Source organism: Streptopelia decaocto, assembly GCF_964273445.1.
Source record: "Streptopelia decaocto genome assembly, chromosome: 2".
Classification (NCBI taxonomy): Eukaryota; Metazoa; Chordata; class Aves; order Columbiformes; family Columbidae; genus Streptopelia; species Streptopelia decaocto.
In genome coordinates, this window is record NC_138655.1 from 160,358,283 (window position 1) to 160,502,461 (window position 144,179).

General features: G+C 42.7%; 1 protein-coding gene across 1 annotated transcript; it reads left to right on the forward strand.

Moving 5' to 3' along the window:
• Nucleotides 1-38,506: 38,506 nt before the first annotated feature.
• Nucleotides 38,507-110,925, forward strand: LOC309436579 (vasoactive intestinal polypeptide receptor-like; the record flags this gene model as incomplete). Its single annotated transcript, XM_082045858.1, is given in 13 exon segments — nucleotides 38,507-38,588; nucleotides 55,534-55,641; nucleotides 72,216-72,319; nucleotides 77,969-78,069; nucleotides 79,969-80,101; nucleotides 92,786-92,909; nucleotides 92,912-92,938; nucleotides 95,765-95,825; nucleotides 98,204-98,273; nucleotides 102,459-102,550; nucleotides 107,533-107,662; nucleotides 109,082-109,123; nucleotides 110,734-110,925. Coding segments are annotated over 13 exon segments (1,251 nt in total). The 5' UTR covers nucleotides 38,507-38,521.
• Nucleotides 110,926-144,179: the final 33,254 nt, after the last annotated feature.

The following is a 144,179-nucleotide window of genomic DNA, read 5'->3' on the forward strand; positions in this document are numbered from 1 at the left end:
TTTTTTAAGTCAGATCTGAGTGCACTTGGAGGAAATTTGTCACACTCTGCATGGCATTTCTGGCTCAAGTTCAGGAAAGAAGTCAAATTATCTGTGTGAAATAAAAACTGTTAAGTTTTAATGAAGACCAGGTCTTTGCTTGGTTTAATGAGCACAGTAGGTTGTGTTCTGCCCTCAGACCAAGTTAGCACAAGTGTGGCGGTGTCATTTCACTGTTGCAAACGGCATCACTGCTGCATCACGCTGGCTCAGTGGAAATGGAAATGTGGTTTTCCGATGCCCAGGAATGGCTGTGTGATTATATATAGCTTCATTCTCTGGTCTCATCAACTTTCTCTCTTCCATATTGGAAAGAAGAGGAAGATCTTTCATAAGAACTAGAATCTGGGAAATGCAACCAAGACAAACCCTCAGTCATGGGCCAAAACCAGAAACAAACTAGGTCAGAGATGCCTGGAGACACCAGAGCAGGAGGGGGCTGGAGTTCTGTCCAAGCAGGTGGGATGGAGAGCATGGACAGACAGACAGGCAAGCAGGTCAGATTCATAGAATGATAGGATAGTTTTGGTTGGAAGGGACCTTCAAAGGTCATCTAGTCCAACCCCTGCCATGAGCAGGGACATCTTCACCAGCTCAGGTTGCTCACAGCCCCGTCCAGCCTGGCCTGGGATGTCTCCAGGGATGGTTCATCCACCATCTCTCTGGGAAACCTGGTCCAGGCTCTCACCACCCCAGTGTCAAAAATTTCTTTCTCATGTCTGACTTGAATCTGGCCTCTTTTAGTTTAAAACCATCACCCCTTGTCCCACCATAAGACACCCTTGTAAACACTCTGTCCCTATCTTTCTTACAGGACCATTTTGAGTACGGAAAGGCCACAATAATCCCCCCATGAGACCTGTCTGTGCTGTGGCACTGGTTTGTCCTCCTGCCCCATGCAGCTGAGCAGAGTTTCCCTCAATCAGTGCCGAGCACTTACAGTTTCACTGCTCCCTCCCTTCCGCGCTCCCAGATGTTTTCCAGAAGTCACGAGCCTTCATTTGGATGGGAACCCAGCCAAGAGGGGAGATGACTTTGCCTCTGAAAATGAGATACCAGAGGACTGTCGTGGAAGAAGAATCAGCCTCTCCATTTCGAGGTGTGAGAGGGGCAGGGACATGATTCCAGCCATTAGACTGGACTTCATCCAGAGCTACCGCCATGGCAGGGAGGTCCTGGGGAAGGCTGTTCACCAGCTGAGCTGTCTTCTTGTCACCATTCCCTTTTGGAGCAGCTTACAGCTTGCTTGGCTTCATGCCTGACCACCAAGGATTTCTCTGGGATGATTCATTTCTCCGGGCATGAGCTTCACCTTTCACATTGCAAGACCCATAACACAGACAGAGTTCATTCATTAGTACTTAAAAAGTGCCTTGGGGAAGGCTTGAGAAGTTGGGCTCCCTAATTGCTGGATGCTCCTTGCATCGTTATACAGCCCTTTATTTATTGAATGGGGTGACACCACACTTCTTCAGAACTGGGTGTTTAGACAACCTGAAGGCTTCTAGAGCTATAAATAAAAGTGCAAAGTTTCCTTCTTAATAAGGATGTTGTTAACAGAGTACCAAGACTTTCTGTCCTGAAACTTCAGCTTTATTAGAAGCAGCTACTGGCTATTAGCTCTGCTACAAATCACTTCTAAACTGCTTAACCTCATGCATAAACCCTAATGAGGGAAGAGCTATAATAGCGAGAGCACTTATGTTTAATAATTGCCAATCTGCACAAATATAAATAGCCAATGTGTACACGACTTGACCTGCTGGAAGCAAGCAGGTAAGGTTAAGAGGCTGAAGCAGGTGCAATATTTCTTTGCTGTTACGGTCCTTGCCTCCGATATTCTTTCCCCCACTCATCCATCAGTCATGCGGATGCAAGGCAGATGTGGTACCCTGGTGACATCAGAACTCAGTTCACTAATTTTTTAGATGGGTGGTTTACGAAGTGAATTTAGAGACATTTTTGTGTGCAGGGATATGTGTTGTGGGTTGCTTAATGCTGCAAAACACACATTAGTGCTGCTTTACTGGCGGTTTGTTGTGCCAGATTTTATCTACAGCACTAACTTTTATAGATATTTATATATGTATATAACATTTTCAGGACTTAAAGACTTATTTTAGCTTCTGAACTCTACATGGATTTTAGAGACACTGATGTACTTTACATCAACAAAGTCACTTTTCCAGTCATCTGAAAGTCTTTGTTAACCATCTTAAATTCCTTCATTAGTCACGTTAGGTAAATTTCTCACCCCCCAGGGCAGTCACTAACCATCCATTTCACTGTTTGCACTGCTGGGAGATGGAGACTTAAACTTCTGTCGCTTGCATTTGAATTCAAGTGTCAGAACTGAATTGGACTTATTTTCTAATTCAGAACCAAATTGCGATTGTTTTCTGATGCATTTCACTAGAAGGTCAGACAACAGACTTGGTGATGCTGTTTTGATAAGCTCTTCTGGATGTCATGGCCTTGGCTTCGTTGATTTGAATTGATTTAAAGTTGAGAATGGACCAAATGAATTGAATATGGAGCCCCCAACTCTCCATTTGCTGAACCACCATCCCCATAATCCCCGTCTTGCTTTTGCAGTATGCTCAGGGATGTTCCCATTCCTGACAGACAGATGTGAAGCAGAGTATGAGCTCCACATTTCTTTAATCTTCATCCCTGTGAAATTGCATTTCATCAAGAGGGAAGGAAAAAAAACAAATCTATTTAAATACAATTCTTGCCTGGAGGGGGAAATATCGATACTTGATGTCTCCTCTGTAAAGCTGAAATCTATTTGGTGTCTTTTAAAAATATGTTTCTTCGGTGCTCCAACCTTGATTCTGTTTAACAGATGCTTTGGTTAATACCTGGTGATCTGTAACATCACAACCAGCATCTGAGCACTGAGAATCTCCAGGGCCCTTATAAATGTCATTGTCTATCCCAGCTAATCAATCTGTGAGCTCCCTTGCAGGTGACCTCGGGGTGGGATTCACCTGGCAGATTAGGGCACCTACGTTTTGGCATTTCTATGTGTCTACACAGATGGTCTGAGATCCCACTGTGGCCAGCAGTATCATTAGGTTCAGTTTGGGTGCTCCCTTTCAGGTCCATTTGAGATGCAAGAAAACGTCCCGTTGTCCCACATCATCCCTTTCTGGAGAGCAAAGCCCTTGTTATCTGAGCAAAGCCCTGGGTTATCTGCCAGCCCCATGTGGATGCTGTAAACACAGAAAATAGATTATCTCAAATGTCACCGCATGCCTCAGTTATGCACCTTTTTGGACCTTCATTGACGTTGCAGTTGTGGTTCAATCCTCAGGTAGACACGTCCGTCTAAAGATCTTAAGCTAGAAGCTGAATCCCTCCCCAGGTTTCTCTTGTGTTGTATAAGATTGAAAAAAAGAAGAAGAAAACCTGCTCACACTGAGCTTTTCCCTGCAGCTGGCTTTATTTATTACTGAAAAGCAGCTTTTATTTCATCTTTCCTAAGTGGCCAGACTGACGCAGTTCAAACTTTAGGGAGAACATCTCTTTGCAAGGCCAAAAGCAAACAGAATTAAATACACTGAACGTGATGCCCGCTCCACCCCCTAAAAAAAACATCTGTAACAACACTGTTGCAAGAAAATGACAAACTTCTCCAACACTGCCACTCAGCATTTTTATGCTTGGAAACAGCCAGAATCCAAATCCTGCTGGAGATTATACCTCTTCCACCTTTATTTTGCTGTAGCCAAATTAAACTCATATTTTAAGTGAATGTAAGGGTTATTTTTTATAGCTGATTTCCCATTACAGATCCCTAGCTATTTGTCAGGGGAGGGATGAACCCCTTTGGAAAGTTCAGCCCATTTGTGGCTATGTGGGATGTGTGTATTCATAGTACAATAGAAACATTTTGGTTGGGAGAGACCCTCAGGATCATCGGGTCCAACCATAAACCAACTGTAGCACTAAACCAAGTTCCTAAGAACCTCATCTAAACACCTCCAAGGATGGTGACTTTTTTGTGTGGTGGTGTTTTCTTCATTTTTTTCTTTTTGTTGGTGGTTGTTTTGTTTGGGGTTGGGTTGGGTTGGGTTTGGTTTGGTTTGTGGTTGTGTGTTTGTTTCTTTGTTTAGTCGCCTTTCACAGCCCCCAGGAGTTTGCTGAGCAGAGATTAAACCCCAGTGCCCTGGCAGGTGTCCTTTCTTGCAGAGGGAGGGAGGAAATGAGATCCTCCCCAGGACCATTCAGCATCAGTCGAAGGAAAACCACTCAGCTGAGGAACCGCTGTGGTCGCATGTGTCCTGCTGCTAAAGCCACTTCATCCTCTTTGCCATTGCTGGTTGGGCTCAATCCTGAGCTGTGCCCAGGATTTCTTGGCTGTTTTTTCCCTTGTAATTCAGGACTGGTAGTTTGGGATGGTTCAGCAAGGAACACAAAGGGACGTGGCTGCGATCTTCCCCTTGCTGAGTCTTGCCATGTGCTGGTGGCTGCATGATGGATGATGGAGCCTTGTGCTGGCCGAACACCCCTTTGGGACTCTCTCCCTGGGGAGGTCATAGAATCACAGAATAGTTTGGGTTGTAAAGAACCTTCAAAGCTCATCCAGTGCCACCCCTGCCATAAGCAGGGACACCTTCACCAGCTCAGGTTGCTCAGAGCCCCGTCCAGCCTGGCCTGGGATGTCTCCAGGGATGGTTCATCCACCACCTCTCTGGCCAACCTGGGCCAGTGTTTTACCACCCTCGTAAAGAATTCCTTCCCCATGTCCAGCCCGAATCTCCCCTTTTTTAGTTTAAAACCATCACCCCTTGTCCTATCACAACAGGTCCAGGGGTGTTCAGTTGTTCTGGCGTTATTTCAGAGCAAGGTGCAAGTGCAAAAGAGAAAACACTGAAACAAGCCACTTGTTTCCTGCAAAGCCAGTATCCATTATTTGGTTATTTTTCTCTTTCACCCTGGTTCTTAAGCATAATTAGGCTTTTCCAGGTTGTTTTTTTTTTTTTTTCACAATAGAACCACGTTTTCTTTTTGCTTGACATACTCGAAGGCAGAGAAAAAAAGCTGCTGCTGAGACAGTTCCCAGCCTCACAGGGCACCGAAAGGAGGCCAAACGCTATGTGAAGAATTACTAACGTGCTCAAGTGTCGACTGCTGGGCTGCTTGCATTTTTTTGGGGGAATGACATTAAACACGGCTGCAGAGCCGTGTGGGTCTCAGCTATGCCGTGCACTTAATTCCAGCCCTGCGATGATTCCTCTCAAAGAATTTTCCCACCCCTTCTGTTTCGCTCCAATTGTACAATTCCCTTTTTGCACAATTTCTCTGTGCAAAGCTCTTTTCACCCTCCGGAGTTGTTGCTTTGCAGCTGGGCACAGGCAGTGGTTTTGAGCACAGGAATTCCTGCTCTTCCATCCTCTCCACTAAATTTCTTTTTGCAGCACCTTTTTTGGCAAAATGAACCTTTGTTCCTCCTCACCCCGCTCTCTCCTCCCTCCCCCTACACGTTGCAGCAAACAGTATGTCAAGGGCTTATCTTCAGGCTGTTTGTGTACGGTGCAGATGAAGCAAGGTTTGTCAAGAGAAATAGCTTATATTGGAACAACTGAAATACATATATATATGTATTTTAGGTAATTTTAGGTAATAAAAACAAATACTTTCAGACAGGGCAATACTTCCTCAGGTCCGAAAGGAAAACAAAGCTAAGTAGCTCTGGGTTTAGCCTGGAGGTGTTTGTCAGTGGGACAGTTTGAAAGAAAGTTGTACTGGTTGGAGTGAATGGCTCGTTGTGAAACCATCACTGCCACCCTTCTGTGTTATGGACCTACAACGTATCTCAGAAAACCAAGCCCGCAAATTAATTCATGGTTTTACTGGGCATTAAAAACCCAGGACTCAGTAGAGATGTAGATTTTTATGACGTGCTGCAGTTCTCCTCACATCTCGCCACCTGCTCGTTCCCTGCTGTCACAGAGGTGATAACTCTTGCCCACCTCTGCAGTCCTACAATGGCTGAAGATCCCACCAGCTCCTTCCTAAGTGATTCATCTGCTCTGCAGGTGCTAATTACTCTTTTTTCTCTGTAATTAATTAGCTTGACTGAACTCAGAAGAATGATTTTAGATCTATGCTTATCCTATAGTTTCCTGAATGTGTTTCAGAGTTAAAGAGCTTCAAAAGCTCTGTTTTTTTCCTCTCCTAGTCAGTCTAATTAAAAAAAAAGTCTTGTTATATCAGCAGTCAATCATGGCTATAATAGCACTTAATAAAACCATGATGTGAGCTGTTGCTTTTAGAGGTGCATTCATCTTGGTACCTAGTTCTTTTGGAGACGAGGTGGATGTCTGGCAGCAGCTGAAGTTGTGTTGGAAATGCATAATCTACGCTATAGTTAAATTTACACGCTGTAAGGAAGAGACTCATAATGTTGGAGTGTGCATTTATGCCTTCCAGCTTGGATGCTGTTTTCATTTGGATCTTACAAGCTTGGGAATGTAAGGCAGGAACAACCTTTCTGTCTCCTTGAGGTCTCTCTCAACATAGGGCTCCTCTTGTATTCACACAGTTATTTACCTTCAACTTCTTAAAGTTCACTTATTTGCGGTGCTCCTTTGACTAGGAAGCTGTTCCCAGGACCAGACAGCTGGTGGTTAAACTGTGTTAGCCAAGCCCTGATGATTTTCTAGATAGAAAGGAAATTTAAAACTGGAGCCTACTGCCTTGGGTCTACTTGACCTGAGCCTCAGAAATGTCTGAAGGGACCAGTAAGCATCTGGAAATATTTTTAAATCTAACTATAAAGCTGAAGCTTTGGTTGCCTGTTCACATTTTTTTGCTACATATAGTCATTACAGGGAGATAAAGCCAGGATTTATTGAAAAGGCACCTTTTAGAAGTACTAAATTCAGTTGTGGAAGGATAGTTAAGTCAAAGGCTGAGTAAAGGTTGTAGTTTTCTAAAGGAAAGACACCTAACGTGCTCAACAGCTCTGTATCTACTCTCTGGGGAAAGAGATACAGAAGGGAAGAGTCCAAGCAGCTGTTGCAAGCTGTGATGGAAACCTCAGGGACCAGCCAGGACCTGTGATCCCAGCACTGAATTGGCCTGGGGAAACAGTGAGGACTGGGATGAGGTTATAGTACCATATGGAAGGGCAGGTGGGAGCAATGGGTGAGAGAAACATGTGGGCAACAGTCACAAACTCCAACTGCAAAGGGGTTAGGAGCTGCAACCCTTGAGCAGATCAATTATGGAATCATAGAATCATTTTGGTTGGATGAGACCCTCAAGATCATCAAGTCCAACAGTTAACTCAACACTGGCACAAACCCTTGTCCCTAAGAACCTCATATACAATTGTGGAACAGTCTTACAATTATGTTGAATCTCTTGATCACTGGGTCTGCTGATCCCCCTTGGATCACCGCTGTCTAGAAGCATCCCAGAGCTGTAGGGACAGCCCGTGTTGGGAACTCTGAGCATCCTGGGTGCAGTTGTCTCTCTCTCCTCTACTGCCTTTTTCCGGCACATTTTTTTTTCTCTGCATATCGCTTTAACAATGTAGTTTTCCTCCTGTTTCTCTCTGCTGCAGATCTGACAGGATTTGTTATTGAACAACTGAAATCATCATCATCATCAAACAGCAGCTGTGCCTTTGATTCGGGCTTGCTTTCTTTACCGCTACGGGACTGCTGAAAAGTCAAGTCCCTGCTTCTAGAAGGGGTATTAAAATGCTTGGCAGGTTGATGCCTCTATACTTTGTAATTATTTCTTCTCTGCCAGTTCACCACTCAAGCTTCCTGGGCTGTCAGCTCTGGAAACTGGTATTAAATATATATTGTGGCCCTGGGAGGAGAGCCCAACCACAGTACAATGCACCTAAAAATAAATGCTTATTTCCCTTGCAGAGGAGCCTGGGTAGAAGTGCAGGCAAGGAACAGCATCCACTGGGGTAACCATGAGTAGATGAACCCATAAATTGAACTGCAACTGGAGAAGAGCAACAGTTCAGGACAAGGATGAAGCTGAGAAGCTCTTAGTTCAGTTCCAAGCTCCATACATGAACTTGCGTGGTCTTGCAGCTGAATGCTTAAAACCCAGTATGAAAATTAGAAAAACAGACTTCCTTGGCTTGCCCTTTGCTTATTTCTTTCACTTTTGTCTGCCTACATTGTAAAAACCTTGTCGTTAGTGCTTGGCTAGATTAGCCTTGCAAATCGATGTCACGGGGATGATGCGGTTACCCCCTACATATGCTCTCGTGATAACATCAGGGAATGGAAGCGTCTTTTTAATTAGAGGGCTAGTGCTGGCACAGGAGTATTTTTAGGCTTGATGGGATTGAATTTGGCTGGATGTGGGAAGGCTTGTAGCCATGAGGGGAGAGAGATGTGAGAACAACCTGCCAAGAGCAGCACTCAATCCAGAAAGCCAACTTCTCTTGTGATAGAGGTTGGCTCGTTTCTGAAAGGGATGTGTTGTCTGTCACAGGGACTGCCTAAGAAGGAGCCTTCCTGTGGGATGTGTTACTTAACTGCTGGGCAAGGGGAGCAATTGGTGTGATACTGTTCACAGTGCAGTGCTGGCCGTCCTGCTTAAGGAAAAACTTAGCAAGGGAAAAACACCTTTAGCATGAGCAAGGTGTTATTTCAGTATGGGTCTTCCTGTCAGTGCAGGAACAGGAGGTTGGCCATGCTTGGAGACACATCCATGTTTGGCTTTGAGACTGGTGAGAGTGGGAGATGGACACAAATCGTCTTGGAAAGCTATTGTTTTGTTGAGAGATGGGCAGGATGTCTCTGGAGGTTCATAAAGTCCCCCCAGCATTGCAGCTTTTCCAGTTGTCCAGTGGGAAAATCCCACTGATGGTGCCTTTCTTGGTAATCATAGAATCATAGAATCATATTGGTTGTAAAAGACCCTTAAGATCATTGAGTCCAACAATTAACCCAACCCTGACACTAACCCGTGTCCCTAAGAACCTTATCTACATGTCTTTTAACCCCTTCCAGGGATGGTGGCTCCACCACTGTCCTGAGCAGCCTGTTCCAATGTCCAACAGCCCTTTCCATGAAGAAATGTTTCCAATCTTCCCTTTGGTCTCTTTTATTTTTTTTTTGGAGGTATGTGTGAGTGCATTTGCACACACTGAAGGACACGTTCATTTTGCAGGACACTCAAAACCAACTGGAGAACTTTAAATGTGACGTGTGACGGGGTCATTGCTCTCTCTGACCATTACCTCTTGTTTTGAGGGATCCATCCACAGTGGACTCAGGCTTTTCTGTGCCAGCCAACGGTGTCATCATTCAGTATGGGGGTCATGGCTGTGAAAAGAAATAAGTGTTTTGTTAGGGAACAGAGGCAGGGAAAGGTTTTCATCAGGATGACCCTGACCATGTGCTCAGCATTCAGCCCATGTTTGGGTTGCTTGTCCCAACACTGTGTTTCACAGAGAATACGTGGTCTGCCTCTTGTAAATTTGTTTTCTTTTTCAGAGGAGAGGGAGAAGGGGATTAATATTTTTGATTGCTTTCATATGAGCAATAGAGATTCTCTCCCACATCCTTCACGACATACTAAAATAGCAGCAGCAAGTTTAAAATAATTGTTTCTCCAACTGCACGTACACAGGGACATGAGGTGCTTACAAGGAGTAAAGAACTGGAGGAGGAGGAGATAAGCTTAAAATTGATACTGTACACCAACAGTGAGGTGTACAGTGTGGAAACCATGATATTTCTGCCCAGTTCACCCAGTTAGTGGCTGCAGGTGACCTCTGAGTGTGGGGTGCCTTGTTACTGGAAAATATGATGAGACCACATCTGGAATATTGTGTCCAGTTGTGGCCCCGCAGTTCCAGCAGGACAGGGAACTGCTGGAGAGAGTCCAGCGCAGCCACCAAGATGCTGAAGGGAGTGGAGCATCTCCGTGGGAGGAAAGGCTGAGGGAGCTGGGGCTCTGGAGCTGGACAAGAGGACACTGAGGGGGGACTCATTCCTGGGGATCAATATGGAAAGGGGGAGTGTCAGGAGGATGGAGCCAGGCTCTTCTCTGTGACAACCAATGATAGGACAAGGGGTAACGGGTACAAACTGGAATACAAGAGGTTCCACTTAAATATGAGAAGAAACTTCTTCCTGGTGAGGGTGGCAGAGCCTGGCCCAGACTGCCCAGGGAGGTTGTGGAGTCTCCTTCTGTGCAGACATTCCAACCCGCCTGGACACCTTCCTGTGTAACCTCATCTGGGTGTTCCTGCTCCATGGGGGGATTGCACTGGATGAGCTTTCGAGGTCCCTTCCAACTCCTGACATTCTGGGATTCTTAAGGCCAAGACAGAAAGAACCTTGACTGATTTCTTCACATTAGAACTTGCTGACTATTTATCTTCCAAATGTATTTTCCTTAACAGAACCCTAAACTTTTACATGAGGAATATTTTCGGGAAGGTGGAGTTTTTTGCTTGTAAAATTGCGGCGCGTGAGAGCGATTTTAATTCTTGATTGACGGGGGAGAAAAAACAGAATAGTTTTTCTGTTTGTTTGTTTGTTTTCTTCTCATCAAGAAACTGGAAAAAATCAAGAGTTTTAAGTTATTTTTCTTGACAGAAAAATGAATGAAGAAAACCCCCTGCTTTTTATGGATTGTTTTTAAATTTCCTTTTTCAGACTAGGAATGGCCAGAATGTGCCACATCTTTAAATGATGGCACAGCCATTTCTGGAAAGGAGGGAAATGGCACTTTCCTGATTTGAAGGTTGTAAGACTAACACCCTCAGAGAAGGGGTAATGACCTGTATTTTAGATCACAGATCAAATACTATTAGTGGAAGAGTTTCAGTTTTGAAAGCTGTTCAGTCACAACTACCTTGTTTCCTGGAAAACAAGATCTACCCCAAAAATAAGCCCTAGCATGTTTTTTTCAGGATTTTTGAGGACGCTCAAAATATAAGCCCTACTCCAAAAATAAGCCCTAGTTACAGTTCATTAAAAAAAAAAAAAAAAAAAAAAGTCAATTTAAATAATGTCCAGGCAGCTATACATGTAAAAAAGTAATAAGTTTTGGAGCAAAAATTAGTATAAAACCCTATCTTATTTTTGGGGAAACAGGGTATTAGTTTGAAACATATTCAGTCTTAGAGTCCAGGGATCTCTAACTCACTTCAACAGCAGCAGATTTATTTGGGGAAGAGCATTTCCAGGCCTGGAAATACAATATTGCTTGAAGTCTTAAGTTTAAGGTATTTGAGAACCAAAGAAGGTCCTGACCAGTGAGATAAAGGTGGGGTATATCAGGGATAGCACCAAGTTAAGTTTTCCTGCAAATTTGTAGCATTTTGATGGTGTAACTGAAAACAGCACATCTGGGTGTCAGGAGGGAGAGGGCAGGAGGAGCTGCAAGGGTAAAACTGCATTTTCTTTGTTGTGTGGGAGACATCTGGAGATCAACGTGTCTGTTCCTTGGTTTGTCTGGGAGGTGGTTATTTCAGCCTCTGCAATCCAGCACCTTGTGCCTGGGATGGTTTTGTTGGAGCTAAAAATAGAGTAACTTTCCCAATTGAAGTAGTATCTGATCTCCTTTCTGCCTGTAAGGAAAATGCCACTGAGTTCCTGTGACAGTGCGATTCTGATGAAAAGTCCCACAGGATCGTTGCAAACAACATGGGTTCAAGACCTCAGTTCTAGCATCTGCCTCAACATCCCTTTCCCGAGCAGGAGCTGGCACTGGAAACAGAAAGATAAAAGCATGCAGGCACTCAGTCACATCGTCATTCAGCCCTAGGAATTTAACTAATAGTTGTGCTTGGGAAAATCCTACCCTGCAGTTACCATCCTCAGCAGGAATAAATCAGCTTAGCTTCGCTGACGTTAACATTGCTGTGCCGTCCGAGGACCTGACTGTGAGTTTAATGCTCATGGAAATTGCTACAGGAGCAACCCTGGAGAGCTGAAACCCAAATGCAGTGCAGGTAACAGCAGTCCTGCCCACGGCCCAGGGGCTGTGGGATGTGAGATGTTCCTCAGGGAACACCTCAAGGCGGGTGGGTGGCACAGCTTGTGTGACCCACCCTTGCCCATATCATGAGCTGTGAATTTTGTTGTCAACGTATGGAGCAGCAAAATAAGAATATTCTGGCAACAAACCTGGATGGTAGCGCTTGGGAAAGAAAGAGATACTTACCCATCTGTGCTGGTTTGACTGAAAATGGCCAAGCTAAACATCCCAACTGAACTCCCCCAGCTCGATAGCAAGAGCAAGCAAGAGAAAGCAGAAGAGCAGCACCCACCAGAAGCCCCTGACTCCTGATATACGAAGCATGACGCTGATGGGATGGAATACTCTTATTGATCAGTCTAGATGTCAGTCAAGCTCTGCCCCATCTCTGTGGGCAGAGTGCTCAGAATGTCCTTGGCTCTCAGACCAGAGCAATTAAAAACGTTAGCTCTGTGCTGGGGTGTTATCTGCTTGTTCTCAAACTAAGTCCAAATAGCAAGCATGCTAGCTATGAAAAAGAAAGGTTTCTAACTTCACAAAGAAAATTAACCCATTTTCAGTCAAACCAGCACACCATCGGTGTTACTGGTGGGGTATATCTGCTGGGAATGGGGTCAGATGTACCATTTCAGCCTTTGGCTTGAGGGCACTTTTGAGACAGCAAGAAAACTTTCCGTTGCCTACGAAGATCAATAACAGCACAGCCAAGGAGTTGCAGTTAAATCTATAGCGTTTCTTTGCTTCCATAGGGAATTTCCAGGGGACATCAAATTAAAACAAGAGTGACCTCCAGCAGGTTCAGCCAGAGAGAGCAAGCTTTTGTACATACCTTTCTATATTGACTCTATACGTCCTATATGACTTCTTCTGATCTCTACATAGGGTGAGGAGAGCTCATATGGGGTGGTCTCCCAAGGGTTACGTGTGGTTTAGCTGGTTGAGTTTGCTGCACAGCCTGGCTGGAGAATGGGCAACAGAACGCCAGCGGTTTCCACGTTTCTTTTGTAATCAGTTAAGTGTTCTCACTCTGATAAGCAAAGTATGATTTTAATTAAAAAGCTATTCCGTCTGGATTTAATTTTTATGCCATCAAAGAGGCAAAGTACTGTGAATGTAAAAAGAAAAAAAAAAATATAATGGTCTTCTAATTCCAAGGAGTTTTAATCCGCTGTGGCTTGGACCCCAGGTCAGGGCTAATTTCCCTACTCTTTGGACGTATAGCAATTTTCTTTTTCACACATCCCCTTGGCAGAAGTACCAGTGAGATATCCCTGCTTTGACTCCACATATTTTGAAGTTAAGGAGTTAAGTTAATTTTACCATCCCAGGGGGCTGCTGCCCTCAGGGAGCCAACCTTGACCTTTATTGCCTTTTATACGAGGGTTTTTCAGAGAAGAGCTGTATGTTTCGATGTACTCTTATGCTGATGAAAGCACTTACATCTATCTTCTGTCCCTTTCATATGCTGCATTTAATTTTATGCAGCAAAGACTGGAGCTGGGCTAAATCTAGGGGAACTTTAGCCATATTTGGTAAAAATAGGCATACACCTAGGAGAAAATAATGTTATTCTATTCATTTACGTTGTTTGGCCTTATCTGTCATGCCGTTTAGCAGTGGCATGTGATGCTGTTGTCAAATAACTCCGGTAACAGCTGCCTGATAACAACTTGTATCAGTGAGGTTATGCATGACACATATATTTCCCAAGGGCTGATGTACAAAAAGAACAGCTGGACCAGAAATGCAGCAAGGTGATAGTAATAAACTCCACCCAAAACTCTCAAAGGTCTCATGGATTTATTTTTTTAAGTGGCTTTTTGCCCACGTCAGGAAAGCTGTGGATGAAGAGCCCCCCCTCCTCACTTGTAAAGTACTTCAGTTACAAGTGGCAGTAAATGCATCTATGATTGTTGAAATAATAGGCTTTATATTAAAATATATGCCTTGTAATAAGGTACTAAAATTGTATTTTAGGCTTTGTTACTTCTTCTCTTCCCTCCCCCTATGCCACTGCCATGTCTTCTGTGTGATTCCCTTGATCCCGAGGATGGGAATTTAGGAATGAAATGAAGAGACAAAACTGCATTTTCACACTTTCTCTCAGAAATGCTCATAGATTGATAAACCTGTGAGGGATGTACAAGGTACAGCTGTATTCCGGTGCCAGTTTCGCTGTGATTTAAAAGCATTGCAACTTTGCGCTATGTCAAAGTGCCATAAATTCTTGTCTACAAATAGCAGCCCTCAGTAATGTGTGCAGGGCTCGGAATGGGATGTTGTGGGCAGGAAGCAACCCCTTGAGGCAGGAAACCCAGTTAAGGGAAGTTGATGGCACGAATCAGATGATGGTGAACACAGTTTTTCATTGCAGTGGGCAGGCATGAACAGAATATCCTCATTTTTCACTTGTCTAGTGGGTAGGCTGTGGAGCTGGGAAGAACTTCTTAAAGACTTCTGTCCTCAAACATGATGCCTGTTGGCAATAGCCTGTATTACCTATCTCTAGCTGGAGCAATCTCTGCCATGGCTTGTACCACTGAGATGCATTTTCATCTCTGCCCACAGATGAGCCTCAGGAAAAAGAGGTTTAAACTCTTCATGAGAAGAATAAAGCAACTGGGTTGTGAGATCCCAGCGCTGCGGATGTGTTCTGGGTCTGTGTTTCCAGACTAACACTCAGATGTGTCTGATAAGCCACATACAGTACAACCCTCCTTTATATGGATGGGGCATCTAAGATGGCAAGTGGGTTGAAGGGCTGTCCCACGGCATGTCTGCAGTCACAGGAGCGGCACAGTCCATTTGCCTTTGTTAGGTGAAGTACATCCAAACAGTTCATAACTGGCAGATGCACCCCAGAGTCTCCTTGGCTCAATATTGCAAACCCAGAACTGATGGCATGGTTCTTCTTGCTTTAAAGACTAGAAGATAGCAAAGAAAAGTAAGAATTGTGCCTCTTCTCTGAAACAGCAGGACAGCTCCTTCATTTAGGATGGATTTATTTCTCCTGTAAACAAGAACAGAGGAAGATGTTATGCAAAGGACAACTAGACCCCCAACATCCTTCATCTGTTAGTAAGAAGTGGATGTAGACTCTCCTTTTGTGCTGTAAAGATATCCTCAAGGTGGGATTGGTTTGCAGATAAAGGCGTCTGACTCCAGTCACTTCATTACGGTCACTGGAGCTTTGAGGTTTGATTTTGTTGCCCAAGGGTAGGGCCTTGCAGATAATTTGGGGCCTTTCAGATAACTTATGACACCCAGGTGCCTCTGCAGAGGACGCAAGTCTCTCAATTGCCCTTTCTTGTACCAACCAGCCCATGTCCTGTCCCAGCTCTGCTTGGGTATTTCACATAGGACTGTGCAGTAAAGTTCAGATGAAAGAATTCTGCCTTGAGTTGTGATATGTCTGTGTTGATTCATGCGTGTACAGAGACCAGCTCAACATCACCAGTCTGCACTGGTGAAATAATAATATCGGGTAGTCACTCTGGGGAACTCCAAAAGCTAAAGAAGCCAAACAAGCAGCAAAAATAATGAAATAATTCTGAAAAGGTTGTTTTTCTCATTTATTTGTCTCCTGGATTGCAGAAATTTGGTATTATGATGAGCAGAAGCCTGATGCTGCCTCTTCTCCTTTGGCTGGGATGCACTAACCATACCAAGACAAAGGGAAAATACTGCAAGTTTCCTGATGAAACCTTGGGGATTGGCAGTACCCAGAGGCTCCAGCAGTATCAACATGACTTTGCTTTGTCTCTTCTTCTTCACTACGTAGATATTTAGACCTTGACCAAGCTTTTTCCAACAAAAAAGCATCAATCAAACAGGAGTGCCCCTAAAGTGGAGTTTGTAAGGACTTCTGTGCAGCATTTCCTCCTCTTGTAGTTCAGAACATTATTGAAATGTCATTATTTCAATGTCTTTTTTTTTTTTTTCCAAAATTACAGCAGCAAGAGCAAGTGGGCTTCCATGATTAGAAACCAGCAGCTATTTGAGAAAACCCAAGTAGAAAGTAATATCTCAGTGCCCAGGCCAAGGTCTGACATCAGAAGCCCTAGCAGACTGTGCAGTTGTAGCTATATTAAGATAAGAGTAATCCCTGGCGGGAAGTGTAGGTTATTTTATTTGGCTAGTTATTGAAAGCAACTGATTTTCACCGGTTAACTCCAAGAAGTTGCGTCCAACAACCTGTTTCTGATTAAACATATCTCATACTTTGTTAGACTCTTCAGGAGCTGAGATGGACAAGTTGACACTTGTATCTCCCTTTTTATTGCTCTATTAATCTAGTTACTCTGGAGAGAGTTATGAATTTTTATATGTTTCCACTTTGCATCCCATTGTGCCTTTCTCTAATGGATTAAATTGTCTTTGAAGACATTCAAGACCTTATTGAGTTTGCTTAACCTAAGTGTCTACTGAGATAACCTTCTAGTGAGGGCATCCAGGTCTTGCTCCAGAAAGATGTGGAGCTCCTCTAAGTGCTTTTGTTTCCTTTCCACACCCTCCCTTGGTCTTTATTGCCTCTTAAATTGCCCAGCGTTAGTGTCACAGCACAGATCTTCCCAATACTATGTAGAAAAGGAGTATTACCTTGTTCTTCCATGCTGTTCAGTTCATACAGCAAACAGCTGTGTTAGCCTTTTCTCAGCTGCACGTACTGGGAGTTCACGCTAAGTTATTTACCTCTTTTAATCCCCAAATCCTCCACCACGTTACTTCTTTGCCTGAATTCCATATGCCATACTGGAGGTCTGTGCTGAATCTGTTCTTTCTTGAGTGCAACTTTTGCATTTGTCTGTATTCAAATAGACCTTCTCAGCCAGCTATTGTAAGTGCTCTTAGGTGCAAAGTTATCCAGGCCTCCTGATTTTAAATGTTTATCTCTTGTAGATGTTGTTTAACATCTGCCTTTGTTACTAATGGACTGGAAAAAGCTGCTTCATCATCATCAGAGACACACATGTTGCCCCGCTGCTTTCCAAATGCAGATCAAAATCACACGTTGAACTTTCCTCTACTGGTCCCTACCATCTGTAACGTTTTGTTTGTTGTAATGCTTTTGTTTAAAACAAAAACAAAACAAAAAAAAAATAGGGCAACAAAACCCAGACTCAACAACCAACCAAAAAGAACAACCCTGAAAATGATAACTTCTCTTATTTTTACCAGCTGCAGATTTTTCCTGGTGTCTTAAGGTTCCCATATAATGCTTCTAAACTTCATGGTGCATGATTTATGTTTCTTCAATTTTATTTCTCTTCTGTTCAGTAAATATTGCTGGGTTTGGGTTGTTGGTTTACTTATTTATTTTCACTTCCGATTCCCCCTTTTAATTCGTAGTTGAACTGAGATTACGTTTTACTCAAAGTTAATCATTTAGATTGGGAAACCATGCTTGGCTTGGTTCACTATCTTTTTGGCCACCAGACCTGTCCATCCAGAAGAACTGTGACCTGTGTTACAGCAACATGTGCAAATAGGACAACCAAGAGTGGGTGGTGAAGGAGGTACCTGATCATTGGGCTGGTGCTCAGCCATCAGGAGGAGAAGGTTGCGTGTCAGGTAGGACGTATAGATCACAAGAGGAGCAAAGACAGGTTTTATTAAAGAACTATAATTTGGGGAACAGTGGGGAATTTTAATAAGGAACCACATCATGCTGGAGTTGCTGTCTGGACGATACAGGTCAGAAGTTGGAGGTGGGAAGAAGACAACACTATCTTAATGACATTGTTCTGAAAGCGTAGGCACACGTTCCCTGAAAAGGTATGAAGGATCAACAGAGTGCAGAAGTGCAGCAATCAATTTGCTACAATTGTTTACTCAAAAATCGACTTTTAATAAACATTATAACCAGTGCAGCGAAATTTCCCACAGTTCACAGAGCAGATTTGAGAGGGGAACTTCATTTGCTTCACAGTGAGATAGTTTTAACATTGGTACAAACAATTTAAGTGCTGCTTTATTAACAGTTTTGTAGTTAGTACAAATAATAATAACCAGAGAAGAAAAATAAACGTGCTTTATATTAAACTCATCTGTCAGTAAGTAGAATACATGGAAATGGGGATCTCCTGTTAGGTATCATTGTTTCTAGAGATATGTCTGTGTTTATAGAACATATTCCTACTCATGTGACTTGGATGGCGAGCTTAAAAACTTGGCTGGGTTTTGTCAGTTAATGTTTTCAAAAAGTTCTTGGAATACGTTTGTTGTGTGTCCATGCTTGAATTGTTTCTGTGGTGAATGCCTTCTGTGGGAAACCTGTGGCTTCCAGGAGTTTGTAATGTGGCCAAGAAGTCTCTGCTCAGGATAAAACTCTGGAGGGAAGAGGCACTGGAATTTTTTATTTATTATTTTTATTTTTTAATGATGCACCTTAATTGCTTTAAGTTGCCTTTCAGTTTTGTGTTTATTTCGCCTAAGGCACTTTGTGTCTAGAAACTTTGACAGCAGCTTAAGTTATTGCAGAGTGATTTTTAACGGGGTTTTAAGTCTGCTTGTACAGTTTAATCTCTACATACATCCAGGGTTTCTTGAAACTGTGAGATTTATGTTCCTTGGATGGATACACTTGGCTGGACTTATTGTCAGAGAAACAGAAAGTACATATGGATGGCTTAGAAGGTGACATCTTATTTCCAGTTGCACCCTGAATTAATACCCTAACAAAGCAGTGATGTTGAATGAGAATTGCAGGCAAAGAAAGACCTTACACCAGTTGCTGTTAAAGTATCAGGCAAGACATCACTAACATGGCATCACAGAGTCATTTTGGTTGCAAAAGACCTTCAAGATCATTGAATCCAACTGTTAAACTAACACTGTCACTAAACCATGCCACTAAGAACCCCATTTATGCATCTTTTAAACACTTTGAGGGATGGTGATGCCACCACTTCCCTGGGCAGCCTGTTCCAATGCCCAACAACTAAACATGTGATGTTGTGTCAGGCAAAAAGGTGAAGGAATATCCTGAAGAATATCATATCAAGTGATAGAACAAGAGGAAATGGCCGGAAGCTGTGCCAGGGGAGGTTTAGATTGGATATTCGGAAAAAATTCTTCACCAAAAGGCTTGTCGGGTGTTGGAACAGGCTGCCCAGGGAAATGGTGGAGTCACCATCCCTGGAGGTACTTGAAATGGGTTTAGACGAGGTTCTTAGGGGCATGGTTTAGTGCTACAGTTACATTATGGTTGGACTTGATGACCCCGGGGGTCTCTTCCAACCGAAATGATTCTGTGATTCTATTCTAGGGATCCTAAATGAACTAAAAGGGCACAGGCAGCTCAGCAGGAAGGAGGGAGCATGAAGACCTAAGGCATCTCAGATGGAGTCAGATGCTTGGAGAAGCTATCACTGATATGAGAAGAAGAACAAGCATTGCAGCTGTGTGAGCGTTGGCCAGAGCTAACACCCACCTGGCAAGCACCTGTGATTGAACATGGGGTGCAATGTCTTGGGGTGGTGGGTGCTCCATGGCTGCTCCAAGGAGATCTCACACAGCTTCACTCATGGCTCCCTAGAGACCTGCACTGCTCCCATCGATGCTTAGTGGTGTTGAAACCTCAGAGACAGGCGAGGGTGGGAAACAGCATTTTCAACAGCAGTAATGTATCGTGTTAACAGAGTCCACCTCGGATACTGTGTTCATATCTGCTCACCCCAAACAACAGAGAGGTTCAGATGTTGAGGGTGACTCTGCTTTCTGCTTAGGGGATGATGTCAAGGTCTGTTGGCTGAATGGTCCTGGTCAGCTGTACAAACCCTGGGAAAAAAAAGTAAAACCACGGTAGATGGAGCTGCCTCCTCTGCAGAATAATTTCTCCGTTTACCTCCATTCCTTCAATGTTACTTTAAGCTTCCTGATGTTTGAAGGCAATACAATCCTTATTTATAACCAGGAAAGTCGCAAGTATGCTATGAAGCCTGTCTGTCTGGGGAGCTGTCTGGGTGGTGAGAGCCTGGCCCAGGTGGGCCAGAGAGGTGGTGGATGAACCATCCCTGGAGACATCCCAGGCCAGGCTGGACGGGGCTCTGAGCAACCTGAGCTGGTGAAGATGTCCCTGCTCATGGCAGGGGTGGCACTGGATGACCTTTGAAGGTCCCTCCCAACCCAAGCTATTCTATGATTCTCTACGTGAGCTTCATGTGTTTGCATGTGAACTGCTGGGCTTCCTAAATAGAGAGGAACTAAAATCAGGAAATGCTGTGGGTTTTTTTAAGAAGTCTTTTTTTTTATTTATCACTGTTGGTTTTTGCAGAGCAAAGCTGTATTTTTCCCCTTCTATTTCAACACAAAGGTCTATATCCAAGAGATATTGGACCCTGTTGTGGCGCTTAGGGAGCTGGAAGGTACAAAGAAGGAGTTGTAAGGTACAAAGGGGGAGACCCTTTTCACATACCTTTTCTGCTTCTCCTCCGGGATAATGTTATTGCTTGCAGCTTATTTTTCCTGTTCATCTGTAAGTGACTCTGCAACACAAAGTTCATTGGAGTGTGACGTTCATCTGCTGCACTGATACTACTGGAATTTACTGAAAGGTGATTTTGTTACTAGGACTTAGGTAAGGGATCTGGAAGTTACTCTTGGTTCTTGCTCCTGATGAAACGTCTTGTCCTCCTCAATTTTGTGATCCTCTTTTCTCTGACTACAAAATCAGAATTTCTCACTCTTTTTTGCATGTTTTAGTCTATTTTCCATGCCAAAGGTTCAGAGAAGCAGCCGAACATGTAGGCAACCCCTCTTATGTTTGGCTGCTGATTATGTTAAGCCACAAGTAACATAAACAATAAACTGGAACCAAACTTTTGTTTTGGTTAAGGGAGAAGAGGCAAGCCATCCCTGCTAGACTTTTAACTGGAGCAGATGTGTCCATTTTGGGGTAAAAGCCCTTGAAGAAGCTGGAGAGAGTCCAGCCAGAAGAATGATGAAAGGTCTGAAAAATGCTGTGGGGGAAAAATATGAAAGAACTGGGGATGTTTATCCTGAAAAAAAAAAAAGACAAAACAAAATAAAACCCGACCCTCACACTGAAGGGAGAAATCGCAACTTGTCTTTAAGTATGTGAAAAGACTACTGCAAGTAAGAAGTGGGGAAGAAAATCTGTTCTCCATAACCAGTCTGGGTAGAAGTAGAAATATGAGGCTTGAATTGAAGCCACAGTAATTTAGTGTTTCACAAAACAGATGAAATCCTTCTGATGGTCAGCAGAGAGAAGCCCAGGAATTAATTAGGGACTATGAGGACACTGGAGTCTCTGTCACCGGGGATACTTGAGAGAGAATGGGACAAACACTTGTCAGAAACCATTGCTGGGACTTCTTACATATCAAACAGGATTAAAATAGTCTGTCCATTATGGACCCTCCTAATCTTAGTTGTTTTTTCTTTGCCCTCTACCTCAGAACATGAATTGCACCTGCTCCCTTTTCTCATGGACAGACTTTTAGGGACAGACTTCTTAGCAGGGCCTGTTGCGATAGGACAAGGGGTGATGGTTTTAAACTAAAGGAGGGGAGATTCAGGCCAAACATGCGGAAGAAATTTGTTACACTGATGGTGGTGAGAGCCTGTCCCAGGTTGCCCAGAGAGGTGGTGGATGAACCATCCCTGGAGACATCCCAGGCCAGGCTGGACGGGGCTCTGAGCAACCTGAGCTGGTGAAGATGTCCCTGCTCATGGCAGGGGTGGCACTGGATGAGCTTTGAAGGTCCCTTCAACCCAAACTGTTCTGTGATTCTGTGATTCTATGGACCATTTGAAATAATTTTCACGTGGAATCATAGGCTGGTTGAGATTGGAAGTGACCTCTGGAGCTCATTTGTTTGTGTGAAATTCAGTGTGACCATCTGCATAGCTCCAAGCATTAGTTTCTTCTTTGGACCTGAAGTACAAACAGACCTGAATGTTTTGAAGAGACAGTCCTGAAAGACTCTTCTGATAAATCATGCCAGTCAGTATCAAACCATTCCCAAGTGATGCTTTACTTCTAATCTTTATTTGTTTTATTAGAAAATTCAGTCACAGGAATATGTTAAGCCTTTTTATTTTCACATTAAATAGTTATCCTTGTTAGGAAATTTTCTTATGGTTTAGGCACTTGCTGGTTGCAATTGATTAGATTTATGTGTGTGTATATATATAAATGTATGTTGAACTGGGATGCTTTGCTTTGTTCTAGCAGGTTTTCCAGACCTTTAATCATTATTATAATGCCATTCTTTATGTTTGCAGAGTCAGTTAACTAGGGTGTATATTGTGCCAGCTACCTAGAAACTGGGTGAAATCCTGGCTGTTTCCAAGTCAATTGAAATCTCTTTGACTGAAGTTTGTGTCTTACCATTTTCCCTGCCAAAAGGCTCCCACCTTCCAATACAATTGTCTTGGTTATTATTTTTTAAGGTGAAAAAATGGGTGCCTCACTATGTAGATGACCTTTTGCCATACAAGAGGTGGCTGTATGGCTCTTCTTTGAGCTCAAGTTGTGTTGTCCACAAGGTTGTATTGAAAAGGTACTGGAAGAGAACTTACAAATAAGTCAGATTTCTGTACTACAAGTGTAGTGCAGCAACAAAACAGTCACCCAGGAAGGCTGTGCAATCTCCATCTTTGGAGGTTCTTAAGACCTGGCAAGAGAAATCTGTGGCTGAGCAGGAGTAGCATTGATACTAATCCATCTTCAAGCTGGAGGCTGGATCAGCGTGCTCAAGAGGCACCTTCCAGCCAACATTTGTGTGACTTGATGATGTAACACCAGACACTACCTGATCTCCTGTAGTCACCAGGATACATCTGCTGAATCTTTGCATTGACCAGTAGTGGCATATTCCTTTAGCTGAACTTGCTACTGACCAGGTTGTTAAAACAATAACTGTAAGGGGTAACTCACACTATGTTACTTTGCTGTAATGTTGGATGAACATCCACCAGCTTACAAGTGGGGAGAAATAGTTAATCAGGCCATGATAATTAGCTGGAGGCATAACATCAGTGCTCCCAATAGAGAATTGAGCTTTTTCTGGGGCTCAGGCTCTTGCATTCAGCTTGTCAGAGTATCTGACTGTCTCAGATTTGTTCTGTCAAAACCAGAAATCATTGCTCAGTACTGTTGAGAGAGTATGAGTAGATTCCTAGGCTAGATTAGCAAAACTGGCCACTCTTGTTATTGGTTTTGTGCAGGGGTATGTTTCTTAATGCAAGCACAGAAGAGCTGTCAGTCTGAAATCACCCCGCTTCATAAGCTCATTTGAGAACTGAAATCCCAGTGAAAACAAAGGGTTGCCTGAAAGCCTCCTCTTCTGTTATCCCATATTATATTCTGTGTTTGAATAAGCAACAGGTAAGGCTGGTTTCTTCACAGCAGTTTTTCTTTCCTTCCTTCTTTCGCCATCCTGGAGGTGAATGCCATGGAAGATGTTCCCTGTGCTCCTTATTGATACTCTTGCTGTTCACTATGCTACACTTGTCTCTCAACTTTTTCAGTTTACATACTTTGAGAAGTTCTGGGGAGTCAATAAAACATTTTTGCCTTGGCTTCATAATTTCATCCCCAGAACTGAAGTTGAGTTAGTTGATATCTTTTTCCTTTCCCTTTTTTGCTTTATCTTTTTTTTTTTTCCTCTTGGCTTTCTGCCAATCTATCCAGTCTGCAGGACTACAGCTTCTGGGGCAGCCATCTGGTATCATTGCTATCTCTTGAATTGATGTGATCAAGAATACAGCATCAAAGGATGCTGGAGAGGAGCCAGGAAAGATTGGGCTCTGAATGAGACAGTTGCAGGTCAGGTAGTTGCTGCTAAGGCATGGAGGAGGTGGCTGTGATGGACTGATTAATCCTGATTAATCCAGAGGTACCATCATCATCCTTTAGACTCTTTCTGAGGGTCCTTACCCTCATCTCCATTTGTAGGCAGATCTGCATTGACCATTTGCCACCAAGGAGCATTGCAATCTATGAGGATGCTCAGAAAATGACCCAAGAGGTGTTTGCTGGAAACAGAGACCATGTGAAGAAGAGTGTATGGCCTATAATATTTTAGTCAATCAGCTTTGTTTTGTGTGGTCCGGCATCCCTCAAGTTCAGTCAGCTAAAAGGTCTTTCTGTAGTGTCGTTTCCACCAGAGATTTCAGATTCTCATAGACCTTTTTGTTGGTCGCTCACTCCCTCTTTCCTCTTCTCTTTTAATCACTTCATTCCATCCCTATAAAAGCCAATGGATCATTAAGTAATACCAGTGCAAGACCTCCTTGTATTTCTGCCTTCAACACAACTTGCAGTCTTCATTTCTAGCTGCTTCCTTAGTTTCCTTCCAGTTATTGTGTTAATCCCTGTATCTATCATTAAGGCAGTCATTCCTTTTGGCATGCCATCAGACTATTTACTGAAATTAGGAAAGATTAGATCCACTGATTTTCCTCTTTCTCAAAAAAAAAAAAAAAAAGGAACCTTATCAAAAGAAAGTATCAGTTACATTGCCATGATTTACTCTTGATAAACCACATTTTGTATTTTATCCAAATCTCCATTTGCTGCTGTGCTTTCAATTACTCTTTCCTTCAAGTGGTGTTCAAAAGTGTTGTGTACTTTTGTGCTCAGATTTATTTGCTGATAGCTGTCTGGATCTATTTTCTCCTCTACTTCCTACCTATAAAAAAGCATTACATTTGTTGACTTTTAGCCAGATGGTACCACTCCCACCCTCCAATCTCAGCATGTTGTTCTCTTTTGAGTAGCTTTCACCTCGTATACAACAGTTTCCATACCCTTGTTTGCCTTCACCGTCAGCCCTGTTGTTGTTCTCAACTATTTAAACTAAGTCATTTTCACCACGTGTAATTATTTCACTTTGCATTAGCAAAGTCATATTTTTAACTCTGATTCACTGGAGAAGCCAGTGAACAGAAGTGGGGGCTGGGGCTGCATTTAACTTCTCTTTTTTGGGCGCTATGTTTAGTTTTGTCTTGAATTTCAGCACTTTGCATAGCAATATCCTTTTTTTTTCCTTGTGCGGTTCTCTTTTTATTTATACCATGGAAAGACTTTTTCTGCTTGGCTGTGTTGGTCTTGACAGCAAAGGCCAGACTTCTAGCAGTGCTTGGAGCTTTGCTGCTCCTTTTGCTGCTCGACACACCATTATCTTTCCAGAGCCATCAGCTGCTCTGCCCAGGTGTTCCAATCACTCCTAATGTCCAGCTCAGGTTTTATCTTCCTCATTATCTAATCTATTATTTTCCTCATACTGAATATTCCTCGAGTGAGATTTGAAGTCTTTCTCTTGCTCTAGTGAAACAAGGGCTGACTCCTTTCAGACTCTTGTTTCCATCCAAATTCTCCTCTCCTCTCCTCTCCTCTCCTCTCCTCTCCTCTCCTCTCCTCTCCTCTCCTCTCCTCTCCTCTCCTCTCCTCTCCTCTCCTCTCCTCTCCTCTCCTCTCCTCTCCTTTTGGTGTGTGTTTTGAGGATAATATTTAAATATTTCATACCAAGCAGGACATCTCTGACAGAGGTGGACACCAGCATACACTGACATATGGGAAGGTCTTTTAGAGAGGTGCAAATGCTGGTAACACAGAGTGTGACATATATAGGGATTTCTGTGACTACATTTGTTTATCTTTTTTATAAGGAAGGAGTTTTGGGTGGCAGCCAGATCAACCTGACATTTTTGGTTTGGGTTTGTTTCTGTGGATCGTTTTCTGGTTTGGTTGGTTGGTTGGGGTTTGGGGAGTTTTTTGTTTGGTTGGTGGGTTTGGTTGTTGGTTGGGGTTTGGGGAGTTTTTTGGTTGGTTGGTGGGTTTGGTTGTTGGTTGGTCCTTCTGCCTTGATTTCTCTGTCTGTCCAAAGAGGCTACAGATAGAACCTTTGTGAAACATTTTGAGATCTACAGCCAGAGGTCTGGTGATACTGTAGTGCTAGGATTTGGGTCTGCCATCCATTTTTTTTCTGTGTCACTTCTGTCCTTGTATATTTTTCCTTCTAATAGATAAAGCAAAAACATCTTCCCTCTGAGCTTTTTCCCTCATCCATGTTGTTAGCAGGTGAGGAATGACAACAAAAAATGCCCAGGGCAATAACGTAGAATTAATTAACTGCCTGAGTAGCTGGCTCATCACAATCTAGTTGCACTGTCAAAAGCAGCTGCAAGTTGACTTTTCTCCAGGGACCGATGGGAAGCAAAGCTGTAGCTTTGCATGAGGTGATAATCAGATCCTAGATTGCTTAAAGCCATTGGTAAACTCTTTTCTTGGCCAAGCCTCGTCTTGTTCAAACCGTGGAAATTGCCACTGGGTTGCTTTGATTTGTAATGCAGATATTTCTAGCATCTGACACTTTGCTCTGTTCATCTGTTGAATTGACACTCAGCTGCGTACTCAACAGGAGTGACGGTAGTTGAGATGCAGCCCCGTCACAGCATCCTCACATTTTGGGATCTCGAGTCTTTCCTGAGCATTATTACAAGGAAGGAGGTTGGAAGAGACATTAGATGTGGCCCTCAGGCTCCTGGGAAGGCATCAGTGCTCTCTTCAGGTGGAAGTGTTGCATGCATTCCTGGTTTAGACAGCATGTGTAAGCGTGTGCCATGTCATATTTGTTAAATTTTCGTGTATGTCTAAGGCTCTTAGGCTCATGTTACAACCTGTTTAACCTGTAGCTTTCAGTCCTTCTTTTTCAGCCATGAAGAACAGAACCATGTTTTGAATTATTCCCATGTTTTCATACTGATCCTTCACACAGACCATTAAAAATTGTGTAGGGTGAATGCTGGTAGTTTCAGCTCTTGTTTACTGTCTCCTCCAGGAGTGTAAGTCCCTCCTAAAATCTCCATCTTTATTTAGTCTAGCAAGTCCTGATGAGAATATGTTCCTCTTAATCAATTGCTCATATATATTATGTTCTCTACATAGAATAGCCATTAGGCACAGTGAGGGTTATCATAGAATCATAGAATCATTTCAGTTGGAAGAGACCCTCAGGATCATCGAGTCCAACCATAACCTAACCAACTCTAGCACTAAACCGTGCCCCTAAGAAACTTGTCTAACTGCCTTTTAAACACCTCCAGGGATGGCGACTCCACCACTGCCCTGGGCAGCCTGTTCCAATGCCCGACAACCCTTTCCAGGAAGAAATTTTTCCCAATATTCAATCTAAACCTCCCCTGGCACAACTTGAGGCCATTTCCTCTTGCCCTATCACTTGCTACTTGGGAGAGGAGACCAACATCCTCCATGCTACAACCTTTTTCACCCTTCTCCTGTCAAAACCAGCATCTGAATCCAAAGCTCCCAAACATAGGAGAGCTCTGGACAACAAATCTCCAGCATGTTCTATTCTTCTAAATCAAGACTGTCTCTGAGTGTCCATCCTACACTGTCTTGCGTAAGGATCTCTTCAGTTGCTCTCTGCATAGTTTTCCTCATTCTTGTGAATCTTTGTTCTTCGTGGCAGCAATGCTCACTCTGGTTGTCATAAATTTGCTCTCTTCTCACACATTTTAGCAAGTTACTAGCCATTTTGCTTCCTTCCATACTCAGATAAAGAAAGGAAGGATGGCCCTGTCCTGATTTGTCATAGATGGCAGTTCTTGTGCTTGGAGTGACTCCAAATCACTGGGGTATTCTTGACTCCCTCATTATTAAGAGCAATGACTTGATCCTTTCTTCTGAAACACAGCCCAGGTAGGGACCTCATCGCAGTAAGTTCCTCTTCCTAGAAGACATGCCTGGATGCTTCCAACTGTCCATGAAGAATCTTTCTATAGAGAGATCTGATGCTGTTTAAAGGATGCTATATAAATCCATAAGTAACATCCTCACCCAGAGCCTTGTTGACTGAATCATTTCTACTTCATTTGAAAGAGGGAAGATTCATTTCTTCTTGATCTCTGAATGAACTGAACTCATCTTCTGCCAGCATCTTTGTATTTTTTGTACTCTCCTTTGTAGATAATCAGTCTTTTGAAGTCAACTCTTTGAAATGAGATGCATTTATAGATCGTTCCAGACATGTACCTGTATTTCAATAGAAAGCTTTAAATAGTGGCACAAACAAGCCCTGTTAGGGGCACTTTTTCAGGATTGGAAGTGATGTATGAATAGTAAAGTCATTGGGATTTGTGCTAATGTTGGTGTAATAAAAAATATTGAAGATATCAATAGCCAAGGAGCTTAAAACCTTATCACCAGCTGCATTATTGAAAGGTGCTCTGGAAGACATACACCACAGGAAGTATTATTCTATGGATGTCTTTTTTCTTATATTTTCTGTGTTTCTTGTTCCTTCATATCTTCCTGGTTGCTCTTACAGAAGTGATGCTCACCTTGACAAACATATGTTCTGACGCAGTTTGCCTTTTCTTATGCTTGCTGGATCAGAAGATTGGAGGATCCATGTCCTAAAACCATTTACTGTCCGGTGAGCTCAGGAAAGTTTCAAGCACTGAATGCTCCAAGTACTGAATGTTGACTGTTCAGCTGGAGATGCTAAGCCTGAGATGGTAAAACAAGGAGAGGACACCCAATAAGTGCCAAACACCTTCTTTCATCCACATTGGTGGCTGTCACTGGGCTTCAGAGTGCCTGCTCTGCCTAGGAAAAGCCGTGCCTGGGATGCTGGCTGCAAGCCTGCTCTGTAATGTTACCACTTTGCTGTTCAGTCCTTTCCTGAGTACATGCAAAAAAAGGAAAAAAAACAAACAAACAAACCTGAGTTTGCAATGAGAAGCTGTGCAAGGGAAATGTGTCATCTCCAGACAACCCCAGAGCTCCAGGTGAAGTTGCTGCCTATTGCAGCTGTGAGGGTTTCCAGGGTGAACGGCGGGCAAGCCTGGTGTCAGTCACTCCAGCCCTTGCTCTACGGATGGTGCAGTAAACACTGGATTAACGCTGGAATTCTAGGCATTCTCAGAGCTTTCAGTTCCCCAAAAATTTAAAAGGAGCTGCCTGTGTTTGCTAACCAAAACTAGTGTTCCTCAAACCAGACCACTGCACTATTTCTGAGAAGAACATCCAGTGTTCTTTATCCGGCTGCCTGGTTATAAATATTATTCAATACCCAGACTTGCAGGAGGCTGGTGGGGTCCTGTTTGCTGAAGGTTTTGTGTACATGAGGTGTGGACGCAGCTCCCAGGCAATGGGAGAGGTCTAGGGGATGACTGAGAATCACAGAATCAATAAGTTTGGGTTGGAAGGGACCTTCAAAGTTCATTTATTCCAACCCCCTTGCAATGAGCAGGGAATGTGAAGTGCAGGGAAGGAACCACAGGGACTTCACTGGGATTTTGATCAAGCTCTTCTCTTGTCACAGCTTCCTGTGACAATGAACTGCCCACTGATGTGCTGCGGATTCCCTGCGGTGTTGTCCAAACCGTCGGTCTCCATTTCTCTGGCTTTGGGAACCCTTTCTGCTCTACACCCCACCCAAAGCCTTACGACTTTCTGGGGCCATCTGAGTTTAATCTAAATCATTTTTCATGTTGTGGCAGGTGGATCTGGTGGGTAGTAACCCCTGGGTTGGTTTCAGGAGGAAAACAATGCTCCAGTGCCACAGCTGGAGTGAACTGAAGCAACAGGAGATACAGTAAAGAACAAGCAGGACTGGGTGCGGGACCCTGTGGTTCTCCAGGGTGAGAATCAGAGATGGATGGATGGATGGATGGATGGATGGATGGATGGATGGATGGATGGAGGCTTTGTTAGGAGTTAGGATCCTGGAGACAGGAATGAACACAAGTAACTCATTGTTTTTGCTGAGACATCCATTAAGGGCTTTCTAATCCCTTCTGAGCCTGTAATTAACAGGGTGCCTGTACATTATCCTGTAGCCAAGTGCCTTTTTTGAACAGCAGCATTTCAAAGTTGATATATCTTGAAGACAACACAAGCTGCAAACAAATTAGAGCATTTACTAGTTTTTCACATGGCTTCTCTATAGGGATCCTGCCAGGTGCCATGTCCCATCTTCTCTTGGAGTATGCTGGGGAAGCATGGAGATGTCTGGAGGGGAATCATTCAGTTTAGACATTAGCCCAGGTCTGTGGGTTTTATGTCTTTAGATATTTGCAGTGTAGACACCTGCCCCTCAGTCGGTTGCCCAAGGCTCCCTGGATGAAGCAGTATAGGGTAGGTTTCCTCTAACCTGTTTTAGACTGTTCCTTCAGTCTGAAGTGACTCATGCCCTAAAAGTGCCTGCTTCTCTCTTCAGGTGAGGAATGATGATCAGTGTGAAGTAGACAGATGTAGACATTCACATTATAGACACATACTTTTCGCCCATGGATCCCCAAATCATGTTTCTGAGTCCTGAGGGTCAAGGAGTTCTGGATCATCATTTCTTTTGTATTTCTGCTGTTCCTATAATTGTCTGAGCTTTGAAGTTGAATCTCCTCCGGAAGGTTTGATCAGTTTAGTAGTTAAGACTTTTAGCAATCTTTAAGAAAAGGAACAGATTTTTCCTCAACCAAATTGTGCTCCCTAGACCCGAAGGTAAAAGGAGATTAAAAGCAGTCAATGACCAGTAGTTCAAGGAAAACTGCAAGTTACTTTGCTGCCCTCCAGTTTCTATAGAAGTGAGGCAGTGGAGTCCACTTCTTTCCTTCCTTTGCTGTACTCTTGGGATAATCACTATTGTTCCTTGTTTATTGTCTCTCAACCATAACAGAGATATTATAACATTTTGCTCTTTACTCTGAATTGTAGATCTGAACACCACTGATCTCAGTGTCACAGCATCCCTCTATTTCTGCAATAGCCTAAGTTGAAATCCTTCATCTGGAAAGGAAATTCATACTTTCCTACTCTAGGTAATAATTTAAAGTAAGGAGCTAAGTGTGCTTACCCAGCCATGAGACCTGTCTTCTACTCAATTGTGGGAATTCACTCAAGTGCTGCCTCTCTTTTAATCACTGTATGTCATTAATCCAGTGCCAGGGTGTCACTTCTTCCCTAAGACCCTAATTCAGCTCTGCTTTCCAAGGGACGCATACACAACCTTGTCACTAAGGAGTTAAAAAACACAGCTGCTCAGCTTCCCTTTCCTCCTAGTTCTCCAAGCTCTTCGCAAAACACTCTGCACATTTCCTTGATCTTCCAACCCGTCACACAGAAGGGGGACGACAATCAGACTAAATGAAGTCTCCGTGCCTCCAAGCTGCCGGATTGATTTGGCCAAGTTGCCTTTGTTTAACGGGCCCTGCTTAGATGAGCTGGAAAAAAAGACATCTGCTTTCCTCGTCAAATGATAGGACTGTTATTGGCATGATTATATTTGGAAGAGGCATAAAATGGAGTGGTTTGAACAGCAAAGCGAGAGTCAGGATATTTGGGTACTTGCCTGGACCTCTTTTACTTGGAACAGTCTCCTAGGGACAAATGCCGGTACCCGTGCTCTGAAAATCCCTTACTGATGGCTGGTTGCAGAGTAGCGTATTTACAATGTGAGTAGAGGTCATAGCAAAATATAGCTTGCCTCTGCTTAAAAAACATTGGTTTTTCAAGTCCTTTTTTAAACACAGAGTGTTTTGTGTGTTTTGCACTTGGTATCATCTCTCACTTTATGCCCATATTATTGGTATCTAACATTTACTTTCCCGTGCTGTCATGGCATATTTGTAACATGGTTTTGGATTCTTAGACAAAGGTCCTTTAGAAGTGCAAATAATTATAATACTCCATAAATAGTTTCATTTTCTTATTATTTTCTCAAGAAGACTAGAGCTTTTGCAGCTTTTAAATTTGATGGTGATATTGTTGGAAATTGTGTTACCCACCAGTATAGATAAAAATCCTTTGTCAGTTTCTTCCTTTGGTCCACTCTCTCTGTCATTCTTGCACTTGAACTCCATACCTTTTTGACTCAGAGGGTTTTTAGGAATAAAACTGCATTTTCCTGAGGATGTTCAAAAGGAAGAAACTAAAAAGAAACTGAAAATCTAGTTTTAAGACAGAGCTGAATAAGTTATGGAAGAAATCAAAGCCACAATTGTTGCATAAGAAGTTCCATCAGTCCTGTGTTCCTGCAAATAATGAGCATAAATGAAAGGCCCTGGACTGAAATTAAGGGTGAACTCTTATGGCAACTATCCAGAAGTAGATCCCTTCAGTTTATGCTACTGAGGCTTGAAATAAGACCTGCATGCTTAAATCTTTAATTTCCTTCACTGTCCACATGAAAAAGGGTTAAGAAACTCCATCCTCACCTACAGCAGTGACTGAAGTTACAGAAACTGTAGGAAGGCAACTGATGGTTGTGTCTTATACCATTACTACCTTCACAGAAGCTATGGGAAGGTAGTAATGGTGTAAGTAATTTTCATTCAGGTAACGGGAAGTGTACCCATATGTCACTGCTCCAGCTCCAGAGCCCTCAGCACAGGACAGACGTGGACTTGTTGGACAGGGGCCAGAGGAGCCGCAGAAATGATCTGAGGCTGGAACAGCTCTGCTGGGAGGACAGGCTGAGAGAGCTGGGGTGTTCAGCTGGAGAAGAGAAGCTTCGGGGGAGACCTTATTGTGGCTTTTCCATACTTAAAAGGGGACTGTAAGAAAGATGGGGACAGACATTTTAGCAGGGCCTGTTGCAATAGGACAAGGGGAGATTCAGGCTGGACATGAGGAAGAAATTTGTTACACTGAGGGTGGTGAGAGCCTGGCCCAGGCTGCCCAGAGAGGTGGTGGATGAACCATCCCTGGAGACATCCCAGGCCAGGCTGGACGGGGCTCTGAGCAACCTGAGCTGGTGAAGATGTCCCTGCTCATGGCAGGAGTTGGACAAGATGAGCCTTGAAGATCCCTTCCAACCCAAACTATTCTATGATTCTACTGTGTAGGCTCTGAGAACTAAACAGAAATGAGTGAGGTATACGATTTCATCATTTGTATGCTTTCGAATTATCCTCCTTCCTTGTTTGACCCCAAAACCTATTATCACTGTTGTCACCCTGGTCCCCATCTCTGCTGGAGTCTCCATATGGTGAGCTCCAGATAAGCCAAGGAACACTCTAGGATCAGGAGAAAGGTTGTTACTGAGGCTCATGTCACTTCTTGTGGGCTCATACTCTTGCTTACCTGCAGCCGTGCCTTCTCAGTGAACCCCACCTGCCTTTGAGGAGTTGCTATGTGAACAAAGGAGCTGGCCCATGGTTACCCTGTCCCTGCTGGTGGCAAGCACCATAGATGAGACTAAACATTTCTGTGGCTCCTTCAGTCTGTGACAATCCTCTGAACTGTATTTAATTAAAGAGTGTACACAATGGCTTTCTTTGCAGTAGCAGGCTGCGCCGTAATCCCCTAACAATTGTTGGGATCCGGTGGGAAGGAAAACTCTCATTAATAAAGACTTTGGGGATAATTCCACATGAGAGTTGCATCAGAATTCAGAGCTGCAGGAAATCACATCCACAAAAACATTCTCTTAGATTTTCTGCTCAGAGCTTCAGAGTGTGTGCAGGAAAAATGACCCCTGACAAACCCACTGCAATTTTTATGTGGTATCTTGGGCTTGCCAGGAAGGCTTAGCAAAGCTGGGTTTACTGAGTTGCAGCTTCATGCACAACGGATATGCCCAGGAAGCTGGATTACTGTTCACTGGCTCATGTTAATGTGAGCTAACCAGAGCTGGTCATGCTTTCCCTTTATCTAAAATTTTTGGAAGGGAAATGTAAATTAGTGTAGTCCTCAGCCCCATGTCTACATGGCCAGTTGCCAGCTGCAGTGAAAGATGCCAAAAGTCAAAATCTCTGCCTTTTCCACAGAAACAAACAAACAAACAAAAAACCCCCACACCTAACAAAATAATTCAGAAAAAAAAAAAAAAAACAAAACAGAGTTGGGGAAGACGTAGAGTCATAAAGTGAGTTTGTTCCGAGTTATCTATAAAGTCTACTTCAAGCTTTTCTAGGATGAATATACCAAGGCAGGAGAGTTATTTAACTTCTTATTGCAGGAAAGATCCCCCTTGGCAGGCAAGACCCACAGCTCTTGAGGGGTCTTTTCAGACAGGAGCATTTTGTCAGCATTTTGCCCAACTCACCATCACGACAGCTGAACTGACGACCTACCAACAAAAAAAATGACACACTTTTTGGTTTCCTAATGATGCTTAAAACTGTGATTTATTTTTTTTTATTATCATCTCAGCTGTCTTTGTTAGCCTGTAGCAATGACGGCTGTGATATGTGAGGGTTTTTAGTGTTATCACTAGGGAAGTAGAAGGAGGGTTGCTGTGATTGTTTGAGTTATTTATTTACTTATTTAGTTAATGTGGAAAATGAGCCATAAACTAGAAGGCCTCCGATGTGAGTCTGTTTGTTGACCTTGATGATTCAGTTAAAGGTCTTTAGACATTAAATTCACACATCACTGACCTTCCCCAGCTAAATAGGAGGTATTTTAGTTTGAACTGGTCCAGCTACAGTCAGTGAAGTGGGATGAAAGCCTTCAGGGCTGATGCTCACTAGCTCTCTGTGGACTAGAAGGAATAGTAAAAATCATTTCAGACTAAGTATATAGCTTTTACCCAGCTAAAATGAAGGAAAATGTGTGCCACTGAGAGAGAAGGTGAGATACATCCTACTCTTTGTTCATTTGTGGTTTTTTATGGAATCATAGAATCATTTAGGTTGGAAAGGATCTTTAAGATCAAGACCAACCATTAACGCTGTCAAATCCAACTCTAAACTATGTCCCTAAGTACCACGTCTACATGTCTTTTTATAGTAAACACCTCCAGGGATGGCGAGTCCACCACTGCCCTAAGCAGCCTGTTCCAATGCCCAACGGCCCTAAACCTACCTGGTGCAACTTGAGGTGATTTTCTTTTGCCCTATCACTTGTTACTGGGGAGAAGAGACCAACCCCTCCTTGCTCCAACTCCTTTCAGGTGTTTCAGAGATCAGAAGGTCTCCCCTCAGCTCCTGTTCTCCAGGCTTAACCCCCCAGGTCCCTCAGCCGCTCCCATCACACTTGTGCTCCAGCCCCTTCCCCAGCTCCATTCCCTTCTCTCAACTCGCTCCAGCACCTCAAGGCCTTTCTTGGCATGAGGGACCCAAAACTGACCCCAGGATTTGAGGTTTGGCCTCCCCAGGTCCCAGCACAGGGACGGTCACTGCCCTGGGCCTGCTGGCCACACCAGTGCTGGTACCAGCCAGGATGCTGGTGGCCTCTTGGCCACCTGGGCACACGCTGGCTCATGTTCAGCCACTGTCACCAACACGCCCAGGTCCTTTTCCCTCAGGCACTTTCCAGCCGCTCTTCCCCGAGCCTGCAGGGTTCATGGGGTTGTTGTGACCCAAATGTAGGACCTGGCACTTGGCCTTGTTAAACCTCAGACAATTGGCCTCAGCCCATCGATCCAACCAGCGTGTTGTCACACGCAAACTTACTGTTTGTTTGCTTTCAAGTATCTAGTACTGTTTTAGAGAGTTTAATATATATGAAGTACCTGTTTGGGGGCTGGCAGATCCAACATACAATTTACATGGACCTGTGTTACCTGAAGTAAAAGCTGTTGGCCAAAAGGGATACCCTAGGACATCTCGACTGAGGCCAAGTATCTCTATTAGGGAGACTAAATCCCACTTCAGTGTCTGGCTCTGGTTGAAATCAGTGCAGATCTGGCGCTAAAATAGTCCTTCAGTCAACAGATCCACCCACCTTGCTTAAAAGCTCACAGCAAGTCAACACCAGCACTACAAATCCAAGATCACATGTGTTTTGGTGGTTCAGCTATTGGAGACACTTTTTCCAGAAGTTTGCCTTACATAGATGTCTTTCCTCTTGGACCAGTATGAAAAAAGATGAGATTTTTTTAAAATTACATCTATGATCGAGTTTATCTGAATCTATCACAAGCCCATTTTTTCAGAATACTAACGATGAATCAGCCTCACTTTTTTTAAAGGTGATAAAATATTTACTCAAAAGTAAATACCAGGCCGTTGAGGTAAATATGCAATCAACCAATTTAGGCATGCGTTTTTAGTGAAGATGTGGCAGTGAAGTACTTGCTAATGGACTTGGTAGAAAATTTACTGCATACAAAAATAAAAAAGTTGTAGAAGTACACAGTGCTTTGCCAACCCTGATCAAAGTTAGAGCTGTATGAACTAATTTACAAAGTGAAAACTTGAGTTATTTATAGATGTGAGATGAATTTGGCAATAGTTTTAGTCCAGAGAGTTAAAACTTCCCTTTAAAAAAGTCAGAATGTTTTGAAAACATTTCAATCTTTATTTTTACAGCAAGTGTTCTGCAAATCTCTCACGCTTCTCCTCACGCTTTTTTAAGGTTAAAATAAAAAGGCAAGAAGCACTGTAAATCAAAACAAAGTGAATTTATGGTATTTTAGATGAGCCAAAATAAAATTTCTTAAGATCTGTTTCCCTTTGGGAAAAAGAAACATTTGAGTACCAAGACAACTCCAAGTAATTCCCCTCTTTTCGTGTTTGTTTTTTATTTATTTTTAATTTGTCTAGAAAAGTACATAATTACTTGTTTATACACTACTAATCAAGGCCCATTCCCAACCTAAAGGAAAATACACTCTGAACAAGACATGGGGTAAAACAGGGCAGTGTGCTGGTTGGGTTAATAAGAAAAGGCAAGAATAAATTTAATATGCTAAATTATTTCATAATTTTCATCCAAAAGGCATTTTACATCAAACGATTGTTCCTTCAAAGGATTTCTGGGTCTTCTGTCTTACAAACTTGACTGGCAAATATATGGATAGAGAAATAGCTCACACATTTTCAAACAGGACATGAAAAGTTCTTTTCTGTTTTTTCTTTCTCTGCCTTTTTCTCATGAAAAAATATGCTTTTTCCAAAATCCAGAAAGAATGAACACTGAATTAATGACTTCTTACAGGCAGAGGCTCATCCCATGTCATCAAAATGTCTCTGAATCTCACCCTGCTCATGGTTTTTCCTGCATCGTATTCAACCGTACAAACTCTAACCGAGACTTCTGCTCTCACCGTCTCTTTGCAGCTGAGTTTCTGAAGAGGTTTCTCCTGACTGAATGCCATTTCCAATCTCTTATTGAAGAGGTTGGGTTTTGTGCATAATGGGACCTCAATTCCTGGTTGCAGTGTAGCAAGGGGTTCCAAGTTGAGAGTGTGTTGGTGACAAGGGGACATGTTGTGTGACTCGTTGTCCACCCCTTCTTCGAACTGCAAATTTTCATTTGCACATTTTATGATTGAGGCTGTTCATAAATTACATGCTGTAAGGAGTCCACGATTAATTACCTGAACACTTACAGCCACAGTTGTATTACAAATACAATATAATTAGGTCTGACTGAGGAGAAACCACTTGGGGGAAAAAGTCTTGTCATTGGGAATTTCCTGCTTTTTAGCTCCTTGATCTCCTAATCTGCATCAGAGATTTCATTCTTATTTGATTTGGTTTTTGTTTTGCTTTGAATTAGCATGAGCCAGGAGGCAGGCCGTGTGAGAACAGAGGGAATAATCCATGTAAGCACAGATCCCACTGCTCACGGCATGAATATTAAAACTACCGTCTTCCTGCCCTAGAGAGCTGGTGGTGTTAGGTTTCTCAGGCAGGGTTTTCAGAGCACAAAGAAGCAAAATTGCTCCTGATCATCAGAAAAAAATAGGCTGTTTTATTTTTTTTTAAGGAAGGCATGGAGGGAAATGATGGGTTTTTTTCAGCAGGCTCTGGGTTACACTCCCTTCTCTCAAGCAAACATAAAATAAGGCTGGATGTATATAGAACCATAGAATCGTTCTGGTTGGAAGTGACCATCAAGATCATTGAGTCCAACCATAACCTAACTCTATCACTAAATTGTGTCTCTGAGAACCTCATCTAAATGCCTTTTAAAACCCTCCAGGGATGGTGACTTCACCACTTCCTTGGGCAGCCTGTTCACTGTTTCACAACACTTTCTGTGAAAAATTTTTTCCCCATTATCACAGAATCACAAAATGTCAGGGATTGGAAGGGACCTCGAAAGCTCATCTAGTGAAATCCCCCCATGGAGCAGGAACACCCAGATGAGGTTACACAGGAAGGTGTCCAGGCGGGTTGGAATGTCTGCAGAGAAGGAGACTCCACAACCTCCCTGGGCAGCCTGGGCCAGGCTCTGCCACCCTTACTGAGAAGAAGTTTCTTCTCAAATTTAAGTGGAACATCTTGTGTTCCAGTTTGTACCCATTACCCCTTGTCCTATTATTAATTGTCACCGAGAAGAGCCTGGCTCCATCCTCCTGACACTCACCCTTTATATATTTGTAAACATGAATGAGGTCACCTCTCAGTCTCCTCCAAGCTCAAGAGCCCCAGCTCCCTCAGCCTTTCCTCATTAGGGAGATGCTCCACTCCCTTATTATGCAGTGGCCCAGGAGAGCACAGGTGGCCATGAATCCCCAAGAATGCATCTCTGGGGACAGGTGGGTTTTGCTCACTCTCTTCTTCTCCTCTGCCCTTTCTGCAGGCATCCAGCACACGACCAGAATGCAGCATCATGCAGGAGATTGAAGAGGAACGTAGCCAGTGCTTGGCAGAGCTTGTTGGGGATAACCAGACTTCAGGTATGAGAACTCTTTCTTCGCTCGCTGGTCTACAAGCCAACATCACTCAACCTCCCATCTCACTTGTCTGTGCCATTTCTCGCCTATTCTGCTGCTGGAGCAGGGCAGTCACTCCAGCTGATGTTCAGCTCTCACACTAGGAGGGAGAGAAATAGGTACTTCCAAAGTATGAATCGATCAATCAAGAGTTTGAAAAGTTCTCAGGGTGTCACTCACTGCCTCTCAGCTGGGTAAGCCTACCTTAGGTGTCTTGATGTGTTTAATCACAGTCATCCTGCTCTCTGAACTGGAAGTGCCTTAACCAGTTTCTCCCAGGGATCTGAAAGCCAGAAGTTCTTATAGGCCTTGGTTTGCTTCAAGGGAAGTCATGGTGACTTTCACCTTCTGTTGAACTGCCCTCACATCCCCATGCCAAAATTACTTCTGCCCTGGTGGCGAAACAGAGAAAGGAAGGGTGTTCTCCAAAGCTTCAAGGTATCTATGAAGTTGGGCCAGGTGATTGAGATCGTCTCCTTGTTCATATGACATGGAGCACCCACCACATTGGGCACTCCTCCTGGAAGGCTTTCTGGTCTGCTTAACCCACTCTCTGCTTCAGGAGAGGAGGGCCAGGTCCATGATGCCACCTTTGCCCTCCAGCCTCCCAAGGTTTCTCCATCTCAGCCTCAGGCAGTAGCCACGGAGTTGTGTCTCCCTTGAGGAGCAGGCATGGCACACCATGCGTTGGGCACATGGGGTTTCAAAGCAGGAGAAAAGCTATGGGATGTTGCTTTGAGCAGAGGAGCTGCAAACCAACCTGTGAGACAGGACGCAGGGGGGTGACATTGAAAGTGTCGATGCCAACACAATTCCCCAGTGGGCAACCTGCAGAGAGGTTGGGAAAATTCGACAACGCCACCCATGCTTGGTCTTGAATTGTAGAGTTCAGTGTGACAGACAAAGAAACTTCTGGTTTTGCTGCTGTCCCATCCCATCCCATCCCATCCCATCCCACAGTAGTGCTGTCAAAGTCCAAAGTTGAGGCACCAAGTTGTACCTCTCCCCCTCCAAATGCCTCTCTCAAGTTAGAGGTCCTGGTTTTGTGAGTAAAGGAGTTGTAGGGACCAGCCTGTCAGACTTTAGAAACAAGGTGGAAGGGGTGGGATGATGAGCATTCTGCTTAAAATTTCCTGTAAGAGGAAAAAAATGGAAGAGGATGTCTTCTCATCCTCTGTCCCTTGGCATTGCTTGCAGGAAGGCTGCAGACTGATGGACTGCTCTGCACAATGCTTATTAATGATAGACTAGCATCCTGGGGATATGCTGATCCCTGGAGGAGCTTTACTGGATGCAAGAATGGCTTTTGGCCCCTGCTTTTATCTACTAAGCCATGGTTTTCTTTGATTCAGAAATTATTTCAAGAGTCCCTGTACAGTTAAATGGAGCCCTTTGATGAAATAGTCTCCTGGAATCCAGTAAAGGGAAAAGTCAAGGTAGTTAAAAACATTCGTTTGAAAGCAAACTAAATGCTTCATTTCATTTCCATCAACATTTAAAGAAATTCAATTAGCATGCGTTCAAAACAGAAGAAAAATACTTGAAGTGTTAAATTTTTTTCTGCTTTTTCAAAATTATTTTTCTCATTATAAATTTTAATCCAAACCAGCTTTTTCTTTTCTCTATATTGATTAAACCATTGAAAATATTTTTCCTGATTCTGATGTAAAAACACACTCAATCATGTTGCAAGCCCTTAATGCCCAAGCACTAGCAAGTATAAAACCATCCTTTGGAGTTTGTTTTTCATAATGCAGTGCTGAAATATTGGACTGGGATAATTTTACATTTCTACCAGTCACTACCTATAGTCATAAAATGGGACAGATTCAGAAATTGCTGTTGTGAGCACTATAAAATGTTTTTCTCCATGGAGACAGTACCTGCTACTCCTGAGTTAATGTCAGATGTCATTTGTGTATTTGCATGTCTGGGTAGAAACGGTCATTGGTGACATCACAGTGGAATAAGTGTGTGTGTGCAACCAAATTTGACAATGAAAACTGTGTGGAAAGCAGTTGGCATCCATTTGCCCCAAAAGAGCAGGTATTTAAGAGCTCAGTAACTTATCTAGACACTCATGGCTGCCCTTGCAATCAAGAGAAAGAAACCAGCATCTCAAAAGTTGTTGGCTCTCAAATGGGTGACTATGGGTGGATCATCTTATGGAGAAGTCTGTTGTGAAAGTGGGGTGGATGGTGTGGACAGGTAACTTAAAAAAAATAAAAATCATAGTAAAACTCCCAGGAAAAATGTAATTTGAACACAGTTCCATCCTCCAGAGAAGGAGAATGGAAAGCAATTGAGATTCCCTGCCATCCGTAACATAAATACCTTGATTTATGGCCAGGTAGGTGTGTTGCTTTCTGCGCATTCCACATCCTCTCAGCAAAAAGAAAATCTCTTGAGGTTTAACAACCGATTTGTTATCCTTTCTAATTAAATGAGTGGAAATAAGGAAACGCACCATTTCAGCACAGTCTGAAAATAAAGCTTTGTTTGGAAGCCATTATCCATTGTATTGATCAGGGAGGCTTAATCACAGGCGTAATTTGATGTGTCGGATAGATTAGTCACTTATTAAGAGCACCTGACCGTAGAGCTGAGATTGATCACCAGCTCAAGATAAACAGGTAGATTTGCACTGATAAACAATAACGTCTGTCTTTGCTCCTTTTGTCTTTCAACACCCATTCCTTATAGCGGGTATATATGCATGGGTGATACCGATACTTTTTTTTCAAATTAAATCTCTGTGTTTCTGGTCCTGGTAGTAGGTGCCAATTGCTTTTTTTGCTGTCAGCAGTCCTGGACCACAGTCCTGTTGTTTATTACTAGCGGGATGGGAGTCTCTCTGTTCCCTATTAGGAGTGTGATTCAGCGTCGGTGAAGTCACCCACATTTAAAGAGACTTTAGCAGAGACACAGGAGACAAACAGGGGTCACAAAACCATGGTGAGAACAGCTGAGCTTTTCAGCACGGGAAGGGCTGCAGAAGCTACAACTGGGGAGAAAACAGCAGAGTAGACCAGTTTAAGCTGGCGGCGTGTACAGAGGGGAATAAAACGATTGTGAGATCAAAGTCTGGACTTTAAAGGAAGTTTGCAACCTTCAGAGGATACTGAACAGCCTTTCTGGAGGTTTGCAGGAACAAATCTTTTATTGGCTTCGTGGCAGAGCTTGCTCAGTTTATGAAAGGGTGTGTAGGATGCTGGGTTGGATTTCATGGGCAGGATTGTCCTTGCAGTCTGTTATCCTTTTACCTCCACGCTGAAATATCTAGTAAAGATGTAAAGTGATAGTTGTGATTCAATACAGAATTAGATTCTTTATCATTAAAATCAAGACTAAGTAGACTGAGATCAGTTTGTTTCCCATGGGTGAACAACCATCGCATGGGAATAACTTCTGGTGAGGGATTTATTTCACTTGATATTTGGTAGCTCTAGTGTATTCTGGCCAAGTGTAGGCATCTCTTTTAGGATGTGATGAATCATGTTCAGATTGTCTTGCCTGTTGATGAGATCTTCATTTACCATGAGGGGATTCCAACTTTGTTGGAAATAACCCCAGTTCACACATGATTCCTGTCCTGGTGTTCACTGGCTTGAAGGGGATTTGGCCTAATGAAGTGAAGTCCCAATTACATCGTAAATCTCATTGTCCACACACAGAATTGCATTTCAGGAAGCTAAACTTTGGTTTGCGTATTTGTTAGATGATCTTTCCAGCCTTTTGGCCCCCAAAGAGTGCTTACAATATAATTTGAGCCATTATTAAAAAAAATATGTACTGAAAAACCTGTTACTGTGTCAGTGGCAGGATTCTTCCCTACTCAATGCAGGACATAATGCACAAAATGCCTCATCCCAATCTCAGTGCAGACTGTGTTCCTCAAGTACCTAAAACTCAACTCAGTGAGGTTGTTTGCACTATTTCTATGAAGTGATGTAGAAGACTTTTTGCTGGGTTTTGACACGTCGGAAAATGAGTTTGGGTTATTCCTCCCCTTATCACACAGCCAAGGATAAAGTGCTGGTGGATTGCATCACACACGGATGTACCTGGGTGTTGAAGTAATGAAATTTATAGTTTTGTTATCTATGTGGTGTCTGGTTTGCCTTGCAGAAAACAGGCCATTCTCAGGGCAGGCATGGCTGGGATGCACTAGAGAAAATACTGTGAATGACACAGATCACATCTCCTTGTAAGGATGTCATGCAAATGTGAATCATTAGCTGTGGATGCCTTAATTTCCCACCCTAAGCATGTTTTTGTCCCACTCCATGCTCGTCTCACAGATGGTCTCCCTGCAAGCTTTACCTCACTTGATATCCATAGATTATTCCAACTACAGCAGTACTGTTGCTGCAGTTAAGGTGATTCCTGGCCTTAGTTTTCCTCCTTTAAGGTATAAATATTAATATTTTCCTATCTAGCAGGGGTAAGGTAAGGACAAAAAAATTGAAAGCTGTCCAGCTATTTTATGATTCATACTTATAAAAGTACTGTAGCAAGAGAGAGGAATAGGAAATGCAGTATTTTGGCAGCAGCTACAATTTAAATTCTCATGAAGCTGCTATATATCTGGGTAGAAATAATATCCCAAAAGAGAAAATTCATGTCATCCAGTTTAGATGCCTCTTCTCTTTCTCCACCTTTCTTCTCCCAAATAAATCTGTACATAGTATCGTACACTAATTTGCAATGACTTTGGGTGCAGACTTTTGTGGATGGTGTTTTTCCATGAGCTGCAGAAGTGTAAGTGAAACGAGCTCAGAACTTCACAGCTGGAGGTTCTCAGCATCTTACGGAGACACACCAGTATTTAGTCTCTCTGTTCCCCCCAGTTCAGTAGCATGGAGACAGCTGAGAAGATTTTCTAAGTGTCACTGAAAATTACCAAGAGCCATCAAGGACCTGCTAGAGTTGAGTTGCTTCTGGTACCTAAAGTACTTCAGCACTGCACTTTATATTTGCAATCTAGACCTGTCTGTCTTTCCAGCAGGATTTGAAACCCAATCAAAAAGTCAAAAAAGTGGAAAATATTAAAAAAAAAAAAAGAGTGCCAATCCCCCTCCCAATGCCTGTTCATATCTGCTTAACTTGTACATGCTTCACACTTGTTGTGGGCAATAGATCTGAGTCCTGCAAGCTCGTCACCAGCATCATCACATGCAAACGAATCCCAGTGGGAAATGGTCCACATTGTTTATTGTCTATAAATTGCTTTTGCTGCTCCACAGGCCTAGAGAAGAGGCTGGCTTGAAAAGCCAAATTTGGAGCTTGAGGTTCTGTGTTAGTCTCCCTTGAAGAAGTTAAGGCGTGTTTGATGGGCGAAGAAGCACTGAACATATGGAAATTAAAAGTCAAGCTGGAAAAACGTTAATGAAGTTTAAATGAGGAGTCTGTTTATTCATCACCATCTGCTTATGGTGCAGTAAGATAAGAAATAATTAATAGTTCCTTGCTTGCAAAAGTTCAAGTGAATTCTCACCTTCCAGTTGCATAAGACCTCCGGGGATAACTGATGTGTCAGTTGGATTTGTATGACGGGTTATCAGCAGCTCTCCAGACGCTCCATCACTAGACCAGGCACTACATGGCTGATGACAACACAAGTGCCTGAGTTAGCACACCGAGCAGGGTGGAGAAAGGGGGTGGATGGACCCAGGGCTGGGGACGCGCTGTATTTTCTGGCTGTATCAGGGTCATGGTTCATCTCTGAGACTTGCTAAGGACTCACGTGGGTGCACCTTGCACCTTCACCTGCATGAGGATGGGTGTTTTCATTAGCAAAAGGCCACTGGTTTAAGCTCATTAGCAGTGAGGTCATTTAGATGAGCCACTAAACTGGCAGATTTGAAGAGTGGCAGCTTGCAGGGGAAAGGTACATCTTGGCAGATGTCCCAGGGGGTCTCTGTATAAAAATATAAGGTGGCAATGGTGTAGCCAGAGGAGAGACCTGTCCTCAGGCTGAGAAGGTCTGCAGGGAGGCTATGCTTACAGGGGAGTCAGGCGCATGCAGTGGCATGTGCCTGTTGTCCCATCTGTGTCGGGAGGCACGGTCTATCGGATCACTTGAGCCCAGGGTTCGAGTCCCACAGAGCGGTGCTGAGGCTGCCGGTGTTGTGTTAGGTGTTGAAACCCCAGAGGGGTTGGGCCGGGGGCACCAGTGTAGTCATTGAGTATTGAATTCGGAGTAGAAAACTCCATGACCGGAGTCCTGATGCAGAATAAACGCTTGCAGGCCTGGGCAACACAAAGAGATGCGGGCTCTAGAAATTTAGAGAGCAACTACAATGTATTGAGTACTGTCCGGGCACAGATGAGGAGCAAGTTGAGAGTGTATGGGTGAGAATTAAGGGGCAGGCTGGCAGGGGAGACACTGTTGTGGGTGTCTATTACAGACAATCAGATCAAGGTCAGGAAGCTGATGAGGCCTTCCACAGCATTCTCATAGCTAAACTGAGGAAGTGTGGTCTGTACAATCGGGTAGTGAGGTGGACTGTGAACTGGCTGAAGGAAAGAAGTCAGAGAGTCGTGGTCAATGGGGCAGAGTCCAGTTGGAGGCCTGTATCTAGTGGAGTGCCTCCAGAGTCGGTGCTGGGGCCAGTACTGTTCAATGTATTCATCAATGACTTGGATGAGGGACTAGAGTGTACTATCAGCAAGTTTGCTGATGACACCAAGCTGGGAGGAGTGGCTGACACTGGAAGCTGTGCTGCCATCCAGAGACCTGGACAGGCTGGAGAGTTGGGTGGGGAAAAAATTAATGAAATATAACAAGGGCAAACGTAGAGTATTGCATCTAGGTAGGAACAACCCCAGGTTCCAGTATAAGTTGGGGAATGATCCATTAGAGAGCAGCGTAGGGGAGAGGGACCTGGGGATCCTGGTGGACAGCAGGGTGACCATGAGCCAGCACTGGGCCCTTGTGGCCAAGAGGGCCAATGGCATCCTGGGGTGTATTAGAAAGGGAGTGGTCAGTAGGTCGAGAGAGGTTCTCCTTCCTCTCTACTCTGCCCTGGTGAGACCACACCTGGAATATTGTGTCCAGTTCTGGGCTCCTCAGTTCAAGGACAGGGAACTGCTGGAGAGAGTCCAGCGTAGGGCAACCAAGATGATTAAGGGAGTGGAGCACCTCCCTTATGAGGAAAGACTCAGGGAGCTGGGTCTCTTTAGTTTGGAGGAGACTGAGGGGTGACCTTATTAATGTTTACAAATATATGAAGGGTGAGTGCCACGAGGATGGAGCCAGGCTCTTCTCAGTGACAAACAATGGTAGGACAAGTGGTAATGGGTTTAAGCTGGAACATAAGAGGTTCCACTTAAACTTGAGAAGAAACTTCTTCTTGGTTAGGGTAACAGAGCACTGGACCAGGCTGCCCAGGGAGGTTGTGGAGTCTCCTACTCTGGAGACATTCCAACCCGCCTGGACACCTTCCTGTGTAACCTCATCTGGGTGTTCCTGCTCCAGCAGGGGGATTGGACTAGATGATCTTTTGAGGTCCCTTCCAATCCCTAGCATTCTATGATTCTATGACTCTTGTGAGCCCTCAGCCACAAGTCAAAGTTCTTATCAGATGCTGTTGGATAATCAGTGTGGCCTCCAGGTGTCATTTCAGAATTGTGTAGGGTTCTCATAAGTCTTGTACCATATCCATCACCCCCTCTAAAACCTCATCTATCCTGGGACATCAGGAATGTCGTGAAATTACTACTGCTGGTCAGCTCAATCAAGCCTTGATGATCCAGTCAACAAATACAATGAAGTCTAGGGAGCAATTCAGACCAGTCTAAACCAGATACCTACATTTGATATTAATGATCTCTTTGAAGACAAAGGGACATTCAGGATTCCTTTCTGTGTTGTCTTTCCTTAGTTTTTTGTTTACTGTATTTTATTACTCTGGTCTAGGTGATAAAAGGGCCTCTTGGTTTCAGTCTTGCTCTGATCAGCAGCATTGGGCAGCTTCCAGATATGACATCAGTCTTCTCCATTCCTGGACAATGTGGCCTCTCCTACAAGAGAGGAAAATTCAGCCATGTGACATCAAGATCTTAAACCCCAGATTCTCATTTATCTCTCTTGGAGGATCAGTACCAGAGTCCAGGTGTCTTTCATTTAACAGATTTTTTTCCTCCCGTTATTGGACAGTGGCCATGACACTCGGTTGGGACACCACTGCATGGTGTCTCCAAATGATCTTCCTTCATTAATGCTTTCCTCATCTGCTCTGGAACACCTCCCAGCCACCAACACTTCATGCTGAAGCTCTTACAGATGTGGAGCCTCCTCTCTGGAAATTCAAAATAAAAGAAATCTGCCCTGTATTTTTCAGATGATAACCTTCTCCTCACCGTGCTAGGAAATCTGGCATCTAAAACATGGTAAGGAAGCACATGTTGCCATGGTGGTAAACCCAGGTTCAACCATAGATGTAAGGAGCCCTCAGACTTTTGTGTTGACTACTTTGGTCCAGTCCAAGGTTGATGGCCATTTTTTCAGGCCATGAGTCTCTTTCTCAGGAAAGAATACCCAAAAGTGTTTTCCCTACAAAGCTGTTATTTGGCTGTCCATCCTTTCTTGGAAACCCGCTGCTCAAGAAAGGTGCATCTCTCCACTGATTCCCAGTTGAGTAGTGGTACCTCCTTGCTGCTCTCTGAGCCTACCCTATAACCTGAAGTCCAGACACCCACCAGCAACAGGATAAAATTCAAACACAGATCTACACAGCACCCCATCATTGTTCCCTGAAGAGCTAAGACCTGACTTTTGCCTTGAACTCACATTTTTCGTAACACAGTCACAAGATAAAACTTTACAACATCTGTTTTCTGCCTTAATATGCTGTAGGAGTGGAGGGTTTTCTTTTGTTTTGCCTGTTGCTGACATGTCCTGGCTGCAAGCTTTCTGACAAACAGCGGTGTTTATTTGACATGGAAACAGCTGTCTTGTGCCTTGTCAGGATTAACAACCATTTAGTGGACATAAGTCTCCTACTGAAAAAGTCATTTTAGTTTGGAGAATATGTAGCATTTTTAAATGCCATCAGACCTTCTGGTTACTACTTCTTTTCCTTTAGCATGGGATAATATATAAATGCACACAGCCTTAATTATGCAAAGGTTATAAAAATAAGGAGAAAATTCCATTGCTACAGACCAATGGAAAGAGAATGCAAAGCATTTTCAAAGCTCTGGATAATTGTTCAGATGAAATCCATCTATGGAGATCTTTAGTTTTGACAACGGCTTCTATTTGTCCTCCTCACATTCCATCAGATTTCTGGTTAAGAAATCTCTCCTTCCTCATCTTTTTTTTTTTTAATTTTTGTTTTCCTGCTGACTGTATCAGAGCATTTCCATGACCATTTTTACATAGGATAAATACATTGGAAAACATTGCATATGCCATAAGTTATGTTAAATTCCCATTGCAATATATGGCCAAGATCCAAAACCTGCTGGTGCTGGTGGAGATTTTTGCACTGATTTCACTGTGCAGTGGACTTTCTGTCATCTGGATGCCTTTATTTCTTGATATCCAGACCTTTTAACATAGGAAAGTGAAATTGTGGAGAACATGAAAAGTTGAGGTCAGAGGTACCACGCTTTACATCCACTTGGCCTAAGTAAGGTTTCTATTATGGAAAGCTTTTAAATTATTGATGTCTCACAAATCTAACTTTTCTTTTATCTTGCCTTCTAACCATTGAATATGCCTCAATGTGAAACCAAAGCTTTTTGATCCCTCATGTCCCTTCCTACAGAGGTACAGGGCTTCCACACAACTTTTCCTGCTTCTGCAGGTGTTCCTCTATGTTTATGAGTGAGAAGCACATTTCCAGCACAAACACCAGCACATTTAATAAGCAAGAACCAGATAATTAAGATTTTACATGATGAAGCTCTCTCCAGCTTTGCTTAAGGGTTGCAGTATCTTTCCAGTAGCAAGACAGGCAGTCTGTGGCTTACAGTTTGTAGAGGAACCTTCCATTGTACCCTTCCTTTTTTTTTAAGTGGAGTGTCATATCTTAGCCTAATATTTGCTGTGAAGAAGGGCAACACAGTATTGGCTGAAAAACTCCTCCATTGCAAGGCACATCATTTGGTCTTGAAGGTATGGGATGATCCTTTAAATCAGCAGCAGCATAAGATTCCTCCTAATTATGCCATAATTACTGTTGGAGAGACCTCTCTACAGCTTATTCTAGGTTGATAAACCATGAGCACATTGCCAAGGGGAGCTGTCACTTGCTGGTTTGCCTTCAATGAGCAAGTCAAGCTGAGCTGATCAGTGGGTTTGCATTTCATTAGAGTGGCCAGATCTCCTGAGCTCTCATCTTGATGCTATCATTGAAGATGCCATATACATTAAAGCAAGTCGAGGAATTCATGGAAATTGGACTAAACTTTGCAAAGCTGAAGAAAAGTCTCCTGACTCTCACAGCCCTTGAACCATTAGTAAAAGATGCTGTGCTCATGTCTTGTCTTTCCTTGACCTGTTTTATTAGGAAGACCCAAACCATCTTTAATGTTTTCCTTCTCATGACATCCCAGTCTCCTTCTGGTAGGCAACAGAGTGAGGTATGGAGAAGCTACAGCCTGAGTGAGTCTCATTTTAGATCTCGCTTCATCAGGGTAGTCACTCTTGGCTTCCCAACAGCCAAAAAAGCATTGCTAGAGGTTGAGCTTAGTCATCTTCACTATGAATTGCTGTCTGGAGGTGCTAACATGGGAAAAGCAGGATAGGAAGGGTAGATACCTAAAATCAAAGTCTACTTCTTAATAAATCCAGTTCTCTACAGCTTTTGGAAAATGAGGGGGGTTTGAGTGAAGAATGAGGAAGCCCTGCAATAATCCCTTAAGCATGGTCCATGTCAGAGCACTAGAAATCTGTCTCTTGTTTAGATGCTGGTGAGGAGATAAGTTATGTTTTTGGCAACCCGGTTTGTAAATCTTTGTCTTATATCTTGTGTCTTTAGTTTCAGTTTACATGTTCTGGAATTAGGCAGAAGGGCTCAGATCACAAATTTGATTTATAAAATTGGTGATCTGGAGGGACGAAGAAAGTCATGTGTTTATGTAATTTGTTGGTTAAAGAAAGGCTGAAAGATTAGAAACTTTTATTTAAAAAAAGAACTTGTTTCCTGCTAGATGTTGATGATGGAAAAACTTGTAGGATTTTCATGTTTAAAAATAATCCTCCAGAAATAGACTCTGGTGATTTCTTTCACGTTGTTTAGAATGACTCAGTCTGGGGGCTTAAGGTGAGTTTGCCTTCATATGCCTTGAGTCAAATTTCTGCAAACATTTAGGAAGAAAGATATATTTTAACATATCCTGTTGAGTGCTTGGACAGCTTCTACTGGAAGCCAGTGCAGAACTGCAAAGCAGTTTTTATAGCAAGTAACAGTGTTCTTGTTACTCTCCAGCTTGTACCGATTAGGAGAAATTAAATTGATGTCTGTCTTGCCACAGATATTGAAGCAAAGTCCAAGGTACGCTCTGATCACTTACCCTCAATCTGCGGATCCTTTTTGCTTTCTGTTATTGCCCAAGTCCATTTTCTGCTGAGCTGGGGCTTCAAATCCCTCCCTGAGGGATGGGTAAAGGAGCATCAGTGCACCACAAAGAGCACCTCAGTGGTGGGAAGGAGATGCTACAGTGTCAGGACTTTGCGTGCCCTGGCAGGGTTGTGGTTTTCCTTCAACTAAATCATTTCTCTGTTACATTCTGCCTATAGTGCTGGAGCGATAGCGGGTGGCATGACAGGCAAAAAATATCCAAATTAAATGCAAAGCCCTGGCAAGTTGAAAGGGGAGCTCCGAGGGGATGGGTTTGCTTCAGAGCAGACTGTCAGTGTTGATATAAATAAACAAGTGATGAGATGGAGTTGGGGAAGGAGAGATGCCCACAGGGTGCCTAAATGGGGCTGGGGGAGAGGAGGGCACAGCAGTAAATACAGGAGGGAAAGGGTTGAATTTTGCAGGGAAGATTCATTTAGTGAAACCTTGAAGCCAAAGTACCCCCGGTCAAACCAAATCTGTCACAGAAAAATAAGGTAAAACTCTATTTTGAGAGTCCACAACAGGGCAGGATGGGGTAGAATTAAAAGCGTGAAAGGTACAAGGGAGAAATCATAGGGAACTGCTTCCATGCTAGAAGCAACTAAACAGGCTAGAACACTTCAGCTTGAAAAAGAGATGCCTGGAGAGGGATGTGAAAGAGGATTTTATGTTTTTTCTCCCCAGGGAAAGAGATATTGTAGTTAGGTCATGAATATTTCTGTCTTTGTAAAAGAACTAGGCAATTCCTAATGGAACCAGCAGTGAGCAGAATCAAAGTGAATTCAGAAAAAGGATGTGTTTTTTTCTTTCGGTGGACACTTAAACTGTGCAACTCCAAAAATTTCCATGAGTTCAGAAGCAAAATCAAATTGCATTTAATTTAAAAGGTTTATGGAAGAAAAAGAATCTATCTGAGGTATTTTTTATTATTGCATACAACTTTTAAGATTTAAGTAGAACTTTATCCCTGATTTAAGAAGTCTTTTCTCATTGGAGTCTGGGGCAGTAGTAGTAACCCAAGGCTGATGATGGGTTTTCTTAGACTCTACTATGATTAGATTCAAGCTGCCTGTCCAGAATCAAGTAGATTGTTGCAGGGACCATCTTTTGGGATCTGTTTTCTTCAGTCAGGCAAAAACTCAGCGCTCAACTGAGACAAGAAGGTTGATGCAATGATAATTTATTGTAATGAGACCAAACTGGACAAACTATGGGTGAGCACCCAGGCTGCTCTTCTGCATGAGCTTGTCAGTGGGAGAATAAATGTCACCCAACACCTATTTACAGTCCTGTGTGAACCTCCTCAGAAGAGACCAGGAGTGACCCCATTCATTAGGGAGAAATTGATGCAAATAAGAGATGTGCTGAAAGGGTTTTTTTTCTGATTTAGGAGTTCACCAGGGTTAAGAGAGTGCCTGGCACCAGCCTACTGCCCTTCATTTCTTTCCTCGGCCAAACCTAGTCACATCTCAGAGCTGTGCCAAACCTCTGGAAGTCACGTATATTCATGAAAAAAGGTTATTCTCTGCTGCTTCCTAGATAAGCTTTGACTGTATATTTGCTGTAAGTGGTAGATAAGACTCAAATAAATGTTTTTTCATGCTCTAGTCTGCTGGTTTTGCAAACCACTGTATACTTGTGCCTCATGACGATTGACCTGCTTTCTATTTATTAACCTTTTAAAGGGAGAGGAAAGAAGGGCTTGAGCTTTGATTCATGTTTAGTGGAGACAGTGGAAAAGGTGACCACCTTCTGCAGCTCTAGTGGGTTTCTTAACCCAGTGCAGCTCAGACTGTGTCAGTGGTCTTCAGCCACTTCTTCTGAGCCAGAATCTCCTATAGGAGATCTCTCCTAAGCCCAGCTGAGGCTGGTGCAGCCCTTGGCTTCCACTTTTGGGCATTTGGCTTGCGAAGAGGGAGGCTGAGCTGCTGGATGTGAGGATCTGAGCTCTGACATGTGGCCAACAGCCTCCAACCCATTCCTTGAGCAAGGCTTCAGGATCCCTCTTCAAGAGGGAGAGATGTCGTTCCTTGTAATTACACTAATTGCGTGGCTTACAGTCAATGATGAGCAGTTTCATCTGCTTGTCTGAATGAAGGTTAAAAGGCAGCTTTGTTAGAATTGCAATAGATTTCTGCCTCCAGAAGATATTTGGCTCCAGAGAGCACTTCACAATCTACCAGGCAACAGCAGGACAAACTTGGGTGTCTGGAAGCCACAATTAAAATAATGGTAAATATTCTCTTTTATATATATATATAATGACAAGCTTTTAAATAGTGCATGAGATTACCCAGGGATGAGGTACTGTCTTGAAAAAGTCATACACTTTTACGCTGCTTCTCCAGACTCACTTGTGATCCTTCCCAAAACAAAGCACAGCCCTTGGCAGTGTGTTGTTCCTTGGCTTTGGGTCACAGGCAAACGAGCAGAGCAGTTCTTTTGATTGAAATGGAGTTGAAGGGTGGATGTATTCACGGCTTATTTGCACCTGCTGCCTTGGGTAAGGATTGACAAATATCTTTGCATCCTCCCTGCAGATACTGAGTACAAGGGAGAAGACAACACTGATAATTAATTAATGGAGCATTTAGCAATCACCAAACATGATTTGATCAGGCAAAACAAATTGCCATGTTTTATTACATACATGAAGGCCAAGTGATGGCACAGGGAAGAGAGGGATTTCCATTTTCGAGGCACATTGCAGCAGTTTCTGACCTCAAATCATTTTATTGGGTATTGATCTGTCACATTGGCATGACTGAATATTGCCCAACAAACTCCTGACGTCAGCAATTTTCCAGGATAAGGAGAAAGAGAACCATTTTCTGGAAGGCTATTTGGTAAGGATTGTCTGTGTCTTGGTTTGGATGGACTGGCACAAACTTTTCCTGATGTTGTAATGGGATAACTACAGGGCGAGCAGCAAACTTTGGACCACAAATGCAAAGCATCTTGCAGGTATCAATCTTTGTGTTGTTCCAATTCATTAAACACAAGTTACTCATGCAAGATCTCTTCTAGTCATTGGAGAGAACATCTCCAAAAAGTGATTCATTTTCTGAACTACGGTGACATGAACTGCGAGAGCTCTGGTTTCCATTGGCTTCTTTAGATTTACACATCTGACTTCGAGATGCATAAATTTAAGGATATGGATCCCACCTTTAAAACGTGGATCCTGCCAGCTACATAAATAGTCAGCACACCTGAGGGACAATAAGTAAGAATGCTGTTATAAGAGCTAATAGGCAGATATGAGCGGCCTTTACAGAGGCAATAGTTTTTAAAGATCCACTGTGTGTGTTTTGCAAGGCCAGTTTTGTGCATCTTCACTTTATTTTAATCAAAGAGAGCTTTTGTTACAAAAGTGAACACCTAAAAGCTTTTTTTCATACATCACTGGTGGTGGTGAAGAATGCTAACACAGAAGAAGATACAGATCACAAAAATTCTCAGAGTGCGTAATTCAGGACATTTAAAAAGCCATTTGATACTATCACCTCGTATTTTATTTCACATTATAACCTGTCCTGAGGTAATGGGTGCACTATAATTTATTGAGGTTGATGGAGGAAAAGATTGTAAAACATGAAAGATTCTGTCATTAAATCATCTATTTTCCATGGGGAGAATATTTAATGTCTTAATACTTTTGGAGCTGCTGGCTGTTTGGTGGCAGATAAGTATGACACTATGGAAACTGAGCTTTGCACCTGATATTAGAAAACTGAAAACTGAATTTTAATGAACACTACAGAAGCGCTTGACGGAGAAGATACCGTCAGTTATTTCGTCTTTCAGGCTCCGATGATCTCACCTCAGGACTTCATTTGAAAAGTTCTGTTCGCTCATGAAAGAAGGAAGGAAAAAAAACCCTTTAAAATAACTTTGAAAGAGAGCTGAGGGTTCTTTTTCAGCTTCAAAGCATTTTTGTGTGCTCTCTTTATTGATCCGAGACAGCACGCTGCCTCTGTCTGAACAGGCTGATGATGACACCAGCCTTTTTCTTAGCTCAAGTGGCAAAAGATGATTTAAAGGAGGAATTTCAGATCGGGATACAATAACCAAGAAATGCAGCTTGGCAGTGGTCTTCATAGTTCCCTTTTCTTGCATGTAAAGTGTGTTTTCTCAAAGCTTTCTTCTTCATATTTGAATTTCTCTTGTTAGGCTGTTGACCTTAACGGCAACATGTTAGTCACATTTGGGGAAACGTTGCGATCTAATGGGGCATGACAAATAACCAAGAGCAGAGGTGCTATAAAAAGTGAGGTCTGTTGACTACCCGTCTATCTACCCCAGGCAGCAATTGAAGTGCCCGTCTGTTGGAAATTTAAACGGGAAAAATAAAATGTTTTCCAAATTCTAGTAAGAACTTTAAAATATGTAACATGCTGAGGCAAAAACACGTCCGATTTTATTTTAATTCACGTCTGCCAACTCCTTTTGGCTCCAGTGCTAATGTTACATTATTCAACAGCGCAGCATGTATTGTGATATCATTGACATCTTTTGAGAAAGTAGAAATAAAAGGGCAAAATCAGAGCAACACATTATAACTCTCTAGGAAGGATGTGCGATTATTTTTTTCTCCCTGAAATATCGAGAAAACCTTCAGAAATGCTTAATTCTGAGAAAATTCATATTTTTTCTCCCTGAAGTTAGCTCCATTGGTTATACCTTAATTCCTAGCTTGGATAGATGGGGAGCAGCTCCTGGTGACACACTGTCCCTCTTCAACCTCGGAAGTGTCTTGCGCTTTCTCACTTTTTAAGGGGAAAAACTTGCTTCTTGAGAAGGGATTTGGCTCCTTATCTCTTGATTGTCATCAGTGTCCCCTTTCCTGCTGAGCGCATCCCCTGCACAACCATCTCGTTTCAAGGGTCAGAAAAAGGTGGTGACAGAAGTTTGGGGGAAGCGGAGAAGTGGAGCATCGCATGTTCAGACCAGGTGTTTCAATGCAACAGGGAGAGATAAAAGCAAGGAAGAGAGATGTTTAATTAGGCATTTCTGCTTTTTCAATCTAAAAAAGGCACTGTTCTCTATTAGCTCTGATTTTCCGCGTTCTTGCAGCGATGTGCTGTAATTTCTGTACTGATTTCTGGAAAAACTACAGACATGACCAGTGCTGAATTTTAGGGACCAGGGTAGCTGAAAGCTGTGTGTTTAAAGAAAATATTTCTGTGCTTTTCATTCCAAAAGGTGCCTGCGCCGAGATAATAGCCTCAATATGCCTTTGCACACCTGCTCTGATCTACCCCGGTTCCTCTGCTCCATGGAGCAGGTAACACTTATGTTTGTTCTACCACCTGCTTTTCTCTCTTCCCCAGGTTGCAGAAGGCAATGGGACAACATCACATGCTGGCCCGAAGCAGAGGTTGGAGAGGTTGTGGTACGGCCGTGCCCGAAATACTTCAGATTCCTCACCACTTTTCTCGGTAAGCAAAAAACAGGGACCACATCTCCCTGAAACAGTTTTATGGTTTCTCTGCCTGTGGGGTTTCACATCGTATCACAAGGGAAGCTTCTTGGTGCAATCAGAGGGAGAAACAAGCTCTTTGCAAAGAGTAAAGGAGATTTCCAAGCCATACATGAATGCCCAAAGCATTAGAACATCCTTCCTATCCTTCTTGTGGTACCATGTGCTACTCTGGATTGTAGGGATCATACAGGTTGCCCAAAAAGGTGGTGGATGCCCCATCCCTGGAGACATCCCAGGCCAGGCTGGATGGGGCTCTGAGCAACCTGAGCTGGTGAAGATGTCCCTGCTCATGGCAGGGGTGGCACTGGGTGATCTTTGGATGTCCCTTCAACCCAAACCATTCTCTGATTCTAAAACTGGCTCCTGGTGAAATCCAATAATATGGATGTTGTGCGGTGAAAATTGCATCAACCTGTGTAATAGTATGTTTGTTGTACAAAATGAACAGCTTAGCACTGTAATTAATTAAGTCTCTGACATAAAATAAACAAGCTGAACCTGCGTGTAATAAAGTATTTTGCTGCTGAAATTACAAATTTGGCCACAGGCCAAGAAATAACCTGACAAATAACGAGCAGGGAAGGTTAATGGAGAAAGGAATTTAACTTACTATTCAGCAGGCCTCAAGGGTCATGCAGCAACTGGCCGCTTTGTCTTCTGGTAGTTTATAGTCATTATTTACTATTTTTATTATAGTAGCCCCACAGGCCTCCACGGAGAATTAAGCTCTTTTGCAGTGGAAATTATGCACCGAGCTGATAAGTCTCCACTTTTACAGCCTTGCAGTCCAAACACAGGTGACAGATTATGAATGGGAGTAAGGATACAATATCATTCCTGTTTAACAGACCAGGACACTACACTGATTAAACAGCACATGCTGATTACATCACTTACCCAAGGCCACACCAAAAATCTTTGCAGACCCAGAAGGGAAATTCAAAATCCCTGGATTTTGTCCTATCCTAATGCTGTAAACTCCCTGTTTCAAAACTCTACAATAGTTCATCACTGCTGTGTTAACACCCAGGGAAAGCTGACAGAAGCTGCTGTAATATCACATCTTGCAGGACAAGACCCCTGTGCATTAGTTCAGCCATGTGGAATAATTGCCTGCTGTTGATGCTTCGTGCCCTCTCCTGGGCAGAACATTCGCTCACTGGGTTTTAGAGACCCAGCGGAGTTAGTTAAAAGGGAAGAAATAACTCTTTACTTAAAGTTTTTAATACTTCATCCCACCAGAGCAGAGCAATGAGGAATATATAATATATATTCAAACACATACATAGATATATCATTGTGGTTATGTTGAACTTAAGGTAAGGGAAGTTCAGTAGGTTGGGCTTATGAGACTCAAAAAAATTGCTCATTCAGGGGCAACTACTGCTCTTCAAGATGTCCTAGGACATTCTGGTCTCCAGGTTCCCCTGCAGAAAGGTGTAGTTCTCCCATAGTTCATGTGTCATTGGATCCCTCAGGTACCAAAGGGTGTTTGTCTCAAAAAAACTAATATTTAGGCATGTGAATGGTTCCTATTCTGGGATAAGTCCAGACTTCACCAAGAGCAGTTAGGGCATCACTTGGGCTGTCCATGCTCTTCATGTACCAGGTCAAGAAAACTACTCAAACACAAGCCAACCCATGACCCACTACCCATGTTATAGTGTGTCTGCTGGCATTTGTGCGGTTCTGTGAGCAGTGGGATCAGCAAATGTCATCTTGCCTTGCAGCTGGCAATGTCAGCAGCCTTCTGGCATGATTTCACGTTGCTTTGGATGAGTTTCCTACAGTTAAATGCAGTTTTGTGCATCTGACTGTCATCCAGGGATTCCAGTCACTGGAAAGCTGGCTGGTTCGGTCAAGAGCATGATACATCTCATCTTAAATTAGCCACTTAAAGAGACCAGATGAACAGCAACATGGAAATACCGATTTCTCCTCATTTAATACGGTGAAGCACAGAGTGACTTGCTTTGTTGGAGAAAGGGTATTCAGCACTCTTAATTTCTGCAGTTTCTAATGCAGGTGGGTCTGTACGAGGCAGGTGTCCAAGATCCTATTAACATCCACAATAATCAAGTCAGTGCAGTCAGCAGACACCTGTCTGTAGGAACATGAGCAACTCTTTAGATGTCAGTTGTTGTATTGAATTATTTTCGGTTGAGTATGGTAGAAATGCAGGCACCTGCACTGTAGACACTGAGGGCTCCATTCAGATTCTTAAACATAAACATCTGGTGCCATTTGAGATACTCTGGGGATCTAAGAAATTCATGAGGATGCCTCAATTGATGCCAAGATACTTTTGTTTAGGAAATTAGTTTCTAACCTGGAATGGCATTCCTATCAACTGATTTTAGAGTTTTCCATATGAAAACCTGTCTCTGAGCTTTAGTCAGTGGTGAGAAACAGGCTTCTTAGAGGTGCAGTTCAGCTGACTTTAAGACTTTGACTTCAGAATGAGCTGAATAGCATCGATAAACCACATATTTATCTCCATTTTCAATTAAATTATAGTAGAGTGGCTCTGGCAGATGTGAAGGTCTTAAAATACAGGGGAACGCCACCTTTGCAGAGCATACGGACAAGCATCTCCTCCTGTAAACAGAGAAACTAATGCCATTTCCAACCAGAAACAGCAGCTTTGATTTTCTCTGAGCTCTGCACTTTGTACGATCATATAAGAATGTGGAAAGCACGTATGATCTTGAGGGAGGGTAAGATTGCCTCTTGTTTCATAGAACTCGTTGCAAAATTAATGCCATTGAAGTCTGTGAAGCAGTTCTTCCTTTGTAGTAGTGAGTATCATTGAACAGCTTTCAAGGAAGTCAATCATCTGGTTATTGTTTATGTCTTACTCTTTGATCCCTTTGCAGGAACATGAAAGCTTATACCAAGTTGTGATCAAGCTAAAATCTTTTGTGTATTTATAGCAGAGAAAAGGTAAAATACTGGGGAACAAAGAGTTAATAGGATTTTACTGCCTAATGGAGAATCTGCTCTTCAAATGACTAATATCCTGTCTTAGGGTAAATAAAGGATAAAATATCTCTTGGCATTTAGAACCCTTAAAATGCCTAGCATAGTCCTGATGTCATTTGACATTAAATTTTTATGCCATTCACAAATCCAGAAGATTTTTATTATTTCCTGACATTCGTCAGTACCATGTGAAAGACATGGATGAAAATCTTTTTGGCACCTTTCATTATTAAAGTGCATTACTTGCTATCCCTTGACCAGAACATTCCAGCTTCCTTTCAATACAGGGAAGATGACATTTATAATAGGGATTTGTTTCCCACAGTTCCTCCAAAAGCAAATTGTTCATCGTGCACAAGTTAAACAGTAAAAATCAGCACTGACAGCTCGTAAGCTTCAACTATGAGATTAATTGACTTAAAAGGGCGGGGATGGGAATAACTTAGCTCTGGAATCCCACTCAACGAGGTGAGATTCTTCTGAGTTTTGAGCTTGCCAAACTCCTTTTTGCTCTGGTGCTCTAAATTTACTTCTGCTCTCCTTTCCCCTCCGTCATGATCATCTTTTACTTATTTTTCCTGCTCCACTTCCCTTCCATATCACAAGAAAACAACAGAAATTCTCAGAGTTATTGTGACATTCATGCACAAATAAAGAGAAAGAGATAATGCATGGGAGCGGTCAGAAAACTTATATGAAAATTTGTCCGATGTAGCATAGATCACAGATTGTGACAATACCGCTTTGACTACCCACCTGAACCATTTATTAGGTTTCCGCATGTCCTCTTGAATATTGGACATCATCATACCTTGTACCAGTCAGATCCTTGGACCAGTGCTAGGACGTGGAAGGCTCCTGAGATAAACTATGAGCCACTGGTAGGGCAGCTTCTGCAAGGCTACTCTTGTTCCTCCAGATGGTAGGAGATGACTTGCCTCATCCTACAGTGGTTTCCAGATATGTTGCCATTCGTTTTTAGTCTCCTTCTGCTGCAAGTGAATGACAAACTGAAGCTGTGAAAGACAGATATTCTGGCAAAAAAAAAATAAATCATACTAGAGAACACTGGAAGGTGGTGGCTTAGTGACACTTGCTCAGTTTAGTAACACAGAAGGTGAGAGTTTCCATTGCAAGAGTGAAATCAAGGAGGGAAAAGGGTGGTTAAAGGCAATATTCAACAAAACCAGATTGTGCAAACTGCCATGAATAGAGTCATAGGTAGAAACTGGAGGAAGGTTCCAGTGGGGATTTATGTGGGAAGTAAAGACTAACTTCGATGAGCTTTTAATGTGATCAGATGAAGTTAAGGATCCAGGACATCTCCAGGGCTGCTTCTGTGTGTTCTTCTGATGGACCCACCGCATTTCATATACAGTGAGCCAAAGATACAGGGAGGGAAGGAGACTGGAATATGTCACTTACTCACTGCCAGGAGGGTGAGGGACTTGGTTTTACACCTGTTCACTGAATATCCAGATACGATTCGCACATTATGAGCTACAAAGCAAGCTAAGACTTAAAGTATTGGTCTCAGGTGAATCTTGAGTTGTCTTAGCAAAATTATTCCCCTTCCTTTAAATGTCATTGCTAAGAATGTTGTCCATCTGGCTCAGGACATTTCCTGGCTTCAAAATTCTGCTTTTTGTCCTGTTTAGCAGTTCCAAATCCTACACGCTGAGAAGCAAATCCTCCAAGTCATATCTGGCTTTGGATTTCCATGGAAGCGATGCTTTTATTGGCTACCTGGAGTCTTAGAACGAGCACGAAGCTGTCTGTGCTTATTGTTGACAGCTTGTACGCGCGCTCACAGCTTGTTAAACTGATTTCCATGGTGCTCATTCAGAAGGTTTTGTGCAATTCTTCAGGCAAGAATTAGGGTGGATGAGAGTCATGTAACCAGGCTCCCGTGGCTAATGCCAGCTGCAAAAATTGGCAGTTGCATTGTGTGTCACCTCTAAGGTACATATTTGTGCAGAGCAATGCCAAGTGTTTAGGTTTGCTTTATTTTAAATAGGAATTTTGAAATCACAGGGATATTTACCAGCATTAATTCGTGAAAACAGCAAGCTTCTCTTCTTCTACATGGCAATAGGGATCCAAAAGGTCTTGGCTGCATGAGAAAGGTGATTCAATCAGGGATTTATAAACTCCTGAATTTAAACAAGATCATATATTAATCAAGGTGGGTTTTCTACTGATTTCAGGCTTGCTCCTTTCTGTCTGCGTGGTGCAGGCAATCAGGGTCAGTATAATCTAAAGTTAGCCCTGTGAAAGCTCAGCATTAAATCTGGATAGATATATGGGTTTTCTCCTGCAGTAAACAGACAGTAACATCTCATACGTCCTGGAGACGTTTCTCAGGGGTGTGAATCAGCCTGTGATTTCCTCACTGTTTATGGAGGAAAGTCTATCAGAAAAGACACTCAGGATCTCAGCTATAGGTGGACCAAATCTGCTCATCCACCACCACACACATAAAATTTTTAGATGTATCTAAATCACTTATGTGTTTAATATGATTGCAAGTTGTACGCAAATATTGTCTTAAATCTAAAGAAATTGAAAACAAATTCTTGTCTGGATTTACAGTCTTTTAAATCTGGAGTAACTGAAGTTTATACCGGCATTAGCAATCAGAATCTGACCTAAAGTCCTTTTCTGCACAAGCAGAGCCCCAAGACTTGTCTGAGAAATCATGGATCTTATTATGTTATTGTGGGTTTTTGAAACCATAATCCATGAGGAGGATTATGTCTCCTCATTTATTTATTTATTTATTTAATGTCCTCTTAGCATTCATATTCTTCTTTCAGATAGCGTTTTCATTTGAATTTAAAAGGTATCTTTTTTCTCTGTGGTACATTTCAATTCAACAAATACAAATCAAAAGCTCTTTTGTTGTATATTGTAGTTGTCTTTTTTGGTATTGTGCCCAAAGTTATTTTAACTACCATTTGATCCTATGTACATCTCAGTTGTTGTGAGGACTTATACACAAAACATGGTTCATATCATCCCTGGCCTCTGACTTGCCTTTTGGCAAATTCAGTACAGTGGACAGTAAAGGTCTAATTCTGTCATCTCATTTTTTTTCCTGATTCATCTGTAGAGAGATTTGGAAATGACACCCTCTCTCCATCCCTTCACTTTGAAGGACATTCACTAATCCTTTGCAACATAATCCAACTCCATTAAGACAGAAGGAATCAAGTCAAATTCATTGGATTTAAGTCATTTGCTGTTAACATTCAGGTCATAGAATCATAGAATAGTTTGCATTGGAATGGACCTTCAAATCTCCCCCAGTGCCCCCCCTGCCATGAGCAGGGACATCTTCACCAGCTCAGGTTGCTCAGAGCCCCGTCCAGCCTGGCCTGGGGTGTCTCCAGGGATGGTTCATCCACCACCTCTCTGGCCAGTCTGGGACAGGTTCTCACCATCCTCGCTGAAAACAATTTCTTCCTCATGTCCAGCTTGAGTCTCCCCTCCTTTAGTTTAAAACTATCACCTCTTGTCCTATCACAACAGGCCCTGCTCAAAAGTCTGTCCCCATCTTTCTTATCATCCCCTTTTAATTATGGAAAGGCTGCAATAAGCTCTCCCCAGAGCTTCTCTTCTCCAGGCTGAACACACCAACTCTCTCAGCCTGTCCTCAGAGGTCTTCCAGCCTTCTGATCATCTTGCTGGCCTCCTCTGGGCCCTCTCCAACAGGTCCATGTATGTTTCAGGCTGAAGCAATACCCAGCTATCACCGCTCCTCATTTCTTCCAGATCTGGCACACACACACATCTCTACACAACTGCGCAGAGCAAAGGGAAGAGCTCCCCATGAAATAACATGAGAATGAGACCCTCATTGATGCAAGTGGTAGAACAGACCACTGCAGGTCGCTCCACTGATGCCACCTGCAAGCTTGCAGGGTCCTCACATGCTCCATGTGAACTCCAAACACACTTGAAGCCCTGTTGGCTCAGCGTCTTGGAGCAGAGCACAGCCATATCTTGGGATGCTCAAATGAATTTGTAAGTAGGACATGGATAGGGACTCCAGGGAGCTGGTGTTCTGCTGCTTTTCCTTTTGCTTAGTTAAACATATGGATGAGATTCCTTCCACTGACCCACGGGCACCTAACATTACTCATCTAGTCTAAACTCCTTGTCTAATTGCTCCCTCCAGCACCTCCAAGATATGTGTTATCATGTGACACTTCTTAGGAAGGGATGAGATGACCTTTGGATGTTGGATGTGGCCTCTACAGGGAACTCGATAGTCTACTTTAGCCTAGACTCCCTACATTTCCATGGCAAAAGTTAGGGGAGATGAATCCCAACCTCTTGCTCATGCGAAAGAGGTCTGTAATGAGTAGATGAAAACAAACAAAAACGCAGAATTGCATTTATTTACACCCCTCTGAAAATTATTCTCTTTTACTTGAAAAACATCTTAATCTCTCTCTCGTGAGCCAGTATTCTTTTCCTCATTTTTTTTCTCCTTTATTCTATATTGTCTTTGAAACTGGAATGAAAACTGGATAAAATTAGGAGAGGGGTGAGCAGATAGATAGCAGCAGATAAGCAAAAGACTTCTTCACTGCCATCAAGAATCTGAAAATGAACCAGACCCATTATTTATTTACTACAATGCTCATTTAAAAGGAAACAAGCAGTTGAGTTCATCTGTTACGGAGGTTTGTTCACTGAGAGCTCTGGTGCTCTGCTTTCCAAATGTGCCTTCATATCACAAAGGCAGAATTTCCAGGAAACCTCCTCATTTACGTGGAATTGGGCCAATTATTTGTCCAGACCACCCTGAACTCACAGAAAAGGGCACAAGTCAGCCAACCCTCCTTCTCACTGTGCCCATCATACAACATCCAGCCCTGTGTGATGTTCATTTTTTTTAGTTGTTGTGGACAACAGAATGTCCAAGGCAGAAAAACAGTGCTGGATGATCCCATTTCCATAATCAGTGTTGATTTTACATTCATGTGCACCTTCCACCTTGGCCACCTCAGCAATGTGCATGGGTAAATGAAGAAACAGGTGGCTCTCCGGATATATGGCATATTTAAAGCTTGGTTTTGTTTCAGACCTTTCAGATTTGTTTGCATGTGCCCCACTACTCTGAAGGGTTGGTGCTGAGAAGGTTTTGTGAGCAACAGCTGAACCTTATTCTACTGATCACCTCAAGTCATGTATGCCCAGTGTTACCAGTGCACATTGTGTTGAGGTCCATCCCATGGTTTGTGGAGTCACAATTCCTCCACTTACCCAGAAATGTGCATCTTTTTCTTGTAAATTTTTCCTGGTATACTATGATTGCAATATCAAAAGATCTAATGAGAAGTTTGTCCTAGAGTTTGACAGCTCTGCTTTCAGTGTGAGAAAACAAACAGGGTTTACAAAAGGTCCTAATTAAGGGGATATGTGATGTGAAGAAGGGAGGAATTATCTGTATTTATTAAGGGTCGAGATCTGCACACTTAGAAATGTGATATGCAGGAAGAGGAAAGAAAGATAAGGGAAAATTGAGGGTTTCCCAAAATCGAGGGTGCAGTAAGCTTCAGGGAGATGTGGCAGCAATAACTGTAGGCCAAGTGATGTGAAAAATAACATGTGAAGAAACTGAAGGCTATGTCTGTGATGTCGACGTGCTAACACCATGCCACAGGTTGTCCTGTGATAATGAAATAATGAAAATATGAAATAGCATGAAACACTAAGCAGAGCTTGTACTGAAAGAATGATCTTGTAAGATCATGACTGAGGCAGATAGAGTTTGGAAAATATCTTGTCATGACTTACCCCATAGATGTAACTGCTTTAGCATCCAGTTTAGTGCAAGCTATAGCTGTCTGAGAGTCTCAGGTGTTCCCCAGTAACAGTAGGAGAGATCAATAATAAAAGTGGTACTTTTATTTCCAGTGGGCTCAGCAGCATCACAGGAACAGTAAATGATGAAAACTGCTATGGCTTTAATAGCTTCTGCTTGAAAAAAAATCGATTTCTGACCATGGAATATAATGACAAAGAAGCAGGACAGATTGCTGGTCTCCTTTAGAAGCTGTTACAGAAAAGGGCACATGAAGCAAGAGAGGGACAAAAGTGAACACCCCTTAGCAATGACTGACTTTATATCTCTTGGTATGAATTCAGGCTCCCATTGAAAGCAAATAAGAGATTTTCCTCCTCTGAGATTAAAGAGCTGAAACCTGACCTATGACACAAACTTGTGGACACGTTTCTGAATCTGAAGGGTGTATTTGAAACAAATGAGAAAAATTAATTAAGAAAAATAAAAACTTAAGAGCTAGACATGGGCAATAATTTGTTTGGAATACAGTTATCTCTCTGCATTCATTCAGCTCACCTGTTCAATGTTTAACTCGTACCCAGATTAAACACCTTTTATAAAGAAAACGTTCTGTTTTTATCTTGGTTCTGCTAACTCATCACTTCTTCCAATGTGTCATGAATAAATCATGTCACTCCTCTACCAGGCCCTTTACTAGTTGATATAACCCAATCTGCAAAGTCATTTTGACTCAGATCTCTTCCACATAATTCCCAAACAAATTTATAAATCAGGAAATCAGCTTAGAAGTTTTGCATGTGTTTGTTCCAGAGAGTTTATCCCGATTAATAAATTTTGTGCGCATTGTTTTGCTGTAGAACATCTCTTAATTTTTCCAAAGGACCAGTGATGGAAATAAATACTCACTGTAGAGCAGAGTTAGTCCTCTTGTATAGGGCTATGAGGATCCAGAAGGCAGAAGAAGGAGATGTGGAGTCAGCCCTCTGAGATGCTTGTGTGGACAGTGGAGGAACGATGATCAAGGACAGAAAACCTTATGGAAGGTGCAGCTGAGCTGCTTCATCAGTTGACAGTAGGAGGTTCACATCCAAAGGAGAATAGGGCCACCATCATTGGAACAGTGTATGGACAGACACTGCACAAGTAGAGTAGCTAGATTAATGTTCTTCCATCTAGAAAAAGTGTGGATCGAAAGGATGCAAGTCAGAGGTAAATACAGTCATGAATGTTGTGGGGAAAGCAGGTATCACAGAATCACAGAATGTCAGGGATTGGAAGGGACCTCAAAAGATCATCTAGTTTAATCCCCCTGCCAGAGCAGGAACATTTAGATGAGGTTACACGGGTAGCGAATGATTGTTTCATGGTGCCTGAGAGAAGGGGTACTAAGTGAAATTGTCCATCAGCAGGTCTAAAATAAGCATAAGGAGGTATGTTTTCACTCAACACATAAAGAATTGGTAGGGGTGATAGACCTGGAAAGCACAAGTGAAAGCCAAAAGTATAAATAGCTATCAGGATTATTGGAAAGAGGTAAGAAAAAAAGTCTGAGTATAAGAATAAGATAAATTAAGTGGTTAGGTGTGTGGAAGTCGAGGTCATATGCAGCTTCCATTTGAGGGAGATAAGAAGGTATGTCCTCCATCACCAGGATATGCAAAATGCAAAGCCATAAAGTCATTTAGTTGCTAACTTGCCCTGCTACCTAGGAATCTTCCACAGCTCTTTACCCAATTGGGGTAAATAAAAAGCAGAGGGTAAAGGTAAAAAAATCCTTCTTATTTCCTGTTCAGTATCAGGAATGTCAATTCATTGTTATTTGTAGATCCAATTAAGAAAGATAAGAGTGGTGTGGGAGAGGAAGAGAAGAGAAAAATGCCATTATCCTCAGAATAAATTGAATTAAAACAATGAGTGAAATCTGCATGTCCAAAAACTGAAGTAAACCCAGGAATACTTGGACATTTCCATCATAAGTTTACAGGTTCGGGGACTTTTGATCAAAACAAACATGTGGGGACTTTTGATCAAATCTTGTCTCAGAATTTAGCCAGTCCTGCTTGTTTTCATTCAGAGGGATTTCTTTCCCTCTGTATTTGCTGCCCAAAGCGGAGAGTTTCTGAATCACGCTGTGAGAAAAAGCCACTTGGGGTAAATGTGAGCCGTGTACCAGATTTTGTATGGCTACACGAGCAAATCAGAAGGAAAGATAGGAGCATTCAGCTAATTGCTTGCAACCATCAATTCCATTTTCATAATAGGCACGCCATCAAACCACGCAGATCAGGGAATTAAGAAAGGGCTTTGTGAACTCTGAAGAAGCATTTGCTTAAACCAGGAGCAGCTGCTGAGCCAGATGGCGAAGTCCTGTCCTAAAGCAGGCGTGATACTAAAAAGATGCAAAAGTGTACGGAGGAAGAACGATCTCTCCTCGTGCTTTGTGTAAACAATTGATTGCCATGGCATGCTGCATGTGGGATTTTATGGAATTAGTGCATAAGGAAGAGCTGTATTTTATTAGATATACATATATTACATATATATAGCAGTTTACGTTGACCTGGATGACCAGCCCGATCTGCTTAACTGCAGAGCTTGTGTCTTCGGCTGGACCAAAAAATGTGGGGATTTGATTAAACAATTATGGCCTGTCGTGCTACACGTGAACCTTTAAGGAGCTGCTGCAGTAAAACTTACTGAAAACTCATTATTCAGGCCTGCAGCTTCACCCCTTGCCTTTCAATAGTGTTTTATGCCTTGACTGTCAGAAGCACTTATATAAATGAGCCAAAGGTCTAGCGTTGTATTTGTACTTGTGATTTCCTTCTGTAAGCAACGGCTTTTATATCACAGCATACTTTTGGAAAGATAACTAGGTAGTTTCCCATCCTGGTTGTCCGGAATTCCTGTAGTTCCTTTAGCTTGTATAAGGATTACCTCTGTACATTATATTTGTCAGCTCTAGAGGACCTTTTTTTTTATCTCACCCTTTCATTTCTGCACTGGTATTTTGCTCCTTTTTCACATTCATCCCATCCTACCTGGCAGGGAGCCTTATGAAAAGGTCATCACCTTGTTCCCATTCAAACCTCATCATTAAACTCCTCTTTGTCCTGATATCTGCAAAGAGAGAAGACAGCGGTGAAAGAGCTGGGGTGCTGAGATCCCTCTAATTGTCTCCCCGCGGTGCTTTGCTCAGGACTCAGGTACACAATTGAGTTATTGCATCTTGGCAATTATTGTGCATCTGTCAAGCCAGGGTAGCTCCCAACATGCGTGATTTACACCTTTGGTAGCTGTGGAGAGATTTCGTTTAATTTACACTGCAATGAAAACAGTTTAGTCTCATTGCCTTACCTGCTCTTTGCCACACACAGAGTGGCTGTGGATGAGCTGGAGAGCAGTACATCACACCAACATCAGTATCAGCATCTCGTAAATGGTATCGCAGCCTCATGAGATCATGTGCCTGCTGGGAAATAGAGATTTTTGTCCTATGTTTGTGACAGCACCCAGAAGAGGACTTCTCTTACATGCAAGGCTCCCATTCACAAGTGCACTTCTGAATTAATGAGAACTTCTTACACCTTCTAATTGCCTTTGCATATTCTAACCATGGCCAAACTGAAACACAGGAGGCTCCATCGGAACACAAGGAAACACTTTTTTATTGTGGGGGTGACCAAGAACTGGAGCAGGTTGCCCAGAGTGGTTGTGGAGTCTCCATCCTTGGAGGTATCTGGACATACTTCTGAGCAACCAGGTCTAGGTGGCTCTGCCTGACCAGAAGGTTGGATCAGATGACCTCCAGAGGTCCCTTCCAACCATTCTGTGATTCTGTAAAAGCAGGAAGCCAAGTTCTCTTAAGACATGTTATGAGTTTATTATCATAGATGAGAGTTAGTCATGATTTTTTTAAAATGAAACTTTTTCTTTTTAGTTTAAATGGAAAACATCATCTCATCAAAATGGATGTGGGTTTTAGGAGTAGTAGACTAGGAGTAGACCCAAGGGAATGGCAGGAAGATGTGCCAGGTTGGACATGAAGAAAAGGTTCTTCACCCAGAGGGTGCTGGACACTGAACAGGCTCCCCAGGGAGGTGTCGTGGCCCCAAGCCTGACAGTGTTCAAGAAGAGACTGGACAACACCCTCAGACACACGGTGTGAACTGTGGGGGTGTCCTGTGCAGGTACAAGAGTTGGACTCGATGATCCTTGTGGGTCCCTTCCAACTCAAGACATTCTATGATTCTAGATACACTGCTTTGACAGTTGCAACGTTTCTGATCAAAATGAAATGCAAACCCCACAAAAGACAGATTATTTCTTAAGTGGGATGAGGAAAAAGCTGTTAACGGATACCACCTTACCAAGGGGACTCTGTCCATACCAGGGGCTTGAGCTTCCTTTATCCACAATGGAGAGGAGAGCCTGGAGCACAAACCTGCTGGCAATGGGATGCTTTCCAGCTCTCACTGTGAATCTCCTCCACTGTGCGCTGCTAATTATGTGTTACTGAGTTGTAAGCCTCTGGTCTTCTCATTAATTTTCCAGGAATAGAGTTTGAAAAGATTTAGCTTCAGTCTGATAGGAAATGGGAAGGTTTTGGGGACCTTGTCAACTCTCGAAGTCCCCAAGTTCTGCCTGTTCCTGTACTGCCACTTATGTTTTGTGACTTCAATGTACTTTCTTAGTGCATCATTCTGGGGAGAATATGTGCTATATGCAGTAGTGAGAAATACAAGTTAATGGGAAACGGTTCTGGAAAACAGCTGGTGCGTTGAATACTTTTTCTTTCTATTGACAGGAGATCAGACTTTATTACCAAAGTCCCACTATAAATGGAGAAACTGAGACCCAGGGACATCACAATAACTGGCTGCAGTTTCACTAGAGATCTATGGCAGAGCTGAGATTTGACCTTGTAACACAAAAATCTCAGTTTAATACTCCAGTTGAAAGTCTGCTGCCTGTAAACCTCAGAGTAAGAACTAAAAGCTTGGGAGGCAGTTTTCCAAATTGTATGTTTGTTTTCACTATGGAAAGTAATCTGATAAGTAATAGTAATTAGAAATGTTGTTTGCTATCACTTGAGCAAAAATTGTGTATTTTCTGTATTTTCTACCCTTGTACTTTTTGCACCTCCCAGACATCTAGTACAGAACATGGAAGTTATTAGAAAGGTTCATTGTATTGCACTACATGTGTAAACTTGTACATCAAAATGTCACATAAGCAGCAAAGGGTGGTAGAAAAACTTACCTTGGAAGTGAATTTCCCTAAAATCTGGGACATTTGTATTATTATTTTTTAATCCCAGTGATGCTGTGTTATTGTGCTTCCCCCTACCTTAGTTTCCACATCTGCTAAAGCATTAAGACAACTTCTGGAAGTACTCTTGAGAGCAACGAGAAGAATTACAAAAAGAGTCAAAGAATTGTGAGGAAGTGCACTTAAAGTGAAGAAATAGGAGGAAATTAAGCTTAAACAAGCAGCCCTTAGTTCACTGGAAATAAGAAGCAAATAATCAAAACCACCATGAAAACTAAAGGCATTCCCAAACAGAGAGGAGGAGTTTTGAGCAGGAAATAGGAAGCAGAAAAGTTCAGATAATGGGATCCATTGTAATGAAGAAGAAATAACAGAAATTACATAACACCTCAAAAAAAAAAAAAAAACAAAACAAAAGTACTGAACAGTCATGTCCTTGATTTGTTTGCACAAGATCTCTTATGATCCCGATATGAACTCTGGCAAAAAGAAGTGGAAACAATGACCATGCAGAAGAAACCTGGGAACAGGAACCCAGAAGACGATGCTAAAGTTCTTGTTTTGAAGCAGCTGATAAAATGAACAAAGGCACCAAAGCCTGCATGGAGTTTAGTTCTGTTGTAAAGAGAAATTACAGGGGCAAGTTTTAGTGTCAAAATCCACCTGTCACAGGGATTCTAGAAGTGAATTAAGCCAGGGGATGGACTGCTGCTGATTTCAGTGCATGACAGGACTAAGGTTCAGAAGATGTTCAGATGACTCAGTTGTCAGAAATTCCTGGAGGTGATGCTTGAATATTTTCATGACTCATAGCTACATAACAGATTTGCTCCTGTTTGCAGAAGTTTTATTATCCCTGTGTGCAAAGAACCCCATTGTTGGAAATGTTTGCAAATCTCTTGAGTTTCACTGATGTAATTCTTCATTTAAGAAGCAAGTTTTGACTGTTGTTTGTTCATTCTAGTTTGTTGTACCAGCTTTCCAGTTGGTGGTGGCAGGCAGTTGTATGTGATAAATGACACAAAAGGAATGCCACAACTATGTGGTTCGTGTGAGATGGACAGGGTGGGGACCAGTGGTCAGAGTGGGTGAGAGGAGGATTTGCAATGTGTTGTTGGATGTATTTCTTCTTTGTTATTTTTGCCTAACAAACATCTATCTTGGCCTTTCAGACTATGAACCTTTTAGGGTAATGTGTATCCCAGTCAGATTGCTGGTATCTCCTTCTGTTGCTTGATTAATGTCTATGTACCCCTTAGCCAAACAGGACCCCTCCTAGTAACTAGAATCCCTGTTACAGTCACACCAATCTTGCAGTCACTTTAGAAAGGAAAGGAGAAGATTAAATTTGGTATCTTGGCCTCCTGACAACAAATAATGTCCTTACGTCTGCTCGGAGAAAGTTGATTCAGCAGAGAAGTGAGTTCCTACCAACAACAAACCGACTGGCTGCCACTGAAATCATTTTAAGGACAATGTGCATTTCATAGGCCAACTTTGAACAATAAATTATTTCTGATATTCATCCAAACCAGAGATGTCCAAACAGCTAATTACCTTCTGTTATGGAAAGTGGGTTTGACGTCTATCTGGGACAGGAGGCGGAGGTATTTTGCAAAGCAAGAAGTGCTTTTCTTGGTGTACACTGGACAATCCTGAATGCAGAGTACCAATGAGGCATGTGAACTTTACAGTTTTGTCAGTTTTGGCTGAAGGAGAGAGAAGTCCTTATGTTAACTAAGGCTCTTTTCAGGCTGTTGGAGGCCCTAGGCACTCAGCTTGCTTATGAGTCCATTTAATCTTCCTGCCTTTGACTATACATGTTAAAACAGGCAACACATGTTGTCAATATCTGGTTTTTCTCCTTTCACAGCCAAATTTCAAAGAGTTTGTTTCTCAAATGAGAGTGCAGTAGATTTCCCAGGAATCACATTTGATCAGGGCTCTGCTTGTAGACGAGGTTGGGGTTTTGAGAACTGCATTCTTTTCCCAGACCTCCATAACGTTACCTGCATAACGTGAAATGAGCGCTTTATCTATTCCTGGCTTGGCTTCTCGCAACTGAAGTGAAAGACATAAATACTTCACTGCTTTGTTTAGATGAAAGTTTTTCCAGGAACAAAGGTAAAGTGACAATAACACTCTCAAACAATATTGGTGTTGTGCCAACAACCAAAGGTCTGGGTACAACTGGCATTATGATACCATTAGAAGAGATGTTTTCTGGGCAACTCAATATTAAAATGTACTTGTTTTTAAGGTCTGAACTTTGCGACCCAATGAGTCTCTCCCTTTTATGTGTTCTGTGTAATATAAACACTTCGTAACAGACAAGAAGTATGAGGATTTTACTCTAAGTGTTACAAGAAATGTGCTCTGGCATTTTAATCAACAAAAGGCAGACATTTGTTTAACGAAAAGCTGAACATTTCTTTTTGAAGTATCCTTTTCTATTCCAGGGAACGTGACCAGGAATTGTACAAGCCAGGGCTGGACGGATGTGTACCCTGCGCCATACGCTGTAGCTTGTGGATATGATTCCAACAGCACCCCGGGGGAAGAGGTTTGTAAACCTGGATGGGTAGACATCAAGAATTACCAGGGATCAATATCAGAACCACATGATCTTCCCATACCTGATTTTTTTTTCCATTCCCACTCTGATTCCTCAAGAAGGAAGAATCTTCTTGGTGATTCCTAGAAGCAGAGATTAAGTATCTGATTAAAGAGATGATTCCCCCCCTTTGATTTGCAGGGGGGCGGCAGGAAATCAGCGCCTGAGGAGATCAGATCAGTGTCTGTGTGATGCCCACACGCAACCTCAGGTGCTTGATTTTCCACGCTGAACTTTGAAACAAGCCCTCCACTTTTAAATTTAGCCTTAAGTAGATATGGTGATTCTAGCATTTCTAGGCAAACATAAGTATCAAATGATCAAAAGGGATAAAAGGGCAAAACTCACTTGCCATCAGCAGTTGTCTGCTTATCACAATCAGCAAAAAATCAATAAAACTGCAGGGAACGCACAAATTTTCATGCAATGTAACCACATTTTGTGAAGTAATCCACAAGCTCTCTGGGATACTGCCTGTAGATACTGACCTTGCTATAATTAGCTTTATAGAGTATTATCATTACACAGGAAGAAGTTTGTTATTGGTTTGCTACATGCTGAGGCATGAAGGGTAAAGTCCAAAGAGGATAACAAAAGTTGTTGGAAGTGAGATTCACCTCACTTAACCAGAAGTTCAACATCTAATCTAAACCAGTCACCTGCAGCTGTCCCATATTCAACAAGAAAAATCTTATGCTTGAAAAGAATTATATTTCACCACAACTCTATGTTTATATTAAACCTATGCCCATGCTTTTTTTCTCCTGTATGACATATGTCAGTGTTTGTCAAGGCTTGTCATAGGAATCTCAATAATTAATAAATATGTACAGTGAGAGGTCCTTGTGTATGGTCACACATTACCAAGGCACTCAAAGAGTTAACGGAGAATCTGAACAGAATTGAGACAGCCTTAGGAGGGAAAGAACACAGAAAATAATAGAGGGAAATTTGCACAAAGAATTTGAGGGGGTCTAGTGAAGAGATCTTGAGTCTGCCCTCAAGATCAGCCACCGCTTCACATCCTCGAGCATCCCATTCCTCAGGTTCAGTTGCATGGCACCAGTTGCACGTTGTAAAAGCCTTTGTTACTGGTCTGCATTGGGAAGGTCCTCCATTGAGAGCTCCGTTTGTGTTCCAGCTGCAAAGGGGATTTGGGAATTCCTGGGACATGCTTTGGCGACCCAATGGATTGCAGCATTGCCAGAGTGCTGCGTTACCAAGAAAACACGTATTGTGCTCTTTTAATTCTTTCTTAATTATTTTCTCTTGATTTCCGCAGTTTTGTCATGCTGTTTAAGTCTAATTTGTGTGAAAGGTGGCTGAGGGGGGTGAACATGAAGTACTAGCCTGTAAAGAAGAATAGATTTTTGTTGTTGCTAAATTGGCTGTCAGTTTGGGCAGGAAGAAGTAAAGGGAACAGAAAAAAAGAAGAACAGCAGGTTGTATGGGACATGAGGTTGAGAACAGGCTGATAAGCTTCCATGCTTAAAACACCTCATGCACTTTTAACGCCTACTGGTCTCAAGTCAGAAACAAGAAAAGTATGAAAAATAAATGAGGGCTGTGTGTAACATTTTAGTTGTGAATTGTCTCAGTCCCTAAGAAGCAGATGATGTAGGCACCAAGGCAGTGCACTTATGATCTTTGCAGTGATAATGATTCTCCAACTTGACCATTAAAAACCACATGATAGAAAATGGGGGGGATTGTTTTGCTGTCCCATTGTCATATGTCTTGCACAGCTCTGTCTGGTCAGAGAGAGGCCACCCTAAGTGTCCCCATAGGCTCTGTCTGAAGATGGTGAAGTAGACATCTCCACTGGTCAGTTCACCCCACGTTTCTCTCCCAAGGGACCTCTTTGCATTTACTCCAGAGGGAGCCCAGGTGAGTTTAGGCTAGGTGATGTGATCCCAAAGCATGACTGGGTGCAAGGCTACTGAAAGACTTGATATCAGTATTTCTGTTGTTTTTCTCTTACAAATCTAAATGTTTCACATAATGATCTCAGTTACCAAGGGACAAATCTAGAAGCTGCTGAATGGAAACCAAGGAAGTTAATTCTCAGTTAATCTTAGTTTAGCATCTACCTTAACTAATTGTTCTTATCACATTCCTGTGAAACTAAACAGAGACTTTTACAAGAGAGAGGTTAATCTTAGTTTAGCATCTACCTTAACTAATTGTTCTTATCATATTCCTGTGAAACTAAACAGAGACTTTTACAAGAGAGAAGTTGAGGAAATTGTCTCATTTCATTTTGTAAATCAGTCTAGGTCTAGAACTAGAACCCAGGCATCCTGGCATGCATTGCCTTCATTTCTCTAAATTCCTGTTTTTTCTAATGAGAATATTTTAGTAATCTGAGTGCTGAGTGAAATTCCAATTCCATTTGTTATCTTAGGTGAAATTCTCTGTTTTGAGATCTGTAAAATAGGAATTGATTGTCATTAGCAAGTGCAAATGAAGAGTGAGAAGTCATTTTGTGCTGTTTCCGGAGTAAAAATGACCCCACATGATATAATGCTCAGCTCAATGCAGAGCCATCTCGCTGTATACAGCAAGGATTGGTCATCGTAAAATAAGAGGGCAGGAAATTGTTTGTTGAATAACATAACTTGCTCTTCTGAATAACTTTGGAAGCAAAAGGCCCTACCTTGTCATGTTTTACAGTTTCCATCAACCACCCCACTACTAACATCTCCTATGATATCTCCTAATTTCCTTTCCCTTGTTTCTCTGCTCTCCTCAATATAGCATGGGACAACCTTTTCCTCCAGCTCACTCCCCTACAACAATCTCCCTCCTTCTGCTGGTCAGGTCTTTCCCGGAATGTTTCTGCTCTGGTGCTACCAGGAGAGAAACCAGATAATGAAGGGAGGACATCATCAACACTAAGGAAGTTGACTGCTTTTGTTGGAAAAGTCTCAGCTGCTTTGGGGACAGAGGCCTGAGCCCAAACTCAGACAAGACTGGAAACAAGACTATAGTTAACTTTGGGTGGGATCTGCAGGATGATAGGGTAGAAAGGTAGAACCTCCACTGTTCCTTACTGTAGTGCGAGTCCCTCCAGGCAGTGCAGATGAGCCAGGCTTTGGTATGACCACATTATACTGGTTGGCTCCATCATCATAGCATCCTCCTGGCATCATATGAGTGAGACCAGGTAGACAAATTGCTACAAATTACATATTCAGAACTACTGACCCAAAGATCTTGGTGACGTGGATTTATTCAATGTGGCGGTAAAGACACCCTGCTTTTAGCCATCTCTGAGATCTGAGGTCTAAGGAGAAATATAGACATGACCAGTGTAAACTTTGCAGTCTCTGAAAGGTCTGTTTTAACACTCTCCAAGCTGGCTTGTGCAAATGCTAGAGGATTACTGCTCATCTCAGCCTCACTGGTTCTGTAAAGTACCTAGTACTTGTCAAGGCCTATGAAAATAACATACAAAAATGTCAACTCTCGCCATTGTTAAAAAGTGTTTTCTGTCTAAACTGCTCTTTGCAGTTTTGGTTTGTTCTTTATTCTCGTTTGGTTTGTATTTAATAGAAAATGATGACAAGGAGGGCAGAGGTGAGTCAATCAGGGTTGGAAAAATAAGATTTTCCACAAACTGAGTTAGATTCTTACAAAATCTTGGATTTTTCATTGATAAAACAAATGTCCAAATACCAACTGATGTTTTGTCCTTTTTCTGAGCTGATAATCAAAATATATTGATTTAGAGTATTGCTGGAGAGCCTTAGGAGAACTGGAGTTTTGTTGCTTTACTTCCTCATTTTATTTAGACTGAGATTACTTGTTGGATTTAAGTCCTGTGGTGCTCCATGCTCAGAGGTTTCTTCTGTGTACTATCACAGAAAAGCCGTAAACTAATTTCCAATTTAACATACGTTTCTTAATTAACATATCTGTGATTTCAGTGAGAACGTTTTAAGTTTTTACTTGCTGAAACACAATATCTGGCTCGCACAAAAACAATCGCATTTCCAGACCAGTTCTATCATCGAAGTTCTTTAATAAGATCAAGCTCATCATACTCGCCACCTCAGAGCGGATGTGTCAGTGCCCTGTTTTACTCAACATTAGTCACTCTTGTTCCACAAGATTATAACCATGTAGCTATCCCTGCAAGTGTCAAATCAGAGTCCTCCCTGCATGAACTTTTCCCTTGTGTAACCTGCAACCTGGTTTTGGAGAGATCCAAGCTCCACTGAAACCAGACACAGTCTTCTTATTCACACTAGTGGTACTTGAGTCCTGTGTTCTACTGGATGTGATTTAAAATGGTGATGGAACTGGAGATTTTTTAATAGAATGGAATAGGACTATTTCCTTACCTCACCAAGAAAGTCGGTAAAAGCTCAGTGATGGTGTATTAATGTCATCACAGTTACAGCTTCCTCACAAGGGGTGAAGGAAGGGCAGGTGCTGATCTCTCTGGTGACCAATGACAGAACCCGATGGTCAGGTTGGACATGAGGAAAAGGTTCTTCACGCAGAGGGTACTGGACACTGGAACAGGCTCCCCAGGGAGGTGTCACAGGGCCAACCTGACAGTGTTCAAGAAGAGACTGGACAACGTCCTCAGACACACGGTGTGAGCTGTGGGGTTGTCCTGTGCAGGGACAGGAGTTGGACTCCATGATCCTTGTGGGTCCCTTCCAACTCAGGACATTCGCAGAATCACACAGAATCACAGAGTCTCAGAGATTGGAAGGGACATAGAAAGCTCATCCAGTCCAATCCCCCTGCTGGAGCAGGAACACCCAGATGAGGTTACACAGGAAGGTGTCCAGGTGGGTTTGAATGTCTGCAGAGAAGGAGACTCCACAACCTCCCTGGGCAGCCTGTTCCAGTGCTCTGTTACCCTTACTGAGAATAAGTTTCTTCTCAAATTTAAGTGGAACCTCTTGTGTTCCTGTTTGAACCCACTACCCCTTGTCCTGTCATTGGTTGTCACCGAGAAGAGCCTGGCTCCATCCTCCTGACACTCATCCTTTAGATATCTGTAAACATTAATGAGGTCACCCCTCAGTCTCCTCTTCTCCAGCTCCAGAGGCCCAGCTCCCTCAGCCTTTCCTCACACGGGAGATGCTCCACTCCCTTCAGCATCTTGGTGGCTGCGCTGGACTCTCTCCAGCAGTTCCCTGTCCTGCTGGAACTGAGGGGCCACAACTGGACACAATATTCCAGGTGTGGTCTCCCCAGGGCAGAGCAGAGGGGCAGGAGAACCTCTCTGACCTACTGACCAACCCCCTTCTAAACCACCCCAGGTACCATTGGCCTTCCTGGCCACAAGGGCCCAGTGCTGGCTCATGGTCATCCTGCTGTCCCCAGGACCCCCAGGTCCCTTTCCCCTACACTGCTCTCTAATAGGTCATTCCCCAACCTATACTGGAACCTGGGGTTGTTCCTGCCCAGATGCAAGACTCTACACTTGCCCTTGTTATATTTCATTAAATTTTTCCCCGCCCAACTCTCCAGCCTGTCCAGGTTTCGCTGGATGATTCTATGATTCTATGGTTCTATTTAGGAATGCATGTTGGCAGCTCTTTGAAAGACCTCTTTTGTTTCTTTCCTTCACATTAGCAAACAGCATTCTATGGCACAGTCAAGACCGGCTACACCATCGGACATACCCTGTCGCTCATCGCTCTCACAGCTGCCATGATCATTTTATGTCTCTTCAGGTAAGACCATGAGCATAGGTAAGGGGATGGCTCAAAGGACATAGTGGCTGTTTGAAATAGGTTATGAGTGTTACAAATGGATGCAAAAGACTTCTGTAAAGTCTCAGTTGGACAAGGGAGGGAAGTTCTTCCATCTTTCAGGCCCACTGTTTTCTGATAAGTGGTTTGTGGTCTTTGTATGGGAGTTATAACCCAAATCCAACCATTTGGGTTGGATTCATCTCACTAAGTGTAGCTTGATGGATCTCTGCATTAGAGACCGTTAATCCAACAACTTTGATATAGTCCACAGGAACCTAGTCAGCATGGTGTATATGGATACTATGGAATGATGCATTTCTACTAAAGTGGGTATTCAAAATGGGACAAGTGAATCACATCCCAAAACTATCTCTCAAAGTCTATTTCAGAAATGCTTCCTGCTATAGCTGTATGGCAAGACATAGACACCCAGAGCCCTCTCAGTTATGCTGGAGCCTCTGAGATGCACACACAGGTAGCAGATATGATGTGGGACCTTCAGGAGACGCAGACCCTGAAGGGCAGATACTCTAAAGTATACCAAATTGCATTAGATGCCTAGATTGCAGCAAATTAACCCTTAGTGTCCATTGTTTATAATAGATTCAGGCATCTAAATGTGGGTGCCTACAATTAAGAAGTTTGCATATGAGGTGATCTCTTATTATATTGTTGTTCATGTATGGAGAGAGCAGGAAAAGACGACATCTGTGAGATGGAAAAACCTTCTGGATGTGTTTCCATCTCATGCCACTCTCCAATGGCTTCCCTGAAATGCATTATATGGTTGTCCAATTTATGACAGTCTGGTCCAGACATCACTCCCAAGGAAACCTATAGGTAGCAGTCTATGTTCTAGGGTAACTCCCACACTTATATCAAGACTGGCCTCACCTTTGAGATCTTTGCACTTCTCAACACATGTGCTGTCTCCACTCCTCTCACAAAGGAAGAGTGAATCAGACACACGTGCAAATTATCTCATCATCCCAACGAGGTACAAGGTGCCAGCCAAACTGGTGCAATTGTCAGGGTTCATGCTCTTCATTTGTGGGAAACAGCATAATTTGACTTGCCTTCGCCTGCAAGTACAGAGGACTCAGCTCGGTCACATTATCTTGCCATCGTCAGAGATTAAGAGCATATACTCTGCCAATGCACAGTGACTCATTAAGAGGTGGTAATTTGATCCTGTTGCTGAGCGAGGTCTGTTGTGGTTCTGATGACTGTACCAAGTACCCATTGGCAGAGTATTAGGCCTTTCATTTTAGCTGATGTGAAGTCTCACTTGAGAAAAAGACCTACTTGATCAGAATTCATCTTCAAAATATTAGTGCGCAAGGGAGAGAAAAACCCTTGTGTTGTTCTCAATATCATTAATAATTAGTCATTTTTAAGTGAAAATGTAGTTCATATTGATCCAGAAAGCCTGTAATATGTGTTAATTTTGACAGCAGCTGATAAGAATTTATTTCTCTTTCTGAAGACGCATTTAACTTTGAAAAGAATTATTGTGGTACAAACATTCTGTAGAAAAGAGGCCTTTGTGATGAGCACAGTTTGCTCAGTCAAAAACATCTATTTTCCATTGGAGAGCAGTATGATGGCCCTACTTTCTGTCATTCTGTATTTTGACCTTTTTTCCTGAGAACTGGAAAAGCAGCAACACTGCTGCAGATGTATGGATTGCCACATGATCTGTGGATTTTAAAAGCCCTAAGTGGATTTGCAGTGATGTATATCAGAACACAGTCTATCTCTGGGTTTCTAATGTTTAATTCCAAGTCTATGTCTTGGCAGAAGAAACATGTAAATAGAAAAATAATTCTTTTGAGAAGCCTTGCTATTCAGAAATGTTGTTTCTTCTCTTCCCAACAGAAAACTACACTGTACTCGAAATTATATTCACATGCACCTCTTCATGTCCTTCATAATGAGAGCTATCGCGGTCTTCATAAAAGATGTCATCCTATTTGAAAGTGGAGAATCCGAACAATGCTTTGTGAGTTCGGTAAGTACACATGCATATCGAAGTTTCCACCTTACTCTGTTAAGCAACACACCAAAAATTACCTTGCAAATGCGTGTGAGACAGTACTTTGGGAACATTTCAATTTTATTTTTTTCTTGTCTGAAAGAAGCATAAACATGATTGCTGCAGATTAATTGGCATGGAAAAGGCATAAAATAGATTAGCAGGGTGAATAGGCATCTGGTCCCTTCTGAGGCCAAACCCACAACTGGGGCTCTACAAAAATTTGGAGCTTCAGTCGATCCCGTGTCCATCTCCCAGTAGGATGTTAATTTCTTGGATATCCTGGTCAAAGGACACTTGCGGTTCTGAGTTTAGGGATTCAATAAAACCTTTCCCCTCAGTGGGGGTGTGAGTAAGATCCAGATTCACATGACTAACTTCGGGTATCTACAGGTTAAATACCTATACATGAGCTACATGTGTAAAAGGCAACCATAGTTAGTCAAGCTCTAATTAATATACTCACTGGAGTCTGGAGAGCTGTTTACCTGCACTTGGATGGCTCTCTGGGCTCCACTGATTGTCCAGTTCTTAGCAGGAGTTTAGGCAGGAAATACATGTGTAGACATCACTGTCTGTTTTTCATCTGGATCTGTATCCCACGCTAGCTGTCTGCAACTGGGAAATTTCCCCACTGGGATGATAAATGAGGGGAATAAAGGAGTTGGGATATTTTTTTTTCACTTTCAAACCCAGCGTTATCAGCTGGAGCAAACATTAAGGAGGAAGAAAAGTTGTTTACCTAAAGCCATATTGACGTAAGAGGACACTAGTTATGAATAAATTTAGGCAGGAAATTGAAATCAGCAAAATAAAGAGATGTGGAGCCCTCCATAATAAATTCAGAACAGTAGATGAGCTGCTTGCTGCTAATAGCAGGGGACTGGGCACAGCAGTCCAGCAGATCCCTTCTGGACCTGTTTTTTTATGTTATACAGAACTAGAAAAATATTATCTTTTTTATTCCATCCACACAATTTCTTCTTTGCCTTGTGGTTGTTCTGTATCCTCACACCAAGTCCTTTCCTTGCTGATATAATGACCTTTCTGCTCGAGCACCTCTCAGCTGATACCAAAGAGTAGCCCAGTCCCAGCTTTTCCCCAAGAACTTGTTCTCATTGCAGTGACTGTTTCTTTTTCCCCTCTGTGGTTCACTGGGATCTGTATTATTTAACAACGGGCTTTTACTGTGAAGGTCCATGAGTGATTAGAATGACATGTAAACTGGAATAAACAATTCCTTGGTGTCCACTGCCACAAATAACTAATGCTAATTGGCAGAAGAGCCAAGAACCCAATGAGCTGTGGAGGTTGAACTGATCTCTCACCCCTGCGGGAGTTTGCCATGTGAGAAGTGTTTGCTCCAACTGTCCATCCAGAAACGCTTCCATGTATGAATATGGGATTTTGTCCTGCAGAATCCAGAGTTCCTGGAAACCAGCCTGCTTTCAAGCAGACCAGTGGTACCACCATTGTGTGCGTTTCTTCCCATTAAGAGGCTTTTCATGTTAAATGCCAGCTCAGACAGAAAGGCTGAATGATATACAAGGGTTATAAAAAATATGTGGAACAAATCTGTCTCCATTGCACTAGGCTGAGCATAACCCTTGTGAAATCTGTGCCTGCCTTGACCCAACATTTTGGACAACGCTTTAGGTCATAGGGAAAAAAATACCTACATGAAATGCAATCAAAATGCCTCTCCTAAATATTCATCTATTTGCAGAAATAATTATAAAATCCATTGTGTTTATGTGGGTTTTGCTTGGGTTAGGTTGGCTTAAGTTAGGTTAAATAATTGGTTTGCTTGTGCTTTGAACTTGCAGCATAAAGTTTTGACTTGGGATACCTGGGTACTAGATCATATACCAGAGGTCTAATACACAATTTACTGAAGGTTTTGCGTATAATGGCTAGAAATGGTCTTGAGCTTCTTCAGTCTGAGGAGAGATTTGAACAAACAGTACAACTTACTGAATACTGTCACCACCATGTTGTTTTAGAAGAGGGCAAAACCAAAGCAATAACGTTGTTTTATTAGAAGAGAAAGTACTGCACTTATTTCCTTTAAGGAAAAAAAGATAAAGGCACTGTGCTCCCAGAACAGATTCAGGGCTTAAAAAATCTGAATGAGCGGAGACTTCTCCCAACATTTCTGCTGAAGAGACCAGATTCCTGAATTCAGTATTACCTGTTGCAGTAAGGAGACTTAAAATTATGTTTTATGCACTAGCCACACAAAAGGATTTTTAAGCTCTCCACCAGCAAATGTGTCAATACTCCAACCAAGCAGGAACTCCACTACATGTAGGTGTGTATATAATGGAAAAAAACTTGTTCATAAGCTTTGCTGCAACAGCATTTTTACTTCATTTTACCAAGTTTATTGAGTATGTCTACGGGACACAGAGCCCAAGAATGTAACAGTAAGCATTTCAGGGTCAATGAAGGCAAAATACACGTGATGTGTATAACTATAGGTTCCTTGAATTCCTTGCTCCTTCTTTCTTGATAAACTCACAATTGGGGGAAAGCAAAGTTTTGCTGCTTGGGTGAAAAATCCAGCCTGTTTTCATGGGTCAGAAACTGTGAGTTGATCCCAAGACCTGCGCAAGGTGGCCCAGACCCTTTGTCCTGCACCAAGGAAACTCAGCAGCAGTAGCTTTATAAATGACCATCACATCTTCTCCTCTCCCCAGGTGCCCAAATCAACTAGGCCTGTTCATAGGCACAATGGAGATCCCTTGGCTTGAGTAGAAACATGTTGACTGACCTTCAGAGAAGTCTGGCCCTCCAAAAGCCCAATGTGGGATTTTCCAGTGGGAAACAAAGCACTGCAAGGACCTTGAACTTTCTAGAAGGGTAGAAACATAGAGGAGTCTGATGGCCACATATATACACAGCATATTGGCCAAGGTACCAACAGGCATCAGTAGACAAAAGTCACATTCTCTCTCTTTGTCATGCCTTCAGTCATACAGTATGTCTGTAATTCTGTGTAGTTGAATCATCCTGTTGGTTTAAATTGCTTAAAAATAGGCGTATATGCAACTGTATTTGTCATCTAGGCTTTAAGCACTCAGATGTAGACAAGCATCTGGGAGAATGCTTCTCAGACGTAGAGGCTGAATTTCAGCTATAAGTTGGCCAACATGGGCATCCTTACTTAGAAGCGAAAAAGGTGTTGACCATCAGATCCCACAATAGAATTGACAGGAAGCAATAGAAGGAGAGCTTGATGGGAGCTCTTGCTGGGCTCCCTCCCTGACAGTTGGCCACAGGCCAGGCCCACAAAGGATGGATGAAGTGATCCATCCCTTCAAGGAGAAAGTATCAGATTCTGGGTTATGCCTCTTCTGCTCCTTGGACTGCTCATATCAGGCAGCCCTTGAGGGTCTAGACCATGGAGCTCTAACATGGTTTTAAACAGTTTTGCTTGGATGTGTTACCCTCTTGCCTTCTCCTTTGCTCCTGGAAATGACCCAGGAGTGAGGGCAGAAAGTTAGACAGCAGAAGAGCTCTGGAGCAGGAACTTTCCTTGCATAAGTGACCCTGTTACGCCTGACACATCAGTGCCCCCAGTCACAGGCTGGCACCTTAAAGAAATTCAGTATTGCCAATAATAAGAGAAAATGTGATAAGTACAGGGAAGGGCATTATTAAAACTCTGATCACCTTCTCCCTTTATTTGCTGCCTTGTGGTTGACTTGCTTTATTACTGAAGATGTGTTCAGAAGTGACAGCGTTCTGCAATTGGTGAGCACAAAATAGGGACAGTTACCCCATTTACCAAGCTAATTCTATTTTTACGTCTAAACTCAACTCTGAGTCATCTGACGCAGAGGCTAGACCAGCTAGAGCTAATCACCAGCTTAGAAATGCTCACAAGACTGCCCCCGAAAATCAAATGAGTACTCCTAAGAGACAAAATAGGAAGGCTGAATCCCTCAAAGACTGACAGTTACATAACCCTTGTTAAAATCAGTGGAAGCAAAATGCTTAAATAGCCTCAAGAATCACAGTCATGGGGCTTAAACTTGCTTCTTATGTGAGGAAAAGCAGACATAAGAGCTTCCTACTGAGTTTGACAGATAGCGTTGTATTTGAGGAAGCCTGCGTGGGAGGTGGACAAGGCATAAAGTGCAGTCATGTGCACCACATTTTTTTGTTGGTGTAAACATTTACAGGTCCACTTATTTTAATAGAGTTCGCGAGGTTTCTGCAGGTGCAGGATCTGACCCTGCGTGCTTTGCTGTCTTGCAAGAACATAAAATAGAGGTTGTCTCATGTAACTTGCACATTAACTAAGACAGACTTTTAAATGCTTTGCCATTTTCCGCTGGCTTTCAGACACTATTAAAGAGGCGAAAGCACAAAGAAAGGCCGAGGTTATCTCCTGGGGCTTTGGGATCCATTTGGATTGAGCTATTGCTAGAGAAATGATACTCTAACCAGAGAAATCCAGGTTCAGTGGTGGCCCAGTCTTGGCATAATTGGTGGCACAGGTAAGAGAAATGGAGATTGGGCCCAATATCTTCCTCCTAATATCTTCATCCTTCTACAGTCTTGATGGGAGCAAGGCAAGATGTAGCTTGTTGAAGCAGTGTGTGTGTGCATGTGTATGGGTGTACAGCACAGCTCATCAGTCTAGAAATGCCACTTCTGCTTTATGAAAGCGGTAACAAATCAACAAGCACAGACACAAATCCAGGTTATAATGGCTTAATAAATTGCCCGGTGACAGCTGACATGCAGTAAGTATTCTTAGGCAATGATGGGAGCATGAAAATGTATTGTGACCTAGAGGAAGGCAGGTCAAGATAAATTGAATTAATTTGCTATTGCTAAGGCTTAAGAGCACTCTTGCATAATGTTTCTGGGGCACCATTGATGCAGAGCAGCATGTTAATAGGAACAATGTGTGTTTGAGGCCTCTTATCCCTTTTGCCTGAGATAAATGGTGACCATGAATTCAGTTACATTGATCCACCTGATGTACTTTTTGTAGGGACAACTTACAGATGAATCCAGTAGGAGCTGAAGGGTCCATCATCAAGACATAAGTTTATTAATCCCATGAAGACCTTTTCTTTGTTGTAGTTCCTGATAGAGAGAAATTGCTTTAACCAAGGCTTTGAGCTTGACAACTTAGGGTCTCACAAACTGAAGGCTACGTGCCTCAATGGTAAGCCAATTTGTGTCTATCAAGATGGAACTATAATAATTTCTTTAGTCAAATTTATTTATTCATAGATAGTGTTGAGTCCTCAACACCCAAAATTTCCATACAACTTCCATGAAAATTTGCAGAGACACTCATTAGTAGAGCTATTTATCATTTAAAATTACTTGCTTGTCAGACTCCATGAGAGGGAAGGAAGGAGTCAAAGGCACCCAATTGATTTAGGAGATTTCTTGTTTGTATAGTCCTCAATTCTCGTTCATGGTAGGACATAAATCTTGTGAGGCTTTTTTATTGTTAATCTGTGAATCTAGTCTACAACTGCAATTAAACTGAGGGAAGAAATGAAAGTGATGCCTTTTTTCCAGGCATTTCTGTTTGTTTGGTTTTAATTTGTTTTTTTTTTTTTTTCCGTTGTTACACAAAAGGTTGAGTGTGCTAAGGGTAAGTTAACACTTTTTCTTTTCTTTTTTGTTTTTAATCTTTTTTTTGAAGCTCAGCAAATTGATTTGACCTAAGTGCTCATTTTCAGAGGAATAGAATTTCCCAGTAAGAAGCGTTTTTATTTCTGTCGACAATTGCCGTTGACATCATGCCGAATTTCTGCAAATTAGGCTTCCAGCAAGAAGCCCTGTTGAAGTCAGCAGGGGCTTTGCCACAGGCCTCCGTAGGCTCAAACCATTACCCTGTGTAGCCACATTGTCTCTGCAGAAGACTGGGCACAGTAGCAGAAGGCTGAGATAATAAATTGATATTCACATTTTCAGTTTGCCAAGTCAACTTCTGGGATTGTCTTTACTGCAGTTTCTCTTGCGGGACTACGGCATGTTTTTCCACCCTTCTGTCAAAGCCAAGTAAGTAGTGAAAAGATAATCTGTAAAAGCCAATAGCCTTGAGCATGGGAATGAGGCAAGAAATAGCCTGGAACTATAAAGAGACAATATTGTATCTTAGCCACCTCCTCAGAAAAGGTCCAAGCTAGGATCAACGGTCACTAATCTGTGAAGGTGACCTGTAGAACAACGTTACTCTACACTCTAGTTGGAACAAAAATCCCCACTTCAGTGGGCAAGAGAAATTTTCTTTTTGTTTCCAGTAAACAATATTGGCTTGAGAAACATCTTCCTAGGGCAAAGCTCATTGAATAGCCTCACCTTTCCTTTCTTAACAGAGGCAATAATACCTCCGCCAGTACAGTATAGCCACTCTTCCCATTAAATTGTTTTGTCTCACAGAGTAATCAACCTTATAAAAAAAAAAAAATGCAGAGAGAAGTACTCAATGAAAAGCAAAAACATGCATTTGGAAACTAAGTCTGTCCTGAAATCTCCATGCAACATGCACAGAGATTAATGGACAAAGCAGAGCTGTGGAAAACGCTATACAGTATTTAGAGGATAAAACAGTCATGAATTTGTCAGTTGTATGAATGTGACAAGATAGTGAGATGGGGAATTAATCACACCATGTAATCTTACAAGCAGAGCAATTATTTGGTTATTGCATCTTCATTACAGATTACATCAGACCTTGGCTGAGGTGGACATCTCAAAAGAAAAAGAGCTGGCATGGAATTCAGTCTGATTTAGGCACGTGATCTGAGAACTGGCTCAAGTTTGAGACTCCCAAATTTAGTTATGATAATGACATGAGTGTCTAAAATGGCACTGTAGTTATGAAGATGTAGGGTTAGGCACGTCCCCATTTCTGAAGGTCCTAATTTCAGCAGGTGGTGCTTGCTTGGTGCTACCCTGTCTTCCAGGTGTGCCTCAGCAACAAGATCATGAGTGGGATCTATATAAAGCTTTTAAATTAGATTAATGAAGCCTCCTTGACCAGGCTGGGGCAAGGACTAGCTGTTGCTGTGGGCAAATTCAGCATGACTCACTCAGCAACCAGTCCTTCAGATAGGTTGTGTCTTCTGACCAACATAAAAGGAAAGTGCTGGATAAATCTGTCACTGAGAAAATGAGTTTTCACCCATCTTCTGTTGAAGTCTCCTGCAGAAATCCCTGTGTAAATCTCTTTCTCCTGCAGCAGCTGTGGTACCTCAGGTAAAAGAACCAAAGTACTTTAAAGGGGATTTTGAGGTCTCCAGGTTTCATGGTTGATTGAGGTGAATCTGAGCCCAGGCTTTTGCCTAAGGCACTGGAAACTGGGCTGGAGGCACTGTCCTACCTTCATAAATAATGCCAGGAGCTACAGCATTGCCCAGGGTTACATATGATGTCTTAAATAGGTCTTTAAGCTGACTTAAATATGCCTTGGTGCCCTGCCACAAATTTTCTGCAGTGCAGGAAGCCGCAGAGTTCAAGGGTACAATGGTGGAACACGGGGTCTGCACAGGGGTCACTTCCACGTACAGGAGAGGGACAGCTCAGGTCTCATGTGGGGGGTTCCCATGTTTGGGGCAATGAGACTCAGGCGTATTGTTTGCGTCGCAATGTATTCCCATGCCAGTTGTGATGGGTGGGGTGGGAGAATTATCAGTCACTCCAGTGCCCCTTTATACTTCTTCAGTCTAACTCCTTTGACCCAAGTCCTAGATCTATAACACACCATAGATGACCTTTGAAGGTCCCTTCAAACCCAAACTATTCTATGATTCTGTTATATCCCCGATAAAGAAGACAAGGGAAACTTGCGTTAGTGCAGTGATGCTCTGTAATGCACTGTAGTGTTTCTGTAGAGTTCATTGACCTTTTTTGTTGTAGAGTTTTGTCGTATTCACAGCAGGCCGATGCATGTGTTGTTTGTGTGTGTGTACCTCCCTCAAAACCTCAGACCAACTCCTGTCCAACAAAGCTGCTTGTATTGAGCTAGAGCAATTCAGAGAGGAGACACTTGGCTAGATGTACCATCCACAAAGCCAAGGAAGATCATCTCATTGCAACATCTCACATGGAAATGAGCAGGGCAAGATCCCTGAAGAAAGACGGGGAAATAAGCCATTGTAAACAAAATAGCGGAAGGGCGTAGCACAGAAAAAGGCAGTGCTGTAATGCTGCTTTTCCTCCTGAAAATGTCTTTTCTAAATGTAGCTTGTATTAGTCTTTCAACACTGACACGTCATGAGGTCTGCTCTTTATGAAAAAAGTCTTCTGTGAGATGTAACAGTTCATCTCTGCCTAGTGTCTGTCATCTAAAGGCTAAAGCATCTTATATAAATGAGTGTTTTGTTTCCCAGCATTGTAACAGCCATTCTGAGGCTGAATCCAACCAATTGGGAAGGTAGAGACCCATTACCAAGTGCTGCATGTAATCAGGTCTTTTAAAAGCCAGGAAGGGCTATTTTCCAAATGTGTCCATGAGTTGGATGTCGAAGAGGATTCAAGAGAAGAACAACACTGCAGTCAACAGTGAAACTGCAATTCTCTTAGAAATATGTGGTCTGGTTTAAACTTAGCTATCTTAGATGATCACAACAAGAAGCTCAGGGAGTGAGAAAATGCCATGATATAATTTCTAAGACAGAACAGTGCATCTAAATCTGTTCCAGTGCAGGACATCCATGCCACAGGGGATCTCTCACTGCAATATCTTATTGCTCAAAGTGATGCAAAAAAGTGTCTTTTCTCCAGATAAAACAAAAAATACCTGGAGTGGTAGCAACCACTCAAATAGCCAAATATCCCTCAGCACAGAGCAAAGAATCGATCTGCTACAGAGAAGAAGTTGCCACAACCCAGCGTGCCCATGTGCATGACCCACCTCAGGGCTATAACAAGCCACCACCACATTAGGGAAGAAGGTAGGGCCAGAAACTACCACAAAAGCAAGAGTTGCCAGTGCTGGGAGAAGAGATGGTGGATTGGGGTACACAGATCTGGGGTTTCTGCTGCCACAGCCTGAGTTCAGCACAGGTTCCTCTCTGTGACAGCAGTAGCTCTGCAAACTCAGGTCAGGGATCCCTGCCCTAGAGCTTCTGTTAGGCAGAAATCATGTACGCTTTTTGTGAGCAGCCTTTCCTGGTCCTGTAAAGTGTTACAGTTCCTTTTGACATGCTACATCTTCATGCATCTGCTATAGCTTGAGTGCAACCATCCAGAAAGGAATATCCAATGTTGAGTCCCCAAAGCAAATCCATGTTTGAGGAGCATGTGGTTGACTTGCATCAAAACTGCTCCCTTAAACCTCCTGTCTCAGCTGTGAGCTGCCGAATTAAGCCAAATACTGATAGACTTCAGAGAAGAGCAGCGAATCTGGTGAATGGGCTGGAGCACAATCTGATGGGGAACAGCTGAGGGACCTGGGGGTTTCAGCCTGGGGAACAGGAGCTGAGGGGAGACCTTATCACTGTCTGCAACTGCCTGAAAGGAGGTTGGAGCTGAGGGGGTCGGGCTCTGCTCCCAAGTGATAGAATGAGAGGAAATGGCCTCAGGTTGCACCAGGGGAGGTTTAGATTGGATATTGGGAAAAAGTTTCTTCCCAGAAAACATTGTCGGGCATTGGAACAGGCTGCCCAGGGCAGTGGTGGAGTCACCATCCCTGGAGGGGTTGAACAGAGGTGGAGATGAGTTTCTTAGGGACATGGGTTAGTGCCAGGGGTGGGGTAACAGTTGGACTCAATGATCTTGAGGATCTTTTCCAACCAAAATGATTCTATGATTCTATAAAATAATTCAGTAGCCCCGGAAGGGCTGAGTGCGCTCACACCAGCAAACCCCCACTGCCTGCAGACACACCGAGCAGGCACTCAGGCTTTGGGCAGAAGAAATGAGGTGTGACCACGTCCCACGGCCATATGCACAGCACAGCGGGGAGAAACAAAGAGCGCGGGGATGCTATAGGGAGGATCCCGCCACATCCCGAGCCCTTGTCAGCTCAGCTCTGTGTCACCTTCCCTCCCTGGGAGTTAACTGCCTGCTCTGCCCCCACCTTCCCCCGTCACCACCCTGCAGCAAGTCTCTGCTTATGCCATCTGCCTCACAGGAGGGAGCTCATCTGCGTGTAAATTGATTAGCCGGAGCCCATGAGGGTCCCCAGTGCGACACACTGGCGGGCACTAAGGGACGGTTGAATTAAATTTGAGCCATCAGTGGGGACAAGTCCCTCTCCTAAACATGTGGCATCAAGAAAACGCTTTCCACGCTTTGCTTATTAACCAGTGTGTTTCATAGCAACTGTTTTCAGCAGGAGAGGGAGGATGGGGGAAAGTATGAGCTTGTCACTGGTGCAAACCAATTATTGCTCTAATTTCAACATGTTGCACGTGCAGAGTACCAGGAAAGAAACACCAACCAGAGAGTGCTAGCAGCCAGATTCTCATGCCCTTTCCCCAATAAGTGCAGGGTATTACCCAAGCAGAATCAGTGAAGACAACAAGGCTGTTGCCAAATCAACATTTCAAGGATGCTTAGAGAGAGTGAGTATGTACAATGATGCAACCAAGGATCTCCTGTAAACCTGCAGCTGGACCTGATACCTCATGCGCTGGGGCAATGGCCAGAGGTGACACGCTGCTTTGGGCAGCAGATTTCTGCCTTCAGGTGGTTTTCAGTGGACTTGCCCCTCAATCTCAGAGAGAAATTCCCTCCCCCCACCCTTTTTTTCTTGTAATTTTGTAAGGTGACTGTTCCCAAGTTACTGTGTTTAATTATTCATTTCCTGAAGAAAAGCAATCCTCCTTCCCTTTTCAAATATCTCCCTTTTCAATGCAATCACATCTGCCCATGATCTTTAGTGTTTACACTGCTTCTGCTCCTTATCATTTTCTTTATTTTAAAAATACGTATCCCAGTCCCTCATTTCTTTACTGAGTATTCACAATTCTTTGTAGACTTGGCTTTCTTCAAATCCCTGTCTCTAGCCCCTTTATTTTTTTCCAATATATACCCATCTATAAAGTGATTACAACTGAACTTTGTTTTCAAGGGCTCATTCACATGGGTTGAGGTTTTTTTTGTGTTTGGGGTTTTTTTTACGGGATTTTTTTGTGTGTTTTTTTGTTGCTTTTTTTTGTTCATGTGTCTTGTTTTGATTTTAGTTTTTGGGTTTTTTACCCCAGGCAACAATTTTGGTCGAATGAGAGGCTTAATTTCTTTGTGTTCAGGGAGCCAGGTAACACTAGCAGTCAGCCCCACAGACTGTGATGCCCAAGTCACTCAGGGTGTTATCACCGGCAACACCGGCAACAATAGTGCTGGAAATAGCATTAGAAATTCTCACCCAGTCTCATTTACTCTCTGTTGCCGATCTCTTCCATCACGCTGAACCAAGGGTTGTTGGGCTGCACGGCAAACCAGCCACTGAGTTGGTTTCCATTCAAAGTAGCACCTTTTTGGAGGGTTTTTCTGAACCAGTGCAATGGTTTCCTTCACAGCTTAACCCCACAAACCCAGCCCTGGCAGAGCAGAGAGGCTGGTGAGTGTCCATCAGGGCAGGACCTTCTTAGCAGAGATTCCAAGCTTGAGTGCATCTCCAAGCTCACACAGTCAAATGGCAGCCAGACCTGAGCTGGGTCTCTCAAGGACACAGCTGCACTCTTTGTGCGGGGGTTAATGTATGTCAAACATACCTGCCTCACTTGGTTTGTTCACCCCGGAGGAGACTGAGGGGAGAGTTCACGGTGACTACAGCTTCCTCACAAGAGGAGGAGGAGGGGCAGGTTCTGATCTCTTCACTCTGGTGACCAATGATAGAACCCAAGGGAATGTCAGGAAGATGTGCCAGTGGAGGGTCAGTTAGACAATAAGAAAAGGTTCCTCACGCGGAGGGTGCTGGACACTGGAACAGGCTCTGCCGCGATTGAGAGACGGGGACGCAGTTTGATGCAAACAAGTGTCCAATTTATTGATCAGAGGCGACACATTTATATAGTCTAAGGCTAGCGTGTTACATACTGATTAGTTACTTTTTACAAAGTTAGTTCAGCTGAGAAGGTTTTACAAGCTACGTTCCCATCGCTAATAGTTGCTAACAGTTGCTAGTTTCATGGTCATAAGATATACTCTGTTGCAAGGAGAAGACACCTGTTTTATCACAGTAAGTCCCTTGTTCTTTGTTCTTGCTTCAGCACGTTGTAATTTTCCACTGCAGCACATTCCCACTGTTGTCATGGCCTACTCTTACAACAGACTAGCTAACTTATTATATATATATATAAGACTATGTTATAGATCAATTCACATCATATGAATTTAGACAACCCACATGGCTCCCCAGGGAGGTGTCACGGCCCCAACCTGACAGTGTTCAAGAAGAGACTGGACAACACCCTCAGACCCACGGTGTGAACTGTGGGGTTGTCCTGTGCAGGGACAGGAGTTGGACTCCATGATCCTTGTGGGTCCCTTCCAACTCAGGGCATTCTCTGATTCTATGACCTCAGCTTTTTACCATAGAGCTGATTCCATAAGGGCTTCAGGTGCTGCAAAAAGCAATCCCAAAGTACACGCAGAGCAAGGTTTACGGGTAATTCGGTGTGTTTAATGTGGAAACATGCTGCATTTCACCACTCTTCCTTTCTTCTCTTCCAGGTAGGCTGCAAAGCCATGATGGTTTTCTTCCAGTACTGTGTCATGGCCAATTTCTTCTGGCTCCTGGTGGAGGGGTTGTATCTTCACACCCTGTTGGTCATCTCCTTCTTTTCAGAAAGGAAATACTTTGGTGGTACATCTTGATTGGCTGGGGTATGCATCTTCTCAAAACTGAATGCCAAGAGATGATCCTGGTGATCCATTTCTTAACATCAATTTAATTCCCAAATTTAGGCACTCACACAGGGCTCAGATGTAGAACACATGTTACCTTGCTGCCAAGAACTATTAGTGCAACCAGGAGCAAGGTCAAGTGATGGCCAGAGGAGTTTAACAGCATTACCCTAAATCTTTAAAGGTATTTAAGAACTTAGCTTGTCCTGGGTTCATTGATAATGGAGAACCTCAATGTCTTTAAGGAGTGCCGGCCTGAAACTCCTCATCACCTTTATAGTCATTTAGTCCTTTTAGGATCCCAAAGTTGACATCATGCATTTACCTTAAATTGTGAGGATGCATCCCAGCAAAGCAGGACTCCCGGACTGAACCAGACACTGTAGTCCATCACTCTCTCCTTGTCTCACTGGCTAGCTAGCTATCCTGAGATCCCATCAGCTATGTGCTAATACAGATAACCTTCTGCTTACTGCATTCATGGTTTCTCCAGCTTTAACGTGTATCCAGCCTCATACACATAAAAAAGTAAAATATAAAATAAAATAAGGAGAGGAGAGGAGAGGAGAGGAGAGGAGAGGAGAGGAGAGGAGAGGAGAGGAGAGGAGAGGAGAGGAGAGGAGAGGAGAGGAGAGGAGAGGAGAGGAGAGGAGAGGAGAGGAGAAGAAGAGAAGAAGAGAAGAGAGAGAAGAGAAGAGAAGAGAAGAGAAGAGAAGAGAAGAGAAGAGAAGAGAAGAGAAGAGAAGAGAAGAGAAGAGAAGAGAAGAGAAGAGAAGAGAAGAGAAGAGAAGAGAAGAGAAGAGAAGAGAAGAGAAGAGAAGAGAAGAGAAGAGAAGAGAAGAGAAGAGAAGAGAAGAGAAGAGAAGAGAAGAGAAGAGAAGAGAAGAGAAGAGAAGAGAAGAGAAGAGAAGAGAAGAGAAGAGAAGAGAAGAGAAGAGAAGAGAAGAGAAGAGAAGAGAAGAGAAGAGAAGAGAAGAGAAGAGAAGAGAAGAGAAGAGAAGAGAAGAGAGAGAAGAGGAGAGGAGAAGAGAAGAGAAGAGAAGAGAAGAGAAGAGAGAGAGAAGAGAAGAGAAGAGAAGAGAAGAGAAGAGAAGAGAAGAGAAGAGAAGAGAAGAGAAGAGAAGAGAAGAGAAGAGAAGAGAAGAGAAGAGAAAGAGAGAAGAGAAAGAGAAGAGAGAAGAGAAGAGAAGAGGAAGAGAGAGAGAGAAGAGAAGAGAAGAGAAGAGAAGAGAAGAGAAGAGAAGAGAAGAGAAGAGAAGAGAAGAGAAGAGAAGAGAAGAGGAGAGGAGAGGAGAGGAGAGGAGAGGAGAGGAGAGGAGAGGAGAGGAGAGGAGAGGAGAGGAGAGGAGAGGAGAGGAGAGGAGAGGAGAGGAGAGGAGAGGAGAGGAGAGGAGAGGAGAGGAGAGGAGAGGAGAGGAGAGGAGAGGAGAGGAGAGGAGAGGAGAGGAGAGGAGAGGAGAGGAGAGGAGAAGAAAGAGAGAAGAGAAGAGAAGAGAAGAGAAGAGAAAGAAGAGAAAGAGAAGAGAGAGAGAAGAGAAGAGAAGAGAAGAGAAGAGAAGAGAAGAGAAGAGAAGAGAAGAGAAGAGAAGAGAAGAGAAGAGAAGAGAAGAGAAGAGAAGAGAGAAAGAAACAACTTTTATCTTGTACAGGGGATGGCTGGACTCAGGAGTTGATCAGTTAGCTGTAACTCTACAGGAGTTACACTTGGGTTCACACTGCGGAGATGATTCTCCGTGCTATAAGCATAAGAAGAGATGATGTTAGCAGGCTTTGTTTCAGATGCAGTTATTCAGGTCAGACCTTCCTTAAACTTGCCTTGTGCATAGATACCTTTTCTTCCAGCACAGCAGAGCTGGCAGAATTTAAAGAACAATGTATGAAGCTAATGATTTTAAATCAAAGGAAATCTCTTGGACTCATAACGTATTCTGAGGTTGCTTGGGTGAGGAAGGGCAATTCAAGAACATGACAGGTGCTTGAAGGATCTCCTGGCCTTTCAGTCATCTATCATTTGCAAGAATATCAGTGATGGATCTGAAGTGTATCGTGTGGGAATTAATAATCTGGACACATTCATTACAGTTCTTACTGCTTGTATTACCATTGCACTTGGAAATCACTGGTAGTAAGCAATATGCAATACTGTGACTGATGCAGTGCTATGTCCTTCCTGGAGCATTTCCAATCTAGCAAAAAGCACAAAGCAAAATAAAAAGGCACCACAAGGATGGAACAAGACCACCCTCATCAGGCAGAAGATCATGGAGTGAGGTGCAGAGGCAGGTTCATCCAGGCAACTACAGACCTGTACATGTGAACATGTCACCCCAGGCTCCCTTTATACTCAGTGGAGATCCAGGAAACACCATCAAGGGAGTCCAAGGGCATATTTCTTGTCCAAAAGCTAAAGTAGATGACCCGTGTGTTAGAAGTCTATATTTCTCTCTGTTGATGCTAAGGAGAGCCTGTGGTGACTGGCTTAGATGCAGGTGTCCACACTGTAGATGTCTAAAATGATCCCTATTCCTTGCATTTCACCATCAGAAGTTTTTTGTTTGTTTGGGGTTTTTTTTGTAGGCAACATAACAGGAAGATAAATCTGCGTGGGAGCAGTTATGGGAAACTCATCTTACATGGCCAGTGGGAGGGAAAGGCAACATGTTGCTTGTTTGGCATGTGAGCGTTGAAAACGTGAAGCATTTGGCCAGTCTTGAGGGCATCACCTGAGTCACTCGGGAGATATGGAGAGTGGGGGAAAACAGTGATAATGACTTCTGACAGTAACACCATCTCTTCTCTTGCCAGGTGCCCCCTCTGTGTTCATCACTGCTTGGACTATTGTCAGGATTTACCTTTTCGATGTTGGGTAAGTCTATGTACTCGATTCTCTTTCCTTTATAATTCTTCCTTTATCTCCATGGAAGGACAAGGGCACCCCTGCAGTTTTACTAACCCAGCCATCCCACCCTAACCCCCACGGTGGTCAGAGCCATCAGAGATGGGAAACACTCCAACATCTCCCTGAAGATACACACTTTATGTGAACTTAGTCACTCACCCTCCTTGTTTCCCAACCCCTTGGTCAGGATATTTGCAGGGAATTTGTGACGAGACCCTGATGGTCACATTTGGCCCCGTGGTCTTGTGTATAATGAAGATACTAGCAGAACACCTGCCCTGTGTTCAGAGCAAAGCTTTACATCCTGCAGAATTGACCCTAAATATACTGATGCACCAGATATTTAAAAAGCATACCCATAAAAAAACTCTAAAACCACACTTTTTCCATCCCAGGCAGATTTTAGGATCTGTTTTTCTTCCTCTTTAACCTAGCAGCCACTTTTGATAGTTTATGAAAGCAGCAGATATAATAGAGCAAAGCAAATGAGGCGGGTATTAGAGCTATCTGAGGATATATGCAAGCAAATAGGATCTGATCCTGCCATCCTCCTTCATGCTTTTACTCAAGCAGTCAAACTTTAGTAATTGGAAAGGCTTTTATGAGAAAACACTCCAGAGAGTTGCAGAATCAGGTGCTTATTATGTACTCACTGTGTGTGCCCGCTCTTCTTGCTTTTACATCATATGGTTAACTCCATTTTCTCTCATGCATTCTCTCTCTCCCAATGTGTCCTGATTTGTCCTTATTGCAGCAGGAGAAGCAGCTCAGATTTTCTCATTGCATTTTTGATGTGTAGTCATGCTAACACATTTCCCAGGAGCTACTGACTTTTTTTTTTAAATGTTTTCACTCTATCTGCATAAAACTGACCTTATTTACTCTGTTAATAAATAGCCTCTACATTGAGATAGAGACCAAAGGATTTAACTGGTCTGGATACCAATTCTTCTTGCTATTTATTCCCACTCAGGTCCAGCAATTCTTAATAAAAATACAGACTTCTTTGCATTTTTTGGATGTTTTATAACTCTACATTTTTGTGCCAAGTGAAACAAACTCTGAATTTACAGGATATGCTAATACCTAACATAGATTTTTTTTTGCACACTATAATTACCTGCAGAGAAAAATTACAGGAAATTAATCCAGATTACATAAAACCTAATTATGTAAGATTGGTTAAACAACATTAAGCCTTTATTTAAACATTCTGACTCCAAATTAAAGTGACCTTCATTCATACTGCCTGGATTTATTTTAAAAATGAAGTGCACTAGACATAATTAGGGCCACTTTAATTCTAAATGAAAGGGCAGCATGCACCTGACTAGGTATAAGCATCTGTATGTGAGCAATTCACTCTAGTCTCCTTTTATAGCTAGAGATGTAGTCAGTGTAGTCCATGGAGTGCAATTATTCCATCCTAAATTGCTGCCTAAAATAGGTCTCAGGAACTGTGCCCTAAAAGTGCCTCTCCTCATCTACTATGACTTGCACTGTCAACATTTTGAATTACATGAGCTGAATCCAGGTGAAATTGCCTATGATGAGTTCCACTGATCTATTTCAAACATGAATGCAAAGCAATTTTCATGAATGCTCTCCTAAAAACGCACCTTTGATCACCTGACTGTTGTGAGTTCTGCAGATAAATGTGTCCCAAGCAATATTAATTGTTTCTGCTTCATTCCTATTCTGTCTTTTCCTTATTGCCTTTAAATATTGTTCCAGATGGCCTAGGTGAGTGATGTGGTTTGCAGACAATTCTGGCAGGACAAAATAAATCACACTCTGGGTCCTATGGACTTGTCTGATTAGATCCATAGCTCAGATGCAGCTAGCTAAGATAGATTTAGTTGGAATAATCACACCATAGGCTGTCTGTCATCTTTTTCAGAAGAGCACATTGTTTTCTTTCTGATGGTGCCAGTTGTTCTTCGCCTAACAAAAACTCCACCCATGATGGTGGATAGCACTGGAGGCCTCATAAATGTGATTTTGACAGTATTTCCTTCTAGCAGACCTCAGCGTAGGAGAAATGAAGCAAATCACCATCCTCCCCTACATTCATTCTGACATAATATCCTCCAGCATATTCCATTACCAAGAGGAAAAAAAACCTCACAGCATCATATCTGGGGCAGCTGGTACCCACCAGTGCTCAAAGCCATAGCAAAGCAAGACTTCAGCCCTTCCCAATCCATGCACACCAGGTTTAGTCCTCTTCACATAACCTGGCATAGCCATCTTTAGCATTTAGGGAAACCAGCTACCTGAGAAGGTGTACGCAGCTTCTTGCTTGCTTTGCTTATTATTTTAAGTCTGGTTTTGTTTCTTTTTAGGTGCTGGGAGGAAATAGTGGAATCACCATACTGGTGGATCATTAAAACACCTATTTTGGTGTCTATATTGGTAAAGTATCAGCACATTCTGCTGGCTGCAAAGCCATCTTTAATGCTAAGTGTGGGGGGGTGAAGGAATGTTGAGAAGTGTTCTGTGAATGTCCACTGAAAATGCATTGACAGATAAAATCCCACTGTAGATTGAATGTCCGTCTTAGGATGAGGAAGTTCACCCTCTAGATAAACATATTTACCTTTAGCATTGACCAGGGGAAGAACTTGAGTAACTAGGCAACCAAGCTGGAGCTCATTTGATTTAACTCTCACCATCTTCATCTCAGCTACTCGCCCTGGGCACTCTGGTGCAGTAGACATTAAGAGATTTAGAAACATGGTTAGAGATCCAGAAAAGGCTCATTTTGTCTAATGAATCAGTGGACGTCTAAATTAGATCAAGTGAATTATGCCATGAATGTTTGTGTTTCTCTAAGCTGATCATATGCAGAGCTCAGGATGACTTGTTCAGTTGTAGATGTCAACACTATAAAGTAAAATGGGATGAGTCCTACCATAAATTTCTACCTAGCTAAAAAAAAGCTAGATGAATTCCCCCAAATATTTACCTCTCGTTATAGCATCCAGTACAAAGTTGGATTCCAACTATATGTTTTAAAACTAAGTTCTTGGGCAGCTTGGCTAATTTCCAGATAAATCAACGGAAGGGCTTGACTTCTTACTTCTCTGGATATGATCAATTCTGACCATAGAAACCATGACTTTTCTGAGGAACTCTGAGTATTTCCATCATTGTTGAATATTAAGTGTTTCATCTGTCAGGTATCAAGCCAAAACTTAAAATCAAACAAGCTTGAGTCCCTAGGACAGCAAAGAGGACACACAACAAGGTCACTGTCCTGGACTTGAGGAGAGCAAACTTTGGCCTCTTCAGGGATCTGCTTGATAGAGTGCCATGGGATAAAGCCCTGGAGGAATGAGGGGCCAAAGAAAGCTGGTTGATATTCAAGGGTCACCTCCTCCAAGCTCAGGAGTGATGCATCCCAACAAAGAGGACGTAATGCGAAAGTGTCAGGAGGCCTGCATGAATGAACAAGGAGCTCCTGGACAAACTCAAACACAAACAGGAAGCCTACAGAGCGTGGAAGTAAGGACAGGTAGCCTGGGAGGAATATAGAGAAATTATGCAAGCAGCCAGGGATCAGGTAAGGAAGCTTAAGCCCTGATGGATTTAAATGTGGCCAGGGACATCAAAGGCTACAAGAAAAGCATCAGTGATAAAAGGAAGACTAAGGAAAATGTGGGCCCTGTCTGGAAGGAAATGGGAGACCTGGTTACCAAGGATATGGAGAAGGCTGAGGGAAGGGTTGCCATCTAGAAGGACCTTGACAGGCTTCAGAGGTGAGCCTGTGTGAACTTCATGAAGTATAACAAGGCCAAGTGCAAGATCCTGTACATGAGTCGGGACAATCCTGAGCACAAATACAAGCTGGGCAGAGAATGGATTGAGAGCAACCCCAAGGAGAAAGCCAACTCTATCTTGAGCTGCATCAAAAGGACCATGGCCAACAGGTGGAGGGAGGTGATTCTGTCCCTCTACTCTGCTCTGCTCTGGTGAGACCCCCCCTGCCATGCTGCATTCAACTCTGGGGTCCTCAGCACAGGACAGACATGGACCTGTTGGAGATAAGCCAGAGGAGCAACATAAATGATCCAAGGCTGGAACGGCTCTGCTGGGAGGACAGGCTGAGAAAGTTGGGGTGTTCAGCTGGAGAAGAGAAGATCTGGGGAGACCTTACAGCAGCTCTCCATTACCTGAAGAGGGCCTACAGGAAAACTGGAGGGGGGATATTTTACAAAGGCATGTAGTGATAGGACAAGGGGTAATGGCTTTAAACTAAGAGAGGGTAGATTTAGGTATAAGGAAGAAACACTTCCCCGTGAGGGTGGTGAGGCACTGGAGCAGGTTGCCCAGAAAGGTGGTGGATGCCCCATCCCTGAAAGTGTTCAAGGCCAGGTTGGACAGGGCTTTGAGAAACCTGGTTTAGTGGAAGGAGTCCCTTGCAGGGCGTTGGAACTAGATGGTCTTTAAGGTCCCTTCCAACCCAAACCATTCTGTGGTTCTATGATAAACTTAGCTTTGAGTTTTCTTAAATGAAAACAAGTATGTGGGACGGGAAGAAAAAAATGCAACAGAAATGAAACCAAATGTATCTCTTTCAAACAGAAATATTTTCTTAGACATACATTCTTCTTATTCCATGTATATTATGACCTTTAAAAGAAGACTTTTTCTGGAGTATTTGTCACACAGGGATTCCAAACTGAAACAGTTAGAATAATTTCATCTTACTCTATTCACCTCACTGAAAAGAAATACTGTACTTTGATGACACATCTCAAAATATTTATATCATCATAGAAAGCTATACATAGTATTTTCCCTTTCCCAAGATAACCTTTTGGCAAAGAAATACACCCTGTTCTCCTTGCATCAATGAGTCTGTATTTTCTTTTGGCTGAACATTTATTTCTTCACTGCCAAACAAAATTTACCCGGTCATTTCTGATTTTCCTTCTGCAGATATGGTATAGATCTGTCCAAAAGGAAGGGCATGATAGCTGCTATCTGATGAACAGCAGGTTTCTTCAGGGAGCAATGCAACGTTTTCTCCATGTCCATGGGAATAAAGCATAGATCTCAAAAGACAGAAGAAATACATATAGAAGATATATAAGATATTAAGCACTGGGAATAGATCAGGTGCCTCTGATTATACTCCAGGTTGAAAAATAAGCCAACCAACTTCTCCAGTAGCCTGATAGCCTTATCTTCTACATGCAGTACTAAAACTCTACTAAACCTGTGAATCTCACTACACCTGACTCAACACTGCCCTTGGTCCATGTTTGCTCTTGACCACTATGAGTCAACACAGTATTTAACTGCTCTGATCTTTCCTTCAGTACTATCAATGCTTATTAGAGTAATTGATCTAGATAATACTGCTTTGAACTCATAAATTTTACTTGCCACCAAGTTGAATGCAAACCATTTTTTATAAGCAAATAAATATTAACAGATACTGTGATAAATGGCATGGGATAGGTAAAAAGTGATTAAGCAATACCTCATAACCAAGAAAAACAATTCATTTCTAATCACTCATAGCTTTTGTAAAAAAAAGGTGAGTGTCTAAATGAGAGATGTGCTTCAGTCTCTTTCACTCACCTGAGGCTGAGATAAATGTAGGAAGGAATTGCTGGAGGAAATTTTACAATCAGTTTTTGCAGAAAATCAGATTGCCTGATTAACCCAATCCCTTCCAGCCTTTAGGTCTCTAGAAATCAGAATAATTTGTGCATTTTCTAACCGTGAAAGGATAAATACAGAGGTTGTGTACCAAACAAAAACTAAGTCTACAGAAATCTGTCGTCGCTTTTCTGTTGTATATATAGCATGAATAACAGTGTGATTCACTGGATTAGACCTTAAGACCATACAACTCATGCCATCTACTACTTGCCGTTAGGAAATTGTCATTCTTAGCTTCACACCTTTGCTGTTAAATAAGGTTAATGTTGCTTGAGTGTGTTGATGGAGCACTTTGAGATATTTTGAGTGAAAAGGACCAGATAAAATCTAGGTATTAGCTAGACTCCTCTGGTGTAATGTCCTAGGAGAGAATGTGTGCTGTGTTGGTGAGGTCTATCCCTTGTTATACAAGGTCTTCCGCTTCTCTCCAGAGAAGACATGCCCGATAGCGTTAAGCAGAGGCTCGCTTGAGTGGATACGGCTTTGCGTTTTGTTTCGGTTCCCTTGGCTCACCACCTCAGTCCTTGACATGCTCAGCAGCCGGCCCCATGTCACCGTCTCCTGAGGGCTTTGATGTCCGTCGCTCCACTCAGTCTCCAGGCTCTTTTCCCACCCTGTCGTCGGCACTTCCCCCGTGCAGCAGGACGTCGTGCATAGCTGTGCTCTATGGGTTTGACATCATCATACTTGGGATGTATGACACAAAGTCCCAAGCAGGCTGATGTCAGGCCCAAGATGGCTGCCATCCTGTGTCGGTTTACTATGTGCTCCCAGAGTGGGGTTCTCTGCTCATGGCTTTTTAACAACAGCTTGCTCCATGGCAAAAAGTGAAAGGAACTCCCCCTCTAATGATTGGCTCTTTTAACTGGACAAAAATACTAATTTTTTTATTCCACTCTGTTTTCTTTCTACCCATCCCAACAGGTGAACTTCATTCTCTTCATTTGCATCATCCGTATCTTAGTTCAGAAGCTGCATTCCCCAGACGTGGGACACAATGAAACCAGCCAATATTCGTAAGTCCTAGACTTTTTAAACTGTATTGTATGGTTTTGGGGAAACCTCTTGGCTGTTAGTTCAGTATTGCATCTGTCTGCACTGACCAAAATCAAGTATTTGGTAATTGTTAATTAACAAATTAGTCAATTTTTTAATTGAAGCTGATCAGAAATTAGGAAATGGGGCATTTGCTAAAATGACTGAGCATGTTTTATGTCACATGGAACAGAGAGACTTTAAGACAGGCTTTAAGCTGGGAGTAACGATGAAGAAGTCAGAGCAGCAGTAATGATTGTGAAAGAAAATAGGATTTTTCTTTGTATATTCAATATTTATTGGATTTTGAAGGCAGAGGGACCCAAAGGAGAACAAAGAGTAGCTGGCCACAGCACACAGGCTTTATTTTCTGAACTAGTTACCCTCAGCTCTCTTTTTCAAAGAAGGAGAGATCTAGAAAATTAATACGTTGAGTAGAATCTATGGCAAGTTTTCCTTACCCTGAGGCAGAGCCTTAAACTACATTGGATTAATGCAGTGCATTTCTCTTCACTGTTGAGAAGCAGCATTGTCCCAGAAGTTTTGCTTGACTAACGCTTTTATTCCAGGGTATAACATTGAACTTGATGTTTCATATTTTATAATAAACAACATGAAAGTGAGATTAGCACCTGTCTCAGTGGCCAGGACTGCTCTTAGTTACAGTATTTTAAGAGTGCAAGAAATCTGTTTATCTGCATGGATTTATTCTGGCTTCAATGCAGATAAAAGCTCAGACCAGCTTATTTTTGACTCTTACCGATATCCTGGGTCAGTGTTTTCACCATCCTGGATATTTATTAAATGTTTCCTAGAAAAGAACCAAAAGGAAAAACGTCCAGTGCCTACATGGTCACTGCTAGTAAATCTTTTTTGTCTTTGGAGGGATCTGTGCACATTGGTACCCTGAGGAATCTGAGCTCAATTCATCTTTCTGCAAGATGGCAGACAATATCAATAGTGTCCTTAAATACTGACCAGCCATGACACTGAGTCATTCTCTCTGCTGGTGGTAAATTATGCATTTCATCTGCCTCGAGAGATTCTCAGATTTATGAAAGGAAATTCCAGTATTTGACCTTAACTTCTCCCAGCAAATTACCTCTTTTACTCTCATCATAACATGACAAAATTACCAGACCCCGTGCTTTCTATCACCTCCCTTTACGTATTTCCAACTGGGCACTGTATCTTCGTACCCCCAGGATTGCAACAGCTTTGGCCAGGTACATAGATTAAATCAGCATATGGAAATATGTTCTAGTACTAAGCAGCAGCCTGGAGCAGTTGACTCCCGTTCATCTCAGCAGATGTGCTGCCAACACACATGGAAGGGTTATACCCAGATTACCTCGGAGGTCACACTGAGCTTTGGGTTCAGGGCTTTTTACTTCACATTTTCCAATGAAGTGGGAGCTGCCAGGGAAGCTTCTCTTTGCCTTGTAAACAAGCGTCGCACGTTCAGGGCAGTAAGTAACACTGGCCTGACAAACACGAGGTGCTGCTGAAGTACAAATGTTCCTCACATCTTCAGTTCCTCACCTTCCTTCTCCACCTGGAAAAACAACTCAGTTCCATTAGGGCATGAATCAGTTGCTCAGTTATAGGTGTCCAAGCCATATCATAGAATTATAGAATAATAGAATCATTCCAGTTGGAAGAGACACTCAAGATCATCAAGTCCAACTATAACCTTACTCAAGGACTAAACCGTGTCCCTGAGAACCTCATCTAAATGCCTTTTAAACCCCTACAGGGATAGTGACTCAACCACTGCCCTGAGAAGCCTGTTCCACTGCTTCACAACCCTTTCCATGAAGAATTTTGCCTAATACCCAATCTGAACCATATGAGATGCTTTAGGACATTTGAGATACTTCCCTGGACTATATAGGACCCAGGACCTATGTGAGACTCGTACCCTTATACACTGGCAGCTGGCCACCAGCCAGATTATCTGGGGCATCTTGAAGTCTCTGTTGACTATATTGGCTGTAATGGGAGATGAGACACCACACTTGCCTTTAGAATTTCATATTAAGTGTCCCAGTCTAAAGACCGGATCTCATCAAGGGGAGTTCTCAGTGTGGTTCTAAGTTTTTGATGTTTAGACAGCTAGCTGTAGAGTCATCTGGAGTCCAGACCCTTTTATAAATGCCATTAGGCATGTGATCTTAGCAAAAAAAAATGCTAATGATATGTGTGGGTTCCTCCTGCCGAATCTGAAACGAGTATGTTTTAAACTAACAACATCAGGGATCTCTCATTTGCATTTCTCCCTCTTTCTCTTGTTTATTTTATATTATAAAAATGACGCGTTGACATGTTGACAGCATTGTTCAGTTCCAACCAGTTTTGGTTTAGCTGCAGGCTGACTCACTCATTAATGCTACAGAGAGTGAACTGGGCTTTAATGTATTGGAAGCTGTGAAAACAAGTCTCCCAAAAGAGTTTTCTGGAAATGACAGAGACATGGGCAAGAATGAGACAGCAATATTTCAGGCAAATAGAAGTCGTTTTCTGCAACAGAAGTCTTGAGCAAAATTCATCTCTTTCAATTCTGTACGTGTTCATAGATCAATATTATCATCAAAGTTTTCTGGGTAACTTTCCCGTTATGCATTCAAGGAGCATGACTAAAATGTTGATTCACTCTTATCCACTCCCAAGGAGAGGAGTCAGTTCAGTGCAGGCTGGTGGAGATGTGTTTTCCCTAAATTACCTGTCACCATTTATATCTGTCAGAGGGGGTAGGTCTAAGAAGTGCACACTGTGCTAGGAGTGGAAGTAATGAGTTTTTGAGAAGCCACAGCTTCCAGCAGGTAACTTTAAATGGCTTTGGACAATCTCCCAAGGAGTTCTGCTTCTTGTACAACCAAGGTTTAACTTCCTGGGATAAATTACACCATGACTAGGGAAGATGATTTTCCACATTACACTGTTTAGGGGAGAAAAATTTTAAATATCACAGGGCTAGACTGTGGGTCCCTTGCCTTGAAGCCAAGCTGAGATCTAAAGCATCACTCAATATTCTGAGCAAGCTCAGTGCTGGGAGCAAGAGACTGGTTTGGAGTGTTGTGCAAACTGGAGGAGAGGGCTCATAAGGCTTGGCATTTATACCCTTTTAATTGCCACAGTCTAGCCAGGAGGGAAAATGCTGTAACCAAGGTCCCAACATTGTGTGCAATGAAAAGATAAAATTTTATAATCCATTGGAGATTGCAAATAATGTCTATACGAACATGGTACACAAAGGTAACATCACATCAATCTCCTTTAAGTTGACTGTTCCTGAAAGATTAAGGAGAGAGGAGAAATCTCTGCAAAACCAGAACTGATATTCACTGAACTGTGATCAGCTTAGAAAATGAGTTGCTTTCTCATATGTCAGGAGCTGGAGGAATTATGGCTGGGTCACAGAATCATTTTGGTTGGAAAAGACTCTCAAGATCACTGAGTCCAACCGTTCCCCCACCCCTGGCACTACCCCATGTCCCTGAGAACCTCATCTCCATCTGTTCAACCCCTCTGGGGATGGTGACTCCAGCACTGCCCTGGGCAGCCTGTTCCAATGCCCCACAGCCCTTTGGGGAAGAAATTGTTCCCCAGATCCAACCTCAGCCTCCCCTGGTGCAACTTGAGGCCATACTAGTGTGGGTCATGCTGCCCAGAGCTGCTTCTAAGAGCAAGGAACACAGTACCCTGATGGTCACCAATGACAGTGACAGATCTTTGGCAGAGCAAGATGCCCAAGAGGACTTAGATTTTGGATATACTTACTATGAGCAAGAATGTGCCTGCTAGTGAGAGATGTGGTGGGAAAGGCAAATTCCTGGAAAGGTCCTCAGCTTCCTACAGGCATTGTTTTGCCTGGAATGAGTTGTACCAGATGCTTTTCAGCCAGCAGGTATTCCCTGGTGAACCACAGCATCCAGCCACAGCCTTAATGTCAAGACCAGGGAAAGCTGGAAAGATCTGCTGGGAGATACAGTTATAAGCATCATCTGCATAAAGCTGGCACATCAGCCTTCCCAGTGGGCTTATGCAGATAGCAAATAAATGAAGATGGTCTGAGGGAACTGAACCTGATGAGCCATCAGAGGTGAAGGAAGATGGAAACAAGTATTTCCAACATCCCAGCTGTAGCTTCAATTCCTCCAGAAGCCTCTGGAACAGAGAAACGCAGGAGGATGTGGGTAACCAAGGGATCCAAAACCCCCATAAGCATCCTTAGGCTCTTGATTTCATCTTATTTCCATCAGCTATATTTTAATAATCATTATATTTAATAAATTATCATCTCTTCCTAATTGGACCTCTGATTACCCAGTCTGATGGCATTAAGCACTAATACTGTTCATCCCCCTCTTTTGGAGACTTTCATTGAGTGATAGCCTGTCATTATTCTCAACAAAATATACCATTTCTCTCCCAGAAGCTGTAATTTTCAGAAATCCTCAGCAAACAAAGACAGCACTATATGATGATTTAGCTTGTAGAGATGAAAAAAGATCTCCGGTGGGAGGGGAAGAAGAGAGAAGGGAAAAGAAATACCTCCATTGAAGTTACTAGGAATAAAGATGTCACATTTTATGTTGTCTCCACATCTGAAATCGCCAGCCACCTGAAGTCTGCAGGCCAATAATCTGGGGCTGATGACTCTGCCTTAGCTGGAGGTACAAATATATTTATATGACAGCAGGTCTAGGGCGGCCTCCTGGTGCTACCTTGCTGGAGGCTGCTGTCAAAAGACTGGATGTTCCCAGGACCTCAGGGTAAGTGGCCCATATCACATCTCCTAAGAGCAAATAAAGATACTTAACATGCATGATACAGGCTATCAGCAAATATGTACTGCAGCAAATTAGAATTTTGGGGTTGCACAGGGCTCAGCTGCAGGATTTCTCATCAGCTTCACCTTTATCTCCTCTTCCATTATGATTCATGTTTGTCTTTCCAACAGGAGACTGGCCAAGTCCACCTTGCTGCTGATCCCTCTCTTTGGCATTCACTACATCATGTTTGCTTTCTTCCCTGACAACTTCAAAGCAGAAGTGAAGCTGGTCTTTGAGCTTGTGGTTGGGTCATTCCAGGTAAGCCACCCTTTGGGCCACCACTCAGTCACCGGGTCTGTCCGCAGCGAGAAGTGTAACAAGCATGGCAAGGGAACAGGCTAACATGTGAGCCAGGGTTTTTCTAGACATGCCTAATACTGCTGTTATACCTTTAAGGAAAAAGCTACTCGCTCCAGCTTGGCCAGGATGGAAGATAATTTTATATTTTGCCTCCTGGAATTCCAGATAGAGATTCTCTCTCGTCATTTTAGACACCCGAAAAAAAAAATGTACCTCTATAAGTTAGTTGCCCTGGATTTTTTTATACTTAAGGGAGAAAAAAAGAGCACCTCATTTCAGTGTATATGTTATTGACATGGTGTATGATGAGATAAATTGGATTTGGGAGGGATGTCTTTCTGGCTATTAACAGGAGTCTTATTTGTGTTCAACCAGTTGACTTGAGTGAACTTTCTCCTCCGTTAATAAGACAAGTCCTGTCTGTAGATCCTGCTCAAGCAGGGTTCAAGTTCATTGGGATAGGAGATGTGTTGCCCACAAGGCTGGATAATGGAGGTGTCCTCATCATTAATCTTCAAGGAGCCCTAATGAAATTTACGTCTTAAACCCTCCCACACACTTCAGTCTGTTTCCAAGTTTGGATGTTAACCTTGGCCCTGTTGTTGCACAAGAAAGATTTATTTATGCATTTCATCCCGTTGCATCCATCCATTAATCAGCTGTGGTCACTCTGTGTTGTCACAGTCTGCATCAGCATCTGTCACCATGTACCATCCATACATGTGTCAGTGGCATCCTTGGTTCAGTGGTGATGGAGTTAATGTCCCTGTCCACATCATTATCACTTCACATCTGGCATCTCTCTTTTGAGAGATTAATGGACCTAGACTTAGTATTTGTCTTTAGTGTTTGCAACCAGCTCAGCTAGAGATAAGTTTGGTTTATTATACTTTTTTCAGTGAGAGCTGAGAATCTCAAAAATGAGGTGTCACTGCAGGCAAGGTGGGAAAGGAACAGTTTAGCCTTATACTGTGTCTGAGATCATTCTGACGTTGATGATGAGACCACGATTAGATCTCCCTAGTTTTAACAGCTGAGAAAAAGCAGGAAAATTAAGTCTAGTATCCCATTCAGTTGCTTCTAATGCCTCAGCCTGAATGACCAAGTGCCTCTCTTAGAGCTGAGCTGCCTGCTGATGTCTTTGAACACCAGGCTGGAGCAATCTCTGAACTCACACCCAGACATCTGCTGCAAGGTACCTTACCCAATCTTCACCTGCTCCTTTTATAGGGAAAATGCAATCAAGTGTTTTATAAGGGACACCTTGGCAGTCCACCAGCAGTGTGCCCTTTCTTCAAGGCTGCAGTGAGTTTGGGTTGTGATCTCAGTGAATATCAGCTATGAGATGCTTAAAACCTGTTCTCTCCTTTTTCCTAGGGATTTGTGGTGGCTGTTCTGTACTGTTTTCTCAATGGAGAGGTAAGACCGACGATGTCATTTGGTTAATGTTCCCAGTTAAGACAAATCGAATGCTTGTGGAGAGTGGATTGAGAAGTGCCCTATTCGTGATGTTACTGTGTTAAGGGGAAGCTTCCAAGTCAAATTGCTCACTCCATAAAAACAACTCAACCATTTGCCTGACAGTTTCCAGAACAGTTAATAAACTTATTAGGACTTTTGTGCACACTGTAGTATTGCTGCTGCTGAGTCCTTCTTTTATTCATGGGACAGCGTCAGCAGAACTCCCCTATGACCTTGCATAAACCCTGATCCAAAGGGACCACATTCAGCAGGCAAGGCTAAAGCCCATCTGCTAAGCCTTGCTTAGAGCCTTGACAAATCCTCCACAGAATCAGGCCCACTGCCAAGATGGGGGCTCGTTAGTGCAGTGATATTTTTGTACCATGCTCCATCAGCCTGTAAGAAATTCAGCAGAGACTGATTAAACCCACATCGCAAAGGCTACAGCATAGGTGTGAGCAGCTAAAAACTTGGAGCCGCCGTCAGCTGGAGCGTGTTCAGCTCAATAAACAGAGCATGGACAAGGAAGCAGCAGCTGTGATCTGGCTTTGTGTTCCAAGCTTCCCGGGGAGAGGAAGAGTGTCCAGAATCATAATTTGCTCTCTTACAGCTCTGGTGCTGCCTTCAGCTGCTCTGATGCTGTGTGTCCATCACACAGTGACACACAGGGCAGGTAGCCCAGCTCCAGCAGAGACCTTTGCCAGTAAACCTTGCACAGAGCAAAACACAAACTTATTAATGATCCAAAACCAGTATAGGCATTGATGTAACTTGTTAGGTGCAGACCAGCACCAGGTAAACATGTTTTTACCTTACAAGCACTGATCTTGCCTTTCCCATGTTTCCAGCCCTGGGGTTTGCATCCTGGTGTTGTACCATTCCTGTGCTTGCTGATCCCAGGGACCCTCAGGCATGACTGTTTTAGCTAATTCATACTGTTATCTAAAAATTTGCACTGGAAGGCTGCAGGTGGCCAGATTTGTTCAGGATTTGAATCTGGACAGTGTACCTATATAACGTATGTAAACTCCCTGAGCAGGAGCAAGTAGAGACTGGACAAAACCCTCAGACACACGATGTGAACTGTGGAGTTGTCACATGCAGGGACAGGAGTTGGACTCCATGATCCTTGTGGGTCCTTCCAACTCGGGACACTCTACGTAGTTTTTATCAAAAAAAAACACCACTGTATTAACAGCATCGCAAATAAACTATAGTTAAATAATTTGTATTTGGACAAAAAAAGGGCAGTGAAAAAAAAATGAAATCTTAATTATAGTCACGAAGCATAGAATATGTTGCCATTAAAGTTAAGTAGTCTGGCACCTTCACTGTATCAGATGGGCCTTTCTACTGAAGCTCAGGGATTTCTGCTACAGTATTTCACTGGCTGAAATGTAACCTCTCTTCTACGTGGCTAAAAGTTCTGGCCAGGCTGAATTTAGTGATCTTTATAAAATAATTCTTGGCCTCTTGCTAGGTGGGTCACCCATTGCTACCCACACAATCAGGTCAGAACAATGGGAGATGCTCCCCTCAGCTGATCTGCTTGTCTTTCCACCACCTAGGTCCAAGCTGAGCTCAAACGAAAGTGGCGGAGGTGGCACCTGGAGCGGTTTCTGGGCTCGGACATGAAGTATCACCACCCTTCCTTAGGCAGCAATGGCACCAACTTCAGCACCCAGATCTCCATGCTGACCAAGTGCTCACCAAAGACACGCCGGTGCTCTGGCTTCCAGGCTGAATTCTCTCTGGTGTGATGGGGAGAGACTCTCTGAGCACTGAGCATCCAAGAGAGAAACTGAGAGACACAACGATCCCCAGGAATCAGCGATACGGTGACAAACCCTTGTGAAGTGACATGCTCCACATGAGCCAACAGAGGACACAAAACTGGAAGAGCCACTGGCATCCAGAACAAGATCAGACAAGACAAGAGGCAGAGAAATACTTTTCCTCTCCCTCTTTTCAGAACTTTTGCTCTAAAGTTTCAAGCCCTCAGGGGTTGATAACTGTGAGTAAAGGTCCCAATCACTTGAAGAGAGCCTGGGAGATCCTGATGTGTCATAAATAATGAAGTAAGGGAGGGGAGAGCCTGAGTCCTTGGTGGCTTTACCAGAACCGGCATCTCTGAAACAGATAAATTGCACTTTAAAAAAAAAAAAAATGAGCCAGTAAAGGAAAGAGTGAGACAAAAAAAAAGCAGCCAAACATATGAATGTGCCAAAAGTCCTGTTGATAAGAGGTGGTGATAGGGCACCAAAGACAGAGTCGGGGACATGGGCAAAAGAGACAGGAGGAACATGAACAGGCAGGTGAGACCCAGAACGCGGTCCCTGCCTCCGCATTTTACATGTGTGAAGACAAAAGTGCGACAACAGGAAAGCTTCTCAGAGGATGCCCCTGTGCTGCAGCGTGTTCTGCTAATTGCCAACCATCCTTATTAGCAAAAGCTTTCCAAGCTCCTTTAGGTGCCCTCTGGAAAAGCAGGTTGCTGAGAAGGAGCAGCGTGAATATCCTTCTCTGCACTATGTTCATGACATTGCGTTTTGTTTGGTTGTTTTCCATGAACAGGAAACTCAATTTGCATGTAAAAAAGACAGGTACAGGTGCCAAATGCGGAGCATGGCTGTGTTTTTCATTCCTTCTTAAGTTCACCCATAGATCTTGGTGCATTAAAGCATCCAGGATCATTAAGGATCAGGGTAAAACAATTGGTCTGTAATTTGCTTGCGCTTGCTTAACACACAGTGCCAAGAATGGGAGATGTAGAACCGTGTAATCCTTAATTGAATCAGACCTGCCATAAGGAGCCACTCTCCAGAAGAAAAAATAAGCGTTGCAGTAGCAAGCGAAATTGCTTTCATCAGAAAAAGGTTGTCTCAGCACGTAACTGGCACTCCAGGAGCCAGAAAGGAGTGAAGGAGCTATTAAATTGATTTCTTCTTCAGCTTTTGTGGGGAGCTTTCATCCTATGATGAAGGCATTGTTAGATCGTTAAGATGTGCATCTGTATTTTACCTGTTTCCTGAACGCCTATTAGTTTCCATATAGGGGCAATCCCTATTTGAAAAATGCACATAGATCCTGTTAAAACCAAGGGAATAGTTATTTTTTGCTTTTCTTTTATTGGTGGAGGGGCTAAGGAGAGAGGTGAAACCAAATCCTGCTCAGACATGCCAGGCTGGTGGGCATCACGTGCAGCTCACACACCCAGACACTGCATTTGAGACAATCCCCATGAGCCCAAACTCAGTCAGAAGATGGACATCACAAGGATAAGGATGCTCACACTGATGTCGAACCCAACTAAATTGAATAGCATTGCACCGGTTTTATGCTGGGTGTGAGAAATCCCTGCCCACCTCAAGTGTACACTTAGAAATTGGAGACCTTATTGCTGTCTACAGCTACCTGAAAGGAGGTTGTAGCATGGAGGGGGTTGGTCCCTTCTCCCAAATAGCAAGTGATAGGACAAGAGGAAATGGGGTCAAGTTGTGCCAGAGGAAGTTTGGATTGGATATTAGTAAAAAATTATTCACTGAAAGGGTTGTCGGGCATTGGAACAGGCTGCCCAGGGCAGTGGTGGAGTCACCATCCCTGGAGGGGTTTAAAAGGCATTTAGGTGAGGTTCTTAGGGACATGGTTTAGTGCTCAAGTTCAAGGTATGAACTTGAGTCCAGGTCTAGACAAGTAAAGAAGAAGTTTGAGCACAGAGATTTTGAACGTAAGTGATGCACCATAACCAGCAACCTCCTTTGTGAGACATGAGGGAAACCTTTCCCATCTGTTAGAGGAAGCCTTGCTGGCATAGAAGGTCAATGTCAGTGAGCCGTGAGACACCTTGTGCATTTCTACTCTGTTGTTCTTCACAGAATCACGGAATGTTTAGGGCTGGAAGGGACCTCTGAAGATCATCCAGTCCAACCCACCTGCTAAAGCAGGGTCACCAGAGCAGATCACACAGGAAGGTGTCCAGGTGGGTTTGAATGTCTCAGAGAAGGAGACTCCACAGCCTCTCTGGGCAGCCTGGTCCAGGCTCTGGCACCTCAAAAGAAAGAAGTTTCTCCTCATGTTCAGATGGAACCTCCTGTGCTTCAGTCTGTGCCAGTTGCCCCTCACCCTGTTATTGGGCACCACTGAACAGAGTCTGATCCATCCTCTTGACATCCACCCTTGAGTTATTTATAAGCATTGATGAGATCCCCTCTCAGCTTCTCTTCTCCAGGCTGAACAGCCCCAGCTCTCTCAGTCTCTCCTCATCAGAAAGATCCTCCAGACCCCTCATCATGTTTGTAGCCTCCTCTGGACTCTCTCCAGTAATTCCTTGTCCTTAAACTGGGGAGCCTAGAACTGGACACAGAACTCCAGATGCGGCCTCACCAGGGCAGAGCAGATGGGGAGGAGCAACCTCCCTCAACCTGCTGGTCACACTCTTCTCAATGCACCCCAGGTACTGTTGGCTTCTTGGCCACAAGGACACATTCTTGACTCATGGTCAACCTGTTGTCCACCAGAACTCCCATTTGCAGGAGGACCTTCTGCTTTGTATTTACAGCTTCTCTTCCATTTCAGTCCTGTGCTAACTAGTACCAGCACTAACCTCATGCCAGAGGCAGCAGGAATGAACTCTCCTTTTAGATCATGACAGGGTAAAAATTTGGCTGGTTATTCACCCTTGCCACAGGGCCTTCTGCAGCCCTTGAGCTGCGCCACCAGGTTCTTCTGCATGGGAGCCTGAAGATAGGGTGTAACTTGAACTGAGGGGCTTCTTCAAAAAAATGTTGGCTACATTAACGTGCCAGGAACGGTGCCCCCAGGCATCCTATGTGCATATATTTCATCACTGAGCATCCAGCCACTTTGCCATTAGGCTGTCAGGGGTGTTTGAGAGATTAAATGAATGTGCTGTAGATATTATACCTGCTGTGACAGGCATGGCAATATCGGTGATGCACACAGTGCAGAGCTGCCAGCCCAGCTGTGTTGACCTCATATTTTAGGAGAACAGAGGACTCAGTGGTGAAATCAGAGCTTTTTACTCTGGGGATATGAGCAATCAAGTGAACAATGACATTAGGATCAGATGCTCATTTAAGTGGCTTTGTGCAGGAATTTGGCATGGTAACTTGGCTTCCTCTGCTCTGTTTTTCATCCAGCTCATCAATAAAATGGAGTGAAAGGACCTCACTGCAACCCCAAATGACAACCCAAGCTGTGTTGTCCTGACCCCATGCAGAATACACGATGCAGTACTCAAGATGCTGATGATGCTCACAAAGCACCAGCCTGTCCCCATTATCTCTGGTGTAAGATAGGAATGACTCCAGTGAAGGCAACTGAATTAATTTCCTGGGGAAAATAAAATAAAAAAAAATATATATATATATATACACACATATATATGAGGCATACCTGGATGTGATGGGCTTTTAGATATATTTGAGGATCATGAGTTCAAACTTCAAAACTCTTTTACAGAAATGTGGCCAAATTCTGAGCCCACTTGCACCAATCAGTCCACTGCAGTGACTCCTGAATTACACCAGCATTAAACTGGAATTTACCTTTAGAATAATTCCTTTCTCTTCAGACTGGAGCTGTTTACTACTTTTTTTATACCAGTGAGACATCAAAACCCTTCTGTTAATGAGTCACTCTATATTTCTGTGATTAAACTATTTTTAAAAATTAATAAGTATGGAACAATTAAAATATAAAAATGACATTATTGTCACATGGTCTAGAGGTACGAGGTTCAATGCTAACAGTAGACTGTAGATATTTCCATTCATCTGGGACCTATATTTCTCTGTGGCACTCTCGTAAGCAGCAAGAGATGAGAATATGGCCACATTTAGGCTTGAAAAAGTAGCAGTAAAGAAATTCTTGGCTGTTGTAGAATTTCAGGGCATTAACTTGAAACTATTTGTTAAAATCAGAGGTATATACACAGAAGCATCATTACTGCAGTTATGAAATGAAAAGGTGATCTCAAAAAAAAGTCTAGGAAACAAAACACAATATTTTAATTTATTTTTTTCTTAGGAAGCAGTTATATTTTTCTTCAGGAAGGTAGTACTGGAGAAAATAAATTTGTATATTAACTAATCAGCAGATTTACTTCTTTCTGAATATCCCTCTTGTTTCCCATTCAGCTCAGAAGCCGTGAGGCAGGGAGGCGTCTGTGTCTAAGGGGTATGCGAGCGAAAGGATTAAAACCAAATCTCTGCTTCAATCTGATGGAAATACTTTCAGGGAGAGATGTACCCGCTGATTAAGGAAAGACTGCCTGGTGGTTTTTAAACAGCAAAATGAAGTTGCAGAGAAAACTCAGGATTGAACAGCATTTGGCGCCGTGGCAGGGATTAAAGGGTTTTGGTAGGATTATTTTGTCTCCATTCCTTCTGCCATCACCACAGTGTTTAAACAAGGCAAAACCCATTGAGTCTCTGCAGGAAATATCAAAGCTTTTTAGACTAGAAGGGAATCTCTCAAACTTGGAAGCCCCATTACATGTCTTTGTGAAGCGCGTGTTATTCTGTCTGCACAAGTTTAACCTGGTTTGATTGGTGGCCTATGGAAATCCATATGGTTTCAGAAGCAAGGAGACTGAGAAGCAGTATATCTTCTCTGGGACATGAATCTAAGCTTAACACCAAGGCCCTTGTAAAATGTGCCTCCTCCTTGCCGTGTCCCAGCCTCTCTGCTTTCAGGTAGGGCTTTTAGCTGGAGAACGAATCTCAACTGGGGTGATGACACAACCTTGTGCTTCTTCCCAAGGCATCTCTGCACCAATGAATGTGCCAAACTCTTGAGCTCCCAAATTCAGGAGCTCCTTGACTCGCAATGCAACTTTGCACTTTTCACACACCCATGCTTATGGTGGCAAGGATCATAATGCTTCTTGATTGTAGATAACCCTCAAAGAGCAGTAGGCCAAGCTCTTTGCCTCCTAGATACCCATATCAATCTGGAATGACTCTGCTGGTATCATTCTGGAACCAAACTGGTGTAATAAGGAAAATAATTAAGTCCCTAACTAGTACTTGGGAGTCTGATGTCCCAAAATCCAGAACAGCATGGATTTCAACCCATTTTCTTTCAGTCAGTCAACTTTTCTCACTGTCTCCAAAACCAATATTTGCATACCGGTCTGATGAGGTATAATTATAATGAGTGATCTTGTTATTTCCCCTGGAAATCTGTAAAGCTGTAAACTGTGGCTCTTAGGAATTAGGAGTTTCCTGGGCTCATGGACTGTCTCTTCCACCTCCTACTTTCTGAAAGTCCTAACTCCTCATTTGCTTGCATGGTGTTACGCTATATACTGAAGAGCCGTGGGTTTGAAACCCTGGTTATTTCTAGCATACTGTGAAATCACAAGGAAGAAGACAAACATTGGGACTGGAAATTCCATAACGGGTCTGCAAGGGAAATAATGCCCATTTGGGTTCTGAGGGCCAGGCCTTTAGGACATGCAAATTGGCATGGTGTTTTATACCCCAGTTTTGTGGATATTGTAAATTTGTACATAGAGAAAATCTGAATAGCACATTTAAAAAAAGATAAAATATAAATTTTTTTTTGATACTCTGACGATAAATTAAATTCAAAAAGGCACTTTTGAATTCCGAAGTGCATTTTTCAGGCTCTGATTCAAACACCTCAAGCTGTTGTTCAGTAGGTGGTGCCAACTGACTCTTCGCACTCAAACCGTGAGCACCTCTGCTCTGCCCTCCTGTAAATAGGCTTTGACAGCAGAGAGTGATGAGAACTGGCTGTGAACAAAGAATCACTGTCTCTGTGGACTTTCACATACCTAGGTGCTTGTGATGTATTCTCTATGCCAGTGAGAACAGGCTTGCTTGTTCAGCACAGGTGAAATCTCTGCCTTGTTTCATGGCCTTTTGCCCGATGTTATTTATTTTGTTTTGACTCTGTACAATGCAATGAATTGGCTATTTTTTTTTTTCCTTTGTATTTGGTTCATCTCCTTGCTTCAGAGGAGGTTCTTCTCTGTGGTTGACACTGCTGAAAACAAGCAATAAAACCATTGTGAAGACATTGCGTCTAAGATGTTCCTCTTGATATTTTAATTCAATTTCCTCAGTCGTGAAGAAGACACAAGGAAAGGCTAAGAAGGAGGTCGTGAGCTGGTGAGGTGGTTGCCTAGAGTTATACATAATGATCTCATACTTTGTAAGTTTAGCCAAATAGACCAAATTGCTCTCAAAATAGGAGACCTTCTTTGAAAACATCCATGCCAGCAGAAGAATCAGCACCTGCTGTGGTATGTGTGACCCCCACAACCACCACAATGAAGGCGACACCAGTGCATGAGCTCAGTGGCTGGATAAAATGTCTTTTTTAGGTGGGAGTCCATCATGGAGGTAATAATCATGCAATTACAAACACACTATGGTTCTTTTGTCACGATCAAGAGTTGCTAAATGATTCCTGTATTTGTAGGTACACACACTCATGCACACACGTATATATTTATTGATTGTTACAAGTGAAAGGTTGAATGCTGGAATATCCTCCAACTGTCTCACTGTGCTGTACCGTTCAAACTCATCCCCATGAGAATCCCACTAGTGGCCCTGGATGGACAAAAGAAAGCCAAGGTCTATCTTTTCTGTCACAGACTACAGCAGTTCATAATCACCCTCCAAGAACAGGAAAACCACAAAATATGTTGTCACGAAATATTACACGGAGGCACCCCAAGGTTAATTTAAGGGACAACAGAGTCCACAGCAACTTTTATTAAACCAGTAAGAAACAGGGTTCTTGCACTCCACAAGTGACTTAAATACAGGTTCAGATATCAGTTGAGGAAATAATTTGAAGGGGCAGCAACTAATACAACAGCGGTCCACAGTGTGCATGCACGTGGCTGCACCAAAACAATGCCAGAGCCAGCCTTGGGTCCCGGAGAAGCACACACTTGCCAAACACGGTGCAAAAGAGATGCACGTACTCGTAGTGAGTACGAGAAGTGTGCACTCGCGATTCCGCGAGGGTAAATTTATAATACACTCGCAATTGTGCGAGGAAATAATTTACTTACCCGTGCCAGTGTGCACGGAATCCTACACGTGCTTATCTGAAAGCACGGGAGGAAAATACACTCGCGGTTGTGCGAGGGGCTCTCAGCGGCCACTCGTGACTGTGCGAGGATTAATTTAAAGTACCCATGCAAATGTGCACGGAAAATATATGTGCAAATGTGCACGGAAAATATATGTGCAAATGTGCACGAAAAGTATAAATGTACTCGCAATCCTGCGAGAAGTTTTACTTACACACGTGGCGGCAGGGCAAGCAGAGTCTCCATCCCGGGGAGCGGGGGGGGCCGTGGCTCCCGGCGGCAGGGGCCAAGCTCGTGCTCCGAGGGACCCGCACAAGGGGCGGAGTCGCCGACGAGCGTCCCGTTTTTATAGGCTGATCAGACCTGACTGGAGTCACTCTAGAAGCTTCTCTGCACCTCCACACTGTCTGTGGGTGCCTCTGAAGCTTTCCAAACATCCCCCATACTGGCCGCAGGGACCCAGCGGCTCAGTGGCGCCTGGGCACTCCCTTCTCCTAATGGGCCTGGCAGGGTGTGCTCTGGGCCACACAAAAGAAGCTGTTAGCCTCAAGTACCAGAGAAAGAGGGGAGGGGGGTTGCATTCCACGACATATGTGAAAACCCATGTTAATTCTCATTCTCTTCAGGACTGAATACATTCAGGCTGCCAGTCATCCAGGTAGAACCTGTGAGCAGCTTTACAAGAGGAGACATGATGGGTCCATTTCACCTGCAGAAATCTCAGACTGCTGTGGAAAAACAAAATGCCTTACCCATGAGACGTGCCAGAGAGCTGCCATACAGTGCTCTCCGGAACATTTGGCACTTATGACCAAGGACGTGTTACAATGTGGTTTCCAGCTCAAGGCAGTGGTTTGGCTTGGGCTGGTCACAATCAGATGATTCCACAGCACTGGTGGTGTAAATTCATGGTCTGAGCATCATGAGAATATCCTGATGCTGCTCCTAGAACGAAACCCTCATCCATCCACCTCAGTGCTGTACGTGCACACCGTCACTCTACATGTGTATGCAAGCACAATATGTTTGACTGTAGCAATAACTGTGCAAGTGTATAATTAACAATTTGCAGGCGTCAAGGGAAGCACAACCACTGGGTCTGAGGTTAAACATCCTGCTGCTTTGTTGTTACTGCAGTTTGCCTTTGGATCATAGGTTAAGTTAGTCCTCTGAATGTGTTGTTTATTCACCTCAAAAGGAATGCCTTGGCTTTTGGAAACGCAGAGTTCATTGGATCTTGTCAATGCAGAGTACAAATGTGTCTGCTTAAATCCCTTCACATACTCTCTGGGCTGAAAGTACCTCTCTCCATGGAAAGGAATGGCCTGTTTGAACATGGATTTTGCAAAGCCTCCAAATTTCTGCTAGCTGATTCCAAATCATTAGCAAGCCATTTAAATTAACACTTCTTCCAGGCACAGAACTGCCTCATGGGGCTAATGAGACTTAACACCCTTCCCATTTCCACTGCCCCTGCATGGAGCTGGTGGTGCTGCAAAGCTTGGGTCTGTCTCTGCCTCCTCGACACCCTGTGCATGCCAAGTGCTGGCACAGAATCATAGAACTGTAGAATCACAGAATAGTTTGGGTTGCAAGGGACCTTCAAAGCTCCCCCAGTGCCACCCCTGCCATGAGCAGGGACATCTTCACCAGCTCAGGTTGCTCAGAACCCCGTCCAGCCTGGCCTGGGATGTCTCCAGGGATGGTTCATCCACCACCTCTCTGGGACATCCACCACCAACCTGGGACAGTGTTTCACCACCCTCATTGTACAAAATTTCTTCCTCATGTCTGGCCTGAATCTCCCCTCCTTTAGTTTAAAACCATCAGCTCTTGTCCTATCACAACAGGCCCTGCTAAAAAGTCTGTCCTCATCCTTCTTATCAGCTCCTTTTAAGCACTGAAAGACCAGAATATGGTTTCCCCAGAGCGTCTCTTCTCCAGCTGAACACCCCAACTCTCAGCCTGTCCCCAGCAGAGCTGTTCCAGCCTTGGATCATTTCTGTGGCTCCTCTGGCCCCTCTCCAGCAGGTCCATGTGTGTCCTGTGCTGAAGAACCAGAGCTGGACCAGCACTCCATCTTGTACACTGGTCCCTGCAGCAGTAGTGCTCAGCCTACAGGGACTATGTGCTTGTCCCCAGCAGATTTCCCACCCTGCCAGGTGACCAGATACCTCCTGAGCCTCACACAGTGACCTTAACTTTGCAGCTTCTCCTCCAGCTTTCCCAAGGGTGCTACACCTGCCCCTGCACCGTGTCTGTGTTTCATCCCAGTTTAGTAGTGCTGCTTTTTCAGGTCTTTATTGCACAGAATGAAGCATGAGCCTTCCTCTGTGTTGGAGAAATGCCTTGCAGGCAACTACAAGTGTACAGTAATTATTCATATAAAAGACACATTATTTGATGCACATGAATATTAGACTGTGAAAACAGATCACAGTGAGAGGTCAATGAGTTTTTCCTTGTCCATAGGGCCAGTTCCACAGCTCACTCCCTTTTTTAGCTGATTTACACCCACTGTTCACATTACTGATAAAGGCCAAATCACTAGGGGTGACAAGTCTTCTCTCAACATGTCCCTCCTTTCTGTGTGGATTAACTATTTTCATTTAAAAGCAAAGGTTTTAATGCTCTGGGCTATTCTGAGACACAAAGCTATTGCATGCTGATTTTCACTGGATCCCTCTCTGGATTAAATGAGAAAAGCAGGATACAAAGGCTGGGGAAAGGCAAGATCAGCCAGTTGCATTTATTCTGTGTCTATTGGTAATCACAGACTGCCAAAAAAATGTCTTGCATATGAGGAACTCCAATCACCGCCCAGAAATCAATTAGTGTAAGTGGCTTTGATGAAGGTCGCCTAAGAAGTCTGAGGCAAAAATCAACCCGACCAAGAGCCGTCCTCCCCAGTTTACAATGAGCATAGCTTTGCTTTCCTTAGACATGCACCATAATTCTGAATTTGATGGAACGTGTGATCACATCTATCTGGAAATTTTTGAGCTTGGCTTTTAGAGCTTTGTTGTAAGTTCGGTGGTGAAATGGCTTTTCATGACTGCGAATACATCATTCTCTCCAAGAAAGACGCACGATTAAAAATGTCCAATGGCATCCATTTCCTCTAATCCCCTGTGGTTTCCATGGCAAAATGCCAGAACAAGGACTTTTGTGATCTCCATGACACTAAAGCAATTTCCCCTGTAGTGAATCAATTTCAGCGGTTAAATTATCTTCACTCCACATGCAACCAGTTGTGTTCGCTCCCTCCCACGGGGGATATAAAGTTTGAACTGTGGCTCAACGCAAACCGCAGAAAGAGTCCGGCTGCCTTCAGACAAGTCCAGAGAGACTCTGGATTGCCCAAGGATCACAAGGGAGCATGGCACAAAGAGCCAAGGCGTTGCATCACTGCTGAAACACCGTACACTTTGAAAGCCTTAAAACCTCTTCTGATGCTGACACATGCTTGCAGAGGGATCGCTCCTACCGGTCTAACTCCCTATGCACTTAACTTTTTGTTGGGTCATATGAACAACACCAGGTAAGTTGAAATATCTCAAAATAGCCATTGTGATATTCTCAGAACCAAACTGGTCTTGCAGCCCAAGACCAGAGAAGGCAAGAATTTTGTGTATGTGATATAGGTCCCCGATATGAAGCCTCTCCTAGAACCCTTCCCTGGCCCACCACACTACTGATTGAACCTGTCTCTTTGGAAATATCTCCACTCTGCCCAGTTGAGATCAAAACCCTGTACCCTTATCAGACACAGCCTAAGAGCAGAGGAACTAACCTGGGATGCTGGAACCAGCCAACATCACTCCAACTCTACATAATTATTGCACATCGACTGGGACAGAGGGAGGGAAAGAAAGGAAACCAACATCTGACTTGCAAACCTAAGGGTTGGTGTAATTACCGGGAAACCAAGACCAAGACACTCTAAAGCACATTTCCTTGTCTAAACATTAAGAGGACAATTATTTCAACTCAAAACTTCAATACCTTGATAGTTATACTTCCTGGGCAGCAAATAGGAGTCTTGTCACTTAGTATCAGCTTGAAATGAAGGAGAAAGGAGATTCAAAGTGGGGTCTCTAGTAAAGATGTCACTTGAGTGAGCACTGCAAGAACATCATTAGCTCTGGAGAGTTCTACACTTTTCCATCAGGTGACACAAGTGGATTTTAAAGCACAGTGATGCCAATAGGTGATGTGAAAAAAAAAAAAAAAAGGTAGAATCATGCCATATGAATACCCACATATTTGTATGTCTTTCCCTTTCTTCTGGCAGGTCCTGACAACTGGTTGAAAAAAGGTAGAATCATGCCATATGAATACCCACATATTTGTATGTCTTTCCCTTTCTTCTGGCAGGTCCTGACAACTGGTTGCACCCCATAGTCACATTTACCTGAATCCACATAATCTCATTTTACAAAGGGAGGAAAATACCACCAGCAAGACTCCAATACTGAGTTGGCCACTGCTGCCAAGAATTTGCCTCCCCTGACCTTTGCAGATTTATTATTTATACTTTACTGGGATGCCTAATCAATGGTTGTTTCTTATCAACCACTTAGCTTTGGGCACTTTGGCATAAAGCAGTTAAAAGCCATAATATTTCATTACGTCTTACCTGCTCCCAGCTAAAAAATATGGGGATCTGATAGAAGCATGGCTTTAGCCTGCAGTGACAAATGAATTTATTACGTTTAATAAATTTATGTGTGTAATGCGATTTCTGTTTTGAACTGGGTGCAGCTTTTCATTGCATCCCATCTTATATTTCCCACCCCCAAGTCAGTGCCTGTGTGATCTAGTTCTCCACTAAACTCCAGCCCTTTCTCCATGTGTCCCATTTAGTTCATAGATGGGAGTCTAAACAGAAGGCTCCATGGGAACTACTCCAGCAAGGCTTTTTGGCTTTGGAGAAGATGCCAGACATGTTTGTCTATGATGGGAGAAGGTCCACACACATCTCAGGGAGATCTCCCTGAGATAACAAGAAGCACAAATGCAAGTTACTCCGCCTGGTCCTCCCTCTGCCAAAGCCACTTGGCCGAGTCTGAACTCACCCCTTTTTTGGTTCATGACGGTCACGTTTCCAAGAATCTGTTTGCAAATTACAAGGTCATTTATAATCACAGTCACTTATCTGATCTGGGGAAGAAGACCGTGTGGTATTCTCCTTTCGTGCTTCCATGACTAGCCAGGCACCAGCAGTTTCTGAGAGGATTATTGTCATTGTGGCCAGAGCTGGACAAGGATAAAGCTTGGAGTTGAAATTATGGAGTGCACCTCAATTCTGGGCTCTCACCAGCCTCCCCATCTCAGAGGAAAGCTCTGGCTTTTATCGGCTGGATTGGTCATTAGGACTTGAGTGAATAACTGATCAAACTTGTTTGATTGCTGAGGAGTTCAGGGAAGGAAAAAAAAAATCCATGGTTTATTTTGAAAAACAAATATACAACACAATGGTTTATTTTAAACAAAATGTTAAAACAGACATGTTATGGGCTTTTTGCCCTGAAAAGAGAAACATGAAAATATAATTTGAAAAATAAACCGTGATATGAAACAGAATATTTCACTTCTGTCATTTGAAAGTGACAATAAGCTCAAACCTACTTCCAAAAAAAAGAAGAAAAGGCAACACTGCCCCAGAGCAGCTAGGTAGAGCATGAGAAACAACATGGATCTTCAAGGCTGAGTCCTTTTATGTTGTGCATAGCTAAATGAGAGTAATTTATTTACTAGGGTATTAAATAGAAGAATTTGAAATCCCTCCATTCTTTCCAGGTGCACTTTGTGACTTTCTATAACTGGAAAAAAAATGGGGCTCATGTGCTCATGCTCTCCCACCCCTTTCCCAACCACCAGCCTGGGGACTTGTGCTCTGTTTCAGTAGATTTTGTAAATGATATAATACTTCTTTTAGATGCACAGTCTTCTTTCCTTGTGTAGAACATCACGGGTTTGTCTAATTCACAGCTGAAATCAGACATTTGTTCAAGCTAGGAAAGACTTAAGGTTCCAAAACAAAGTGTAACGTCATACAAAACAGCACAACCAAAAGAGCTGGGGTCTTGGCCACTGTCTCAGAATGTTGTATGGGCTACGTTAATAACCTCTACTGTCTAAGGTGGCAACTTGTAAGTAAAATTAAACTTATTTGAAGATTTAGCTGAGTTAGTTTATCTACAATAATCTTAATATGTGGGTAATGTTTCCAAAATTGTGATCAAAATTAATTCTGATTGTTGCAATGTCTTACTACACCAGTTCATTTATTCTATTTACATCATGATTCATTTGTATATAGATCATAATACACATATATTTTGTGGCAGGTTAGAAGCACAAGGGTTGCATCTCTGGAGTTCAGCAGTGGTAAGAGTCAGTGGGCACCTTCCCTAATATCAATAAAAGATAGATATATAATTCAGCAACTCTCATTATTCAAATGCCAATCTAATTACACTGCAGAATGTAAATTAATGGAACATTCTTTTGAGAGCTGCTCAGATCCATAGTAATATTCCAGTTCTGGAAGTCGCCCAAGACTTGAACAAGAGTGAAATTCTTCAGATTCAAATTATCAGAAGCACTACGGCCTGTTCACAGTGGAAAAAAACCTTTTTAGGTATTATTAAGCCAAAGAGCAAAGTACTAATTACTCAGGCAAGGGGGAAATTTCTAGGGTGTATTTGAGATGGGTTCCAAGTGGACCACACACACTCAGCTAGAACATATCTCTTGTTAGAAGAAAAACAAGTAATTGAAAAAGCAAAGTATTTGCAAAGTGCTGGTAAAGTGTAGCATGACAAACAAGTATGAAGCACTGCAAGAGTGAAGATAAATGACAGGGTCCTCACTATTATACAAATAATCTGGCTCTAGAAACTCGTTACCAAAGTTTTTACTCTTTATGAACCGAACAAAAAGAAAATTAAAAGTAATACAGTGCAACTTATGGTTGGACTTGATGATCCTGAGGGTCTCTTCCAACAGAAACGATTCTACGGTTCTATGAACTTGGTGAGGTGGATGATGCAGGTTCCCATTATCCCAAACTCCCATTTGTTCTGAACTCCCATTTAAACCTGTTCTGACCTCCTCACATATGAACACTTCAGTTAAATAATTTGCCTTCTTCATATAATTTTAACAGGGCAGGTACAAATTCTTAGCCTCAGCCAGGAGAATGCATCTGATAGACGCCGTGCAACTGCAGGTTGAATTTAGCCACTGAATGTGGAAAAGCTTTCCACCCTATGTCTCTCTCCATAAAGCTCTTGTGTCTCTGCGGAGACAAGAAGCTGAAAAACTGCATTTCATTGCACATAGAACATCACTGTTTTCCCTCTGTTAAGTAGGCCAGAGCGTGACCAACTATTGTCAGCTTTGTAAACAGAAAGTGAAGAGCAATTGTTATTGTAGTATTGACTTTCTGGCTGAAATTCCTCTCGCACGCTTTTTTTTTAATATACATATATCTATTACGCTGATGTTAATGTCAGAGCCAATCATTTGAACTCCTTTTTAAGGAGCTCTTGTCAATGTATTTAATTCAGTTTAGGGAGAAATTCACCTGTCCATGTGCAGCAGATAAACTGAGGCAACTGAGGGACATAATAAACTTGAATAACACCAGATTGTCTGATTTAGGACTTCTTTGGAAACTTAAAGACAGAGTGGACATTGAAATTACTGATACTTTTGTTTAAAAGGGGCCAAATGTCCACCATGCAAAGACCTCCTCTAGCAGACTGTCTTGCATGCAAACCTTAAAGAAGAGATTTAGAGGAGCCAAATGGATCTGAATGGCTCTGCAAAGGCCTAAGGTGATGACTACAGAGGCATTGCCAAGGGGAACCTGGATATTCAATGAATGGATGGACCACCAGTGCACAAAACTGTCCTTGACCTCCTGAGACACAGCTACTCTGGTGCCTGTCCAAACAGTGAAGGCAAAAATTAGTAACAAGTTCTTGTGAACAAAAATAGGTATTGTGGGAGGAAACACCAACAGAAGAACATGACGGTCAAGAGGAAGATGCTACACAAACTGGTTTCAGTTCAAAGCTGGAGCAACAATTATAGTTTTGCTTAAAACACACACATGCACACATCACAGTATGTCCAATTTTCTTCCCTTAAAAATATATATATAATTGCTGTTTGCTTCTGTTCTATATTAATATTAAATACAAATTATTATAATAAGAATGTTGGTGATGACTACATATGAAAACCTTGATTATTATAGTCTAAAAATATACTTAAGACCAGAAAGGACATTGCTGTTATTAAGAACATAATTACCCTTACTACATTAGTACTTAATGAAAGTTACCGTTTGTAAGTAAAATGTAAATCCACAGGTTTTTTTTAAAAATAGAGAAAACGTTCGCTACTCCCAGTAATACACTTAAAACTTCTGACCTTCGCCCATTGTCAGTGCTCTTTAGAACAATTTTTTGGGCAACACGGTTCAGCAGAGAGTGAGTTTGACTGTGGTTACAGTAAAAAGATATTATCTGGGATAGAACAACGACCAGATGATCATTAACACAGTAATTTTCCTTGTAGGTCATAAAAGGTTCTTTCTCTCCCCTAAGATGAAATGAGAACAAATCTGCCCTTATACATATTTTTTTTTTTTTACTAACAGAGTATTCATTTTTGGTTTTCGTATGGCTGTTTGGTAGGGCTTTTTTTTTAATATATTGAAACTGCAGCTGCAAATATTTGAATTATTTATGCATCCGGACATGTAGAGTGTGATTAAGTTTATTATTTGGTTGTAACACAAGGTTCATTTCTTTTGCTGGTTTATTTAGCATGAAGAAACCTTCCCTGCGGGTCCGTTTCACAATAAATCGCTGTTGGCAGATAGAAATGTCAGGTTCACCTTCCAGATGGGAGCAACAACAAACCAGACCTTTGCTTGCTCCATTTCTCCTTCTGCACACGTGACAAGAGACGTGTTCTTCTCTGCTTACTCTCACATGTAGAGTTATATTGTGGCATCTTTTCACGTACACATTGCAAACACTGAACCAACATAGCTCAGGGTGTGTGAAACTGGCAAACTAAGAATGGCAAACTTCCCACACCCAAATTTCAACTTTTTACGATTAATCTGTTGAAGATGAAATCATGTTGTTTTGATTTCTTGGATTGCACTTTTATAGTGAAACTCTTTTTATAGTCACTGGAGATTTGGTCAATATAAGCAATGCACCGGCAAAATAATAATTTTATTTCAAGTAGACAGCTAAATTTTACAAGATTTGTCTAAATTATATCAGATTAATTACACATCAGATGGTAGGACTCCATGGTGTCTAATGCCACATGAGAACCCCAAGGTGTTGTAGACATCTACGTGCTTACAAACAATGTAACACAGAATTTAACATCACATACACATTACTTTGTAAGGACAACTGTACTCCTGGAAGAAAACCCCATAGCATCTACAATGACTCTTCAAGCCTGCGTTTAGGCACCTGAAAATCGCACCCAAATCTTCTGTTTCTTGCCTTGAATACAAAGGGTTCACTGGGGCTATCCCAGCTGGAGAAGTCAGCAGTGGTGGTATCTAATGCTGGGCCAGGGCAATTCACTTGCTGTTACATATCTTGATTTATTGTGACCGTAAGCACTACATAACAAAGAGTCTTTTTTTGTGTGTGGATGCAGAATATATTGGTCTGAATCATAATTTACTGGTTTAATTTACAAGGGCCAAGCCAGTATAGTCCAAGGGCAACACTCTGTTTTCCAAGCTCCCAAACAGAAAAAACTTACCTCAGACTCTGCATAAGGCTGGCACTGTGGGAGAAATAAAACCATAGATGAACATATAGCCAAGATATATGGCTTTTAGGATGTTCACACACTTACTGATTTCCTCCACCTTTTCCATATTCCTTCACTAAGGTTCAAACCATTTGTTCCTGCTCCTTTTGCAAGACTGTCTAGAAAAGGCAACTAATATCAAGTGTCATTTGCTCCTGATGGGACAGGGAATGGTCACCTGCTGCCATCTGCATTTTTGTCACAGTTCTCATGGCCTCTCTCATCCCTCCCAGTCCAAATCTGTGATATCTGCAGCTGGTGAGTAACCTGGGAACATATGAATTTTATTTCCTCACTTATTGTTATCAAAGAACTTAAGTGACAGTGCTAGAATAGTATTTTTCCCATGTTTTCAATAGGCTGTTACTCTTAAGGAGGATGTAAACACTCTTGCACATTACGTCACTGCCCGTGGCCACAAGAGAAGATGTGGGGAGGAGGCAAGTGTTTGTTCTCAGACATGATGACCTTGCATAGTCATGTCATTACACTCAAAATGCCAAAGCCAGATGAGAACTTTATAAATCAGAAGTCACTGGGAGTTTTTCTCCTGGCTCAATTCCTAATACTATCTAGGAAGATAGTATGCAAAGGGATCAGCCACCTTCAGCAAGAGGTGTCCTTAGATAGCAAAAACAGCCATAGTTCTGCTTTGCATTCCCTGCTGACCCTTCTCCTTGCAGCAGGTGCTGATGATGCTTCTCCAAATCGGTCCTGGATTCCAAAAAACATCACAAGGTGTAAGTGGATGCTGGCCACAAAGCTATGGGCTGTCAAAGGGGGAAGCACAGATGGGGAAAGCTGTTCCTGGTGAGGAAGAGGATGACTGTGCAACCTCACCAATGTCTTCACAGCATGTTTATATCTGTGCTACTAAATAGAAGGGTCAAGGGATCATTCCCTGCCCCTGAGAAAAATGGCCTAGGACAGCTTATGTCCTTACAGACAAACTTTCTGATTCTGCAGAGAAACGTTCCCTATATTGCGTTCCACGAACCTTTCTACAAATGCACTCCCAAACAAGCCAGCTGGAACTCAGACACTTGAGATTTAGATATTTCCCAGGTTCCCAGTGACTGGTGGTATTTAAAGCAACTTCAGGGTCATGCAAGAGACCAGAAGAGTGTCACTGTTAAAATCTTGACCCCATGGTAGCACGCACTGGCTGAATTATGGCTGCTAGTAGTGCTAAGCTTGAAATCTAATGGAAAAAAATAATTAAAAGACACCCCAACGACAGAGCAAGCTGTAAGTTATAAAAGGCCAACCATGTTTCTCCATTTTTTTGTCCATCTGTTTTCAATTATCCCCCCACCCTGCTCCAGGCCCTTGTTGTAATTATCCCTCCTTTAACCCAGGTCACCTTTTCACACCATCTGTTGGGAATGATACTTGTCTACCAATCGAAAAGGCAGAGAAACAGGGACCATGAAGAGCCATTCACGTATCACCATTCACCTCTGAGATGACCAAGGGTGGGTCCATGTTTGCAGGAAAAAGCTGTTTTTATTTGTCCTGTTCCAGTCATGAACGTAAAGAAACTTTTCTGCTGACTGGTCAGACCAGTCTTGGGTTTTGTGCAAATATCTGGACAAACGAGACCATTTGTGTAAGTCACAGCAGCTTTCTTAAATATGACCTAACGTGCAAACATATCAGATTGCTTTTTATAGGATAGGTTTTGGTGATATTGTTTATTTTTTAAATTTCCCTGAACCCTGTTCAATACTTGATTCAGACTGAGAAACAGAGTGTTCTTACTCCTGTATTTGAAGGCTTCGTTATTAATTCATTTTAAATTCGTTAGTAGTAAACCCTTCTGATCCATGGATACTGGGTTGATCTAGGCACATAGAGACATACAAAGACAACCTTTTCTTGTTCAGTGAAATGGACTAAATGAATGAGTTTTATTGAAATAAAAGCATGCAATTGTGATTTATTTTAGCTCTGACTAGAAGGAAAATTAAGCTGGAGAAAAATCTTGACAAGCAGGTGAGGAACTCTGTTGCAACGGGTCCTACCACTTCAATAAGATTTTATGTCACTTCATCAAAAGGGGTTTTCATTCTACATGCGGGTATGTTAGTTGTATCTGGCCTCTATAGGACTGTAGCATTTATGCTGAGCAGCATCTGCACATCAGCATGCTGATTCCTGACTTTCCCAAAGACGTGCACTCCAGATTTACTTTCTCAGAGAAAGCAAGCAGACACACCAGTTTCTTACAGGTTCCAGAAAACAACATTAGAAATGTACAAGTCTTCCTGTTCTTCAACACCTCAGAATAGGTCTTGCACTTCTCCAAGCACCTTTTGTGATCTGTAGCTTTGAGTTACAAAAGTTGACTTGAGATCAATCCCCTGTACTATGAACGGATGTCCCAATTCTGCCTGTTTCCTATTTAATTTTCTTGCTCATGACAGTCCTTTCTAGCTCTTCTTGACTCTCAATAGCCATGTCAGAATCAGTTTTAGCCACTGGTTCTAGGTGAGTTGTGTGTCTGTGTAGGAAAGGGGTACAAGGACTTCTGGGCAGGAAGGCAGGAAGACCAATGAAGGTCTCTTGAAGTCAGGAGATGACATTCATCACTCACCTTTGCTGACCAAATGTGAATAGAGGGTAAGACCTATGCTAAACAAGTCACACAAAGCTGTCTTGACAAGTATTATTAGAGAGATAAGAAGTTTTAAACAGCAATTAATCTCATTTTGAGGTCAAAAAGCTATGTGCTAGAATGGCTTATTCCTCCTAGTGACTATAAAGTCAGCCCAAAGTAATTAGCTCTGATGTGGTCACCACTACTGTCAGCTCCTGAAATTAAGTGAAGTGAACCTCAATGAACATGTCAGTCCCCAAGACACAAGTCATCCTACCCCTCCAAGGTCAGCTACTGGGAAAAACAAATGTTTCGAGCCGTGTTCCAGCATTTACTGGTGACAGCAAAATGCGGCAAATGTTCTCTGGTGACTTTGGACTAGATCCTCAACCACCTCAGGAGAAAAGGTTCGTTATACTTCAGAAAGCTTCTCCTAGTGAAAGGCCAAAGGCCACTGGTACAGATGAGTCTACAGCTGTGACTAAAGCTCATTTAGTGCTTTGTGGTTAAATCAATGAATTTCTGACGCGGTGTGTTGAAAGTGAGAAAGGGTTTTGCAAGCACTGAAGGAACACATAGAGACTTCAGGATCTTTCTCATTTTGTGCGACGCTGGTATGAGTGTTGTTTCTATTTGTGCCAGGCTTCACCTCATTCAGCTTTCTACACCTCCTCCTTAGGTCAAAATAAGTTTTACCAATTATTTCTCTGACTACTGGATTAAGCTTTTATGGTTCTAACACAAGCTTTAAGGCATATACATGAGCAAAGTGTAGTTTCACAAAAAAAGCATTTGCTGGTGTTATAAATAACTAGGCGGTGCCAGTTTAATGCTACTTCATTATTGATTAGCACCGAATCCACCTGAAAATCTCATCACCAAACCCATTCACAGAGCACAGCGCTATTTAGCAGGACTATAGACAGTCAAGCTGTTTTTTAAAGCATATGAGAAAAGAAGCTTCCCCTTTCTCTTTCCCTAGGCACCCAGTATGCCACATTCACCATCATGGTGTGTTACTCTATTTCTTACACCCTGGCAAAAATATTTTGTCCATGAAATTCAGGCTGAGAGCAGAAAAGGAACAGTACTAGGAAGCACCACGGAGATCCCAAATGATTCCTGTTCTGAACCACTACCTGGGCACGGATCTTTCTCCCCTGAATATAGATGGAACTGAGAAACCGTTTTCTAACATAGTTCCCTATAAATCTGCCTAAATTTAAGCCTAAAAATATGCCCAAATTTGTTAATAAATACACAACAGGTATCATTACTTAACACCGTGTTCACCTCGTTTTTCTTTTTTGCTCATAAATTTCATAATTTGAGCTGGACTTTATTTTCAGTCCTAGTTTTCCTCTTGAGACTGATGTTTTTAGGAAGAACGTGCTTCTAGAATGGTTGGGCAAGTTCCAATAGGACGGGCAGATTTTTCTTCCTTAATCTTGCAATCTGTTTCTTTCAGGGATTCCTAACCCTGCTGCAAAAGAGGGATTAGACCCTGAAGGGTGATTGATGCCGTAGGATGGCGGTTCTGTTTTTTCCATCTCCTTCTTATTATAGACCCAGATATCACCCACTGAAACGATCGCATTTCAAAACCACTTTTCAAATTGCAAAGTCAAACTTGGAGAAGCCAGCCTATGCCAGAACATGAAGGAAAGCAGTCTGTGTTGGGCCAATATGCAATAAACAAGAGCAGGGCCTGCACACTTGTATGTGTGAAAAGGAGATGGACATTTGAGGAGTTGCCCCATCTGTCCATGCACTGAACCAGACAGGTGCACAGAGAGGAAAAACTGGAGTGTAGAAGCACTAAGGCCAATATTTCTAAATTCAATGACCTTAAATGAGTTACCCTAAAGGATATTACTTGGCCGACCTGAATAAACAATTAATCTCTCTTTTCCATCCTGTTTTGCTGGATTTAACCACAAGCTTAAAAACGGGAGTTTGACGATCCCAAGAAGAAGGATGAGGAATAAATACTCCCACAGCTGACTGCTCATGCTTCCTCTGAGGTGAAAACCAAATAAATGAAACTACAAACCAAACCAATTCATTTACATGCTTTTTCTGCCTCGAGGAGAGCGTAAGATAAAGGAGGCATTGCAGAGGACTAGAATGAGTCACTGCGCTGCCTGCATGGCTGAGCAAAGCTGGGATCCCTTGGCCCGTGAACTATTTGCTGCTAAAAGCAGGTAAATATAAGTATAAATATAAGCAAAAATATAAATAAATGTGTTATAAATATATAAACATAACATAGATTCAAAGCTGTACCAGGAGGAGATCTAGGAGTCAGTTCATCAGTCCTACATGTAACCATACATGAATTTTGCTGCCCATTTCTGAAAAGTTTGGGTAAATAATAAAGAAATCTTGATCCACAGAGAGCAGGGGGTGCCATACATTATACAAGGTTAAGCTTCTTCATCATTGCTTATTCTGGTGGCACTGCAGACACCGTAAAGACAGCTTAGGGATGCGGTTCATGCCATCCAGCTGTCTAACAATATGCTTCATATTGTTACGGCCTGTGCAAAGGGACCAAGGAAACACTTGGAATAAACAATAAGGCTACAGCTATTGCAATAAGTGAAATGGCTTTGGGATTCTTTACCTGCCACTGATGCCAGCTGGCTTGGACTAGCACACTGTTATTTTATTAAACTCTCTTGGTTTCCAAAATAAAAGGCTCCATCTAAACTCTTTGTCAGGAATGAGCCACACTAGTTGTCCCCAGAGACTTCACCAGGATTTCTTTTCAAAAGTGCTATTTAGCCCAGGAACACCAAGGAGTGTGATAACAATTTCACAATATAGATGATCAATTCCCATGCCTGGGAGTTTTACCTGGCCCTTTGTAGACATAACCTGAACATCACCAGGACTATGTAGGTGGTTAAATACTATCTGCAAACCTGGTGTTACTGTAGCATGGTCACAGGTCAGTGTGACAATGTTTTTGTGGTCTTTGAATTGTAAATATGTCCAGATAAATGGAGACAAAAGAGCAGAAAAATGTGCTTGGACAAAAAGAAGAGACTCCTTTTGCCCTAGTGGCAGGATGTGCTTTGGAGAAGGAGCTGCAGGGCTCTATGCTGCTTCTTTACCAATGCAAAGATGGTCATCGTGTTAAATACAGAGATGCAGCACAGAACTTCCAATCCAGAAATTGCAAAGTGCTCTTTGAGGGAACCCAGGACTGCAGCCCTTTCTTTTACATGTGGGGAAACTGAGCCTTGTGCAGAGAAATGGGGAAAAGCCATCTGATAAATAAGTGAAAGAGCAAGATATGAGCCCCCTGAGGTCATCTGAATCATGTCTAAACCTGCTCATCATGCTGCGTCTCCATCACGGCTCACTTCTCTGAGTTGAAGAGTAATTCCTGCACTTATGAGCAGCTGTTTGCTGTATTGTTCATGGCAGTGTGGGGAAAGTTCATTCCTGGATTCTGTGGAAATAGAGAATGAGACAAGGACAACAAATTAATATGCTTTGATCTCTTTTTCAAGTGCCTCTGACAGGTGCCAGGCCCTCCTCCTCATTTTGGGCTCTCAGCCAATACACTGCACCTCTTCAGCAAGGAGAAAGCAGCCTATTCGGCATATTAATGTCTCACAAATTCTAGATGAGCCAGGCTGTGGTGAGGAGACACCTCTCACAATGTGCTTTTAATTTCCATCATGCAGAAAAAGCAACGTGTCGTGCAATCTGCTGAGAAATCACCTGGATGGATCCCCCCAAGCACAAAGCCTCAAACACAGCCTTGGTGCTGCAGGAAAGTGTCCAAAGCTGCAGTGTTCACCAAAGCCAAATAAGACATTTGCTGCTTCTACTTGGCAAAAAAAATCTCTAGGTGCCATATTTGCAATTGAAAAATAGCCCATGAGGGCAATGAAAGCACCCACTGCTTATCTCTTTGTCACCCACCATGGCCACCTCACAAATCTGGCATCTGAGCTATCACTGAAAGATTTCAGGTCATTGTATTTGGTAAGGAAGCACTTCTAGGAAAATGAAGACATTTTCCAAGATTGTATACTAAGTTGGTGGTAGATCTAGGGACCCTTGGTTTACTTCCACCACCTGGGATTTGGGTCCTGGTCTGATTCCTGCTGAGAAGTCTACTCTTCAGAAAAGTCATGGGCAAATTGGTTGTGTTCATGCTAAACAAGATCAAAACTGGGTTCAATCAAAGAGGAGATCATCTTCCATACCAGATATTTTTATTTTAGGTTAGAGCTGAGCTGCTTCCCTCAGTCCAGGGCACACACCAAAGGATTATGGAGTAATCCTCCTGTTCAGGCCGGAGAACAGGAGACTGAGGGGAGACCTTGTCACTGTCTACAACTGCCAGAAAGGAGGTTGTAGCATGGAGGGGACTGGTCTCTTCTCCCAAGTAGCAAGTGATAGGACAAGAGGAAATGGCGTCTAGTTGCACCAGGGGAAGTTTAGATTGGATATTAGGAAAAAATTCTTCATGGAAAGGGCTGTCAGGCATTGGAACAGGCTGCCCAGGGCAGTGCTGGAGTCACCATCCCTGGAGGGGTTTAAAAGGTGTTTAGGCAAGGTTCTTATGGACATGGTTTAGTGCTAGAGTTAGGTTAGGTTACGGTTGGACTTGATCATCCTGAGGGTCTCTTCCAACCGAAATGATTCTATGTTTATGTGACCAGAATCCCAAAATCCTACCTGGTCATCCTGCAGGAGATCTCCCAGCTTTGACATACCTGTCGTGCTTTGGGTAAGGACTACCACAAACACAGATTTGTTCACTCATTTCTTACTTGCTGCTGCTGAGTACATCAAAAAGGCCACTTCTGAATTTTTCTGCTCTGTTGATAAAATTTTGAAGCAGCTGCTGCTTCACCAGCCATTCTCAGGCAGACCTTAAGCTGAGGTAATTGTGCTTTTATTGCTGAGTTTGGAAATCCTCTTTGCTTCCATTTGAGCAGCGGAAATGGTTATTGCTCCTTCAGCTGGTCGCATCCATCACAAGGCACGGGGCTTTCATGAAGGGTGGGAATGTAAATGAGATTATCCACAGGGCAGCTTTTACAGACAATGAGAAATCAAATGTGCTCTTCCCAGGGGACAGCAGGTGTTTTTTTGGGCACAGAGCTGATTCTGTGCAGAGACAAAACTTCACAAAGTACTTCTAATGCTTCAGTGTGATACCTAAAATCAGCAATTAGTAACAAAATAGGTCTACACAAATAAAGGTCATAGATTTTAGGCATTTACTAAGTTAATAACAATAAGGTTCACAGATGTTAGGTGTTAAGTCACAAGAATGGTATTTGCTAAGATAAGCAGGAGCAGGTTAGGAGACAATGCCCTTGCTCTCAGAAGATAAGGTGGCGACACCAGTGCAAGCAGGTTACAAGCTGAATAACAAAGGAATGTAATGTGTACGCAAAGGACTTCTTGGAAATGTAATGAATATGCATTATCTGTCTGGATATAACCTGTGTCTGGGAATTGTTTGGGACCCCCGGTAGGCAAAAAGGATTACTGTGGGAGCTGACGAGTCAATAAGGGGTGCTTGCTCCTAAAATCGTAAATTGATTGGGTTTTAGAAGTCTCTTCTATTAGCCAATTTGCCGTATCAAGTAAAATGCTTTGGTATCAGTAACCATGTGAAAACTCTCTCTTCATCTGCTCTGTTAGTAAATTTATGCATCACCAAACCTCTACAAGTGCTGAGAGTGATTCCAGCCTGCTCAGACCCTCATGTCTGGACCAGGCATTGGCTCCCCAGCCTAGGAGCTCATTCACTGGTGGGACTCCATCCTCCAAGTGGTGCAGCCATGTCCCAGACCTCTTCTAGCAGACTCAGTGCAAAGCAACACCTGCTTTGCTGCTGGAATGACCTGCCCTGCTGTTGCATTCAGCTGTTTACCTCTCGATCCATAACACCACAGACATGAGCAAAGAGGAGGTGAGAAGTCCAGCTCAAGAGGTTGAGTTCCTTAAAACCAGGATTCATCTCATCTAATCTCCAAAAGACAGACATTAAGTCTACTGACTCCATAAGACACCTCTGGACCAGAGGAGAGAGATGCCCACCTGCCAACTCACTATAAACCCTAGCAGATCTCAGCTGGGGTGGCTCAACAGTTCTCCAGAGGCATCTTCCTCCCTCTGTTGACTCTAACAAGAACGCAGAGCTCTAGCAAATTAGTTTGGGCAGGACAACAAGGTTATCTAAAAGATATAGACGAATCTCACTCCAAATCATAAACTTATTCCCCTTTCTCCATCCAGTCTTGCGATGCATTACTTGATTTGTATCACAGACTGAGGATTCAGCCTCATGGGACTCAGTCCAGGAGACCAAAGATGCTTTTATGAGCTGTTTCCCAGGCTCTTATATCTCAGCTGTGCACTAAAGTTTCAAGAAGTGAAATACTGATTTCCTGAGAAGGATCTTTAATTGAGCATTATTTAAATGTTTCTTGGGTTTGTTTTTTCTGCTCGCTACTGTTATCTATGTAAAACTGTGGTTACAGAGTAAAATAAATTAGCCGTAGACACCTGATCAGTGAGAGAAATGGCTGTCACAGCTACACCAAGTAAAACAAAGCTGCAGACAGGTCAGGAAAAGTTCAGACAGGGCAATCCTGACAGCCCTCACTTCTGAGGCCTTGCAAGTTCAGTGCAAAGCTGATGGCCCTTGGGTAGCAATGGTAATACTGTATTGCAGGGCTACGTGGTTACATACCAGGAATATTTTTCCAGTAATTTCTCTGTTTTAAGCTTTCCAGATTGCTTATCTTTGACACTTTTTAATGAAAACAGACAGTTCACGGAGGTCAGCTGCAGGCCTGCTGCTAATTGGAGCTCTGGCTGAACTTGGCAATGATGGCACTGGCACCTCAAATGAAAATCTTAGCCAAATGGAACCTTAAAAGCTCTTGGCAGACTCTTCATGTTGTTTTTTTTTTCTTTTTTTTTAATCCAAGCATGGTCACAACAGGGAACCCTGTAACAAAATATTAACCACTGGTCTGTCTAGATAGACAGATCACACCAGACAGGTAAGCCTATCCGATGTGACTCACCTAATGAGTTGTAGAGCTCTCCAACCTAGTCCGCACATGCTGTGTTAACAGAGAACAACCTTGTATGGCCAGCTATGCAATTCAAGGTATATTGGTCAATCTACACGGTCCTACAATGTCCTCTGTGGGTTTTCTGGCTTGAACACATCTCTAATTCCAACATCTCTTCACTAATCCTGTCTTGTAGTGTTCTATCTGAATCTTTCTCATCCTGTTGAACGGGCAAGAAAAAAAACTCTCTCTACTGCTGTCCTCAGATAATGAGAACTCTCATCTAGCTCAATTAGTGCAAGCAATGCTTTGGAAAATTATGCAGATATCAAATTTAGCACTGGTATTTCCTTCTCTGTTTATGGTTTCATTCATTGAGTTAGTGGCAATTACATTTTCCTTGGGTGACTATTGAGCTCTAAGTAAGAGATACCATGTAAATGTCTTCACTCCAAACCAAAACAAAACAAAAAAAAGCTTAAAACCTCCCTTGATATTTTGTGCACCAAAATTTATAACAATGAATCAACTTCCACCCGACTGCCAAGCATCCAGCTGTAAGCCTGGTAGCTAAGCCACATGAGGGCATTCAGATTGCTGCCTGCAGGTTTTAGACTGGGATCAAGCTTCTAGACTCACACAGCTTAAGTGAAGGCTTTACCCAAAGGGACACAGCCCAGTCTCCTTCCTGAGTGCTTTATCACATGAACCCCAAGGTAGCAGATGGTTTCCCAGCACGCCAAATTAATCAGGCTGTGCAAGAATGGGAGATAATTGAAAACCTACTTCATCAAATCCAGAAGGGTTGTGTTGGCTTGTGAGGTTGCACATGTTGCTACCAGCAGCAGAACAAGTACCTTTGCAAATACTTTCTTAATGGAATTTGGAGTAAGTTTCTATAGCAAAATATTGTGTTGTGCAGGTAACAAAGTTAATTTTAAATGGAGAAGCTAAAACACCTCTGTATGGAATGGTTTTGGGTTTTATCAGCATCTGCCTATATTCATCAAGGGGTTAAGCACCAGCTGAGCATTAATTTTGATGACTCCAGTTTAAGGACAATTTAACCAAACTGATCTGTTGGGAACGCACCTCAGATCATTTTCCAAGGCACTCATTAACATTTCCCTCCTTTATCAAACAGAGAAATTGGAGTCATAAAGAAGGAGCACAACTAGTTAAAGGTTACCCAGTGGTCAAAGGTAGGAATAAAAACTGCACCTTCTGCAACCTAGTCCCACCACAGCAGCAAATAGGCAGCAGCCTTTCCATTTATAAGGCAGAAATGGTTTAGGAGAAATGCCTGATGAGTCTCTCCATTGGCCTCATTAGGATTTGGATCAAATATAGAGGCTAATCTTTCTATGTTCCCCTATGGAGCTATGCTCTTAAATGATTCATGTAAATGAGGTGCACACATTAAATTTGCAATGCTGTAGGCATCAATATGTAAGTGTTAGAAACAGTTCTTTATTCCAGCAACCTGGGCAAAACCCTGATTCTCGTATTAAAAAAAAATAAAAAGTAGAAAAAGAAGAATGCTAAAGAAGTGGGATAGAGATGATTCTTTTAAGTACACATCTGAAGAAAGGCAGAATAATTTTGGATGTACCTGCGTGCTCTATTATTCACTGGAAAAGGACTCATCTTTTGTGCCTTTGTAGATATATTCGACCCCATGATTAAGTATTGTCATGACTATTTTGTGATGAAATCATCAATCTGAGCTGCTCTGGAATTAAGCTGATTTTTGCAAGTGACTTCTTTGTCAGCGGAAAAGGGGTAGAGCAATCTCTTACTTTTTGTATTCAGGAAATACTGAAAATCCACTGAGTTAATCCACTGATGGTTTGACAGCCCAGCCTTCCAAGCCTTGGAAAGCCTTAAAGTATCTTAATTCATTCCTGACTCTCACTGTAGGCAGCATTGTTACGGACATAGAATCATAGAATCATTTTGGTTGGAAGAGGCCCTCAGGATCATTGAGTCCAACCATGACCTAAATCTAGCACTAAACCATGTCCCTATGATCAGTGCTTTTGAGAAACAGACTTAGTTCAGGTGTCCACACAGAAGTGTCTAGTGCCATTTGAGATGCTTGTGATATCTCACCAAGCTCCAAATATTGCTCCAGAAAGACACAGCTCTCTCATTGCATCTGCATCACTTCTATCCTCTTACAGATGCTTTGGATGCCTCCAAATACCAGTTCTGAAAGTCTCAAAGAAGACAAGAAAACAAAACTATTGTTCTCATAATTTACAGAAGAAGGAATGATCAATGATGTAATTTGGCAATCACTATAACTATTGACCCTGAAAGAGGTAGGTATTAACACCAGATCTCTCCAGATCATGTTCTGTGCTGTTAGTAGAAGCAAATCCTTCTTTCCTCACAGCTACAAAGATAACCCCTCCAGAGCAGGTTGGTGCACTGAAGAAGTCTGACTTAAGAAAAGAAATAAGTCGAACTCTCCAGCAACATCTTCACCAGCAACAAAACACCAGCACATGCTCACCCATATGTTGTTAAACCCTTAGAAAGGATTTTGTCACAGTTTTGACCCAGGGCAACTCTCCAGCCAGCACTTGCCCATCCATTGTCCAAGCACAGTTAGGAGTCACCATGGGTCAGGGACCACTTGCCATTTCACTAAGGGACATCCTTTGTGCCCATCTGGAAAACGAACATACTCAGCTGCCTGAACAAGGGTTATGTCCATGTTGGCATCATGGCTAAAAACCCATTCCAGACCCAATTATAAATACAGCCAGTGATGTCACCAAAATGGGTAGAGTGCCTTTAGTCTGGAGACTCTGGGGAATACAAAACCTCAAAAAGGGTTTGCATATATCTCTGGCAAGCCAGGCAGACCTGCCTGGATGGGCAAAATCCCCACGGATTTGGGGTTTTTACCTCCTGATCTCAACAGTAGGAAAAAGCAAGTTCATAGTTGCATCTTCTAATAGAATTTTATAGCACCTAAAGAAAAAGATGCCACTTTCCCATACAAATGCAGAAGCACAGGTCAAAGAGAGGAAAAAATCCTTATATTTCATAAGTATATATAATAATATGAAGTTCTGCTTATACAGTAGCTCTTCATCAGCTGCAGCCCACAGCCTCTCGTAATATTGAGCAATAGAGCTTTAAGAGCTTTGCTTTCTCAGCTTGCGCATTATTTGGACAGAAAAAACAAATTCCATTATTTAAAAAAAAATAAATAAAGGTAATAAATGGTTCAAAAGCATTGTTTGGAGGTAAATACCACCTTCAGTCTCCATTTCAAATGCTTACTTTAAGGGATTCTTTAGTAAAGCGCTTTTTGCTTAAATGGCACTGTTAAAACTCAAAACTCCATTCAAACCAAAAAGGCGAAAGATTTAGTTCTGAAAAGCAGGAAAAGGGGCAATTTCAGTGCTTTTCAAAATTTCTGTTGGTTTGATTTCTACATAAATAAGGTGTCAATACCAGCCATTAGCATCCTGATGCCATAAAATGCTGTGCAGTTTTTCACTGTATTGTTCCCTGCCAAGGAATATATTCAGGGAAGACACTGTTTGCTAACCACACAGCATCCAGATCTACAGGGAAACAGCTTTTCTGAGCAAACAGGGTGATTAAGGACTGGAAATGCACCACCAATATACTTCAGAGAAATATATAGTCATATCACTAAAATCTTGACAGTTCCACAATAAGGTGTTTGCAATATTGTCTCCATTTAGCAGAGAGAATTTCAAAACCACGGTCAATGTTACAGCAGCCAGAAGTCCATGTCAAGGCTCTAGTGGTCCTTAGTGTAATTACCTGAGTGAGAGCTCAGGCAAATGGCCATTATCCTTCTTAGAAGTGGCTTCTTTGTTTTAATGGCCATTAGACATCAAAGCTCTGGACTGGTGTCTGGTCTGAGAGGCAGCACTTCTTCTTTGCACTGTTCTTGGTCTTTTTTGATCACTCCAAGGAGGCCACCTATTAATCAACACATTCCTTGCAAATACAGACCAACCAGCTCCTCCATCGTGGGTCACATATGGACCCAAGCTGGATGGAAAACCTGGATAAATGACCTTTGAGGACATGTGTGTTGTGTCTATACTATATGCATGGTAAGTCCCGTGTATCTTGGACTTGTTGAATTCATTGTCCATGCAGCGTATGGTCCATCTGACATGGGGAGTGAGTCTGGTCCTCCAGGACACGCTGTGTTTGCTGGCGTTATGGAAATTACACGTGCCAGCCACCATAACAGGGTTCAACTTTAGGTTTCCACCAAAAAAATAAGCTGGGAAGAGATTCTTCTATAAAGCCCTTTTTATTAATAGTGATACAGCTAGGGCTGACTGCCTCTGAAGAGGAACCTCAAACAAATAAATCCCTGGGCAATTATACCCTCAAAATCTAAATTCCCCACACCTCATGTGACAGTTTGGGCCAGGAGCAACATTATGGTCGGGGGTCTTCGTTTTCTTTATGGGGTCCTTTCATTGTCTCTAGGCAGGTTGTTTCTTTTACTTGCCTCTAAAGTTGCAGCTCCTATTAATGAGTGTATCTTCCTTATCTTCTGGCTTGAACCAGGGCTGGGGCCTTCTATTCCTTGACTATGTAAAAGTTCAACATATCTAGGTGAAATTTCACAGCTTGTGACCTAAGGCTTCAGCAAATGTAGCCACTAAGCAAGATATGATGCACAAGGTCTATAGAAGTAGTATACCAAACCACACAACACTGGGACTGTGCAAATTGATTTTACAGTATAGAGCCAAGGGGGTTGACATATAATCTATCACCCCTCCTGTTTTTAGGGCTGCCCACACAGCAGATCCCCTGGTCCTAGGGATTTGTCAGGATTAGGACACCCTTGGTCAGCAGGAGTTTGAGTATGAAGTGTGTGAAGGATGCTCCATATCCCCCAGACTGCAAAACCAGCTGTGCACGGCATTGACACCAAAATTGCGGCAACTCCCAGATGTTGGACTGGTGTCTGGTCTGAGATGCAGCACTTTTCCCAGCCTGTGCTCCTTTGCACTGTTCTTGGTCTTTTTTGATCACTCCAAGGTGGCCACCGATTAATTAACACATTCCTTGCTTTTCCCAGAACTGGCTTCTCAAGCCTGGGGTTAAAAGTCATTCCCTCAGTAGTGTAAATCAGCTAAACAGTGAAGATTTCTACCACTGTTACTTTTCTGGTCCAGAAAAGGTTAAATATCTCTCTTCACTGACAGTAAGAGAAGCTTAGTCTATTATGCTACAAATTGTTTCTTTAATTATATGCTGTCACTCCAAACTTCACAGATTTTCCAGATATATTTCTTTCCTTTTATATGCACACACATGTGTGTGGATAGATATATAGATAGATGCATATATATTAAGTTCAGCATCAAATTCGGTAGAAATGACCCTAATCATACTTGAAATTAAAACTACTGCAAGCTCCTGAAATACTTTCTTCCACATATCCCTCTCTTCCCACCTCCTTCTCATCACCCTCCTAAGTAAGCTGCAAAGGAAATACTAATTAGCTTCCAGTATCAGGCAAGTCTTTATTATATGCTGTTCTCAGCTGTCAGATACCGTGCAGTAATTGGGTCAAACACGCAGATGCTCAGAATAACCAAAGCATTGTGGTTTTGCCTGCAGCTCTGTTGGAGGAAGAATGGAGAATTTCACAGTAAAGGAGGACACAACGCAGTCACTTGCAGCTCAGTTGCTTTAAGGATGCTTGACTAGAGCTCTTTACTAGCATTAAATATTTATGAGGATTTTTACAAAAGCTTCCAATATCTGACTGGTAGAAAGACTATTTTCCCTCATAGAAAAACCATCAGGCTGAAAGGATCACAAATACCTCATTAACTTCACACAGGTAGCATGCCTTTGCACCTACTCTTCACACCCTTCATCTTCCTCACATCTGAAATTGGAGCATCTCCTTCAGTGAACATCTGGTGGCATCACTAAGATCTCCACATTTCTGCAGTAAGGTATTTGTGGTGTTGCTTCCACTTAGCACGGAGACCATCAAAATAACCACAGTAAACACAACTAGTGCTGGCAGTTCATGTCGACAGCGTGCTGGGCTGCAAGGTGAGCACTCGCACAGTCTGAAGGATGTGGATCCCCTCACCTCCTAGGAGCTGCTTTTCCTCCCTGCAACTGTTTAATTACACCATGGAGAGCTAGGAAGTGTATGGCAGCATGAAAGGCCAGATTCTGGGATAATACAGCTCTGCACACCCCAGTGTCACAGTGGTACGTGTCACCTTGGGTCTGCAGTGGTGTAAATGGATTCATTTCCTCTGCCAGCAAATATCCTCGCTAGTGAAAATTGGTGCCTGCAGCAGGTGTTGTCCTGCCAAAGCCTGTAGAGTTGTGCTAGTT